This window comes from Hevea brasiliensis, chromosome 10 (genome assembly GCF_030052815.1).
Source record: "Hevea brasiliensis isolate MT/VB/25A 57/8 chromosome 10, ASM3005281v1, whole genome shotgun sequence".
Taxonomy (NCBI): Eukaryota; Viridiplantae; Streptophyta; class Magnoliopsida; order Malpighiales; family Euphorbiaceae; genus Hevea; species Hevea brasiliensis.
In genome coordinates, this window is record NC_079502.1 from 6,929,769 (window position 1) to 7,062,471 (window position 132,703).

The 132,703-nt window shown below is 31.3% G+C and overlaps 8 protein-coding genes and 1 pseudogene across 9 annotated transcripts; 3 read left to right on the forward strand and 6 right to left on the reverse strand.

Moving 5' to 3' along the window:
- Window positions 1-31,120: 31,120 nt before the first annotated feature.
- Window positions 31,121-31,546, reverse strand: LOC110650432 (glycine-rich protein 23). Its single transcript, XM_021805387.2, has one exon. It carries the CDS (start codon window positions 31,544-31,546, stop codon window positions 31,121-31,123), a length of 426 nt encoding a protein of 141 aa, XP_021661079.2.
- Window positions 31,547-33,813: 2,267 nt separating this feature from the next.
- On the forward strand, window positions 33,814-39,203 carry LOC131169757 (uncharacterized). The gene is made up of 2 exons (XM_058129090.1): window positions 33,814-34,184; window positions 38,802-39,203. The coding sequence occupies exons 1-2, from the start codon at window positions 34,161-34,163 to the stop codon at window positions 39,120-39,122; spliced, it is 345 nt and encodes a 114-aa protein (XP_057985073.1). The 5' UTR covers window positions 33,814-34,160; the 3' UTR covers window positions 39,123-39,203.
- Window positions 39,204-47,676: 8,473 nt separating this feature from the next.
- LOC110667427 (uncharacterized protein At4g13230-like) lies at window positions 47,677-48,491 on the reverse strand. Its single transcript, XM_021828262.2, has 3 exons — window positions 48,318-48,491; window positions 48,106-48,231; window positions 47,677-48,017 (listed from the first exon to the last, which is right to left on the reverse strand). The coding sequence occupies exons 1-3, from the start codon at window positions 48,429-48,431 to the stop codon at window positions 47,802-47,804; spliced, it is 456 nt and encodes a 151-aa protein (XP_021683954.1). The 5' UTR covers window positions 48,432-48,491; the 3' UTR covers window positions 47,677-47,801.
- A 20,278-nt stretch (window positions 48,492-68,769) lies between these two features.
- On the forward strand, window positions 68,770-72,887 carry LOC110664026 (B3 domain-containing transcription factor ABI3-like). 2 transcript variants are annotated; one of them, XM_058129091.1, is made up of 6 exons: window positions 68,770-71,400; window positions 71,560-71,652; window positions 71,749-71,849; window positions 71,995-72,047; window positions 72,129-72,205; window positions 72,293-72,887. In XM_058129091.1, the coding sequence occupies exons 1-6, from the start codon at window positions 69,685-69,687 to the stop codon at window positions 72,446-72,448; spliced, it is 2,196 nt and encodes a 731-aa protein (XP_057985074.1). In that variant the 5' UTR covers window positions 68,770-69,684; the 3' UTR covers window positions 72,449-72,887. The 2 variants fall into 2 exon arrangements, with proteins under 2 accessions (XP_057985074.1, XP_021679249.2); XM_021823557.2 differs by having other exon boundaries at window positions 68,772-71,400; window positions 72,001-72,047.
- A 2,322-nt stretch (window positions 72,888-75,209) lies between these two features.
- On the reverse strand, window positions 75,210-78,795 carry LOC110667430 (LRR receptor-like serine/threonine-protein kinase RGI2; annotated as a pseudogene).
- A 380-nt stretch (window positions 78,796-79,175) lies between these two features.
- LOC110653958 (uncharacterized) lies at window positions 79,176-80,408 on the reverse strand. Its single transcript, XM_058129092.1, has 2 exons — window positions 80,000-80,408; window positions 79,176-79,924 (listed from the first exon to the last, which is right to left on the reverse strand). Exons 1-2 carry the CDS (start codon window positions 80,395-80,397, stop codon window positions 79,606-79,608), a joined length of 717 nt encoding a protein of 238 aa, XP_057985075.1. The 5' UTR covers window positions 80,398-80,408; the 3' UTR covers window positions 79,176-79,605.
- Window positions 80,409-92,375: 11,967 nt separating this feature from the next.
- LOC110667449 (putative kinase-like protein TMKL1) lies at window positions 92,376-95,690 on the forward strand. Its single transcript, XM_021828292.2, has 2 exons — window positions 92,376-93,914; window positions 94,811-95,690. Exons 1-2 carry the CDS (start codon window positions 92,504-92,506, stop codon window positions 95,449-95,451), a joined length of 2,052 nt encoding a protein of 683 aa, XP_021683984.2. The 5' UTR covers window positions 92,376-92,503; the 3' UTR covers window positions 95,452-95,690.
- A 16-nt stretch (window positions 95,691-95,706) lies between these two features.
- On the reverse strand, window positions 95,707-96,636 carry LOC110667450 (uncharacterized). The gene has a single exon (XM_021828293.2). It carries the CDS (start codon window positions 96,491-96,493, stop codon window positions 95,825-95,827), a length of 669 nt encoding a protein of 222 aa, XP_021683985.2. The 5' UTR covers window positions 96,494-96,636; the 3' UTR covers window positions 95,707-95,824.
- A 17,824-nt stretch (window positions 96,637-114,460) lies between these two features.
- On the reverse strand, window positions 114,461-119,497 carry LOC110667421 (probable pectate lyase 20). The gene is made up of 7 exons (XM_021828257.2): window positions 119,239-119,497; window positions 118,869-118,922; window positions 118,489-118,554; window positions 115,648-116,290; window positions 115,446-115,549; window positions 115,206-115,344; window positions 114,461-115,106 (listed from the first exon to the last, which is right to left on the reverse strand). The coding sequence occupies exons 1-7, from the start codon at window positions 119,370-119,372 to the stop codon at window positions 114,885-114,887; spliced, it is 1,362 nt and encodes a 453-aa protein (XP_021683949.2). The 5' UTR covers window positions 119,373-119,497; the 3' UTR covers window positions 114,461-114,884.
- Window positions 119,498-132,703: the final 13,206 nt, after the last annotated feature.

Genomic DNA, 132,703 nt, shown 5'->3' on the forward strand with positions numbered 1-132,703 from the left:
GTGACACCACGGGTGTATGCCATGAAGGCTAGAGAGGAGCCAAACCTAGATATTGATGAAACAACATAAAGAAATGAAGAAGCAAGGAAGTAACAGATACATCAAGTAAATTTTGAGGACGAAATTTTTATTTAGAGGGGAAGAATTATAACGCCCTCACTTTACGTAGTCCGTACATTCTGCTGCTCTGGTGACATAATGTCTATCCGGACAAGTCAGGATGTCTGGACTACACTTCAATGATAATAAACAGGCATAAAATGATGAAATAAATAATAAGAAAATACAAAAAAAATTAAGGAAAAATAAAAGAGATGAAATGTAATTAAGTTAAAGAGTCAGAAACCATAGCGATGGGGGATCGCACCGGGAAGTTACGGCGAGGACCGTTGACTAGCCCTGAACTACGGAAAACCCTGAAAAATATTTTTGGGACTAATTAAAGGTCTACAGAGGTAAAATTGACAGTGAAAATACCAAATAAAAATTAGTAAGTCAGTATAAAATAAAACGAATATTAAAGAAATCGGCAGATCAAGGAATTAATCAGTAGTACCGAAAAATCGGAATTGCAACCCGAAGAGGGGCATTTTGGTCATTTGACACCTAGAGTTGGCTCTTGACCTAAATCTCCATTAAAAACAAATAGTATTAAATTTTGAAAATCACTTGAAAAATGAAATTGGAATGAAATTAAATAGTGAGAAATTAGGGTGTTAATTACAATTATGGAAAACTTAGGATTATTTTAATGTTAATTGAGATTAGTGGAGCACTAAGTGGTGTATAAAATGGTGCTAAAGGACAAGAAAGTGCCACTTTCACTTCTTCTTCCTCATTTCCATCTTCAAGCCGAATTCATTCTCAAACAAAAACCTCCATTGCCGTCCATAAGTGAACCTTCATCCACCCATGATCCAACCATGGAAACCTCAAGCCTCCTTCATTAAAAGTTGTCCATACACCTTGGAGAAGAGATAGGGAGCAAGAAAGAAAGGTTTTGGTGAAGATTTGCACAAGCTTCAAAAGAGGTAAGTGCATTTTTTTCTTACTTGCTTCATTAAAGTTGTAATTTAAGTTGTGGTGAGTTGATTTACAGAAGAAATTGAAGGATTTGATGAGTATTGACAAAGCCCCAAATTTGGCAGCCCTCATGTCCATGGGAGTATAATTTAATTCTTCATGTATTTGATAATTTGAAGAGTTAATTAGAGTGCTTAAATATATAAGAGCTTGATTACCATGTGTATGTGTGAATTGTATATTTAAAGTGAGGTTAGGAAGTCAATATGAGAGATTGAAGTATATGTGCAAATTGGGCAGCCTTGATGTGCTTAGGAAGACTTTGATTTCATGTGTATTTGATGGTAAATTAAGAGTAATGGATTGTATAATATTGATATTGATTAGGTTTGAACAATTGAATTGGTTATGGGATAATTGATTGATTTGCTTGAATTGATGGATAATTGCTTGAGTTCAATTGTATTTGGACATTGATTGAATTATTGGATACTGGATCACATATTTTGTGGCTGGATATTGGTTATATTAGATTGATAATTGACAATTGGCCAAAGTACAATATGCACAATGTGAATGGTATTCAATAGAAATGCAAAAATTGGCAATGTAAGCAAGGTTAAGTAGGGCAGTATGCATTTTAGGGTTTAAATGGAAATGTGTGACCCCAATTGGTATGAGGCCAATTGGAGGTGAAATGTGACTTATAGTAGACCAATTTTCATGTATAAGTCATGCCTAAATTCTGCCTAGAAGTGACCTAAAAGATTGCCTAAATCCGGAATTGCATGACATGAAAATCCAAAATTTTGACCATATGAACAGTAGCTAGTATTTTGTCAATAACTCACTCAAAACAGGTCCAAATGACTTGAAATTTATATCAATGGAAAGCTTAGACATAGGGCTACATCTTTTGTGAAGATCATAGAACCCAGAAATGCCATTTACTAAGTCAAATTGATTGCCCAAGTTGGATTACAAAAACTGCCAGACTTGAAATTTACCTAAAAGTGACCCAGAATTCGTCAAATAAGTGTAACTTGACCAGCATTAGTAAAATGACCATAACTTGGTCAAGAAAACCTCAAATGACATGAATCAGTGCCAAAATGTCACTAATATATAAACCTACAATATTGCTCTTTTGACCAGGACTCATAAACAAAGGAAAATAAGTCAATTAGCTAAGTTAATTAGCTAGGTCAAATTAGTGCACCAAATCTAAAAAATTACAATAAAATACAATAAGCTTTAAAATAAAATTGGTAACTTATACCAACACTTAAGGACTATAAAATATGACATATTAGTAATATTAAAATTAATTATTAGTAACATTAACATTAATTCACCTAGTATTTATTAAAGGTCAACATTATAGGTTGACTAATGAAATGAATTGAAGTGAATAGTATCAATAAAATTTAATTATTGGATTTTATTATTAGAAATAATAAAATGAAGTATTGAAACACCTTAAATTGTGTGTTTCAGTTAGAAAAGACACTGAGAAGGGAAAAGACCTACTGAGTCAAGGTCAAGAGGCGACTCATCAGAGGTTTGTATGCAACTAGTTTTTAATTGATTTTGTTCTGAATATTTCATATGATTAAATGACGTTATTTTCCTTATGTATTATATTTATCAAGTATTGGATTTAATTCAATGATTATTGAAATTGTTATAGTATGTATGAATTTAGCTTTGTGAAATGGTATTTCAACAATTATTGAGCATTGTTGTGGATTGAATAAATTAGTTTTTGAAAAATTGTGATAAAATATGTTTTAAATTGTGATGAGCATAAAAATTATTGGATATTGAAATTGATATTGAATTGAATTGCGTTGTGATTTATGCTCACAAAAAGGACAAAGAGATTCATGATATTGTTTTATATCTCACTATAGATGCTTGACTAGGTTATTACCCGTCTCTCTCATTTATTGAGAAGATAATGGAGTTAGCTTTGTTTTGATTATCATGGTACATGCACAGGCTTAGATTTTCCTCTTATTAGAGGTTAGATCAAAGTTTTCATGGCCTTTTCGGAAGTTTCATTATTGTGGTGTGTATTGTACATTATGATTCGACCTCCCCGACTATAGGGAGTTAGAATCACCCTGGAAATGACCATTTCGGATTAGTCTTGCATAGTTAGTGAGATAAAGAATGGTTTTGAATAGTAAAAAATTTCGATTTCAAATGGGATTTATGCATAATTGATTTTATTGGAATTAATCTTTATTTCCATAATTGCTGGAATTGCTTTAAATGTCCAGTTGTGATTTGATAAATTGAATTTCTTGCTTAAAGTCATTTTAACAAATGATTTATATTATTGACAAAGAATATTTCGATTTTTGGAATTTGATGAATATCCAGATTTTCATATTATTTGCTATAATTTTGCTAAGGTATATTGTACTATGTTTTAAGTTATAGTTGTGCACCACTGAGTTCACCACTCAGCGATAGCTTTGTATGCTGTCGCAGGTGAAAGTAAGGATAGAGCAACTGAGTGAGAATTCCTGTAGCTGCGCCTTGAAGACACTTTCAGATCAGCTCCAGGTATATCATAGGTATACCCATGTACATAGGTTTTGATGTATACATGTAATAATATGTATGTAACTTATTTGACCAGTTATATAAAAACTCTTGTAAAATATTTTGGTATGTAATTAAATGCAAATTATTGTAATGTAAATTTGAGATTTCATTTACCTGTATAGTTTTATAATATTAATTTTTGAGTCTTGTAATCAATGAAATATTCTTTTATGATGAGGTTGGTTTGAAAATGAATTGATTTGATTATTGAGATTGAATTGTGAGATGAAATGAAGTTTATTGGAGTTGTATTTGAGAAAACATATTGGGAGTGTTTTCCTTTTCAGGTTTAAAGAACTGTTTTCTCAAAATATAGCAGGCACTCTGCCAAAGTTTTGAAAAATTTTTGTAACACCAGATTTTAATCGATGATTTGATCCATGACCAAAATTTCACTTAAAGGCTTTTTAAGAAATATTCAACGTTCCCACCACTATTTAATTTCATGAAAATTGTTTTTAAAATCCCTTGTAGTATATTTAATAAGTTATCAATAGGCGAAGTAAGGTAATTCATTAGGTGTACTACAAGATTATGTTATGCCTTGCGGAGGGGTAGGGTATGACATGAAATGTCTTCTGCTTCCTAGTTGTCAAGTTCTTAGCCTTCTTCTATCAACATAATCAGCACTTCTGGTACAAGACTTGGCTGTAAGACATTGATGGACATTTCTGATAGAGACTCCTCCTCCTCTTCTCTGACTTCATGAATGACTGGTAAGGGATGGGTGAAAATATCTTCAATCTGAGGAATGACCCTCTGATCAAATCGTTGGTCTCGAAAAAAGTATCTCATTCTGAATCTCCCATCCATCAGGGCATCTCTGTCATATCCTAGCCCAAAACGCCCCTCTCTTTTAGCAATAACTATGGGCTCGACAATCCCCTGCAATCTAGTGCCTAATCCTTTTCCTTCCTCATATCTGTTCTTCAGCATTATCTTTGCCACCATATCAGCAAGTCCCCAATCATTCCTGGGCATCCCCTGTAGTTCCAAAGCTTGAAAAGAACTCTCCAGCGCCTACTAAGTGATTTTTATATATGGGATGGACTGAGGCTTGGTCACCAGTATGGCGTCCTCTCCTTTGACAGTAACTATCTTGCCATTCATAACATATTTAATCCTTTGGTGCAAGGAAGAAGGGACTGCATTGGCTACATGAATCCAAGGTCTTCCTAACAGCATGGTGTAGGCTGGCTCGATGTTCATCACTTGGAAAGTGACGTCAAAAGTGCATGCACCAATTTGGAGTAGCAACTGGATATCTCCCAATACATCTCTCTTTGTCCCATCGAAATCCCTGACTATCATATTGCTCTGGCACATTAAAGATGGTTCAACTGGGAGCCTAGCCAAGGTGGCGCTTGGCAACACGTTAAGTGTAGATCCATTATCAATTAAAACCTTAGCTACTAAACATTCTTTGCATTTCACTGTTACATGCAAAGCCTTAGTGTGATTTAAACTAGCAGGGTTTATCTCATCATCCGAAAAGGTGACAAAATTTGAGGCTTGGATTTGTCCGACAATCTTTACAAACTAGCCTGGCGTAATGTTGGGAGTCATAAAGGCTTGATTCAAAACCTTCTGCAAGGCTTGGCGATGCACATATGAACTCAAGATTAGTGACAACAATGAGATTCTGGCAGGTGTCTTCTTCAACTGCTCTATCATATTGTACTCACTTTCTTTCATTATCTGTAGCAGCAATTCTTCTTCATCCTTTTTCTCACTGAACTCTCCCTTCTCAACCTCTATGGCCCTTTCTTCAACATTTTTTGGCAACTGTCCTATCTTTGCTTTCCCTTTCATCTTTTCAATTTTTTCGGGCCATAGCATCTCCCACTTCTGGTAATATACTCTATTTCCCCATCTGATGAAGGTGAGTTAGGGATTGGGTTAGGTTTAACCTTGGGCACTTGTTTGAGAGTTGTATTGCTTGCAGGACATGACGGTCCTGTGAAGGTGATTTTGAAGTTGGAGGGAGAAGGGAAGCATGGTCTTGATGTGGTGATTGGTTGAGTATAAGTGTGGTTTAGGGCAGGAATAGAGGAATTACTTAAAGCATTTTTTGTAAATATTTGGAAATTGTAGTTTCAGGGTACAGTGTGGGTATTAGTCATCGGGAGTTGTGAAGGTGCCCTAATGATAACTCTCAAAGGCATCGATGGTGTTGGTGCAATGGGGATAGAGAACACAATTCTTGGCCTAGAAGTAGGACTTGGACTGTCCCCATTGTGTCTGGTAGAATTCACTTTCTCTCCTTCCTTTACTTTCGCTTTCTTTTGGCATCTTAATATTTTGAACATCAACAGCTTGGAAACTTCCTTCTTAAAATCTTCACAATTCATTATCTCATGATCTTTTGTGCCTCCATGGTAGGCACAACCTAAACCTGGCTGGCCATCTTCAGGCTTCAAAACCCTAGGGCTTAGATATCCATCGTTCACTGCCAATTTAAAGATTTTTTCAAAATATGGAATCAACTGCTCAATTTTGAAAACCAAATCCTTATTGTGATGCCCCTTACCCGTCTGCTGTATAGTCGAGCAAGAAGTGTCACATTCGGTGCCGGAGCACCCTGTCTTGTTTTATCATATCTATTGTCAACTTTTAATATCATTTAAAAACAGGTATTCCATATGTGGAAAAATTAATTTTTTTTTTTAATAACTTATTTCTGTGGAGACCCGGACAGAGCCTCCTCTGTTTTATTAGCATCTGGCGGGTTCCACTAATCACCTGTTAACATGTTCATATTCATTTCACACATTTCCATATCATATTCTCTTTTATCATTTCATTCACAATTATTTATGAGATCTCAAAAATATTATCTATTGCATTCATATAGAAATTCATAGATAATAAGTTACAAGTTTACATTACAATCTCAAAATGGAATACATCATGTGTTTATGTACAATGAACAAAAAGTACAAAGTCTAGACATACATGGGCCCTACCAAAAAGAAATACAACTATAGAGGTGACTAGCAAGCACTGGCAGATCTGATCGGGCTCTGTGTTCGCACTACTACTGCTGCTGCTACGGCTGCTGCGGCTGCTGGGACTGATCTCCAATACCTACGCGATTAAAAACTAACGCGCTAAGCATAATGCTTAGTGGTGCATAATTTATAATAATAATAATAATTTAACAATTAAAATAATAATTGTAATTCATAATTTCTGGGTCTTTTACATTTTTATTGCACTTTGGAAATAATAACAATTATTGGGATCTTTTCTGTTTACTTATTGTGTATTCAGTATTAACTAATCATTATCAATGCCCAAGAAACCTATAACAGACTATAAGAGCTGGATACACGGGAGTATACGGGTTAACCAGCCATATGTCTACCCTATATACATTTGTCAGGCACGAGGCCAGCTGTAGAACAATCATACCAGATATATATTATCAGTTCATGATTTTCTCGGTAGGCAATACTGCTATCTGTAGTCCCTAATTGGTATACTAATTTATCCAAACTAAATAAACAAGTCTAAGTATACTATGGGCAATTAAACATTTTTAATTATTTTAGTACTATTCACTGTCACTATTTTCTAGTAGTATTCAGTGGTACCATTAATTTCATATTAATAGGAAATTAGTCCCAATTTATATATTCATATCATTTTTAATATTTAATTAGCCTTATGAGTATTTTAATTACCATGTATAGCATTTTTCCCATGAACCTTTCTTTAGGTTCATTTTGATATATTATCTTTATCTAGGAAATTGGTTAGGTTAGGATGTCTATTTGGTCACACTTTCTTCATAACAATTGCTCCTCTATGTTTAAACTTGAATTTCAGTTTTTGAATCACTTAATTCGGGGTTATAGAGCTCAAGTTATGGTCAAAATACCATAACTGGTCCATTTACCTCTAAGCTGTCCAGAATTGGCAATTCCTGGTCAATAAACATTGACCAATCATTTGATCATTTTATGGTCATTTTTAGACTTAGGTTCCTTCACAAGATATGTTCCTCTATGTCTAAGGGACTCCCAGGTACAATTTCATAATTTTTCAAGTTGGCATAGTGAGTTATAGCCAATGTATTGACCTAGACTCTTAATCCTATAAAGGCAATAGTCAAACTTCAAGGCAGTATGTTTGACCTTATTTTTAGGGTCTTTACACTTAGAATTTGGCAAAGGTGTCTAAATAAATGTTGTAGCCCTAAGTATCATGTTTCCAGATCATATTGGCACATCTCAAATAGAATTTTCTAATGGGAGTTATGGCCAAATGAACACACAAGTATCAAATGGCATTCTGGGTTCAACTTAACATTTTTCAGATTTCAATTCCTAACTTTGGCTAATATTTTCCCTAGGGTCCAATTGGTTTTGGAGCTTGGTCAAAACATAAAAATTGTTTACCTATGTCTTATAAAACTTTTGGCACTGATTTCACTCAATTTGAAACTTTTGAGACTAGGCTATGGCATTTTTTCCAAAACTGGTCAAGCATATCAAAGGAACAGTGTTTTGGTCAATTTCTGAGTTGGCAGTTTTAGTGACCCAACTTGTGCTAACAATTTGACTTAATTAAAGGCAAAACTGGGTCAAGTGGTATTCATGAAAAGTGCAGCTCTATGTCTAAGCTTTCCATTGATGTAAATTTTAGGTTATTTGGACCAGTGTAAAGAGAGTTATGACCAAATGAACACACTGTTCATTTGGCCATTTTCTAGGTTTCAGTATTTGGTCATCCGGGTTTAGGCAGAGAATTGGTCATGATTTTGACAAAATTTGGGCATGGTGTCTACATGAAAAATGGGCTATTTTGAGTCTAATTTCACCTCCAATTAGCCTCATACCAATTAGAGTCACACATTTTCAGTTATGGTTCAATAAAGGGACTGGACTCCTTAAGTCCCAACCTACAGAAAATCAAACACTCCCAATATCTCAATTCCTCCAACTTCCTTACTTCAATTTGCTTGCAATACACTTCTATAAGCACAATCTCAACTCAATAGGTCAATTTCAAGCATTTATACAAAGTCATCAAGTATTTACACAAACCCTAGTTTTCAAAGTTTCAAATTTACACAAACACTATACAATCAAACTCCCAAACATTTCAACTCATCACACATTCTCATGGAACCATTTTTCATCACTTAAAAGCAACAAACTTCAAGTTCCATGGCTGCCAAAAATCAAGGGTTCTTTCCTTCAAATTTTCTTTTCAATTTCATGCAAATTTTCACTTGATTTAGCATGATATTCATGCTTAAAGAAGAGATTAAAAGTTTAAAGCACTAACCTTTGTGGTGACCCAACTGCAAGCTTCCTAAACTTCAACTTTTCTCCTTTTTATGGGTATCTATAGCTTTCTTAGGGTGTGGGGAGGATTTTTAATGAAGTGAGCTATGGGTTTTGATGTATGGAAGCTTGGGAAATCAAGCTTGAAAGCTCGACAAAATTGAATGGAAATGGGGACTAGGGTGGACGGCAAGGGAGAGAGAAGAGATGGAGAAGATGACTTGGTTGGTGAGTTTTGTCTCTTATGCTTTATATATTTATATATTTATGTGTACTTAATTTGTTTTAATTTTCATAAACCTTTTTCTTTTCTTTTCTTCTTCTTTCTCTTCTCATTTCCCTAATTCAAATTCATAATTTTTAATTTATGTTAATTATTTTATTCTCTAAATTTTTATTTTGACATTTAGGTCAAAATTCACCTTTGGAGGTGAAATGACCAAAATGCCCTTCAGGGTGCATATTGGGTTATTTTTATTATTTTTGTACCAATTTATAAATTCTCTAAATTTTAATTTATTTTCTCTAAATTTTTTCTATATTTTCTTAACATTTATTTCTTCAATTTATGCCTCCTCACTATAGTTTAGGTGTAGTTCTAGACATTTTGAATGTTCGAACAGACATTAGTTGTCGGAACAGTAAAATGTACGGACTAGCTATGGTGAGGGCGTTACACTTATCCATAGATTCAACCACATTCACATTGCCTCCCCTCCCTGTATAATGATTTGGCAATAGGTTTGTTGATACACTAGGAGCCGAGCCAGCTCTTTCTATCTTTAGCCACCCATTCCTAATAAGTGACTGCACTCTCCCTTTTAGTGCCCCGCAGTTATCAGTTGAATGACTGACTGTAATGGGTCATTCCTAATATTTGCATCGAGCATTGGCATCACACCACCGAGAATATGGTGGCTGTAATGGGTCTAGTGGTACAGGAACAATTTGGTTGATGCTCAACAAATAACGATAAATTTCACTTAAAGGCATTTGCAAGGGAGGATCAGGATTCCTGGGTGGCCTAGGGTTAGTTTGTACGGTTAGTGGTCAAATGAAGGGATTTTTCTTGGTTGGTGGTCTAAGAGCATAGGCATTTTGTGGTGGAAATTGTTGTGGGCAAGGGTAAGAATAATATGGGAATTGTAGACGAACATTAGCTACCATCGGATTTTGGGTAGGGAATCAGGGACGAAAAGTATTTTGTGAATGGTGGGGTTGGTAAGCTTGTTTGGCTATTGCATGAACCTCTCCTTCTCTCTTCTTTCCAGAATTGATAGTTTTTTTCACTGGACTTTCCCCTACGGCTTCTTATAGTCTTCCTAGCCTCAAATTGGCTTCAATCCTCTCCCCAGTTTGTATGATATCAGCAAAACTATTGGAGGTGTTCCCAATCATCAGGTTGAAATAAGGAGCTTTTAGAGTTTCAATAAATAAAAAGCAAAGCTCATTGTCAGTCACTGGTGGATAAACTTCTGCTGCTTTTTCCCTCCACCTCTGAGCATATTCTTTGAAACTCTCTCCTTCCTTTTGTACAAAATTCTAGAGATCCCTCCTAGTTGGGGCTACATCACAATTGAATTTATATTGCCTTAAGAAAGCATCTATTAAATCTTTTCCAGGAGTGTATTTTACTCCTATCTTGCTGAACATACCAGCGCAAAGTTGGGCCTGAAAGGTTTTCATGGAAAAAGTGGATTGATAACTTATCATCCTCAGTTAGTGCAGATATTTTGGCTATGTAAGTGGCCAAATATATGCGGGGATTAGAAGTGCCACTATACATTTTGAATTCAGGGATCTTAAATTTGGGAGGCACTACTACATCTGGGACTAATCTTAGAGCAAACATGTCTATCGAGCGATACATGTTTAATCCTTCTATGGCTCTCAAACGCTCCTCTAGAGCTAAAAATTTCTCATTTTCTACTTTTTCTTTCCCCTTGTTTGCCCCAGTCGATCCATATATCATTCCTCCTATTACTGTAGCTTGCGGTGCTGATGGGGTAGGCATGATTGTAGGGTTGGGAGCTGGTGGGTAATATTCAGCATAGGGCATAGCTTGGCTATAATATGAGTTGACCGGTAGGGCCATAAAAGGAAAAGATGGCTCATTCATTTGGTACATTGAAACATGCGGATTGGCTTGGGCAGAAATAGGTGCATCAGTATTAGAGGGTTGAAAAGTAAATGAGGCTGAGGCTTGTTACTGGGCACTTGAATCCCTAGTTATAGTTGGTAGAGCACCTGCTGGGATATTTAGCTCATGAGAGGGACCTACTACTTCTTTGTTGCGAGCCATTTCTCTTATCATTTTCATTAATTTAGACACTTGTTCTTTTAACTCAGAAACCTGTCCTTGTAGACTTTGGACTTGCTCTTGCTCTTCCATCATTATTCTCTTGTTCTTGCTCGGGTTAAGTAAATTCTTGATGGAGTGCTCGATTGTCTTACCGATTTGCTTTAAGCCTAGCAATATTGTTAACTTTTATCCCTAATACGGACATGCATGTGTTAGTTCAAATTCTTTCACCGTAATATTTCGCTTCTTTTATTTATTTTAATAAAAGGATACAGTAACAGCTTCGCTGTCGTATCATTGTTTGCAAAGGGTGATTTAAATGATCAATATAATGGCATCATCCAACAGTCAAACCGTGAATGACATGATCATGTACGTGTCCATGATTCTTGTTTACGTAACGCACATAACTCTTCGCTCAACCTTGATGAGGATAAATCCCATCAGGTTTTACTTATTCATTCATTTCTCACCAATGAAAGATCTTAAAATTTCATTGTATTAATAATTAACACTGTTTAATTACAAAATTGTTCTTCACTTCTTAACAGAAAGAAAGACAAGCTAATGCCTAGGTTGTGGTAGACGCTCCCAAATCTGGTGGCACTTTAGCAAATAGTTGTAGGATCTGTCATCTTAGGTTATAAAGCTAAATGATTCTAAGGCATGTTTTGAGTCTTATAACAACTCTGCCTTATGAATTGCAGCTGTTTGCTCTAGCATATCTACTTTGTCTTTCAAGCCTTCATATTGCTCTCTTTGCTTGACTCCTTCTTTAGATAGGTCCTCAGTTAACCTTAGCAAATCTTGGTTTTCCAGTTGCAAGTCAAGCATTTTTTGTTCAAACTTGATGGTGAGTTCTTTCTGTTCATTTTCGAATTGAAATTTCATTCTCCTTATTTGGTCATGGAGTATTGCCCTTTCTTCTTGCCATCCTTCACTCATGACCTCCTTTGACCTTTTCTTCAACTTTTGATTCATTTCCCTTTGCTCTCTAAATTTGTTGCACCATTTCTGAATTTCTTGCTCAGCATCTCGAGTCCATGACACTTTTTGCTACTCTAGTAATTGAATCTGCTGCTTTTTCTCTTCAAAATCCTTTTTTAATTCATTTTTCTCCCATTTAAGCTGGTCAACCTGGTCTTGCAATTTTCTCGCTGTATTATGGAGTATTTCAATTAAATCTTGATTTTTCAACTCTAATTCCCTTACTCGAGTTTGCCAGTTCTCATTCTCATTAATTAGTTATTGGGAGTAAATCTTCTGTCTGGCTTTAGCTACCTCAAAATAATCCTTAGTGGTATTCTCCGGTGGCATTTTATTTTTAGGACCCATCATGTTTGGGATCTCATACCCATTATCTCTCCTTTCCCTCCATGTAGGGTATCCTTCTATAGTGCCAGGTCCCTTAGGAGAGCGATTCATTAAGATCACATTCTTCCATGAAGGGTGTAATTTCTTTAACGCTTTTTCACTCTCTTTTCCATAGTAGAAGTGAATCTCTGAGAAACCCTTTGATCATGAGATAAATTGTGTGCAATCAAACTGCCGCATCACTAAGGCAGGAAAATAACTAGTACACCAAGTAAGACCTATAAATATTACAAACTGATGATCTCCTATTCTGAACACAAATGGCTTGCTAGGATGCCACAACTTCGTCCAAAAATAACTTTAACTGTTATAACTCAAAAAGGTTTCTAGCCATTGTTGTTCATCTTTCTCCTTTACCTTTACTTGCATCATTTTGTTTATGATCTGCTGATTGGGGTACCAAGTTAATATTTGGGTTTCTTGTGGGAAGAAATGACTTATGGTCCATAAGTACAGTAGTTGAAGGCAACATTTCAAGCTTCCTTTCCCTTTTTTTCGATAATAAGTCAAAGTTAGAGATGTCTCAACAAGAATAGTCGGGATTGGGTTTATCTGTTGAAATTCCACCTCATGGAATAATTCTACCACCTCACAAGTTACCATGTCAAGAGGGCCTGGGAGCAAAACTAGACCATAGATTCCCAAAGCTAAAATTCTTGCAGCGACTTCCATTTTTCCTTTTTGAAAGTGATTTTGAAAATTTTTTTCCATGTAGCTCCATGACCATCCATGAGATTCACCTTTTATGGCTTTTTTATTCTTTGATTCCTTAATTGAGATTTGCATAATATTAGTTAACCATTTTCTTGCCTTCTTATTGGTCAAATGAAGATGGATTCAATCTCCACAAGGTAACTGAAGCAACCCTTGATATTCTTCCATTGTTGGGGTTATATCTGCGTCATTAAAGGAAAAGACCCTATAAGTTGGGTTCCATAAGGATACAAGGGCCTTTATAGCAATCTCTTGCACTCTAACTTTTAATAATGACGCGATATTCCCATATTTCTTTTCAAAATTTTCTTGGAACTCCGTCGAGAGTGCATGCCAACATCTAATTAAGCTTGTCAAATTACCCAGTTTTACTATTATCTGATCCAATGTAGGCAAAGATTTGAGTTCTATGTCAACATCACCCTCCCTAGCTTGTAAAGATTCTGAACTTTGAATCAAACTATGCCACTATTGAATATTCTGTTTGGGTTGTGAGATTTCATCAGTAGACTGACTTGAAGATGCCATAATAGTGTTGATGGTTACCCTTTGCAAACAAAGTATGTTGATAGTTTCTGCTTTAAAAAGGCAAACATAATACAAAAACAAGATCAGTAAGTAATTAAAAAAAAAGATGTGTTTTGACACCCTATACTCGTGAGAATTTATCCTCTCAAATATGAACATTTTTATGCATGAGAATTTTCCATAATTGAACTACTTTTTAAACCCCATTATCTAAGTGGAAAATTGTACATCTATCAAAGTATGAAGATTTCCATTTACCAATTTCGATACTAGGGTTTGCAAATGTTCTTAATATTACAATGTTTAGGTTCATCATTATTATGACCAAGGATTAAGAGATTCACACCTCTCATTATGATAATTATGCAAAAGGTAAGGGAGAAGAAAAATACATCCCTTTTGTCCTAATATGGGACTATCTTAAGTTTTGAAAGAGTGCTATTTAATAGGATGGTTCTATCCTTAAAGGTGGATAACGACGGCTATGATTAATGTGGTAGTTTAGCTTCAGGGATAATTTACTAAAGTTTAGAAAAGCCCCAGATTGTCTCTACTATAAATTGTAGAGCCTCATTTTATCACCATGATACTAACAGGGAGACCCACAGGTATCACAATAAATGAAATGAGTTCCAACCTGAGCAGAAGTCCTGGCGGACACTAACGAAGAAACCCACGGGTACCGCTACGCGACTTCCTCCCATTTCCTAAAGGGTAAAAATAGCCCGGGTATAGGGCTCAAGTGTGTGAGGATATTTGTGTAAATGTACTATGTGTGAAGGGACATACCAACCTCTTCCATTTTAGGGGAACCCATAACTACATAAAATCAATCATAACACAAAGAAAAAATAGAAGTAATAAATATTAAAAACAAAAGACAAAACAAAAATTTATGCAATTTATTCAGGGATGAATATGTATTTCAAACACAAGAGATAAATAAATTTAAATAAATATTACAAGTTAAACTCCATGATTATTAACATTAGATTATTAGAGCATAAACTTAAATCCACCTATGGACCTCTAAACCAGAAGTTTTGGTTCTATAGTTCCCCAGTGGAATCGCCAAGCTGTTGCAAGGATTTTGCGATCGCCAGACAATTCTCACCGAAGTGGAAAGTGAGGAGCCGCAACTTTAATTTTGAGGAAAAATTAAAGAAAACCATTTATTATTAAAAGAATTTGAAAAGAGTGTTTACCAATTCTAATCCAAAGATCCAAGGTTCGGAGTCCGTATATGTGTGGAAAATGTGTTAGGCACCCCACAATCGTCCTTAAATAGGGCAAATAAATTTAATAATGTGCTCATAATAATTTAATACAAATAATTTTAATGGAGTTTAAATCATAATATTGGTTCCCTGTATTTGTTCAAAAACAAAAGGGCATGAATATGGGAACACATAAATACCTTACTAGTAAGTCAAGTAAGTGAAACGACCTTAACAATGAATTTTGACTATATTTTATTTATTATAAAATGGCAAAAGGTAACCAATTTTATATTGATTTTGATATAAAAGTATAAGAATGTGAAATGAGCTTTCAAATCTGATTATTGATGAATTTCCTAAAGAAAGGAAAAAAAAATTGAAGAAGACCTAAGTGGTAATTTTGCAGTCAAATGAGATTAAATCTAAAATCCTTTACTAAAAATTAAATTTGCTAAAATTTAAGATGTGTGAAAAAATAAAAATGGACATTAAATAATTTACCAACTAAAAATTAAGTTTTGTTTAAACTAAAAGAGGTGTATGTTGAAGATGGAATCATTTTGCCAAAAGTGAAAGCCATTTTAGAAAGTAAGAGGAAATTTTAATTTTTCAAAGTATAATTCATTTATCAATCAAGAAATTAAATTAATATAGATTATGACTTCCATTCATTTTAATTAGTATCCCGATTAAAAAGAACGTGTTAATTAATGCCTACAGAGTTTGACCCATTAACAGGTACCTACTTAATAAGGTCAGAGTCTCATCGTCGGCACTAATTAACTACCATCTTAATCTTTATTAATTTAATCAACAAAAATTGTTTATTATTAATAATTTAAACATAATTTAAGTATCATGGAGAAGAGGTTGAATTAATCAAAATTTCTATTCTCTTAACCAGTATCTTGATTAAAATGAAAGTGTTAATTTAATACCTAAAGAGTTTGATCAATTAGCAGGTACCCCCACCAAACAGAATCAAAGTCTCATCATCGGTATTAATTTAACCACAATCTTAATAAATTTAGTATTTACCGGTTTTGTTAAATATAATTAAAAAAAACATACTTTTATTAGTTCAATTATTTAGCAACCGTACACTTTGTAATTCATGAATTAAGCACCTTTAACAATTACAGAAATTAAATTAATATAGGTCAAGACTTTCATTCTTTTAATCAGTACCCTAGTTAAAAAGAATGTACTAATTAATACTTAAAGAGTTTGACCCACTCATTGGTATCCCACTAAATAGATCAAAGTCTCATCATTGACACTAATTAACCACAATCTTAACATTTACTAATTTAATCAAACTAAAAAAATACCATACACATTTCATCATTCATGAGTTAAGCATAATTTAATAACAAATGAGGTTTAATACATAATAAATCAAATATTAGTGGCTTACAAATTTACCCAAAATTCAGCAGAGTTTTCTCTAAAATTAGACATTTTCCATTTTTTAACAAAAGACAACCTGCACAAAATTACCATCCTGACCTGCACATTTATTCATACATCTTCCATCTCAACAAAAATATCACATAAAAACTAATAATAATAATAATAACAAAGAAAATAAAAAAGTAAAAACAAAAATCAACTAGGAGGTGGGTTTAGGTTTTAGGTAGAGCTTTAACCAAAAAAATTATTTGGACCAAACAATTTTAGTAAATTAATAATAATTTAAGGAGCATTCTTATTTAAGTAGAATAAGGGGGGCCCTCTTTAACTACTAAAAAAAATTGATTTAAATAAATTTTAATAATTAACAACAACTTAAGGGGTATCCCCCATTCAAGTAGTTTATGGGTATCCCTTTAACTACTAAAAATTTTATATAAAAATTATTTGATTTAAATAAATTTTAATAATTAACAACCACTTAAGGGACATCCCCCATTCAAGTAGTTTAAGGGTATCCCTTTAACTACTAAAAAATTTATATAAAAATTATTTGATAAATTTCAATAATTAACAACCACTTAAGGGGTATCCCCCATTCAAGTAGTTTAAGGATATCCCTTTAACTACTAAAAAACAAAACATTTTTATAGAAAAATATTATTTAATAATAATAATAATAATAATAAAAATTTAAGGGTATTCTCCTACTTAAGTAATTTAAGGGGTACCTCTTTAACTACTAAAAGCACTTTTACTTTAATTAATAAATAAAATCCGAGCTTAATATCAACAGACAAGGAGATTAAACGTAGTTTATGTTAAAATAGGTCATATGAAACATTAGTGGTAGACCCACTGCATTAATAACCATTTGACAAAAACCATAACCAGCAAGGTGCTATTACTACATTAAATCCAATAATGAGCAAATGATAATCACATGACAAGCTCCAATACTAACTCTTACATAACATTGACAGTGCTAATTCTCAATAATGATGGTGGCATTATAACCTTGTAAATACTATTTTCAGTATCGAATAGACTCAAATAAAATAAATGAGCTATTAGCATAATGAAGTCCTTTCGATGGAAAATCAAAGGCCCAAAATAAGGTTGCATATTTAGTGACTATAGTCAATCACATCGGTACCTTTCATAAACATTACAAATCATTAAAATACTGTTTATTTCTACATGATTGGGCAATATAACAGCCATGGTATAAAAATAAGTCTACACCCCCTTCAACACAGCACTCGTTATTACCCAATAAAAATAGTTTATCACATTCAAATCAATTAACTCTACCAAAGTCATGAAATCCAACATGAAGATATCAAACATGAAACTAATTCTCTAAAATTTACTATAACTGGAAATGACACTCAAGAGAAATATAGATCCTCAAATATTGGGAACCCACATCAAAATGTGAAAATATTAACCATAAATATTGGCCTTCTTTGAACCTCACTATAGAACAGCAAAGGCAAATGTAACCACTGATACAGTATTATTTTTTTAAAGCTTCATTAATAAACAACAGTCATGAAAACAAATTGCAAAGTTCCTTCAAACTGCACTAGTAATAAGATCATTTGTCCTTTACCGAATAACATATAAACTTCGCAAAAATGCATTAAATTGGTTCATCTTGAATGCATCTAAAATATCAGAACCATTCAAACTCTAATCAGGTAAATGTTATTCTTTTATTTACAAACAGAAAAGAAGATAACTTATTACACTGCTGAAATTGACACAGAGTTGTGGGAGAAAAGGTACCGCCTCTGAATGAATACTCAAAGGAGATGGGTAGTTGTGGAGCGCTATTCTGACACTATTTTGGAGCTAGGTGAGGTTGAGACATCTCGTCTGTATGAGTGAAATGCTGTGTAACTGGGGTACATCAAACTGGATACTTGTGGAGCAATTGCAGGTGAATGGATTTATTGTGTCCAAGTGAACTGAAAATAATGGGAAGAAGAAATGGGTTTTAGATCTTATAAGGTGAGGTGAGCGATGAAGATGTGTTTGGTGGTGAGGTGAGCGATTTGGTTGATACAACGTAGAGGACTGAACAAAAGGATTCTCTCTGTAGGTGGGTTTGCGATGGTGGGAATAGATAGGGAGGTAGAGTTATAAAGTGGTGTAGTTCAAGGAGAAAAGAAGGAAAGAATGAAGTTTTTAACAACGAACCTTTTTTTCCTATTAAGTAATTTTCTCCCAAAAAAAAGAATCCCCTCAACAGTAAATGTTAAGGTATTTATGGGAGAGTAAAACCCTAAAATAAAGGGTTAGAATTTTAGAAACCAAAATGTAGGGATGAGATTTAAAGGTACCACAATTAATTTTTATTTTTATTATTATTTCTTTACCCTAAATCTAATGGTCAAAAATTAAAGAGATAAAATATTAAAGGTTTAGATTAAATTAAGACTATTATTTTTTAGTTATTTTGATCCAAGTGTCAAGAATTCTTCCTTACAAATTAGATCAATGGTTGAGATTAAATTGTACAAAATTTATTTTTTCTTTTACTTTAACTAAATCTTGATCTAATGGTATAAATTGAATCTCCTAAAAAATAAGGGCTAGGATTTAATGGTACTAGAATTTGTCTTTATTTCTTTAACAAACTCTTAATCTAATGATCTAAAATTAACTCCTAAGAAAAAAGAATGGCTAAGATCACTTTTTACCTTTGTACCATTTTGTCATTTTCACTTTTAATCATAAGGCCTCAATTAATTCTTACAAAAATTAAGGGTCAAAATTAAAAGGTGTAAAATAATTTAACTAATTTTTTATTTACGGGTGGAAATCAAATCCTAAAAAAATTTAAATTTGTTTTTATTCTCTTAATTCCAATGGTTATAAAATTAAAAAGAAAATAAAGGGTGAGGATTAATTAGAAAAATTTTAATTTTTCTCTTTAATTAAATTTTAAATCTAAAGAATGAAATTAAATTTTTATAAAATTGATGGTCAAAATTAAAATCAAATTATAAATCAAAATTAAAATAAAAGTCAAATTTAATTAGAAAACTGAGTTAGAGAATTAAAAGTAAAATCAAAATAAAATTAGAATGAAAACAATAGTGAAAACAACAACCCAATCAATAAAATTGTATCAATTAAATTTTATTGATTATTATTATTATTTTTTAAGTTTTTTTATAGGGCCAAACAAAATATAGTGTCTAAAAAGGATTTTATTGGCCTGGATAAAATATAGTGTCTACATTTTTAATTAATAATAATGTTATATATTTTCATTATTATTAAAATTAAATAATTCAATTCATTATTAGTAATTTAATATTTTTTATTATATTAATAACAAAATATTGAGAAAGAGAATCCATATAGCCGACTATAAATTTTTATGATGAAAGCTTAGTTAAGTTGAGTTGTATATTAATAACAAAAAAATATTATATTTATATATTTTTAAAATAATATTATTTTTTTATTAATCTAATGTATTTTTTGTAATTTATAAAAAATAAATATCAATTTATTATAAAAATTTTATGAAATTTAAATTATTTTATTAATAAAGTACTTTTATTACATTTTAGACGAAATAATCATAAAAGTTACTATTGATATATGTATAAAAGAATTAAATAGGCATTTTAATTAATTATACCATAAATTAATTAAAAATTTATTATTATAATAGGTAAAAATTTATTTAAAATAAATTAAATGAGAGAGAAATTTTAATTTAAAATTAATTTAATAGCAATAATTTATCTTATTTTAAATTAAAAATAAAAATTGGTCTCAAAAGTTTGTTAAGCTTTTCATTTTTTTTTAATTTTCTTCTTAATATTACGAACTAAATACGAGTTCGTTAGTAATTACCAATGAAAAATTTTGGTAGCTAAAATTTGTTCAACTTTTTAATTATTTTTTCCTTTTTCTTTTTAATATTGTCGATCAAATACGAGTTTATTAGTAATTATTAACGGAAAATTGTCATAGGTAATTTATTTTAAAATTTTATTTTTTATTTTATGCTTAATATTACCGATCAAATACGAAGTTGTTGGTATTTACCGACAAAAAATGTTCATAGATAATTTAACAAACTATAAGTTCGTTGGTAATTACGAACAAAAAAATTTTGTAGGTAAAAGTTTTCAAACTTTTTATTTTTTAATTTTCTTTTTAATATTACTAACCAAATAAGAGTTGGTAGGGAATTACTAATGAATTTTTTCATCAATATATTTTTCATTTAGTCGCTATAATATTTAGCACCACTTTTACCTATGAAATTACATCGTCGAAAAAGGTTCCATCGCTAGTTACCTGTAATTTCGTCGGTATAAAAATTGTTTACATTTTAATTCTCTTAACTTCCCTTTTTCGTCGATAAATCATGATAGAGTAATAAAGGAAATAAATCAATTTAAATTCATTATTGATTTACTTTAAACCAAAGAATTCAATGAAATTTTATCGTCTTAGAATTGAAAAAAAAAATTCTATGATCAATTAAAATAAATTGAATTCTTTAATAGAATATAATTCTTTTCTTATGAAAGACGTATTCCAAAAGGAGTGATTCTTTATAATCCAACTAACTTTGCAGTGCTTACCCATCCCATAATTCTTTAATTCCAACTAGCATAATGCCCATGCTTTGCATGAGTAAGTTATAATTTTTATTTTTTAATTTAATATGAGGCCGTTCGAGCATCCCTGCTACATCGAAATCCACTCCCATCATTGGATACTGCTATTCAAGAAATTATTTTTGAAGAGACTCGTCTCAGTTTGGACAAAACTCCTCAATTTGAAATGCTCTTGCAACTACTCAATCCTCACATCAGAGATCTGGCAATCAACTTTGTAAGAATTGTAATCAAATTAGTCATGCTTTTGCTTATTGTCCTACTATAAAATGCAAATATTGTCATGGTTATGGTCATATTCTTGAACATTGTTCCACACGCCCTCCAAGACCAAAAGAAGGGAGTTCTAAATTCAAGAATGTCTCAAAGCCTGAATCTTCCTCTGTCACTGCTGTTGCTGCTACTAAGAGTTCCACTGCCATCACCATGAGTGATCTTAAGGCACTATTCAAATAAGTTATCTCTTCTAATTCTCCTGCTGCCATGTCTGCCGCTCCGGGTAATTCTTATTGGCTTTTTGACTCTGCATGTTGTAATCATATGATCACTAATCTTAAATTCTTGTCTTCTGCAAAACCTGTATCTTCCTTACCACCAATCCATACTGCAAATGGTACTAAAATGAACATCACACATACTGGTCATGTGTCTACCTCAAATCTTCATCTCCCTGACACCTATTATATCCCTAATTTGGCACTCAATCTTATTTATGTTGGTCAGTTGTGTAAAAAATGACTAAATGTTATTTTTTCTCCCCATAGTGTCTAGGTACAGGATCCAAAAATGGGACAGGTTCTTGGGATGGGTCGCAGAGTGGGTCGATTATTTAAGCTTGCATCTTTACATCTTCCTCAGAGACTTGTGTCTGCAGCTACAATCCCCAATTCCTTCATTCACCAATGGCATCTTCGTCTTGGTCATGCCTCTGCCAGTAAAATCCAACCTTTAATTTTCCGTGGATTATTGAGATCTACTAAGTTTGAGTCATTTAATTGTTTAAATTGTCGGCTTGCAAAACAACCTGCATTGTCTTTTGCTCATAATAATGCTACTTCAAACACTCCTTTTGGCTTGATTCATTCTGACATTTGGGGTCCTTCTCCTTTTTCTTCAATAAATGGTTTTTGTTATTTTGTGATATTTATTGATGATTATTCTTGGTTTACTTGGATATATTTTTTGAAACATCGATATGAGTTATCACAAATTTACATCACATTTGCAAAAATGATTAAAACTCAGTTCTCTTGTGACATTAAAATTCTCCGAACAGATAATGCCATGGAATATCGGGATTCTTCTTTACTTCAGTTTCTTAGTCAACAAGGCACCGTTGTTCAACGTTCTTGTCCTCACACCTCTCAACAGAATGGGCGAGCCGGACACAAGCATCGCCATATTCTTGATTCTGTCCGTACTCTTCTTCTTTCTGCCTCATGTCCAGAAAAATTTTGGGGAGAAGCAGCTCTTCATGCTGTTTATATTATTAACCGTCTTCCTACCTTGGTTCTTCATAATTTATCTCCTTTTGAAAAGTTGTTTGGACAACCTCCTGACTATTCCATCCTTAAACTTTTTGGATGTGTTTCTTTTGTTCTTTTACAACCTCATGAACATACCAAATTAGAACCTTGTGCTCGTCTATGTTGTTTTCTTGGTTATGGCATTGAACACAAAGGGTATCGTTGTTGGGATCCTGTTTCTAATAAGTTTCGCATCTCTTATCATGTTACCTTTTGGGACAATACTATGTTCTCTTCTCTTTCCAAATTTCATCACTCTATCAATACTGACTCTCTATTTTTCACTGACTCCTCCAAAGAGCTGTTTCCAAGTCCTGATCCAGGTGATTTTGATGTGCCTAATACTAGCCCAACTACACCTGCCCCTATTGAACCTGCACCAGTTGTTGATCCAGTACCTGCGCCTGCATTTCCTCCTAACAGTACTCTTCATCTTTTGACCCATGTAAGAGAAACTCCTCATTATCTTTTTGATTTTCACTGTTACTCTACTATTGCAACCCTTCATGAGCCTCGTTCTTATTGTGAGCAAGTACTGACCCTTTTTTGCAGCAAGCTATGACAGAAGAACTTCAGGCTTTAGAGAAAACTCATACTTGGGATTTAGTTGATCTTCCACCAAACAAGACTCCTATTGGTTTCAAATGGATTTACAAAATCAAGACCCGTTCTGATGGAACTATTGAATGCTACAAAGCTTGCTTAGTAGCCAAAGGGTACACTCGAGAGTATGGTATCGACTATGAAGAAAATTTTACTCCAGTGGCTCGATTAACATCTGTTCGCAGTCTCTTAGTTATTGCTATAGTTCGTAAATGAAAACTTTTCCAGATGGATATCAAAAATGCTTTTCTTCATGGTGATTTAACAGAAGAGGTTTATATGCATCCTCCTCTTGGTTATCATTCTCCTCATAAGGTTTGCAAACTTCGACAAGCCTTATATGGATTAAAACAAGCTCCTAGGGACTGGTTTGCCAAATTTAGTTCCAATCTTGCTCAACTTAGTTTTCTCTCTAGTCCATATGATTCTGCATTATTCACTCGCCAAACTGACAGTGGTATTGTTCTTCTATTGCTTTATGTTGATGATATGATAATAGCAGGAGATGATTCATCTGGTATTTCAGAGTTACAACATTATCTCAATCAGTATTTTGAAATGAAAGACCTGGGTTCTCTCAGCTTTTTTTTAGGTTTTGAAGTTTCTCAAAATTCTGATGGCTATTATCTCTCTCAAGCTAAGTATGCATCCGACTTACTTTCTCGAGCAAGCATCATTGATAGCAAAACGGTATCAACCCCGATGGAGCTTAATTGCAAACTTACACCTCTTGATGATCCTACTTTATATCGACAGCTTGTCGGGAGTCTTATTTATCTCATAGTTATTTGACCTGATATTTCATATGCTGTTCATTTGGCCAGCCAGTTTATGTCTGCTCCTCGCTCAACTCATTTCTCTGCAGTACTTCGAATCCTTCGTTATATTAAAGGCATTCTTTTTCATGGTTTGGACTTTTCCTCTACCTCCTCCCTAGTATTATCTGGCTACTCTGATGCTGATTAGGCTGGTGATTTGACAGACCGTCGCTCTACAACTGGTTATTATTTCTTCTTGGTTGATTCTCTTATCTCTTGGCGTAGCAAAGTTGTTGCACATTCTGAATATCGTGCTCTTGCTGATGCTACATCTGAATTACTTTGGTTACGGTGATTATTAACTGATTTGGGTATTATTCATTCTTCTGCCATGATGCTTCATTGCGATAATAGAAGTGCCATACAGATTTCTCATAATGATGTATTTCATGAGTGTACCAAACACATCGAAATTGATTATTATTTTATACGTCATCATGTTACTCATGGCACTATATATTTGATTCCTGTCTCCTGATATATTCACCAAAACGCATCCGGATCTCTTAAGTAAACTCAAGTTGGCACCCGTGCTACCACCTTGAGTTTGAGGGGGGGAGGGGGGGGGGGGGAGTGTGTGCATGATTATAGGAAAATCTGTCTTTGTATGATTATAGGAGATTTGTTTAGCATAATTACAGCAATTATTATTCTTGTCAAAATTAGCTCATATTCTCATGTATAAATAGATGTAGTATCTCTGTAAATAAGACAGTATACATATACACAATCTTTTCCATCATCACTTGTATTTTTTCTGCTAATAAAAAGAAAATCAATAGTATAATCGCACAAATCTCAACATATATAGAAGCTAAGTATGTTCTTGGCAAAAAAAAAAAGAAAAAAAAATTTCCAATTCACAAACTAAATTCATCTTATCCTTCTTCTTGAATTAAATCCAGTAAATATTCTTCCCATAACAAATTAAAATGGAAAAAACTGAGGTTATGGGTGTTTATAAAAAACATAGAAATTTAGTATTTATCATGATTAAGAGACTATATTATTGAAAATCGAAATTAAAATTAAGGAACAATAATATTTCAAATTAAAAACACAAAAATTTAAATCAAACCCTCATGACTTGTTTTTGAATTGGACTAGCTCTCTTACTTTTTTCTTTTACGATAAAAGTGAATGATATTAAAATAGATTGATTGGAAACTTGAACTCGAAACCTCTCACTAATCAAGTTACCCCTTTATTGGCAAATTATGTAGATGCTTTCTCTATTAACAATTTATAAATTGAGAAGAGGGTGGAGAATATATAGAAACACATAGAGATAATTCCTTTATTTTATTGATGTTTGGCTATAGAAAGAAGAAGACATAGGATAAACCATCTAAGCAATTCAATTCTTTTCCCATTTCTTCTTCAAATTCCATTTATTCTTTTTAACATTAAATAAGTAGATTCCATCTTCTTGAGCTTTCCAAGTGCAAACATTTCCATCACAACCCTTGTAAACAAAATCAACCCTAGCCACGATCGTATCAAAAACTGCATGAAAATCCCCGTAGTTGAGATTACAGATGAAAAGTGTAGAGCCAAAATAATTGATTTTGAATTGAAATCCAAATGGTTTGTTGGGTTGGAGAATTTTCATACCAATATCATCTTCTTTGGATTTGCAATGGGCGTTAAGGGTTTTACCAGAAAGACCATTTTGTGTTTGCACATGGAAAGTTCTAAGACCGATGGGTAGTTTTCCCATGCTAGATCCTAAGCCAAGCAAGAGGAAGAGGATAAAGATTTGCAAATTGTTTTGCTTTATTTTTTCTTTCTTTTCTAAGGTTGCAAAAAGATTTCCCTTCATGTCTAATTTTGCCTCCTCTTTATATCAGATCATCTCTGCATACCTATAGAAAGCCAACCATGGATATTTTACATGTGTTCTAGTTTTGGTAAGGACATCCTAACAATTAAATTATAGTTTATCCATTCTTAATGAGGATAACTTGCTATATATTCAACTTTTTTTTAGGCATGCTATGTATTCAACTTTAAATATATTTTCTTGCAATTTCTTTTAAAATTTTTCATTAATAATAAAATAGTGATTTATGTTTAATCACTTAATTATATATAACTCAATTAAATTATTATAGAGCCTTTATTTGTTATTGTTAAATTTATGACCCAAAATCCTAATTGATTTGAAAGGCCTTTTTTCCTAATTTGAGTAGAATAAATATTCCTCAACAGGATGAAGAAATATTTATTATATAGAGTAGAATTCTTATTTTAGTGTTATTTTTAAATTAAGTGGAACTCCTAATTAAATTAGAATTGAGGAAATTAACACTATAAATAGAAAATAGTGGAAAGGTTATTTGTCTTTACCCATAGAGAGTGACTTTGCTCATAGAGAGTGGCTTTACCAATAGCTGAGAATTTCACTTTGCCCATGGATGAAGGGCTCTGCCCATTCCCATCCCATGAAGGGAAAAAAGCTTCGACATGAGGTATAGAAGGGATATAGAATTCAAGGGGAAGAAATTCTTATTCATTGGTGAGAGGGTTTTGCCTATATAATTAAAGACAGCCTTTGTAGTGTAGGTTGTAGTAGTTAAAGTAGTAAATATATTGGATTGTGAGATTGAGAGGGCTAATTAATATATTTACTATGAGCAGTTATATAACGCAGGTTCTCTTGGGTGTAATTAGTTTATGGGTAGTATAGTTTTGAACTTATAATTGATGATTATATTTATTTCTTGATAGTGGAAGATATAATGCATGTGGATATAGCCCTATGTAGAAAGGATGAACCACGTAATATTGGTATTTTATGTGTTTGCTTTATTTTTTTATAGTTTACACAGCTTTCACGGTGCACAACGGTTATAATTAAACATATAATAATATTAAAAATTCTTGGTGGGTATATATATATTCATGTACGTTTAAAACTAATGAATACTTAATCACTAAATTATTAATTATATAACTCAATTAAATTGCATAGAGCCTTTATTTTCTATAATTAAAAACTTATAATAATATTAAAAAAATTCCTGATGTGACAACTTAGCCTACTTTTAAAACATAATTTAAAATACTCGTATGCTATATTTGGATATTAAAATTTAAAATGAATTGATTTACATTTGATTTTAATATAAATTGTTGATTTAAATAACATTAAAATAGATTTCAAATAACATCACTCTATAGAATATTTCAAATCCACACCTAACTAAGAAATTCTTGATATTTATGAGTCTGACATAGATTTATAACTCTAAATAATTGACGAAAACTGATAATTTTATTAAATTCAAATCTCAAATTTCAAATATATATAAAGGAGGGTGATACCAACTTAGGATATTGACTAATTAAGTTGAGACGCTGATACGTTATTATAATTTAGAATGATAGATACACGATGATGATCGATATTCTAATCATTTGTATCCAAATCTCCTTTGTTTTGATCAGCTTTAAATCTCCCTGTTTGCCATTCTTGTTTATAAACGTCTTCTTTCTTTCGAGTATCTCTCAAGTAAACTCCATCATCTTTGGCAACCTAAAAGCAATTCTGAGCAGCATCGCACCTATCAAAAAGATTTTCACTATCCCAAAACACCTTAAAAGCAATATGAGAGTGATCGTCTGGTGCCACATAGCACTAGAAAAGGGTGGTGGCGAAAAAATTCAATTTGAAACTCCAAGAAAATTCTTGCCTAACTGTAAGATTATGGACGCCAAGATCATCATCTTTGGACTTGCAGTGAACAAGCTAGATCTTGTTATTGCTCAATATATTAGCGACATGAACATGATATGGATCGTACGTAGAGCATTCACTGGATGTAATAAAGAGAGCTAATGCCAAAATAAACAATAACGATGAAGAGCTCATTGTACTGGCTAGCTAGTTGTGGCCCATATATGAAGATTAAAGAAACCTCATGTGTGTATATATATAGAGAGAGAGAGAGAAAGAGAGAGACAGAGAGAGAGAGAGAGAGAAGATTTTTGTTGTATAGTTGTTATATATATATCTTCAGCTTTAATTAGCATTAACCCAAATTGATTTTTATAATTAATGGATCCGTTAATTCTTGCACATGCGTAAGCAAGAGAATTCAAAACGGGACGTTTTATTTTATCTTAATTACTATTGGTTGAATAATGTCAAGGGCTTTGTGTCCCATTTGTCAATTTCTTTTATAGACATCTAATTTTCTTATTCTGTGCAATGTTCTTGATTTGATTTTCATATAGATTTGATTTGATTTGTTATTTCTTATATGAGTAATTCTTACCGATAAAAATTATACACTCAATTAATTGTCATTTTAATTAAAATTATGGTGAATTCCATATAACAACATATGTATGCAATTGTCTATTGATTGGGTGTTGCTAAAAGGTTAAAAAAATCAATGATTAAATGTTAGCTTTATAAGTTTTAATATTTAAAAAAGATATTAATAATCCAATTTCTCAAAATTAATATTTAATATTCTAAGAGAGTATAAATATTAATAAGGTGAAAGATTAACCTAATCTTTTTAAGTATCCAAATAATGTTAATGATTCCATATAACAACATATGTATGTGGTTTTCTATTGATTGGGTGTTGGTAAAAGGTTAAAAAAATCAATAGTTAAATGATATTCTTATAAGTTTTAATATTCAAAAAGGGTAAGTAATTCTTAACCTAATTCTTCAAAGTTAACATTTAATACTCTAAGAGAGTATAAATATTAATAAGGTGAAAAATAAATCTAATTTTTTTAAATATCCAAATAATATTAATGACAAGTTAAAAGTTATAAAGGTAATAATCACCCCTTATTAATTTCATACCAAACATCTCTTAATGTCAATAAGAAATTTCTCCATTTAGATGATTGAAAATTGGATTTAGAGAATGGGTTACCACTACAAAATTATTTGGATTATATAGAGTCACTTCCTTTTGGAATAAATCTTTCATAAGAAAAGAATTATATTCTATTAATAAAATTCAAATTATTTTCATTGATCTTAGAATTTTTTTTATTAAATTTTAAGACCATAAAATTTCATTGAATTCTTTTGTTTAAAATAAATGAATAATAAATTTAAATTGATATTATTTTAAGCAAAAGAATTCAATGAAATTTTACAGAAACTTTAAATTATGATCATAGATCCATTAATTTAATTATCATATAGTATAAAGATGCACTTGTTTTTGTATCCTAGAGAGACAAATAATAATTTACCCAAAAATATATATATTCTTAGTCAATAGGCTTTTTTAGCACATCAAAATGAAAAATTATTATATACACCAATAACACTAAAAAATAGTGCTCTTTAAATATAAAAATTTAATTTTACTTTATTTTAGAAATGTAAAATCCATATATTTAAAGAGAGTATATATATATATATATATATATATATATATATATATATATATATATATATATATATATATATATATATTGAGTACACTGAATAAATCTCTTCATGGGAATAAGATCCCTGGTTGCCTTAATATGCATATGGGTGACAAAGATTACAAGAGGGCTACTAATTAAGGACTTGACGATCAAGTCATGTACATCTTACAATTAGCATATGTATCATCCACTTGGTGCCCCTCTACTAAAGGAAAAATTTAAAATTTTGGAGGACCTACATGTTCTTTGAGTTCCAAACTAACAAATTAATGAGAACCTAACAGCTTTCGAGTACAGCAGCCACATATGCATGCATGATAATTGGTAGGTGGTAGCTCTTTACAATCCCTGATTACAATCAATGGCCTTGAAACCCCCCACAGTACTCTTGATGAGCATTGATATCTATTGGTAATACTCTTGATGCAGAAACTGCAGCAGCGCAGGCAGCTAGCTACTACTTATAAATGATGCCTGCGCAAAAGCAACCTGCCAAGGTATTTAATTGAATTTTCTTTAATTTAATTAGAAGAGATTTTGATCGCTTTTAGTTTTTAATACCATTAGGACAATTATTAATATGAGTTTTTATTTTTTTTATTTTTATCTTTTATATTTAAATTTTACAATAATTAAAAAAATATTAGATAATATTATTTTTTTTTATAAAAACATACTAGTAATTAATTAAATTATTTTTTATCTTACCTAATTATCTTATATCCATATTTATTATATTTAATAAAAATAAAAAATAAAATTTTAAAAAAAATTATTAATACCAATTAATTGTTTAAATGTGATAAATAATTTTCAATAAAAGAAAACTCAAATGTACCTTAGGATTTAATTTTCTTGGAATAAAAAATACTCCTAACTGTAAACAAATACTTATTAATCAGTACCGCTAATGTAGGTTGTAATTACAAATTAATCACCTTTACTTCAAGGGCTTGCATTTTTTTTTTAGTAGAAGAATAAAAGAGCAAAAACTCGTAAATAATATATTTTTAACTATTAAACCAAATCCGGCATACTTGCACGATTAAAATCTAGCTACATATGCTAATCTTTGTTTTCCAACCTTGAAATTGCTTGGAATGACATGTTATTTTCAGGTTAAAGGTATATAATTCCAAGCAAATTAGACATGTATTTTATTAAATGAAGTGCAGCATGGAGGGTGCCCTAAGTTAATAAAGAACTGATCCCCAACATATAGGGTCAAGCATAAGATCACTATTAGCCAATTAATTTCAACTTTGTAGTAATTTTTCCATTTTTGTTTACTCTAAACTTACATACTAGCTACTACTAGTAGAATCAATTCTAGTTGAGGATCTTAAAATTTTTCAAGCTTTCATATAAATGTAAATTAGCTGTGGTATCACTAATATGAAGGATAAATTATTTATGAATTGTAAAACGGACATTAAAAACACTAACATTTAAAAACTAAAGACATAAAACCTCAAAGGAACACATCTAATAAAACTTGACAAGACAAACATGAATTAAATAAAAACTATCACAGAATCCAACAACTAACTTAACCGCCATAAACTTGAGCTTTTCATCAACATATAGTAGAAACTGGAAATCAAACATGGACCATTATTATTTCAAGGGTAAGGAAGACCACCAGTTCCACCACCAACAGCACCACCTGCTCCACCTCCTGCACCACCGCCAACACCACCACCAAGGCCACCCAGACCACCTACTCCACTACCCAAGCCTCCAAGACCACCTAGTCCACTTCCGCCATCTAGCCCACCACCACCACCTAGCCCACCACCAGCTCCACCTAGTCCACTGGCTCCACCGAGTCCTCCAGCGCCACCAAATGGAAGCCCATTACCACCAAGGCCAGCAAAGCCACCAAGACCACCGTAACCGAGGAAGTTCTTTTGGTCATTTACAGCAGAATCACTGGGAGCATTTTTGGTACTGGGAGGAGTAGTTTTTACGCTAGGCATATCTCTAGCATTGGTTTGCACTGCTACTAAAGCGAGCACAAGCATAACACTAAGGCACCACCTCCCCATCTCTCTTTGCCTATCTCTCTTTGTTAATCCTTGTGGTGCATCTATCTCAATGTGTGCAGAAGACTCCTTCTTAAAAGAAGAAAGGGGCGTTGGGGAGCAGTTGTGAGCAGTAAATGGAGTTAAATGCTCTCTCAAATTTTCGAGGCTTTTTTCAAAAGAAAATGGGGGAAATCAGTAGTTATCAACAGAGGCAGAGATACCTACTGACAAAGGCGGTAAGGAAATGTATAGATGGCGCTCATTCATGAATGCTAATTACTAAACTAACTAACATGGATTGCCGGTAGGCCTGGCTGGTCCGGTCTGATGTGGTTGTGAGCCTAAATCAGTGGTTCAGTACTTGAGGGATTGAATGAAATCAGAATAAATTAGTATAGTTTCTGGCGATTTCATTTTCTAATTGGTTTCAATTTGATTTTGTTCCGACTCAAGACGATTTTGCTTTTTAACGATTTCAATTCCAATTTAGTTTCAATTTTATATAATTTTTTATATAAAAATTGATTTTAATTGATTGGCAGGACCAACAGTTTGAATACAATCCCAGTTCTGATTCCTCAAGAAAGGGTATAATCGGTTCAAATTCAAACTTGAAATCATTGTATTTGGTTGATTTTAAGTTTAACTCGAATGAATCCTGTTTCGATTCAAAGCCTGAACCGCCCCTAAATGGCACATAAACAAGGAACGAAATGACATCATCTATGTGTCATCATTTTATCATCAATTGAATTTTCATTGAAATTTAAATTGGTCATATCACCATCTTAAAAATATTCTAATTCTATTATATGATATAAGTTTATTAGCTATATATTTCTTATAAATTTTAGTTTATAAAAATAATTTAATTTTAATTGTATTTAATAGATTTAGGATCTATACCTATATATATATGTATATCTTCAACTCCAGCACCAAGCACATAACATAAATATATTTTACATAACATAAATATATTTAGTAGAATTAATAAAAATTTAACTTATTATAAATAAAATTAATAAAATTGAAAATATAAATATAATTAAAAATATACAAATTTTGAATTTTGAAGACCATTAATTATTTTTTAAAACACACATAAAGGACATACAAGTTAAGAAAACATTGTCAAATATAATTTAAAATGATATATTTTTTTAGATTCAATAGAGGTATTATAAACTGAGTAAAAGTGATAAACTACACAGAGGTAGATCACTCTCTTTCTCACTGTAAAAGTGAATAATTATATAATAAGTAAATCAGTAGATTCGAACTTAATACTTTCTCGTCTTAAATGTGGAGAAAAACCTTGACTTTAAATAATATAATTATTTTTATATTATAAAAAAGATTAAATATTCATTTCTGTCTTCGGTTGTCTAATGTCAAATATTCCTATAAAACACAAATTAACATAAGCAAATAAAACCATTTGATGTATAATTAACAAAAAATATTATTGATTATAATTTAAAGTACAAATTATAAGAAAACAATTTCTTTAAGGAATTTTTTTTAATTTTACCATCATAAAATAATTATTTATTTTACAAATTTGGGCAGCCGCTGAAAGAAAGACAAGTGGTTGGAAGAAATGTAATATTGTACGAATTCTGATTTATTACTCATTTCCATCTACGCGTTTAATTCTGACAATATTTCTTTTTTCTTTAAATTGACGATATCTTTTTCATAAGCAAGTAATATTGCTGAGTATTTCTGTTATATATAAGTTCATCGCATAAAAGCTTGGAGGGTAATTACATCAAATGATAAGTCTTATACAAATCAAACCCAATTCATAAAACATGGATCCATCATCTCGAAAACCAACATGTAGGGAGACTGAAAATCCCTCTCCAGTTCCAAATCGCTCCACCTACAACTTAACAAAACCAAGCATAAAACCGTACACAACCTCACGCAGGGTTGAAAAAGGAGGCCTATGCTTCAGAGAAAAGGAGAAGCCTTCCCTACCATAGAGAGTAGGGAACGGCTAAAAATCGCTGCGAGTCTGAGTACCTGAGATTGAAAACCTTTTAAAAAGAAAAAAAAACTATCTAGAAAGACTAGAGAGAGTAATCTTACTCTCATATGCATATGCAAATTCTCACAGTAAAATGAATTATTAAACTTAAAATCAAGATTAAATAATAATAATTAAAATTTTTAAATCGTATAATAATTATGAATTTTAATTCAATAATGTTGAAAATTTTAAATCACGAATTTATTAAATTTATAGCCAAAACAAATATATATTTGCCACGGCTATTATGTCCTACGATGCACAGAAACGTCAAGTGGGAGCATTTCCCCATTTTGGAAACATTTCCCTGCCGAAAACACGAGAACACGCCACGGAAACGTCTCCGGGCAGTGTCTATAATTTCAAGAAATTGAAAACGCGTTTCCTTGCCGAAAACGCATTTCTTTAAAAAATAATAATAATAATAATAATAAACCTAAATTCAAATCGCGCCGTGTCACAAGGATATGCAATACTTAGGTTAAAACAGGGCAAATCACGCTGAAAAGAAGGAAAAGAAGAGGAAGAAGAAGAAGAAGAAAAGGAGGAGGAGTACCTGGTGGCTGGCAGGGTAGCGACACGACAACTGGAGGAGCAATGACAGAGGGTGACTTGGTTCAGGTATGTATAGCGATGCTCTGCTCCTTCCCCATCGATGCTTGCTCCCTTCTCCATGCCACGCTTTGTTCCTTCCCCATGCCGATGCCATGCTCTGTTTCTTTTTTTTTTTTCAAGAATCTTGTGATGTGTATAATATACAAATCGATACCCATATTTCCTCCTATTTGAATACTTATTTTTTTTAGTTAAATAATTATTAATTTTATTTATTTAATTTTCACTATATTTTAAAATTTTGGCCCTTGTACAACATCTTAAAATTAATTTTGTTATTCTATATATTTATTATTTTAATTATTTGTAATTATATATATATACACTAACATTTCCGTTTCTTATACTTTTTAAAATGTTATTTTCCCATGTCCGTTTCTACATTTCCCGACATTTCCTGTATCCGTATTTCCGTTTTCATGCTACCAAGATTAGGTCTGCAGCAGGTAATTAATTTCATTCTTTTGGTTATGAATTTACCATGCTTGTAGCTAAAACATGAACACCGCTATAGATTTTGATTTTCATACATGGCTAAAATGATTTCTCATATTACTTTCATGGCAAAATGTTTCCACTATTTTTCCATGTATATATGTGGCTAAAAATATCGTACTTAGCAAGAAAAAATGTAAATTTAGTGTATATATATATATATATATTTAACTATGCCACTTCTTCCTATGAGAAAATTTGATGTAGCTTACTTAGCTACTGTAATTTTTTTTTTTTAACTTTAGCTATGGCATTTTCCATGGCTGCAAGGGTCAAGTGTTGATGGATGCAGTAAAATAGACTGGATTAACTCAATTCCAAAAGCTAATTTAAGAGTCAGAGGTTTACTCATGTTTTATATTTAGTATAAATTTACTATCTCAAATCAATATGAGATAATAAATAATATTGATAGTCTTTCAAACATATACATATTGAAAAAATCTATAACTCTATAGTTATAGATTGTTGGATGTCTCGCAAAGTAATAAACAAGAAAAAAATGAGACAATATATAGCAAGGAAAGTTTAAGCTAAATTAATTTAAGCCATTTTGATAAAGGCAATTCTAAACTCAATTCATAAAATTATGTCGAAAGTTATATGAATTCTTTGAGTCAAAAAATTTCACATGATATTAATTAGAGCAAGTAATATTTCAGGACTTGCAAAAATTTCACATGGTAGATAGTGTTGCAGCAAACCAAATCCAGGTGAATTCATGGCTAGTACCAAAAAAAAAGGAGTAGACCCGAAGGGCAGAGCACTATACACTAATAGATTGACCTCAAGTCACTTAGGCGGAGGCAATGTGAAAGTTATCTATGCTCTCCGGGTCAAAAATTTTCACAGTAAATACATGATTTTTAATGTTACTGAAATGAAAAATTGAAGGACAGACCCAAGGAAAACGAGGTAGAAAGGGCCGAAAATGGCCTAAATTGATAGTGTCTACAATAGATTATTTGGATTTTGATCATATATAGAGATAATTATAATTATAATTATAATTATAATAGTAATAATTTATCTAGAGAGGATGGTAGCTCTAGTTATTTAAAATTATGACTCAAATTTTAATATGAATTAAATAGTTCAATTTTAATTAATTTGATGATGTTAATTGATTGATTTTTTATTTAGTGAAATCAATGTACATACAATAGTTTCACTTAGTTACAATAAAATTGTTATGCACAAATCAATTTTATTGTATAATTTTTTCTATAGCCATCTTTAATTAGACTTCCTGAAAATACAAAGTTAATTATATATTTCTTGGTAAGGTGTCCAATGACTTCATTTATAATTTTATTATTTATTTTAATTATTATTGAAAATTTATAAGAAAACACAATATATGCCACATCTTCAATTTAATTATTTTAATTCGATTTTAAATTGATTTATAAGTGCAATTAATGAACAATTCAATTAAATTCATTCAATGATTTTTTCTCTAAATAAATTATACATATACATATATATATATATATATATATATATATATATATATATATATATATATATATATATATATAATTATTTATTTTTAAATGTTATTTAAAAATTCTTAAAGTCGATATATAAATTTAATTATGTGAATTATAAATATTAATAAAAATTATATTATATAAAATAAATATAAGATATTGACTAATTAATAATCTAAATTAAGCCAAAAATAATTTGCATATTCTTGCATTGCATGTATACAAATTAAATCAATACTTCTTTAACATAATTAGCATATGGTTTAGTTAAATATAATAATAATATTATAAATTAAAAATTAATATATTTACATATGTACGGAAAGTAGTAGTATAAAAAAAATACTAATAACTGGTTATATTAGTAACGTAAAGCTGATTCACAGACAAATTTTACCTGTAAAGTAAAAAGTTTAAATTTTATAATCGTGATCATTGAATAGATTTTACCTAAATACCAAATCGCATAAAAAAAATTGTGAAAACATTGAATATTTGATGCTTATACTGTATTTGAGGTAAACTCTTTGATAATTAATTGTTCAAGATTATAACACTTTTTTTTTTTTTTAGCGATTCACAGTTAATTAATTTGGAGATGGAGCATTCATCTTTAATATAATAAATTTTGAGCATGTTAGGATAAATTGAGTTGGACCAACCTTCCATTGAATTGGTTAGGATCTACTGGGGTCTATGTGAAATTAGTTCTCAAATCAATTTTTATGAATTCTATTGATAAAATTTTGGAATTTGGATATTACTAGTATTTAATTAATTATTAATTGCTTGAAGATTTGAAATGGTGGGTTATATGAAACAGAAATTATTCATATTTTTTTTAGTAGAGAGATTGAGTGGGATTCGAATTTAGGTTTGTCATATAAGTAGTATGCTTTTAATTACTGGAACAAGCCAAGTTAGGTAGAAATTATTCACATTAGTTAACTCATTTAATGAAAGAAAAGTTTATAATTTGATCTCAAGATTTTACCTTATATTATATTTTAGTCTTTAAATTTTAAAAAATTAATTACTTAGTTCTTGTGTTTTGTGATATTTTAGTTTCTGAATTTTGAGAAATTAATTATTTAGTCCTTAAATTTTGTAGTTTAATCCTTTTATCAATAGATAAAATTATTGTAAATATTAAAATTATATAAACTAAATTGTTCTATATATTAAAAATAAAAAAGAACTAAATATTTTATTTTTGAAAATTTAAAAATTAAAATGTAATATAGTGTAAAATTCAGAGATTAAATAATAAATTTTTTAAAATTTGAGAACTAAAATATAATGTAAGAAGCTAGGCATACACCACCGTGTCTAAAATCATCAAGAATTTATAACATTGAAATCAAAACAACAAAAACCTTGTAGAGTTCAATTTTACAAATTTTAAATTATTTATCAATCATTTATGTATAGACCACAATCAAATTTAAGTATTCCCAATTTTGTTAATTATTGTGAAGAAATGACAATTAACAACAAAATCAAAAATAATAATAAACTATTTAGAAAAATTATAATATATTGCGGTGCACTAAAAAGGGGCTTTTGACCAAAAAGGTGTAATCGAAAATAAAATAATACAAAAAAAATGTGAATTTAAAAATAATTACTAAAAAGAGGTGAGTTATGTTGAGCTGGACGATGTGAGTGCAGGACACCAATTATAATAGCGTTTTTAAGGTTCGGACGCTATTTATAATGACGCCCGCATCAAAATTTTTAAAGGAAAGCTGGACAATATTCAAAATAGTGTCCAACTTTCCTTTTAGCGTCCAGCTTTCCTTTAAATAATAAAAAATTAATTAAAAAAAATTTAAAGGTTGGACGCTACTTATAATAGCGTCCAACCTTTTTTTTTAATTTTTAATTATTTTAGTTTATATTTTAAATAAAATATAAATATTATTTTAATAAATAAAATTATAATATATAATATTATATATTATAATATTTTTATTATAAATATTATTTTTTAATTTAAAATTAAATTAAAATTTAATAAAATAAAAAATTAAAATTAAAAAAATAAATAATTAAAAAGATTTAAGAAAAGTTGGACTCTACTTACAGTAGCGTCCAACTTTTCTTTAAATTTTTAATTATTTTATTTTATATTTTAAAAAAATTAAAAATATTATTTTAATAAATAAAATTATTATAATTAATATTATATATTATAATATTTTTATTTTATTATAAAATAAAAATATTATAATATATAATATTTTTATTATAATTTTTTTATTTTATAATAAAATTAAAAAAAATAAAAATATTATAATATATAATACTAATTAATTTTTTATTGTTAATTAATTTTTTTAATTAATTTTTTATTATTTAATTAATTTTTTTAATTAATTTTTTATTATTTAAAGGAAAGCTGGACGCTATTTTGAATAGCGTCCAGCTTTCCTTTAAAAATTTTGATGCGGACGCTATTATAAATAGCGTCCGAACCTTAAAAACGCTATTATAATTAACGTCCCGCACTCACCTCATCCAGCTCAGCGTAACTCACCTTTTTTGATAATTATTTTTAAACTCACCTTTTTTGGTATTATTTTATTTTTTATTACACCTTTTTGGTCAAAAGTCCTCGCTGGGGCTAGTGTAGGTGTTGGAGTTGGTGAGTTGCCCAGTCTCGGCGGCGCTGGTGGTGGAGTTGGTGGATTTGGAGGACTGGGTGGTGCATTTGGGCTTGGTGGAGAAGGTGGCTTGGGTAGTGACACCAGAAGCGGTGGAGCTCTTGGTGGAGGCGTTGGCGGACTTGGTGGAGGCGTTGGCGGTGGTCAAGGGGGTTGTGCTGATGGTGGTGCTGGCTCTCTCCTTCACCTTTGATTTCGATTCAGGAGGTTTCTGTTCGCTATGCTACTTCCATTATGGGGTCGAGCAGTTATGTTGGTTATTTGCGGTTGTCTTCCTTGTTAAGAGCTAGGTGTGCTATCTTTTTAGTGGGCTTTTGACAAAAAAGGTGTAATCGAAAACAAAATAATACCAAAAAAATGTGAGTTTAAAATTAATTACCAAAAAGGGGTGAGTTACGTTGAGCTGGACGAGGTAAGTGCGGGACGCTAATTATAATAGCGTCCGCATCAAAATTTTAAAAAATAGCGTCCAGCTTTCCTTTAAAAAATAAAAAATTAATTAAAAAAATTTAATTAAATAATAAAAAGTAATTAATAATAAAAAAATTAATTAGTATTATATATTATAATATTTTTATTTTTTTAATTTTATTATAAAATAAAAAAATTATAATAAAAATATTATATATTATAATATTTTTATTTTATAATAAAATAAAAATATTATAATATATAATATTAATTATTATAATTTTATTTATTAAAATAATATTTTTAATTTATTTAAAATATAAAATAAAATAATTAAAAATTTAAAGAAAAGTTGGAGGCTACTATAAGTAGTGTCCAACTTTTCTTAAATCTTTTTAATTATTTATTTTTTTAATTTTAATATTTTTATTTTATTAAATTTTAATTTAATTTTAAATTAAAAAATAATATTTATAATAAAAATATTATAATATATAATATTATATATTATAATTTTATTTATTAAAATAATATTTATATTTTATTTAAAATATAAAATAAAATAATTAAAAATGAAAAAAAAAGGTTAGATTATAAGTAGCGTCCAACCTTTAAATTTTTTTTAATTAATTTTTTATTATTTAAAGGAAAACTGGACGCTAATTTGAATAGCGCCTAGCTTTCCTTTAAAAATTTTGATGCGGACGCTATTATAAATAGCGTTCAAACCTTAAAAATGTTATTATAATTAGTGTTTCACACTCACCTCGTCTAACTCAGCGTAACTCATCTTTTTTAATAATTATTTTTAAACTCATTTTTTTTTAATATTATTTTATTTTTAATTACACCTTTTTTATCAAAAGCACCCCAGCAAAGCCACCTACACCACTTTATGCGAAGAAATTCTTTTGGTCTTCGAGACCGGTATCTTTAGGCACATTTCAAACACTTGCAAGAGCAAATATCAGAAAAAGTACAAGCATGCAAAACCACCTTGCCATCTCTGTCGTTCTCAGTGGATCGTACTTGTGAAAGATTTCAGTACGTATCAGCCAGCTGCTATATACACTACTGCCATGGATTAGTGATCTTTTTAGAGGCAAGATTCAGTTGTGGGGGACAGTTCCTTGTATTAAATGCATTGAATGAGCCCATATGGTGGCTTGCCTCTGCAAGAATGGAGGTAGCTTAATTCTGTCTGAAGAATTTATGATGGAGATCTCAACACACCGTCAAAGAAAAAGAAGAAGAAATGGAACAACCCACCATTTTACTAGAATTGCTTATAGTGTTATTGAGGAATAAATAGATTTAGGGCAAATATGACCACCATAGATTTTCCATTTTATATTGGTTCTGGCTATCTAATAAGTGAGCACAATAACAGAATTAAATTAATCAGATAGAAATACTTAATCATGGATTTTCAGAGGATAATGTTGATGTGTTGAATGCTTTACTGAAATTAGGGAAACACACCTGGCTATTGGGTAGGGGAGTTGACTACAATTTGCTATCTGTAAATAAGATTAATATTTATTTGGATGCTTTTAATACAAGAATTATTCTTTAACTTTAATAGTTAGCGATGATTGCGAATAATTTTCTTTCTTCTATGTAATATGGCAAAACCGATTACAATTTTTCTTTTCAGATTAATCATAAAAGAATATTAATAATATGAATTAATAAAATATTAAATATATAGTAATTGATTAGAGAAAATTTATCTTAAAAAAATAATAATAATTATTCATGTTATCGTAGCTCTAAATTGTTATATATTAAAAATTTATTCATTAACACATTAAAGGTATCTAAATTTTTTTTCCATACACAATGAAATAAATATTTAAATACTACATCGTTTTGAATGTAATTTTTATTTAAAAAAAAATAATGGAACGAAATTTGAGAAAAGGGAATAATTTATAATTGGATAAAAAAACAATCCTCCTTATCTGTTCTCCGTTGCTTTCCATTCTACTTCGTTACTTCAGAGCTCCTATTTACCAAATTCCATAACTGTTCTGTTGAGGTGACAGCCAAAAGGGAGTTGAAACTTTGGCTATATAAGGTTGGTACAAGTCTCTCTCATGTGATTCATTTATGCTTTAATTTAATTAGTATATCTTCAAATTTCCTTATTAAAAATTGAAAAATAAAAACTTTTCCACTAAAGTAATGTGGCAAGATTCATTAAATATATATCTTGTATACTGAAATTTTTTATCCTAGATGAACCAGTTTGAATGATACTTAATCAATTGCATTTTTTTAATGGTATAATTTGGTGTTTCTGATGTTTTCTTAAGTTTTTTCACTTAGCATTTTAACTCTTAGGTTTAGGTGTAGTATGGAAGTTTGCTGGACTGAGTTTAATTTGACTTTCTATATTAAATTTTTCTTAATTTTTTAATAAAAATTATTTTTATTTCAAAAAAAAAATTTAAGAGTGAATTTCTATAAACTATAATTTCAATTCAACACTAATTAATCTAAATTTAAAAAAAATAGAGGAATGATTTACAAAATCCTTTCAATTAATTATTTTCAATCATTTTGAGTTTTTTTTTTTTTTAATCATTAAGTTTGGATTGAAGTCTGAACTTAAATTTTATAGTGTTGAAAATAACTATAATACTGTTGAAGTAAAAATTATTATATTATTCTGAAACTTATGGATAGCAACATGTTGAATATTTTTAGACATCCAATCTAATCAAACTCTATTCTACTCTATTAGAATGAATTTGAGAATGATTCGAATTTAAAAAATAATTTTCGTCGTGTTGGATTTAAATTGAATTCGAGTTTTTTATATTTAATACTCATTGTATAAACTTATTTATAATTAATTAAATAATAAAAATATACATTACAATTTAAATAAATAAAATTTAAATGTTTTATATAATTATTAAAATTATAAAATATAAACTATTACTCATAAAATATAATAATTTTTATAGATAAATCCTACCCATTTTCACCCAACTCTAGTTGTACATGAAGGATATAATATCATGAGCCATTGATTGAATATTTGGTTGGTATAAGTAGAGGTGGCCACGGTCCGGTTTTGAATCGGAATCGAATCGGAACCGGTTCGGTCAAAACCGGATCAAAACCGGTTAAAATCGGAATCGGCTTCAAATCAACCGAAACCGTCCTTCTATGGTTTGATTCAGGTTCATATTTTTTAAGAACTGTGAACCGACGGTTCCGAACCGGATTGAACCGACAATTTCAAACCGGATTAAATTGTCGATTTAAATATAAAAAAATTCAATAAATATAAAAAAATTCAATAAATATGTTACCTCACTCCTAATTCATTTATATATATCATTAATTCTTTACACAATTATTCTCTACATTTTCTTCAATTCTTAATATTTTTTCAATTTATCTCAAATTCTCCAAATAATTATTTTCTACACTCATTTTAATTTCCAATACTCTCTCAATTTTCCTACTTTATTATTTTATATACTTACTGAAATTTTCAATACTATCTCAATTATTTTGTTATTATTTTAAATCCTCAATAAAATTTTCAATACCCTCTATTTTAATTTTTTTTCTCTTTTATACTTTTTAATTATCAATTATTATATAATTTTTTAAAAAAAGGCAAGTAATAGAACTAGAAATTTTTATTCCTTTAAATCCTAAAGGGATATTTAGATAAAATTAAGTTCATACATTTTTTGCTAATTTCTTTAAAAAAATTAATTTCATCTCTAATTTTTTTAATCAGGTTCAAGTTTTTATTTATTAAATTTTTCTTAAAGATAAATTATTTTCTTTTTTTTTCTTATTTTAATTTGATTGAAAGATTTTTAAGAAAAATTAAAATATTTTTACAAATATAACTTCAATTTTGAATCAATAAAATTTTTCTCTAATTTTTTTTGTCTAAACTGCCCTTAAACCATCCCTAAACCACTTCCAAACAGTCCTCCAAACTGTCTTGAACCGTTCTTTTTCGAATCGCCCTTCAAACCATTTTAAATCAGGGCTCAAATCGGAATCGACGATTTAGGAACCATATTTCAAACCATCTTCTAGTGATTTGGTTCAGGTTCATGATTTCATTAAATCTAAATCAGCAGTTCCTGAACCGTGGCCACCCCTGGTTATAAGCTTAACCATAAAGGAGGAAAAAAATATAACTGTTTGCCATTTGATTCAACAACCGACAAATTTTTTCAATTGTGATATTGGAATGTGAACAGATCGAGCCTTCGATTTTAAAAAAGCAAAGACTGCAAGGTAAAAATTAAGAAAGAAGCTAGACGTAGATCTCTCAATCAATCTACTTTCACAGAACATGAGCTGTCCCATGGCCATTTTTGAGAGAGAGAGGGATAGGTCGACTGGAACGTAACGATGACAGCTTGCTTTCTGACATGAGTGGGCGATATAGCTATGAAGTTGCTGGTTGCCGTATTGAGTGTTTCTAGAGTTAAATGTTTTGTCAGAAAGTTTGCTGAGCTTTTAATTACTCTCTCAGTACCATTCAAAGTCCTTGTCGTTCAATTCCATCCAATTCCTTGTACTTTCCACCACATAGAGATTTTTTTTGGGTTATAGCAGGTTCAGTACACAACCATTTCTGCTATATTTTGAAAATCACCCTTTTAGATTTTACTCTACAAAGTAGTTTAATCTATCATTTAGACCTTATTTAATTTAATTTTATAATAAAATTTATTTTATTTATAAATAAATTTTATTATAAAATTCATTTGTAAATAAATTTTTTTATTTCATTTATTTTACATTAAATATAAAATTTATTTGAAAGGAAATGAATTTTATATTTAAAATAAATAAAATAAAATAAAATGATATATAGTAAGAGAATAATTTTATCACTTGAAACATATATGATTTTAAATTTGAAATTCATTTGTAAATTCTATCGATTATGATGAAATTTGATTTAATTAAAATAAATTTCATAAAATTAATTATTAAGAATTTTAAATAAATTTTTATTTAAATCAAATACTAAAATTTAGATTTATATTTGTGAAACTCATTTATACCAAACACTACCATAATTGTTTTGGATAGATTTTTATGGGCTAAATGTTTAATTTTATTCTACATATTTATTCGGATGTTTAATTTAACCTATTTTAATTTTTTTGTTAAATTAATTCAAAAGTTTCAATTTAAATGCAATTTCATTAAAAATTTAAAAATTTTGGCTAAATTTCTTGATTTAGACATAAAATAATAAGTTCAATTTCTTGATTTTGAGATAAATTGATGTTAAATTAAAAATTTTAAATTAATTTAAAAAAAATTAAAAAAAGTGTTAAATTAAACATTTTCAATAAGTATAGATTTGAAATCAAGTATTAAGCCGATTTTTATGACTTATCCCATCAAATGCATCTTTATAATTAGGCAAACATACCATACTATTAATAGTTAACAAATTAATACCCTTTGTATTATTGTAATAGTTGATTTAGAAAAAAAATTTTTGTCCCACTTTATTTGCTATTTTAAAAAATTATAAAGCATTAATTTTTTTTTTCAACTTTTTTAATAAGCAAAAGCAAATTTATTAGAATAAAAAAAACTTTGAAGGTACACGATACATAAACCAAACATGACGCGAACAAACCAAAAGATAATGAGCCTTGACAAGGATGAAGCAAAAGCCCAAAACCATATTAACCAAAAGCTAGGGATTCAAATACTAACAACAGCAAGCAAATCGGCTTAATGCTTTTTTTTTTTTTTTTAACTTAACCATTGTTTATTATTATTTTCGATGCATTTATCTTTTCTTAACACTTTTCTATATTCTAATAATACTATAAAGCTATTTTAGTCAATTATTAATATTTTTTTATCAAAATGGTGCTATTTAATTATTTCTATAATCTTTATGCAAAAACCTTAAGTAACTATTGAAATGGGACGAGGGACTAATTAACAATCATAAACAAAATAAAATTTTATTCTAATTAAGACATTTCAGTAAGTTTGTTGGTCAGTTTTGCTTAGCTGCAGTTGTTCAAGACTAACTAATTAAAGCAAGATTATTTGCTTTGGTCATTGCTAAAAACAGATATCATAACCCATTACAGTTTGTTGTTATATAAATCTTCGGCGATTATTTCTTGATTCAACTCATATAAAATAAAAGCACAAGGAAGTCATTAATGATCAACTTGAAAGCTAAAACTTTTCTGTAAAATTCAAAAAAAAAGAAAAAAAAAAGATGAAGCAAACAACATTGAGGCAAATCCAATGTGTTCTCCTTCTCCTCCTTGAATTAGCAATTAGAAGAAGTGAAGGAAAATTTGAACTTGCATTTGGAAAAGGGTATGGAACAGAAACAAATCCACTTCGAAGATACCATGTTCATATAGTTAATGGGTTGAAAAACAACACCTTGCAAGTCCATTGTGCATCTGCAGATGATGATCTTGGAGTTCATAATCTTGTTCCTAAGCAAGAACAAGAATGGGCCTTCAGGATGAACTTTCAAGGCACCACTCTTTTCCACTGTAAATTGTCATGGACGGGTGGACGACAACATTTTAATGCGTTTGTCCCTCAGAGACGATTTGTCGTTTTGCATTGTGCTGATTACACACATTGTTATTGGCGAGCACAAGAGGATGGTGTTTACTTAATCAGAGAATTTAATAGAGAATATGACTTAATGTATTCTTGGCTTAATTAGTCATCATCATTAATTTATCAAGTTTTATGTATTTGGCCTTAAATTTAATTACCAAAAATAATATATAGATTAATCATTTTGGACTGAATGATTTGGATATAAATGTTATTTGAATCAATTAGGTTTACGTGTGTTATAATTAGTATCACAGATATTCTGAATTAGAAAATTGTACATAACAAATACATCTACAAGGAAATGGCTATTCGTGTCTAGTGGTGAGATGGAGTCACCGGTGCAGTAATTAATAACAACATACGATGAAACAGCAACCTCACTTTAGTAAAATGAGCAACAACTCCCTTCTAAATCTTCGGTTGTTGTTTTTTCTTTCTACGTGTATAAAAATCTTCTTTAGCAATCAAAGGGAATCATGCAATTTCTCAATAAGCAAAATTATAAAATTTCTTCTCCTTATTAAGGAGAAAAAAAAAATGAGGCAATTTCCATGTCTAGTAGTCTTCCTGCTTCTGCAAGTATTAGCCTTTGAAAGGAGCAATGCAACAATAATAAGTTCCAAAAATATAATGTGCATGTGGTGAATGGGTTAAGCAACGATGTCCTCGACACCCATTGCAAATCAGCAGATAATGATCTTGGAGTTCATCATCTTGCTCCTAACAAAGAACAAGTGCGGAGTTTCAAGCAAAACTTCAAGGGCGCCACTCTTTTCTTTTGTTCATTGTCTTGGAATGGTGGACATATAACATTTGATGTGTTTGTGGCTTCCGATGGAAATAGTTTTGTCGACATGCATTGTTTAGAATGGGAGGATTGCTATTGGCGAGCCCAACATGATGGCATTTACTTACACAATGCGTACACTCAAGACTTCATGTTCATGTACGGTTGGTTTTAGGGATGGAAATTGTTTAGGCATTTTTTAGTATTTCAATCAATTCAATCTAATCCTAATAAAATAAATTTAAAAATTATATAATCAAATTTAAAATAAATTTATATTTAATAATAGTATTCATATATGATTTATTCAAATTCAAATTTTATAATTACTTACTGAAACTTGTTGATTTAAATAATTAAAGAAATATAAAATATATATTTTTAAAATAATATTTTCAAATTTCAGAATATTATATTTTAAATGGATAGAATTTAAATAATTTTATAAAATTATTAAATTTTAAAAGTATAAACTATTAGTAAATAATATATATATATATATATTTTTATAAATAATTGTTAATTAAAATGTATAAAATTAACTATATTCGAGTAATATTCCAATAATGACGATTAGATCTGTGATATAATATATTTTAGAATGAAGTTTAACTGAATTTAAAATAGATTCGAATGTTAAAATTAGTAATTATATTTAAATAAAGTAATTTTTGTCTTAAAAATGAATTTCTTAGTTATAAAAATTTGAGGAGTTTGAGAAGCCTATTTCCCAATAGCATACAACCACTTTTTACTTGGTGAAACTTTGGAAATTAAATGGCCTCCCAGAAACAACCATTTCAAGACTCTATATTTAGAATTCTGGTGATAAGAATTGAGTAAGCTCCAAATCACTTTAGTTTAACATTTTAGACCCTTTAATTTTAAAATATTTATGGGTATAAAAATGAGATTTCTACAATTAATTAGCTTTAACTCTTTGAATCATCTTCTCAATGGTGAGCTCTCAAGCTCAAGCTCTGGCCAAAGCTAATTGTAAAAAATAATAATAATAAATTTCATGGGACTTTATTTAATACAATGGAATACTCAATACAGTAAGCTTATCTCATCATCTTACAAGAACATACCCAGTACTTAAAACAAAACAAATTGATCAGGAAGCAAGAGAATTGAGCTCGAAATTAAAAGTTCAATTTTTACTGTTCATGCAGCGCTTGACCGACTCCGCATTTTCTTTCACAAATTCCTTGGATTCCTCGGCTTTTCCTGAAACTTTGTCCTTAATCGTTTGTGAGGTGTCTTTAACAGAGCCCCATGCATCCTGGATTGTTTGTTTTGCTTTCTCTGTCACATCTTGTGCCACCTTTGAAACTTCTCCCGCTGCTTCTTTCGTTTTCTGGCTCACCTACAGTATTACATAATTAATCAAAAATTATAATTCATTAGTCTAAGTCTCCCATTAATTACTCTATTAATCCAATAATTATTATTACTTCTTCAGCCACAGAAGCAGCCTTGTTTTTCACATCTTGACCGACGTTCTTTGCTTCATTTATTCCTTGTTTTGTCGCCTGAGAAGCCGTTTCAGATGCGTTTGATGCCTCTTTACGTGAATGTGCCTGCGATATATCTATACAAAATTAGAATACAAATTCAATACAATACGTATATAATAGAAAATAATTGTTTACTTGAAAGGGTTTACCTGGAAATGCCTTGTTGCAGGAACAAAAACCCTGGAGCTCCATGGGCTCTTAGTCACTACTGCACCAATTCTGCAGCACTTGAGAAGGGTGGATGCTAAGGCTAGGCTTGCCATTCTCAATTATATATTTATTGTTATGTGTGTTCTCAAAAAGGGTTAGAAAATATATATAGCTTCTAGTTTTTGGATTATATCCACATCCATTTCCATGTCCATTATATATATGAGAAGAAAGAGAATGAAGTAGGCAGACAGAAATGCCATGTGGATTCTTTTTAGGTGCTGTGATACGATGCTAGCGACATAGTCTCCAATGAGTGGTTTCTAATTCTTGTCAACTTAAAGCAGGACCCAGTATTGTAGGTTTGTTTGTTGTGGTCATGTAATTAGATTTCTAATTTCTATACATCTTCAATGGAATGGGTAAAAGAGGTTTTTAAAGACTGCTAAACAAATGGATTATAAATCATCGCTCTCCTAGAAATAGGGATGGCAATTGTTCCCAAGCCCAATCCTTCTTAATCCACATGTGCTCAATTTTTTTTTCCTAAATCCGCCCCAATCCAGTAACATGAATATTGGGTTTGATTGATCGAAACTGAGAGGCCTCTGCTGGCCTAAGAATGACTTATGCTTCGAAATTACATCAAGTTTATTAATTTTTTTGATTCCAATTAGATTAGGTGTGTATTTCTAGGAATTACTTTGGTATAAAATTAATTTTCATAATTGAAATGCCTAGCATTTTGCACTGCACTGGTAATCCAATTAATAGTTAATACTAATCTTGGTCTCATAATTACCACCCACTAATTAAGTAGAATGGTGAAATTTAGCCTAATGAACAATTCTAGAACCCATTTTTAGCAATAGATAGCTTCAGATAAAAACATATATAGGATTAAGCTGGTGATAACTTGAGAACTCTTAGTGTTTCTCAACAATGCCACTGGGCTTGTCTGCAAAATTCTTTGCACAAATGCGTTAAAATTTACGAGAAAATGCAAGTAATGATTCACTGGGTTCACAGGTTGACCAAGCAAAATTACAGTACAGGAAAACCATTGAATTGGCTCTAAGAGTTGGTAAGTAATGATCATAATCTTTGAAACATCAGCTAGTGTCTAACCCATTAGCAAAATTTCCAACTTTGTTTAAATATGTCAAATGGGAAATTCCAGAAAATTACATATATTGGTTGAAATTGAATAAATATAAACACCTTTTTAAATTACTCTGCCTGATTGTACTAGTGTGCTTGTTAGTAACTTTTAATTATTAGCTTAAAAAGAGAGAAAAGCAAATATACTAACTTAAGCTTGTGTAATGGGAAATTCTTACGTAACTTTAGTCTATTATAAAGCTAAAATATAAATATTTAATATTTATATATTTAACAGGTAGATTTTATCTTGTGTTTAGACTTAATTTATAATAAAGTAAATTTAGATAAAAAAGTCCGTGTAAAGAGGCATCACTGTATCAAGAATAATTTATATTTCTAGTAATAAAAATAAAGAAACTTGGCAATATTTTGAAAAAAAAAATAGCAAGGATTGTCTTAATTAAGTCCAATTAGGCTTGGATGATAATAAGTAGAGTATAGACGAAAATTACTTTATTCTTAATAATTTTAATATTTGAATTTATTTAAATTTAATTAAATTTATTTTAAATATAAATATTATTTTTTAAATTCAATTGTCATTATTCAAATGTTATTAGTTTAATTAATTATTTATAAAAAATATTATTTATTAATATTTTATATTTTAAAATATTATTATAAAATATATTTTATATTTAATTAATATTTGTATTAATGAGTTTAATAGTAATTACTCAATCCATACAATTTAAATTCAAATCAATCACGTATATTGACCATCCTTCTTGCTTATTCGTGACTGTAACACAATCCTTCATGAATCTTAAGAAAGGCAAGCAATTTTTTTTTTTTCTGATGCTAATCGATTTTATTCTATTAATTAAGATCAAATCCAATCAATTCAAATGCCCGAAAATGTCCAAACTATTCGTAACACCTGCAGATTAAGTAGTCCGTACATTCTACTATTCCGGTGACTAGTATATCTCCGGATGGCTAGAATGTCTGAGAGTATGTTTAACTTATATAGAAGAGACATAAATAAAATTGATAAAGATCAAATGAGGTTGAATAAAAATAAGAGAAACAAAGCACAAATCGGTTAAATGAGCCGATGGTCAAGGCGATGGGTGATCGACATGAGAAACGACTGCAAACTCAATTGCTATCCTAAATTAGTATGGGACCCCATGATATCCTTAGTTAAGGGATAATTGCGAAACTATTGGGAACTAGAAAATCATGGAAATAAAAAGGGAATAAGCATAAATAAGTGAATCAAAACTTAAAGACTCATCGGGCAATATTAAAAAGATGGACTATAACCCGATGAGAGGCATTTTGATCAATTCACCTCTAGAGGTGACTTTTGACCTAGATATCCATTAAATTGTACGAGATTAAAATATTGAAAAAGAATTAAAAATATGAAATAGTGTATGAAAAAAAAGCAAAAGGATTAAAAATCCAAATTTTAATTGATTTATGACATCATCATATCTTTAGCATGACGTAATATAAATTATAATTTAAATTAATTCATTTTTGGATAATTATCTTATAAAGAGACAAAGAAATAATTGAATTAAAAACACATGTCCTTCAACCTTATGGCGGCTCCCTTGGTTCCCTATCCTTCAACCATTTTTATCCATCCAAGCTTTCAAAACCTTGCTCTTCCTTCCAATTTCCCATATAAAATTTGTAGAAAACCTCTAATCAAGCCTCAAAGTGAAAATTTGGAGAAAGAAAATCTAGGAAATTGAAGGGAATAGAATATTGAAATTCATCAATTGAGGTAAGTGCACTTCAAGCGATTCTACACAATTAACTCTTGAATCTAAGTTCAAATATGTAGTAATAACATAAGAAAAGATGAGAATCATGTTTGAAACTTGAAGAGGGAATTTCAGCCAGCTTAGGGACTTTTAGGATTTTGATGAGTTTGATGCCATTAAACTTGAAATCTAGCTTAGGTATGATGATTGGCATGATTGGTAAGTTGAATTACATGTGTTACATGAATTGTGAATTTGAAAGTCAGGGTTTTGAGGGAAAATTTTGGGGTTTGGTGCTGGAATGTTAAATTGATATTGTTGAGGTCAAATATTGACCATTTGATGAGAACTGGTTAAGTTTTGAAGTTGGTTGTGAAGTTGAATTATGGAATTGGAAGTGTAATTTCTATGCAGGAATTCTGGACCTCTGAGTCCAGTGAGTTTATGTGGCTATAAGTAGAGTTACATTGCTCCAATCGGTGTGAGCAAATTGGAGATTAAACCTAAGACATAATGCTAGAAATTTCATGAAGAAAGCTTGCCTAGAAACTGACCATAGCTTTCCCTAAAATTTGCTTGAATCCGGATGTGGTATTCTGGACCTGGACAGAATGACCAAATGAATAGTACTTAGTAAATTAGGCATAACTCACCCTAGAAAACTCCAAATTAAGTGATTCTTGAACCAATGGAAACCTGAGACATAGGAGAACAACTCTTATGAAGAACATAGAGCCAAATTATGACTCTAACCTAATCAAATTGCTAGACAAAATTAATCCACCAAAATTGCCCTGGGCTAAACCTGAATCTGGAAAATGTGAAGGATTAGCCATCCAACCAGTTTTAACAAAATTGTCATAACTTAGGCTACAAAAATGCAAATTAGGTGATATCAAAACCAAAATGTTCATAAAACATAGGACTACAAACTTTATGTTTTGACCAAAATTCAGTTCATAGGGCAAGATAGGGGAATTGTTTGGATAAGTCAAGAATCCTAAATCTGAAATTCCTACTCCTTAGCTATTCGGCCTTGTAACCTCCGAATGGTTATCAGGCCATAACTTCCTCTACATAACTCCAATTAAAGTGATTCAAAATGATTTGGAAACCTAAGATAGAGGCCTAAAATATTGTTTTGGAGACTAGGGCCAAATTATGAGCTTAAGATGCTCGGATATAAAATTCAAAGTTAAGGTACAAATCTGGAAACCTAGAATCTCAGGATATGGCATTTGGAACAGTGTTTGATAATCTGGCCATATCTTGATATCCAAAACTCTAAATTGAGTGATTCAAACTGAAAAATAAAACTAAGATATAAAAGAACAATTTTCATTAAGATCACTTTCCCAAATTATGACTGAAATTAGGTTGAAATGTGTAACACCCTCACTGTAGCAATTCTGTACATTCTACTGTTCCGGTGACCGGTGTCAGTCCGGATAGCTAGAACATCTGGAAAAATATTTAGACTAGAGTGAGGAGTCATAAATAACTCAAATAATAATAAAAAAAAATTTAGGAAAAATTTTAGAAATAAAATACAATCAAGTTAAATGAGCCGATGCCCTAGCGATGGGTAACCCAGTGGGAAGTTGCGGTTTTCGCAACTAGAAGCCCTAAACTCGGGAGAAATTTCATGAAATAATTTTTGAGACTCCAGAGAAGAGTCATTGAGGTTTCTATGGTATTAGAATGTCAAGAAAAGGCTTAGAAAATTTATTCAATCGGTACAGACAATTTTAGTCTTTTAAGCAAAACGAAGGGCATTTTGGTCATTTTCCCTTCAGAAAAGATTTTTAACCAACTTGTCCAGTCAAGTAAGTGAAATTTATGACATAAAATGTAAATTAATATTGATGAAAAATTTATTAAAAATGATAAATGAAAGTAAGAAAACAAAATAAAACAATTGCATGATAATGCTAATTATGACATTATGATGATGTCATTTAAAGTCTACCCACCAATCACCATTCAACAAATATATTTAAAACACATAAAAGAGGATAAAAACTACCTAAAAATCTGCTTCTTCATTTCTTTCCTCCCATGGCCGAAAATTTGTTTCTCTCTCCTCCATTTTCATCATTTTTCAAGCTTAATTCCCTTGATAAATGTCCATAAAAACCCTAATCTCCAAAACAAAAACTTAATTCTAGACCTTGCCTAAGAAATTTGAAGCAAAAGGGAGAGAAGAAAGTGGAGTTGGTAAGTGTGAGAATTTCTTCAATGGAGTTTAGTGCCATATCTCTTCCTTTTATCTTTAAAATTGATGTTAAGAGTATGAAATGAGTTAGAAATTTAAAGAATTGAAAGAATATGTTGAGGAATTAAAAGCCATAAATTTCGGCAGCAATGAGGAACCTTGAGGAAATTATGATTTTGATGGAATTAAATTTGATTAGTAATGTTCTTGATGAGTTGTATATGGTAGAAGTTGAATTATGAGGTCTTATGCATGAATTGAGGTATTGGAAATTAGGAACCTTTAGAGATATTAAGGTTTGGCCATGTTGATGGTAAATGAAAGTTCTAATGGTCAATTAATGACCATTTGGTTAAGTATAATGAGGAATTGAAGTGAAGTGTAGCTTTGGATTTGAGGTTGGGTGTGCTGCCTTGAGTGCCCTGCAGTCTAGATGTGAGTCCAGCATGTTTGGGCAGCTATAACTTGGGTTGTGTAGGTTTAATTGGTGCAAGGCTAATTGGAAAAAAAATTAGACACATAATGGCATAATTTTGATGAAGGAAACCTATCCAGAAAACAAACTTAGGATGTCCTAAAAAATTAACCAAATCCGGGTAGCACTAATTCTACTGGGGCAAAATGACCAAATGAACAGTGTTCATTCATTTTCTCATAACTCAGCGTAGAAAGGTCCAATTGACCTAAAATTTATATCAATGGAAAGTTGAGGCAATTTAGAACAACTTTCATGTAGAACACACACTCAAATTCTAGACTTAACTAATTAAAATTGCTAGCCAAATTTGGACTACCAAATCTGGCAGAACCAAAAATTGCCCAGAAATTCTGTATAAAAGCAATCCGACCAATTATGGTGCAACAGCCATAACTTGAGCTAGAAAACTCTAGATGGGGTGATTCAAAAAGTGAAATGTAACTAGACACAATAAAGAACAATTTTGATAAATAATATTTAGCCAAATTCTCACTGTATAATGGCCTATAACTAAAATTTGAAACAGTGAACTCTAGCACCCAAAAACTAAAATTTCTGATTTATTATCCATTGGTTAGAAGCAATGATTGGCAACTAATGCCAATACTTTTGGGAATCAAAATATGGTAAATCTATGTGACTAAAACTCATGTAACTATTATATATGAGAAAGTCAATATTTTGACTTAAATGATCAAATGAATAGTAACCTTACATGTTAAGTACAACTATTCAAGAAATAACTTTATAATATGCCCTAGTAGGCCTAGTGTGATTGGTTTGGATAGATTGGCATCCCAATAGAGTTTTGATAGCAGTACTGCATATGGCTTCATGCCATTCTGTGGTATAATAGCCTATGGCTATACTGATTATAATGTTATACTTGGCTTTATGCCTTATTGCTTTTATGGCTTATTAGCCATTCTATCTGCACACCGAGAGACACATTGTGACCGATGGTGTGACGGCCCAAGGTACCTAGTACCCAATGCTAGTTTACCCATTTATCCAGTCCGATCAATTTGTATAGGTTACTTGGGTATGGAAAAGTATAAATGTAATTGAATTGATTATTAAAGGAAGTAAGTAAATTAAATATCAAGATAAAGAACAAGAATGATTATAATAAAATGAGGCTCAAAGTCATCAAAGAAAATGATTAATAAAATGCTAGAAAGAATTGAAATGAACTGGACTGATGATAAAAAAAAAAGTTATCTATTATTGAATACACTGAGAATTTTAATTATTATGAAATAATTTAAGATAACCTAGAAGGTATTGAATTAAATGATACAAAAATATTAATAATTGAAATATAATTTAAATAAATGTTACAAATGTAGCTTTCATACTAATATTAAGTTAAGAATAATGTTATTAGAATATTAGTATATTGTATATTCTTACTGTAACCTTATGAACTAAGCACCTCCAAAGAGGACTAAATTAGGAAAAGAAAAAAAAAAAGGATATTATATTTTAGAAACCTTATTGAAGCATAATTAGATCTAAATTATTTGAATCATGTTTTATTTCCATCTGTATTTTGTATATTATTTGTTTGTTATATTATTGCACCACTAAGCGAAAATGCTTAGCGCGATGGATTTGTTTCCCTCGTGCAGGTATTGAAGGTGAAGCCCAGCAAATATTAAACAGAGATTTTGGAGTTCTGATCTACAGAAGTGTTTGAAGTATTCAAAGTTGTCACATCCTCAGCAATGCATATAGATAGGGCTCATGTAGGTCATAATTTGTATGCTTTATAAAATGCTTAGTTATAGTATTGTAATGTAAATTATGAAAATGTAATTAATAGGTATGTGATGTAAATTAATAAATCAGTTAATTCATATGTAATTAATTCGTATATCATGTAAATTGTAAATTTATTCAATTAGTTTGCAAATTATGTAAATTAATGGAAATATGAGAATTTTGATATTTGAATGGAATATGAAGGAAAGTGGATGAAAATGAATATGAGAATTGAAATACATGGATGAATTATTGTATAGAAAATATTTTTGAGATTTTTAAACAGGTAAATATTGAAATACGCCAAATGATAATAAAATAGAGGAAACTCCACTAGTTTCTCCTTAGAAAAATAATTGATATTAAAATATAACGAGATTAAATTATTAAAGGAATAAAGTAAGATAAGATAGGGTGCTCCGGCACCGAGTTTGACATGCCTTGCTCGGCTATACTGTAGACGGGTGAGGGGTGTCACATTTAATGGTATCAAAGCATGGTTTAGGCATTCCTAGGCATAAATAGATAGAAAGGAATAGTGTGCATAACATGCATTGCATTCATATGAGTCGATGTGACACTAATGCAGATCTGTTTTCTCTTGTAAGGTGAATAAATAAGGAGGTAGTAGCTCCTCGACTATTTATACCTGGTAAATTTCGAGGATAAAATTTTTGTTAGAGGGAAAGAATTGTAACACCCTCACTGTAGCAATTCCGTATATTCTACTGTTCCGGTGATCGGTGTCGGTCCGGACAGCTAGAACGTCTGGAAAAACATTTAGACTAGAGTAAGGAGTCATAAATAACTCAAATAATAATAAGAAAAATTTAGAAAAAATTTTAGAAATAAAATACAACCAAGTTAAATGAGCCGGGGCCCTAGCGATGGGTAACCCAGTGGGAAGTTGCGATTTTTGCAGCTAGAAGCCCTAAACTTGGAAGAAAATTCATAAAATAATTTTTAGGACTCCAGAGAAGAGTCATTGAGGTTTCTATAGTATTAGAATGCCAAGAAAATGCTTAGAAAATGTATTCAATCGGTACAGACAATTTTAGTATTTCAAGCAAAACGAATGGCATTTTGGTCATTTCACCTTCAGAGACAATTTTTGACCAACTTGTCCAGTCGAGTAAGTGAAATTTATGACATAAAATGTAAATTAATATTGATGAAAAATTTATTAAAAATGATAAATGAAAGTAAGAAAACAAAATAAAAATAATTGCATGATAATGCTAATTATGACATCATAATGATGTCATTTAAAGTCTACCCACCAATCACCATTCAACAAATATATTTAAAAAACATAAAAGAGGATAAAAAACCATCCAAAAATCTACTTCTTCATTTCTTTCCTCCCATGGCCGAAAATTTGTTTCTCTCTCCTCCATTTTCTTCATTTTTCAAGCTTAATTCCCTTGGTAAATGTCCATAAAAGCCCTAATCCCCAAAACAAAAACTTAATTCTAGACTTTGCCTAAGAGATTTGAAGCAAAAGGGAGAGGAGAAAGTGGAGTTGGCAAGCTTGAGAATTTCTTCAGTGGAGTTTAGTGCCATATCTCTTCCTTTTCTCTTTAAAATTGATGTTAAGAGTATAAACTGAGTTAGAAATTTAAAGAATTAAAAGAATATATTGAGGAATTGAAAGCCATTAATTTTTACAGCCATGAGAAACCTTGAGGAAATTATTATTTTGATGGAATTAAATTTGATTAGTAATGTTCTTGATGAGTTGTATATGGTAGAAGTTGAATTATGAGGTCTTATGCATGAATTGAGGTATTGGAAATTAGGGTTTTGAGCTATATTAGGGTTTGGCCATATTAATGGTAAATGGAAGTTCTAATAGTCAATTAGGGATCATTTGGCTGAGTATAATGAGGAATTGAAGTAAAGTGTAGCTTTGGATTTGAGGTTGGGTGTGCTACCTTGAGTGCCCTGCAGGTCTGGATGTGAGTCCAGCATGTTTGGACAGATATAACTTGGGTTGTGTAGGTTCAATTGGTGCAAGGCCAATTGGACATGAAATTAAACACATAATGGTATAACTTTGATAAAGGAAACCTGTCTAAAAAAATAAACTTAAGATGCCCTAAAAAATTAACCAAATCCAGGTAGCACCAATTCTGCCTGGGCAAAATGACCGAATGAACAGTGTTCATTCATTTGATTATAACTCAGTGTAAAAAGGTCCAATTGACCTAAAATTTATATCAATGGAAAGCTGAGGCAATTTAAAACAACTTTCATGTAGAACACAAACTCAAATTCTAGACTTAACTAAATGAAATTGCTAGCCAAAGTTGAACTACCAAATCTGGCAGAACCAAAAATTGCTCAGAAATTCTGGGTAAAGATAATCCGACCAGTTATGGTGCAATAGCCATAACTTGAGCTAAAAAAACTCTAAATTGAGTGATTCAAAAAGTGAAATGTAACTAGACACAATAAAGAACAACTTTGATGAAGAACATTTGGCCAAATTCTCATTGTATAATGGCCTAATGGAACAGTGAACTCTAGCACCCAAAAATTGAAATTTTTGATTTATTATCCATTGATTAGAAGCAATGATTGGCAACTAATGGCAACACTTTTGGGAACCAAAATGTGGTAAATCTATGTGACTAAAACTCATATAACTATTATATATGAGAAAGTCAATATTTTGACTTAAATGACCAAATGAATAGTAACCTTATATGTTAAGTATAAATATTCAAGAAATAGCTTTGTAATATGCACTAGTAGGCCTAGTGTGATTGGTTTGGGTAGGTTGGCATGTCAATAGGGTTCTGATAGCAGAACTGCGTATGGCTTCATGCCATTCTACGATATGATAGCCTATGGCTATACTGATTATGATGTTATACTTGGCTTTATGCCTTATTGCTTTTATGGCTTATTAGCCATTCTGTCTGCACACCGAGAGACACATTGTGACCGATGTTGTGCAGACAGAATGGCCAATAAGCACCCTGAGGTACCTGGTACCTAGTGCTAGTTTACCCATTTATCTAGTCCGGTCAATTTGTATAGGTTACTTGGGCATGAAAAAGTATAAATGTAATTGAATTGATTATTAAAGAAAGTAAGGAAATTAAATATCAAGATAAAGAACAAGAATGATTACAATAAAATGAGGCTCAAAGTCATCAAAGAAAATGATTAATAAAATGCTAGAAAGAATTAAAATGAACTGGACTGATGATAAAAAAAAAAAAAAGTTATCTATTATTGAATACACTGGGAACTTTAATTATTATGAAATAATTTAAGATAACCTAGAAGGTATTTAAATGATACAAAAATATTAATAATAGAAATATGATTTAAATAAATGTTACAAATGTACCTTTCATAATAATATTAAGTTAAGAATAATGCTATTAGAATATTAGTATATTTTATATTCTTACTGTAACCTTATGAACTAAGCACCTCCAAAGAGGATTAAATTAGGAAAAGAAAAAAAAAGGATATTAAATTTTAGAAACCTTATTGAAACATAATTAGATCTAAATTATCTGAACCATATTTTATTTCCATCTTTATTTTCTATATTATTTCTTTGTTACATTATTGCACCACTAAGCAGAAATGCTTAACGCAATGGATTTGTTTCCTTCGCGCAGGTACTAAAGGTAAAGCCAGCGAATATTAAACAGAGATTTTAGAGTTCTGATCTACAGAAGTGTTTGAAATATTCAAAGTTGTCACCTTCTCAGCAATGCATGTAGATAGAGCCCATATAGGTCATAATTTGTATGTTATGTAAAATGCTTAGTTATAGTATTATAATGTAAATTATGAAAATATAATTAATAGGTATGTGATATAAATTAATAAATCGATTAATTCATATGTAATTAATTTATATATCATGTAAATTATAAATTTATTTAATTAGTTTGCAAATTATGTAAATTAATAGAAATATGAGAATTTTGATATGTGAATGGAGTATGAAGGAAAGTACGTAGATGGAAATGAATATGAGAATTAAAATACATGGATGAATTATTGTATGGAAAATATTGTTGAGATTTTTAAACAGGTAAATATTGAAATACGCTAAACGATAATAAAATAGGGGAAACTCCACTGGTTTCTCCTTAGAAAAATAATTGATATTAAAATATAACGAGATTAAATTATTAAAGGAATAAAGTAAGATAAGATAGGGTACTCCGGCACCGAGTGTGACATGCCTTGCTCGGCTACACTGTAGACGGGTGAGGAGTGTCACATTTAATGGTATCAAAGCATGGTTTAGGCATTCCTAGACATAGATAGATGGAAAGGAATAGTGTGCATAACATGCATTGCATTCATATGAGTCGAGGTGACACTAATGCAGATCTGTTTTCTCTTGTAAGGTGAAGAAATAAGGAGGTAGTAACTCCTCGACTATTTACACCGGGTAAATTTTGAGGACGAAATTTTTGTTAGAGGGAAAGAATTGTAACACCCTCACTGTAGCAATTCCGTACATTCTACTGTTTCGGTGACCGGTGTCGGTCCGGACAGCTAGAACATCTGGAAAAATATTTAGACTAGAGTAAGGAGTCATAAATAACTCAAATAATAATAAGAAAAATTTAGAAAAAATTTTAGAAATAAAATACAACCAAGTTAAATGAGCCGGTGCCCTAGCGATGGGTAACCCAGTGGGAAGTTGCAGTTTTCGCAGCTAGAAGCCCTAAACTCGGGAGAAAATTCATGAAATAATTTTTGAGACGCTAGAGAAGAGTCATTGAGGTTTCTATAGCATTAGAATGCCAAGAAAATGCTTAGAAAATGTATTCAATTGGTACAGATAATTTTAGTCTTTTAAGCAAAACGAATGGCATTTTGGTCATTTTGCCTTTAGAGACGATTTTTGACCAACTTGTCTAGTCGAGTAAGTGAAATTTATGACATAAAATATAAATTAATATTGAAGAAAAATTTATTAAAAATGATAAATGAAAGTAAGAAAACAAAATAAAAACAATTGCATGATAATGCTAATTATGACATCATGATGATGTCATTTAAAGTCTACCCACCAATCACCATTCAACAAATATATTTAAAACACATAAAAGAGGATAAAAAACCATCCAAAAATCTACTTCTTCATTTCTTTCCTCCCATGGTCGAAAATTTGTTTCTCTCTCCTCCATTTTCTTCATTTTTCAAAATTAATTCCCTTGATAAATGTCCATAAAAACCCTAATCTCCAAAACAAAAACTTAATTCTAGACCTTGCCTAAGAGATTTGAAGCAAAAGGGAGAGGAGAAAGTGGAGTTGGCAAGCTTGAGAATTTCTTCAATGGAGTTTAGTGCCATATCTCTTCCTTTTCTCTTTAAAATTGATGTTAAGAGTATGAAATGAGTTAGAAATTTAAAGAATTGAAAGAATATATTGAGGAATTGAAAGCCATTAACCTTGAGGAAATTATTATTTTGATGGAATTAAATTTGATTAGTAATGTTCTTGATGAGTTGTATATGGTAGAAGTTGAATTATGAGGTCTTATGCATGAATTGAGGTATTGGAAATTAGGGTTTTGAGCTATATTAGGGTTTGGCCATATTAATGGTAAATGAAAGTTCTAATAGTTAATTAGTGATCATTTGGCTGAGTATAATGAGGAATTGAAGTAAAGTGTAGCTTTGTATTTGAGGTTGGGTGTGCTGCCTTGAGTGCCCTGTAGGTCTGGATGTGAGTTCAGCATGTTTGGACAGATATAAATTGGGTTGTGTAGGTTCAATTGGTGCAAGGCCAATTGAACATGAAATTAGACACATAATGGCATAACTTTGATGAAGGAAACCTGTCCAGAAAACAAACTTAGGATGCCCTAAAAAATTAACCAAATCCAGGTAGCACTAATTCTGCCTGGGCAAAATGACCAAATAAACAGTGTTCATTCATTTGGTTATAACTCAGGGTAAAAAGGTCCAATTGACCTGAAATTTATATCAATGGAAAGCTGAGGCAATTTAAAACAACTTTCATGCAGAACACAAACTCAAATTCTAGACTTAACTAAATGAAATTGCTAGCTAAAGTTGGACTACCAAATCTGGCAGAATCAAAAATTACTCAGAAATTCTGGGTAAAGGCAATCCGACCAGTTATGGTGCAACAGCCATAACTTGAGCTAAAAAACTCCAAATGAAGTGATTCAAAAAGTGAAATGTAACTAGACACAATAAAGAACAACTTTGATGAAGAACATTTGGCCAAATTCTCACTGTATAATGGCCTAATGGAACAGTGAACTCTAGCACCCAAAAACTGAAATTTCTGATTTATTATCCATTGGTTAGAAGCAATGATTGGCAACTAATGGCAACACTTTTGGGAACCAAAATGTAGTAAATCTATGTGACTAAAACTCATGTAACTATTATATATGAGAATGTCAATATTTTGACTTAAATGACCAAATTAATAGTAACCTTATATGTTAAGTATAAATATTCAAGAAATAGCTTTTTAATATGCACTAGTAGGCCTAGTGTGATTGGTTTGGATAGGTTGGTATGCTAATAGGGTTCTGATAGCAGAACTGCGTATGGCTTCATGCCATTCTACGATATAATAGCCTATGGCTATACTGATTATGATGTTATACTTGGCTTTATGCCTTATTGCTTTTATGGCTTATTAGCCATTCTGTCTGCACACCGGGAGACACATTGTGACCTATGGTGTGCAGACAGAATGGCCAATAAGCGGCCCGAGGTACCTGGTACCCAGTGCTAGTTTACCCATTTATCCAGTCCGGTCAATTTGTATAGGTTACTTGGGCATGGAAAAGTATAAATGTAATTGAATTGATTATTAAAGGAAGTAAGGAAATTAAATATCAAGATAAAGAACAAGAATGATTACAATAAAATGAGGCTCAAAGTCATCAAAGAAAATGATTAATAAAATACTAGAAAGAATTGAAATGAACTGGACTGATGATAAAAAAAAAATGTTATCTATTATTGAATACACTGAGAACTTTAATTATTATGAAATAATTTAAGATAACCTAGAAGGTATTGAATTAAATGATATAAAAATATTAATAATAGAAATATAATTTAAATAAATGTTACAAATATACCTTTCATAATAATATTAAGTTAATATTAAGTTAAGAATAATGCTATTAGAATATTAGTATATTTTATATTCTTACTGTAACTTTATGAACTAAACACCTCCAAAGAGGACTAAATTAGGAAAAGAAAAAAAAAGATATTAAATTTTAGAAACCTTATTGAAGCATAATTAGATCTAAATTATCTGAACTATGTTTTATTTTCATCTGTATTTTCTATATTATTTCTTTGTTACATTATTGCACCAATAAGCAGAAATGCTTAGCGCGATGGATTTGTTTCCTTCGCACAAGTACTGAAGGTAAAGCCAGCGAATATTAAATAGAGATTTTAGAGTTCTGATCTGCAGAAGTGTTTGAAGTATTCAAAGTCACCTCCTCAGCAATGCATGTAGATAGGGCCCATATAGGTCATAATTTGTATATTGTATAAAATGCTTAGTTATAGTATTATAATATAAATTATGAAAATATAATTAATAGGTATGTGATATAAATTAATAAATCGATTAATTCATATGTAATTAATTTTTATATCATGTAAATTGTAAATTTATTCAATTAGTTTGCAAATTATGTAAATTAATGGAAATATGAGAATTTTGATATGTGAATGGAGTATGAAGGAAAGTGGATGAAAATGAATATGAGATTTGAAATACATGGATGAATTATTGTATGAAAAATATTGTTGAGATTTTTGAACAGGTAAATATTGAAATACGCCAAACGATAATAAAATAGAGGAAACGCAGCTGGTTTCTCCTTAGAAAAATAATTGATATTAAAATATAACGAGATCAAGTTATTAAAGGAATAAAGTAAGATAAGATAGGATGCTCCGGCACCGAGTGTGACATGCCTTGCTCGGTTACACTGTAGAGGGGTGAGGGGTGTCACAAAATGGGATTGCAAAGTCAGGGTTCTAAACTGTCTAGAACCCAAACTCCTTGAATTTGCATAAGTACCTTAGGCATTCATTAGATATTAAATTGATTAGTTATTGGAGATAATTTGAATAAGTATTGAGACATTTTCATTGTGTATTTCCAGTGGAAAAATAAGTCTCCTAAAGAGTGGAGAAAAGTTGAACTAAGAAAGAGGAGTATAAAAAGGTTTGTGCACAACTATTTTCTTTTTCTATATTTTAAATTTGGATTTGTCTTGAATAAACTTTATATGAATGAATTTTGTTTTTCTTTGTAATTGTGGAATTTAAAGATGTTGAATTGGCTTTGTATGATTTAAATACAATTACTTTTGTACACTTAAGAATTTAATGCATTATTTTGATGGTTGTGAATTGTGAAACGTGTTTATTGGATTTGCAATGTGACTCTTTGAACGGAAATTATTTGAAATTATTTTGAATCTATTTTGAAACCATAGTTAGCATGGCAATGTGATTGTGTTCCTCATTAGCTTGTCTAATGGGATGATATTGATTGTGATTTCCTCCATTCGTAAGTGTTGAGGTGTGTTGTCAGTTAAGGAAAGATTGAATAAGTACTCATATTTGCTAGCTAGCCCGTGTGTTCTCCTTTAGCCTTTGGTTATTGGGAGTATTGACTTTATAATGGTATACAACCCGATATTGTTTTAGTGTCATGCTCTAAACTGTGCGAATATTTTTAACACCCTTAAATTGTGCATATTTTGCTAAAAAGGGTATTTGAAACAAATGCTTGCTAGTGATTGGACATATTATATTGTTTTTATGGTTCAAGAAAAATATGAATATTTCAATTGCTTTATTATGAATTGGATAAATTATGATTACTTGATCAAATGTTATTCAATAAATGATTTGTGTGATTGAAATTATTAATTTTGATTTTATGAATTTTGAAGAATTTAAATATTTTAAGCCTTTTTGCTATAATTTGTCAAGGTATATTCTGTATTGAATTTCAAATTATTAGTTGTGCATCACTGAGTTCATTGCTCAGCGATAGCTTTGTATACTGTCGTAGGTGAAAGAGATGATAAAGCAGCTGAGTAAGACTACTTGAAGCTGTAACTTGAAGACGTGTTGTGACTATATTCAGGCATATCATAGATGTACCCTTGTAGATTAACTTTTGATGTAATCATATAGCTATTTGTATATATTTACATTTCAACAGTTGTACAAAAAATTTTATAATAAAATTTTGAGATTGTAATTATTGTAATTATTGTAATAGTATTTTGAGACTTTATTTACATGTAAATTTTTGTAATATTAATTTTATTACTTCAATGAATGCAGATATTTAAATTTCTTTCTGAATCCTGTAAATGACGAATAATTTTCTTTGTGATGAAATTCATTGAGAATGAAATGAAATGTTTTGAGGTGATTGAGTTTTACTTGGGTATTATATTTTTTTTGTAAATTATTTTTCAACAGGTTTGAAGAACTGTTTTATCTAGTTTTAGCCGTAACCACGCGAATTTTCTGTAAAATGTTAAAAATGCCTATTTATTTCTAAATAAATTTTATGACACTTACTTGAGTTAAAAACAATTAATTTAAATTTTTATCACTACGTCAAACTCTAAAATGAAATTATTTTGTTAAAATCCTTTGTACTATATTTAATAGACTATTGGTAAACGAAGTACTGTAATTTATTAAGTGTATTACAGGATCATGCCACATCTTGCAGAGAGATAAGATGTGACACTATTGCCATTCCTAAGCCCATCTGTACATGAACCGGAAGTCTTTAGCATATGCAGGGATAAGTATATGCCATCATCTTGAACTGGCCAATAGCAATTCTTCCATCCCAAACAACGCATGTCGACAAAACTATTTTCCTTGGAAGGCATAAACCCATCAAATGTTATATGCCCACCTTTCCAAGACAACGAGCAAAGGAAAGGAGTGGTGCCCTTCATGATGAACTCCAAGATCATCATCTGCTGATTTGCAGCGGGTGTTGAGGACATAACAATCTAAATCACTTTGTTCAAATTGGTTAACTCAACCTAATGTGTGACATATAAATAAATATTAATATTTAGTGGTGTGGCTGACATGGCATTTTCATTATCTCATTACCACAATTGGGAAATTAATGGTAGAGTATAATTGTGCAATTCTCATAAGTCTAGCATCTCATTGGTAATTTTTTAATTCAGAGTGAAATTGTATATTTTTTTAAGTTTTTTTTTTCGGTCATTTTCTCTATAAATAAATGTTAATTTTTAATGGCATGGCTAATGTGGCAGGTTGATGAGGTATTTCTGTTATCTCACAAATGGAAAATTGATGTTAAGGTATAATTATGCAATTCTCAATTTAATTAGTAATTTTTTTTAATTAAGGGTAATTTTTTTAAAATTCAAAATTTTTTTTGTCATTTCTCGTCGTTATTATTATTATTATATATATTGGCAAAAATTATTAAAAACTCAAATTAATACATTATAGTTTGAGATTAATTTAATATTTATGATGTCATTTGTAGAAATCTATATTATGAATTTTAATATAATAAAATGTGTATTATTAGCATACGCAAGCAATTTTATGTTTTCGTGTGGAAGCAAACCACTCCACAATGACTGCTTCAAGTAAATGATAACACTGGGAAATGCCGAAGTGTGCTGACGTGGCAAACTACAATTGCACAAAAAGCAACTGTAGGTCCAGAGCCATGTGAAGAGGCAGCATCTAAGAAAATCCCAACAAAAGCCGCTTTAATGTACGGAGAGCAGAAAACCTTAACAACCAATAGTATGAGGCCATGATGACGCAAAGAACAGGCGGCGAAAACGAGGAGTCTGTCAGATGCTAAACATGAAGGGCAGTGTGAATCTAAGCCAGCTAGAAGGAGCAGATAAAAGACGGAGGATGAAGCGGAAGAGCGCGGTAATTGGTAGATGAGGAAGAGAATAAGGCAAGGAGTTACGTCAGATTTTAGCGACTAAACGTTGCTCTGCGCCGCTTAGTGTACCGAATCCGGACAAAGCTTTTTTCTTGTTCTCCTCTAGAAATGCAAGTTACTACAATGTAGAGAGAGAAAAAGACCAGTGATGAGTAATCGATGGAGTCTATTGTGTTCCTGCGGTTTCCTTTTTACGGTTTTTAAATTTATTATTAATTTTTCTGCCTAGATTATTATTAAAATTATAATAATTTTAATTCAATGAGATACCATTTAGATAAATACTTATATAATATCTTAATATTCTATATAGGATTAATATGTAAAATAGTAAATTAATTAGAAAATAATACTTAAATATATTAGGTAATTATTATTTACAAGGAAAAAATTGTTTTACATACATATAAAAAAACTAAATATTATGTAAAGCACTTATATTTATTTATATGATTTTCATTGGTTTACCATTCCATGATGGTCATTTTATATGTAATTATTGTTATATAATTTTTCCATTTAGCCATGTTCTGTCATATACACATGAAATAATTTATTTCAAAATAAGTCTATACTTTATAAAATATTATATTTTCATGATAAAATATTATTTTTTATTTTTAAATATTAAAAATTATTTATTATTTTTATTAAAATAAAAATTGTAAAAAGAAAAATCTAGAACATGAAAAATAAACTTAGAAAATGTTTAGTCTCCCTAAACCAAAAGCCCATTAAATCTTAAACATAGAATAATCACCCAACATAGTATAATCGCTCCACAAAAATTTAACTCAACAAGTCAAGAAATATACAGAACAATTACTCAACATATCAATCAAACACAGAACAATCCCTTAACACCCAAATCCATAAAACCTTCAAACTCAAAAATTTAAGAAACTAATACACAGCGCAACTCAATAAATCCAAAAATCCATGGCCATGAGAGTTGTTATTGATCAGAAAAGTGTCTCTGGTCACTGGTGATGATATGAACAATCATTCTCTTGAATTAATTATCCTTTAATATCAATTATCGATAAACATATAAAATACAATTTTTATTTAAAATAATCAAAATAAAAGTAATTACAATTATCTTTCAAGCATCACATATTAACAATTTATTGATGATCTAGTCAATTTGAAATATCAACTAAACATGAGAATTTGATCTCAAAAATTTAAGAAACTCATACAACGCAACTCAACAAATCCAAAAATCCATGGCCAAGAGAGTTGTCACTGATTGGAAAAGTATCTTCCATCAGTGGGGTGATGCGAATAATTATTCTCCTAAATCAATTGCTATTAATATCAATTATCGACAAACTTATAAAGTGTAATTCTCAATTAAAATAGTCAAAATAAAAGACATTATAATTATTTTTCAAGCATCACATATTAATAATTTATTAATGGTTAGGTCAATTTGAAACATCAACTAACCATGAAAGCTTGATTAACAATTATATAAATTTTAGAGTTTAATTATAAAAATTAATTAATTTTTTTAATTAATTCTAATATAGAATTTTTTATGTGACTTTTCTAAAAATGATATGGGTTGATCTAAATTTCCTATTAAATATATTAACAGTTTATTATGATCAGATTAATTTAAGATAGAATTTAATTATAAAAATTAACAAATTCTTTTTTTTTTATAATTAACCATTTAATGAAGTTGAATGTGGGAAAAAGCCGACGTCAATCAATTTGATATTAAAAATTAATTGTTATTGTGCTTCAATGGATAATAATAATAATAATAATAATAATAATAATAATAATAATAATAATAATAATAATAATAATAATAATTTTAATAGTCTCGTTAGAAACATCCAAAGAATCCATGACGAAAATAAAATTAAAACGATAATACATATGCACAGAAGATAATATCGGTTGAATATTTATACAAATTAACCCAAAAAGAAACTAAATTTCGGACAAAGTTGACTCAAAATTTAATAAACACTTGTTATTGAAATTGATCTTATAGTTGGGTACGTAAAATAGACAAAATTGAAGTGTGTACGGTAGTTTAAGTCCACAAAAACACAGAGACATACTGCTATTTAAAGAGTTATAAGCAAAAGGCTGAGCCACCGCTTGGTTTCGCCATTGAGGATTGAACGTATGGCGAGGGGCACAAAATCCGGTGTGAGCCTCAGAAACTAGCGGCACGAGAGGTTTTTGTTTTTCTTTGTTTCTTTCTCTTCTCTCTATCTCTCTCCAAAACTGCCCACCACCACCTCTCTCTCTCTCTCTCTCTCTCTCTCTCTCTCTCTCTAGCTCTAGTTAATTGAACACTGCATAAACCCCCAAAATACTGACTTGAACTTGTGTTCGAGAAAAAGGCTAAATGGAAGGCATTGAATACTCTGGAACAAACCAGAACACATATGGGGTTTTGATTGTTTTCTTTAAAGAGTATTTCAGCATGTGGGATTCTTCAAATCTTGGTGGTCACCCTTTTCTCTGTGTTCTCTCTTAGGTGCTAGATTGCCTAGCTGGATTTTGCTGCTACTACTTTGATCTGCAGATGATGTTCTTGATTCTAGTGTACTAATATTCTGTTTTTTTTTTTCCTTCTAATTTTAATTTGTGTTAATTAATTAGTGTTGCAGATGCTTAGCGGGTTTGATTATAATAAGAGTTAATGAAGAGGAGATGTCACTGTCTTGGAAGGAGGGGTATAGCATTGTTTATGTTATCTTTGGTAGTGAAATTGGTAGACCCAGATGGTTTATGTTGCGTAATTGTTGAGTAATTGATATAGCAAAGCTGCGGGCCCTTTCCCATCTTCTGCTTCCTTAATCAAATACAATCTTTCTCTTTGCACTTCTCCGTACACAGGAAACCCTATCCTTCTTTCACTATCTTTATCCTTCATTTCTGAATCTATCTGCTACCAACAGAGAACTCAAAAGCTTCAACTTGCAATCTTTTTTATTTGATAATTTTTTTTGTTTCTTTTCTTTTCTTTTTTTTATATATTTTTTTGGGAAGCAAAAAAAAAATGAAGAATAGTTTGCAACTGCATGTTGAAGATCTTCAAAATGTAACAAAACCTACAAGTAGCTTTGATACTATGGATGCTATGGAGGAAGAACAGGCGATTGCTGGTGAAGACAGAGAGATCTGGCTAGATAGAGAACAAGACGATCTGTTAGATGTGAATGATTCTTCAATTTTCTATGGTGACTTCCCTCCTCTTCCAGATTTCCCATGCATGTCATCATCTTCTTCCTCTTCTTCCACTCCGGCGCCAGTCAAGCCCATGGCTTCTTCATCGTCTTCTTCTTCGGCTTCTTCCTCATCTTCTGCGGCTTCTTGGGCTGTTTTGAAGTCAGATGCAGAAGAGATTGATAAAAAGAATTATGACCATCACCAATATCATCACAATAATCACCATGGTCAACATGATCCAGTAGAAGCACCCACAACAGCCTTGTCTTCTACTGCATCCATGGAGATCCCTCAGCCATATGATCAAGGGATAGCTGGTGTTGGTTGCAAGGACGAGATGGAAATTTTTGGATATATGGATCTGATCGAGGACAATGATTTCTTCGACCCTTCTTCTATATTTCAATCCGATGAACATTTATTAGATGAGTTTCAGCATGAGCAGAACATGCAACCAGAACAGGAGCCGCAACAGGAAAATGAAGAGTTGATCATGCAAACCAAAATTGAGGAAATCCAACAGCAAGGAAACGCGTCAGATGATCTAGCCATGGTGTTCTTAGAGTGGCTCAAGAGCAACAAGGAGACTGTCTCTGCAGAGGACTTGAGGAAAGTTAAAATCAAGAAAGCTACCATAGAGTGTGCTGCTAGGCGACTAGGTGGTGGTAAGGAAGCTATGAAGCAATTGTTGAAACTCATTCTTGAATGGGTTCAAACGAATCATCTTCAAAAAAGGCGCATGAAAGAATCATCTCCTGATAATATTCCCCACCCATGCAAAGACCCTCTGCAAAACCCTAACCCTACTGCTAGTTCAAACCCTAATCTGATTTGTAACTCTATCCAACCAGACCTATCAGCCTACTGCTTCACCCAGTCACCTTGGATTGCACCCCCACCTTATGTTTCTGATCCGGGAACGTTTATGCCGGGCTTTTCTCCTATGGTTGGGTATATGGGCGACCCGTTTGTCAGTGGAGCTTCGAACATGGCTGGCCACTCTTACCCACCAGGACCACCATCAGACTATCACATGCTCGACTCCGCCCAATCGTGGCCTGCAACACAGTTCGCTTTGGCTTCGCCTTACACCTCATTTCCAAACAAGAATCTCCAGCCTGTTCAGGCCCACCCTCCTATTCTTACTGGATATGGAAATCAATGCCCATGCCAGTATCTCCCCGGGCAAGTTGGCGATAGGTTAATGAGGTTGGGTTCCTCAGCAACCAAAGAGGCAAGGAAGAAGAGAATGGCGAGACAAAGAAGGTTTTTGTCGCATCATAGGAATCATAATAGTCACAACGCCCAAGGAAATCAGCACCACCAAAATCAGTGTGCAGACCACCATGCAAGGTTTGGAAATGATAATGTTGCACCAACAACTCAACCTAATCATGGGAATTGGGTTTATTGGCCTGCTGCTGGTGCTGTTTCGACCACACCAGTTCTTCCTATGGATGTACAACCGGTGCATAATGTAGATCGGCCGGCCATGCAAGCACATCAGAGTAATCATCAGCGGCAAGTTGCATCAGATAGGCGACCGGTGGGTTATTTGGATCTGGTGATCGTCTTTGTTGGGATTATTGCTTTTTGCGATACGTATTTATGGATTTATGATAAATACGTGAATAATTGCAGATTGATTTGTTGTTTTGATCATAATACATGGCATTGTGTATGCACGTTTTTCCTGTTTATCCAGGGTTGGAAACCTGAGAAGAACCTGAAGTTTCTTCTCCAGAAAGTGTTGAAGCAGAGCGATGTGGGTAATCTAGGGAGGATAGTGTTACCAAAGGTACTCTCTGATTCTTTATGATCTCTGTTTTAGTGATTTCCTATTCTGGGTATTGATAATTTCTTTGAATTTAATTATTTATCTATTTACATGTAGAAAGAAGCAGAAATCCATCTTCCAGAACTGGAGGCAAGAGACGGCATTTCTATTGCGATGGAAGATATAGGGACTTCTTGCATTTGGAACATGCGCTATAGGTATTCTTGATTTTAAACAAAGATCGATGCTTTTATTGATCTTATTTTTCTAGCTAATTAAATCCCTAGTACTTTCTTTCTCTCATTTCTTGTCCTTGCAAACTAAATCTCTGCATTTTTGGCTCGTATTTTTCTTCTTTTGGAGTTGCAGATTCTGGCCTAACAACAAAAGCAGGATGTACCTCCTTGAAAACACAGGTGGGTATTTGCTTTTAGATTTTCTAATGAACTCTTAAGAACAATATCCCATTCTCATTTTCGTTAATCCTCTTGATTCAGGAGATTTTGTGAGAACAAATGGCCTCCAAGAAGGAGATTTCATAGTCATCTACTTAGATGTCAAGTGTGGCAAATATGTATGCACACTTCTAGCTAACAATATTAAGATTTTGTTTTAAAATCTTGGCTAATTTTAATTTTTATCTCAAAATTGATAATTACAGTTGATCCGAGGAGTGAAGGTAAGGCAACCAGGATCAAAATCAGAGAAGAAGAAATCAGGAAAATCCCAGAAAAATCTTCATGCAAATTATGCGGCTGCTGCTTCTGTTAATGTATCGTTATCTTCACCCATGAATCAAGCTCAAACAGTAAAGTAAATGATAAGTGGAAGAACCCAGCAGCTAGAAAACCAAACTACCAATCCCAGTAGTACTCTTGCCTCTTGCCACCGCTAGCGCGCACATTCTCTCTCCTTCAAGCATGAAAATAGATGGACAAGTGGACGGTGAGAAGTTTATGTAGGTTGTTGAGCATAGAAACCCTAGATTCTCTGCACAGTCCAATCACCTAACGCTGATTTCCCAGTCAAAAGTAAAAGTCACAGATCACAATCGCCGAGATCATTAAGCAGCAGGGGTTAAGCTTGGATTGGATGTTCAATATTATTAAACATTTCAGTTTTGGTTATTATGGTTGGAGGTGTTCTTAATTTGTTGTTAATTAGGGCTGCCTCTCTCATCATACTATACAATGTTGTGCAATTATATATGCTTGTTAATTGTCCATACTCTCTTAATAAAATTACGGATACTGATATATTCATTTGGTCCCTTATCTAACAGATTCATATTCGAATATAACTCTTCAGTTACAATATATATATATATATATAGGCAAGAAATATGAGCAATTGGTACAAATTTCATTCCTCGTTTGCATATGATGATGTATGAAATAATGTTGTTTAGTGAGGTGCGGTTACAGGCATAAATGGTGAAGGGTGGAGAGGAATAGAAAACGTATGAAAACAATACATCACTGTATTCACTACAATGAGGACAACCCTTTATTAAGGGCTACCATTCCTATGCTTTTATGGGTTACTAGTTTGAAACGTAACTTTAAGTGCTAATTTCTTTTTTTTTTTTTTAATTTAGGGGACATCATTAGTTATATTTAGCATAAATTATAATATATATTATAATGTTTTTAAAAATAATAAATTATGAAGAATGAGATTTATGTTATTATGAATATATACATGTACCGTATATATATTGAATAATTATAATTATTACATTCACATATATATAATTTTTAAAATAAAATTATAAAAATTAAATTTCATATATATATATATATATATATATATATATATAGTCAAATGTCTCTTTTTACTTGCTTTAAATTTTTATATTTTATAAAATAAAAAAATTATTATATAATGAGAAAATGTTTGAAAACTATATTAATCAAAAGAGATTAAGGGAATAAAACATGAAAAAAAAATTAAACTTATATTAAGTCTTAATATTTCTACAATTAAAATTTTTAATAATTTTAAAATGATTTATCTTAGTCATATTCATCCATTATTAGGAAGCAAATTCCATAAATTTAATTATAAAAATAATCTTTAATTGGAAACCACAGTAACATTTAAATGAACTTTCTTTTCGTAAAGTCCCCAAAAAGCACAAGTGATCTTAATTTATGATGTAAGATATTTTCAACTCTTACCCAAATTGGACTCTTATCTAACAGTAAGGTGTGTTATATTATTATTATTTGTAAAATTACTTTGTTAAAAAAATAGGTAATTTAATAAAATTTCATAATTTAATTCATGAAATTTTTGTAAAATAATTAATTATAAAAAATTTATTAATTTAATGGAAAAAAGTTTTTTGCATTAAAAAAATAATATTGTAATAATATTAAAAAATTAATTACAAATAATACCAAATAAAGTATAATTATTTAATATTTCACATTTAAAATCTATAATTTTATTTAAAATTTATGGTATCATGGAAAGTATGATAATTTATATATTTTTTCTACGTGATTTTTTTTTTCGTTAATTTTCATTATTAACTGTTTTAAGAAAATAATATCAATTTAAAAAATTTTTATGAAATAAATTATAAAATTTTGTTAAATCATTTATTTTGTATAACAAAATAATTTTAGTTATAATAATAATTATTATTATTATTATCATTTTTATAAAAAAGAGGGAAAAAATAGTGAGAGACTATCAAACGCCACGTCAGCATGATGTCACATTAACACCTAATCAACAATTACAAATGTCGTTAATTACATTATTACTTAAATACTAATTTTTATAAATTTCTTAATTGCAAAAAAAAAATCCCCTGTTTAATAAAAACATTAAATTGTTAAGATATCTCATATTTATGTGTATTTTATGCATTGTTTAATTATAATAAAATAATTAAATCAAATTCAATCAATAAAATTTAATATAAGATCGATTCATTTCAGTTTTTTTATTAGTAATTTTATAAATTTTTTATTTTTAATTATTAATTTGATTAGTAACTAAATTAATAGAATTTCTATTAGTTAATATAATAATTATAATTTTAGTAATAATATATTGTTAATAATGATTTTTATAATTTTATTAATTTGTAATTATTCTTTTATTAATAATAAATTATATTTATTATTTTAATAAATAAATAATATAAAATATATATTGTATTTTTTTACTTAATTTGGTTATAACCATCACTATATATATATATATATATATATATATATATATATATATATATATATATATATATATATATATATATATATATATATATATATTCCGATTAAATTCTATTAATTTTTCTTTAATTTCAATTTAATTTATAGATATTTTTAAAATTAATTAAAATTTTAATTAATTAAAAATTTCGGTTAGTCGAATACTCGAGCAAATTTTAGCACTAATTGATTATTTGATTTTTTTATCAGAAATTGATTATTTGATTTTTTTTTATCAGAAATTGATTATTTGATTTTGCTGTCTTATCCAATGAGAGTTCATCAGCTGGTAGAATCTCCTCGGTACCTTGCTTCGTCGTTAGCATAGGATTATGTGCAGTGTCTCCTATGTATATTAAGCCTACTTATTTGCTCTGTTCACAAGAAAGTTCTGGAACTGAACTGGGATTACACTTACATATAAAACTTCACCGAAGAAAGAACAAGACTAAATAAAATCTTCTACAGATTATTTGAACTTAGTTTTGGCTATGGATGAAGAAGAGTGCAAAACTGAAGATCCAGAAAAGCTTGTATTTTTGCTTTGAGGACGCGAGTGCTGCATAATCACTGATGGGGTGGTGTTGCGATTTTCCTGTCCATTATTTGCTGAAGATCCATTGAGAAACAGGTCCACTTTCAAGCACTCCTCCGTAGTCTCCAGCCTTATTTCCTTGAGCATTGCTGATATATCTTTCATTGTAGGCCTATCATGAGGACAAGGATTTAACACAGCAAAGCCACTCCTAAGGTCTGCAACATCTGCTCAATCTCAGATTCTGGCAGAGCCCGTAAACTGGAATCTAGCACTTCAATCCCTTCCACCCCACCCCTTCTTCTGCCTCACCCAATCTAAAATGTGAAGCCCATCTGGTACGGTTGGATCAATTGGCTGCTTCCCAGTTAGTACCTCTAACATCACCTCACCATAACTATACACATCACTCTTTTCTGTTATCTTCATCATATATCAGTACTCTGCTTGACATTAGAATGATGTTAAACGAGTTTCAATTAGTGTTTCATCCATTGTGGAAACTTCTGAAATCAAGAAAGGACATGCTGGATGAATTTTGAACTCACCTGGAGCGATGTAACCGTAGGATCCAGCAACAGTGGCAGAAGAACGAGCAAAACCTCCATCATCAACGAGCTTGGCAAGCCCGAAATCAGCAATGTAGGGTGCAGATTCAGGGCCAATGAGAATGTTGTTGGCCTTTACGTCCCCTGAACAATTCGAGGAACGCAGTCATGGTGCAAGTAAGCAAGACCTTGTGCTGCCTCCAAGATGATTCGGTACCTCACTTCCCATTACAAGCAACCCCCACTTCTTTCATGAAGGAGACTGCCCAAGCTTCCATTGGGCGTATAGTTGTACATAAGCAATCTTGTGTTTCGATTCCAACAGCAGCCCAAGAATCTGACAATGTTCTTGTGACGGATAGAACCAAGAGTTTTTACCTCAGCGGAAAAGGAATCCCGATCTTCCCTAATTCCTAGCCTGTCAGTTTGGCAATCATGTCCTGCAGCTATTGTTGCTGGCCACAGCTTTTTCACTACAATGACTTCTCCATTTTCTAGTTCTGCACGATACAAAATTCCTGAACATCCTTTCCCGATTACATTGGATTCCACTAGGCATTTCAGAACTTGTTCTACCGAAAAATTTAGCTTCTGAAATGGAGTGAAGTGCCAAGGCAATGATTCCCCTCCCATTTCAGATTCGCAATCATCTCCTATCAATTTCCGAGCTCTGAAAATTGCAATTGCTCCAAAAATGGTCATTGCTATAGTCAAGGTGATGAGCAATGCGATGACTAGTTTAAGTCTATGTGATCTCTTCAAGTTACTGTTATTTGACATGCCCATCAATGTGGCATTGCTTAGGAAACATAAGTCTCGACCCTTAGAACACAATCCTTGGTTTCCTGCCAATTCTGTTGCTGATAACTCTCGGAAAAGCTTGTTGTCGGGAAGATAGCCAGTGAAATTGTTGTATGAGATGCTTAAAGAAACAAGATTTCACCCACAAATTGATTGGCAGAAACATCCAATACCTCAAGCCTTGTCAGAGAAGATAAAGAGCTAGGCAGAGTACCTTGAAGGGTGTTGTTGCTTAGGTTCAGCATCTGCAGCTCATTGCAATTGCCAATTTCTGCTGGCAGCGTCCCACTGAGATGGTTTGCAGACAAGTCAAGGAAATTGAGGTTTTTGAGGAGCCCGATTTCTTCTGGAATATCTCCACTGATTCTGTTACTGACAAGCCGAAGACGAATAAGATAGGTGCAGTTACCTAACGCCGGAGGAATTGAACCGGAAATGTCATTAGCAATTAAGAAAAGCTTTGTTAGGTTCTGAAGCTGAAATAGGCCAGGAGGTAAGCTTCCAGTTAGTGCTATATTGTGTGAAAAATCTAACGCTTCAAGACTCCTGCAACCACCCAACTCTGCAGGAATGCTTCCTTCAAGTTTGTTCTCCCAGGCGAAGAAGACTGTTAACTGTGTCAACTTACCAAGCTAACTTGGAATTGTGCCTGATATATGATAGTATCAAGCTGCAACTGTAACAGGTTTGTGGCATTTGCAAGAACGGTTGGAATCGAACCAGAGATATTATTGTTGCTAAGCATAAGCTCTTCAACGTTTGAAAGGTTTCCAAAAGACTGAGGTATGGCTTCGGAGAAAAAATTTAAGGAGAGATCAATAATCTTCAAGTTTTTACAGTTGCCAATCTCTCCAGGAACAGTCCCATGAAAATTGTTCTGCCACAGCAACAGCTTCTCTAGCTTCTGAAGTTTGCCCAACTGTGGTGGTAGTGAACCTGAGAGACCATTGTCATATAAAAACAAGTTGACGAGCTCCGAGCAGTTGCCTAGATGCGGTAGAATCCCACCAGAGAGCATCGTAGAGTACAATGATAGTGTCTGCAGATTGCTAAGGTTGCCCAGTGAAACAGGAATGGAACCAGAATTTTAGTATCAGCTAGACCCAGCACTAGCAAATTCTTGCATCCTCCAAGCTTATCTGGGATCTTTCCTTCAATGTTCTTGTTCCCCCCAGCTCGTATGACCAGTAAATTTGATATTCTACCTAGTTCTGCTGGGAGATTCCCGCTCAAGTAGTTATCGAATATGATAAGATTATTGAGATTGGTACAATTGCCAAGCTCCACTGGGATTATCCCAGTAATCTGGTTAGAGTTCAAAATTAAGTCTTGGAGATTTTCTAGCTTCCCAATACTTGAAGGAATACTCCCCACCAGACTATTAGAGCTAACATCTAGCACTGTTAGGCGAGAGCAGTCACCGATATCCGGTGGGATTGTTCCAGTAAGATTTACACCAGAAAGAATGGGCTTTTCAAGGTATAGAAGGGTGGAAAGATTGGAAGGGAAAGGAAAAGCTATATCAACAAATTGAATGTTGATTTCAGTGACCAAATTATTAGAAGAAAAAGTTATGTGAGACCACTTGCAAGGGTTAGGGTCCAAATGATTCCAGTTAGAGAAAACTGAAGAACGTGAAGGGGAGCTGTGAAGCCAATAAAGAAGAGTATCAACTATTCAACTTTACTATTTGTTGCAGAAGCAGCAGAAGATGCAAGTGTAAGAATAACGACGAAGAGATGGTGGTAGTGAGTGGCGAAGGATCGCCTCAGCATTGCGTGATGGTTGTAGAAGATGAATGGTTGCCTCGACATCGGCATTGGCAATTGCCTCAAATCCCAAACCTCTCTTCTTGAACCTGCATTGGGTCTCTCTATACCTCTCAGCTTCTCTCTCTCTAAAATGATTCTCATCTTAAACCCAACCCAGAACAACTTCCTTTGCAGACAAGCAAGAAACACAAGCACGAACTAGTAAACATTTTCAACCACTCCACCACCCTCACCTCGGGGTTCTGTTCTTGCTCCATCTTTTTGTTCTTTCTTTATTTGAATAGGTGCTTGGTAGATATACTGGGTTGCAGAAATGCCATGTGTTCTTGCATTATTTTCCTCAATAGGGTCAGTATTATTGATTGTTTTAGCATTGATAATAGGGCCATTCTCTTTAGAACAAATCCACCGGCGCCGTTACCTTTGAATTGATTACTCTTTTCAAGAAGCTGGAAAATTTTCTTGCATAAAACCTATGTAGCACGGAAACGGAAACGCGGAAACGGGGAAACGCGGAAACGGACACGGGGAAACGGCATTTTAAAAAACATAGGAAACGGAAACGTGGGGGAAACGTGTAAATATAAAAAATATAGGGGTATATTTATAAATATATATATATATATATATATATATATCATGAAAGATGTTCAATAATAAATAAAGTTCAAATCAACATTTAAATTCAACTATAAAAATACATATTTAGAAGTTTCATACTTATAAGAAATAAATATCAACTACAACACATTCAAATGTTAAAAAAGAAAAGATAATAAAATTTATAACATTTCCTCAACTTCACTGTCTTTCTCATTCTCCTTCTCCATGCTTGTAGTTGCATTTTCATCAAACAAAACAGACTCTAACTCTGGTTCATCCAATGAAAGGTTGGCAAATTCAAGAACTCCCACATCTTCCATACTTCCAAATTGATCACCACCAACATCCCACAATTTTGTCTTCTCATCATAATATTGGGAGGAGTTTCTGGACAGAAGACGAAGATTATTATGGATAAAAACCAAGTCCTCTGCACGTTTTGGAGTTAATTTATTCCTTCTGCATGAATGAATGAAGGAATAAATACTCTAATTTCTTTCACAACAAGAGGAGGAAGTAGGTTGTCCAAGCACTTTAAAAGCCAACCTTTGAAGTAAAGGTGCATTAGAACCAAAACATGCCCACCATTTCCTAGGATCTGTAACATACATACTTCCAATAGAATCAGGATCAGCAAAAGGTCCACTTTTCAAAGAAAAATTTGCAAATTCATCATTTGCTCTAATTCGCTCATCTTCATTAGAAAAAATCCTCCTGAAGCATTTAATTCTCTCAGTTGATACTTCTCCATCCATATGAGGAGGCACTCTACCTTCTCCCTCTTGAAGCCATTTTTCACTATAAAATCTTCAAAAATAAGAAAATAAATTCAGAAAAAAAAAAATTAGAACAAGAAGATGAGTATGTAAGTTAGAAATTTACCTTGGATTTAATGAATGGGCTAAACAATGAAGGGGAGTGTTGTTCTTTGCCCAACGATCAACAAGAATTCGATGAACCACATAATAAAAAGGAGAAAACCCATCTGCTTGCTTTCCTTCATGATCAAAAATAACTTGCTTCACCTTTTCAATCATAGAATCCCACAACTCATAAACCAAATGAAGGCATGGTTTGTCTGTGTCACAAACTCTGATCATGTCATAAATGGGCCCAGTAAAAGCAATGATGTAATCAACCTTTTCCCACCAATCCTCATCTACCACTTTATCACGAACAAATCTAGCTTTACCTTGGTCATCTTCTCGGTATTGTGCCCATTGATCACTCATAACCATTGCTTCTAAAGCACGTCTAATAAGTTTAAATCTTTTAAGCATCACAACAATAGAAGCAAAGCAGTGTCAAGAATGAAAGCAATTTCAAAGGGCTAAACCGATTATAAATTGCAAGCCTCATGGAATGATTCATTATAAAATTCTTGATTTTCAAAGCATCCCCATGGATTTCAGTGATCCAGTGACACACATCATAAGTTTTTTTATTAGTTTCCAAATTTTTTGCTGCACATATATTCTTCAAAGCAAGATTAAGAGTGTGTACAACATAAGGAGTCCAATAAATATGTGGAAACATTCCCTCAATGATTTCTTCAGCACCTTTACAATTTGAAGCATTATCGAATGACTTGTACCACTTTTTGATGACCCACCTCATCAATTACTTCTTTTAGCAAATTAGCAATAAATTGCTTATCTTTCCCTTCACGAGAACAATCTCTGATTTGATAAACATGGGGCGGACTAAAACAACCATAAAATTAATCAAAGGCCTCCTCTGGGGATCACTCCATCCATCACTCACAATACTAACACCCTTTTCTAACCAAGTACTTTTAATTGGTTCAAGCAACCTCTCTACATTTGCTTTTTCTTGCTGAAGTAATGTGGTTCTCAATTTGTTATAACCAGGCGGCACATAACCACCCAAAACATGATTAGCAGCAAAAGAATAAGAACTCACATAATAAGGATTTCTAGCAAAATTAAAAGGTAGACCCCCAGTGTAAAACATTCTAGCAATCTCTGCATCTAATTGAGCTCTAGTTTGCAAGTCAAAAGCTCTACCAAGAGGAGAATCATTAACTCTTCTTTTCTTCAAAGCTGCTGAAATACTTGGTTCAGTTATATTCAATGAAGGAACAGAAGTTATACTAATAGGCAAATAAACTCGCCTAGATTGTGAATTGGTAATTTTGTTTGTTGCCTCATCCTCCTGTTTCCTCATTTCAGAAATACTATCATTCCTTACTTTTTTACACACACCAATCCCCTTTCCAGTGATTTTCAATAAATAAGCCCTCACTCTAGTATAAGTCCCTTGCTTTTCTTGTCCACAAAAATTGCATATCCATTTACAATTACCCCCTCCTTCTCCAGTTTTCTCTAATTTAGTTACATATCTCCATAGAGGACTAAATTCTTCCTCCCTAGTTTTTGAAGAAGTGCCACTAGTGCTATTTGCTTGGGGAGAATTTGAGTTTGAAGAATCCATTCAAATATTGTCCTATCAAAATGACAAAAAGAAAATGCAATTTTATACAATTTACAAATTATTTAAACAAATTATATACTAAGGATTAAAGCACAATGTAAATTATATATTAAATGATTAAAGAGTTAAATAATAGAATTGAATAAATTGACTATATTATGAAAAATTTTAATATATAATATAACGATACATTAAAACAAATTATATTAAACATATTATATATAAACTATTATAAAAATATAAAATATATTAATATAAAATACAAATTTTGAATATTGGAATTTTTTTTATTTATCATTAATTAGAATTTAAACTTGAAATTTTATAATTTTAAAAATAACTTTAAAAATATATTTACATTTGTCCTTAATTTCCTTCAAAATGTTGATTGTAAAAATATGGCAAATCTTGAAAATTTTTAGTGAATTTGGGAAAATTTTTTTTATCTTTTTTTTTTTTAAAAAAAAAAATTTATGATAACTCCTCAAATTTAGTTTGAGAAAAATCTAATTATGGAATATACATTTAGAGAAAAAAAAATTGATATTAAATATGATAAATTTATGATTAATTAATAGAATAAAATTATAATTAATTAATAAAAATTACTTGATAAAATTATTTTACAAAAAAATTAGAAAAAGAAAATAATAAATTAATAATAAAGAAAATAATAAATTAATAAAACCACCCCAATCTAATAAACCTAATTACCCAGCCCAGCCCTTATTCATTTCACAATCGGGAAATGGGGAAGGAAAAAAAAAAAGGGAAACGTTACCTGAGAGAATGGCGAGTCATTGCTGCTTCTTGCTTCTTCTTACTGTTTCTTCTTACCTTTCTTCTTCTTCTGTTGAGTGTTGATAAGAGAGAAAAGAGTTAATATGGCAGTGGCAGATCAAAGAAAAAAGAAGAGAAATCAGAAATGTGGTGTTGCGAATCTTGCGATTCTTACCCGACGGCGACGCTTGAAGCCTTGAAGGTACCCTTTCCCTTTTCTTTTTCTTTTTCTTCTTCTTTCTTTTCTGTTGTTGGTGAATATTGTGAACTGTGAGCGTGAAGTAATCGATTTTAACCTACCCATTTTTCTTCTTTTTTTTTTTTTTAATTTTCTTTAAAGAAACGCGTTTCGAAAACGCAGCGTTTTTCGATATTTTGGAAGCGGCGGAAACGTTTCCGAGCCGTGTCAGTTCGTTTCCCCGTCGGAAACGTTTCCGACACTGGGAAACGGCACTCGGAGCCATTTCCGTGCTACATAGCATAAAACTACATATTGTTCTTCCAAATGCATTGAAACCTTCTTTTTGTTTATCAATTCTTTCCTTGACCAGCACAGTTTCCCATCATTATAAATTTCCGATAGGCACACAGAGAATGCTCCAGAAATTTTGTGGATCATTTGGATTTTCCTGTTGTGCCAAACGGGTAGATATGGCCAGATTGGCATCTTATGGTAGAAAATTATATGCTCTTCAGGAAAAAAAAATGCGTATTTGATTGCCTAGCACATTGCATTTAATTTAAGTGAATTCTGTTAAGGAAATACATACCCAATCATATGTTAATATGAGAAGCTAGCATCACTTTGAATTTCCAATCAAGTTATTGTTTCACAATCCAGTGTAACCTTGCAATCAAATTAATTTATATATGAAAGCTTATATAATACAACATTTCTTAATCTTACTTTATAAATTTTGTTTGAGCAAAAATGAATTCACTAGTGATTTTTCTTATTCAATTGGGATGTGGAAGTTCTCTCTTCACTCAAATATATATATATATATATATATGGGACATATGTGATACAAACTCAAGCAAAGCTACGAAGAGCCCAGAACTCTAGGATTTGAGCTTGGGAATTCGCCACCATGGAATCTACACACGTTTTGTTCTCAATGGCCTCCAAATAAAATAAAATCACACGGCTAACCTATTCATTTTGTATTACACTATATCAAGACATGGATGATTCTTTTCTTCAACATCAGCCATTGTAATTTAAGTGTAAAAACTACTTTTTAAGAAAAAATAAATAAATTTTATTGAAAAATAATGTTATTATTTTGGTATTTTAATTATTAAAATTTATCAAATTTAATTTTATATTTTTTTTTAATATACTTTAATTAATATATTTAAAAATACAATTTTCTCAATAATAACTTTAATAATAATACCAAACAGATTCTTATTGTCATAAAATATTGAAATGTGTATATAAAAATTAAAATCAGAGGAACATTGAAATTATCAAAAATATTCTTAATTCTTTTATATTATTTATATTTATATTTTTTATTATTTAAAATTTAATTTTAAAATTTAAATAAATTTAAAATTCTTAATTAGTTATGCTTGGACTTAGCTTCTTCCTAATTAAATTTTATTTATTGTAATCCAAAATTAAAAAAAAAAGTGTAAAAAAGAATAGACTAAAATAAGAATTCTTATTTTAAAAAATGTGCTTTTCATTGTTTAAAAAAAATTATCATTTTTTACAAAATAAATGATCAAAAAATGAAATTATTTTTTAAGGATTGCAACCTTTTTTTAGGCCTATTGAAACTCAAAGTGTTTTATTTTATTTTTATTTTTATTTTTATTTTTAAGGCTTTAAACTTGATTTTCTTATTTAATTTTTTTAAAAAAAATTGCAATAAATATTTTTGAAATCGATCCGTAACATTTAAAGATAATTATTATGACCTATACTAAAAGTGAGAAGGAAGGAAAATATTAAAATTATATATAAAAAAAACTCTTAACTTTAATTCGGAGAAAAATATAATCATAATAACTTAATATTATCATAACAAATAATTAAATTTAAATAATTTTTAAAATTAATATATTATGATAATATTATATTATATAAAAATTAATTAAAAAATTATATAATACAAAATTAAATTATGAGTATGCATAATGAGTAAAAAATGTGCAACACATATGAAAGCAAATTGAAATAAAAATTTTCAATTATTTATATATTCAGTAATTTATTAATATTTAGAAAGTAAACCAAATGAGCTAATGAAATCGATTGAATAAGAAACGGAATGAAACAAAAGCCTAATGATACTGTATTGGCTTTCAGCTCAGTCAAATGAAGTTAATAGGCTTGGGCCGCTAGGCCAACCAAATGGTGCTATGGTCCATGGTGGTTGAATCCAAATCTAGTTAAATTGCCCAATAACAAAATTATATAATTTTTTTGTCATCATACCCCAAAAAAATAAAAAAATTTCAATTTTTACCTTAAAATAGAAGTGAACTGAATGATTCATTTTGATTTTCGATTATAACCTAAGTTTGATCACCCCTAACTCGAGTAGCATATCCAACAAGCTTCGGATCACCTTGGCTTCAATAGATTATGGGGTTCTGGAGGATTCTCTTAAATAAGAATTAGAAACGGTCTTAAAGCTTGGAGTGACAGGAACTGGTGGAAACTGACTGGATTGATGACCAAGATAAATTGAAGGATATGATTGTGGGTTTCTACAGGAATTTGTTGCTAAAGACATCTTGGTAACCCGTGTCTTCCCTATTTGAAATAAGTTTCCTAGCTTTGATTAATTTTGAAGGTGTGGAGTCTTTACAAGTCACGATTATTATTGTTGAAATAAAGCAATCTTTATTCGATGTGAAGGCTTGGAAAGCTCTTTGTATTGATGGTCTCCATTGAATTAAGGCTCAGCTTAATAAGACACTTTTTGTCCTAACTTCTTTGTAAAGTTGGCAGTCCTGAAGTGATTCCTCAATTTCGGCCTATCAACCTTGTAATGTAAATTTTATGGAGGGAGGTCACTGATATGTTTTGGAAGTGATATGAAGGAACTCGCCTACACGTTAGCGTTTGTATGGAAGTGGATAAATTATGCAAGCAATTCATTCAACAATGGGGTGAGTTCCTTCAACTCATGATAATATTGAGAATGAAAACAAGCAAGAAAGATTTCAACAAGAAAATTTTCTGATTCATTAGTCAATGATTAAGTGCCAAAATGCAAGAGCAATATGCAGAATTCAAGAAGAAAACCAAGAGCAAGTTGAAATTTGTCTGGATTGCACTTTTGGCTTACACACTGTTAGCAGGCATAGCTGGGGTTGCTTTTCCACCGAAGTCTTGTCCATGCTTTTTAATTGCCATCTCTTTTTATCAAGAATAGCTTTGCAGGTGACAAAATCATAGAGTATGTTTCCACCATGCCAAACAAAGCTCCATTTCATGGAAGAAGAAAATCCCAGTTGGTATTTTAAGTCCCAGCACAGATAATAATTACTTTACAGCTTCAGGTGGACTTGATTTCAAATCCCATGCTGCTGCTGAGGTCTTCTTTGGATATTTGTTATCCAAATCAGGACCCCAAATTACCATGGTCAAATTAATAATATCATATACAACATTTAATTTATATAAATTATATTTCTCATTTACCAACCACCCTCTTCTTCCTCCACTTTTTCAAGTTTTCATTGTAACAATACTGAGCAATAACTTTTAAAATAATATTCATTTATATTTTTTAATGATACAGTATTCATATTATTATTTAAAGTTTAAAAGAGTGGTTCATAAAAAATTACTCTTTCTAAATTTTAGAGATTGAAAGAGTATTTTAATTAAAATCAATAAAATTATACCACTATTTTTATATTTAATAGTTAATCTAACAATTATTTTTATCAAATACTCTTATTTTAAATCACTGTATAAACAATTAATTATTAATTGCTAATATCTAACGGTTAATCGTTAATAAAATAACTGACAGTTACTAAAATAATTACAATTATTAAAACAACTAACATCACCGAATAGGCATGTGAATTTTATCGATGAGACTTTTATGGGGAAATGCATAATAAATTAGTATAATGTGACTTTAAATAAATTTTATCATACTTTTAATAAAATTTATTATAATTTTAGATAATATATTAATTATTAATTAACTCAAATAAATAAGTCTTTCTTATAAAAGCAACTTAAAATTACATCATTTCTTTCTCCCTTACCCCTTCCTTTATTCTCTCTAATTTTTTTTATTGGATCGCCACCAAACACAAGTCCCTTTTTCTGTAGTTCTTTACTAGTTTTATATTAAAAGTGATTTCTTTAAAAGGGTGGTAAATATTTAAAATTTTAAATATTTAAATATTTAATTAAAGCATTTATTAGTAATTGATAAATCGTTAATATGTTTAATAAAAATAATTTATAAACATATTTATTATTAAAATATAATATTTAAAAAATTAATAAAAATATTACTATAATTTTACACTTTCATTTAAAATTAATAATTTATTTTTATAGAACATTTTTTAAATAATTTTAATTTTTAAAAATTTTATAATAAAATGTAATTTTTTAAAACATAATTTTAATCATATTTATTTAAAATAATAACTTTAACTATTTTATTAAAAAATGTCTTAATTGTTTTGGCTTTAATTTGAAAATGGCAATAACTAATAATGGAAGAAAGCAAACCAAGGTGGAAAAGATTCATTTATATGCAGTGATTTAATGACAAAAAAAGAGAAGTAAACCAATGATTCAATGGAGTGGCGTGAGTTAGAACAGTGAAATGGCAACAACCATAATGCCATATCCTGCCTAAATAAGCACTATAATTTCATGATAATTAATTCAACCACCTCCCTAATATTCCTGTGGAAAGCCCCTTAATAAAGGTCTATTCTTTTTATGCACAAGCTTTTTCTTCAAAGGAGAGGCCCCATTGAAGAAATATTTATTCCCAATAATATTCCAAAGTGAATTTGTTGTTTCTCACCAGAGTACTTTCAAACATTATTACAAATATCAAGAAAATAAATAAATGAAAAGAAATCATTTCCTCCTAAATATTATATTTTGGCAAAAACCCATATTCAAAATCCCTAAAAAATTATATAAATATTTTATTTTCTATGCTTATATAATATAATAGGCTAATTTTTATAATTTATCTCTAAATTTTGTTTTATATTTATTTTTATCTTTTAATTTTAATTTATTAAATTTTTTAAAATTTTTATTTAATTTCACAAAAATCTTTATAACTTGTTATAGCAGGTTTTTAGGTTTAAAAAAATAATAAAATTATCATTTTATCTTATTTTCTCTCACAATTAAAAAAATTACTAATTTCAACTATCATTTGGACCTATTATAAAAATATCAATGCCATCACAATAATTTACTTAAAAGATGAGAATTTATTCTTTACCGAAAAATATTGAAACTATATTTATAAATGTCACACTGTAATTTAGAATGATTTTTTTAATTAATCTTGAAATTTCTATGGCATTTTATAAAAAAAATTTTAAAATAAAATTAAAATTTATAAATTTTTAATAATAAATTAAAATTAAGAGATAAAAATAAAATATAAGATGAAATTTAAATACAGATTATAAAAATTAATTATAATAATCTGAATTTTTAAAATATAAATTTCATATTTTTATATAGTATTTTAATATTATTTTAATATTATCTAACTATTTTATAATTTTTGTAAAACTTTCATTTATATATTTTCAATGTTATTTCTAAATATATTTTATAAATTATTTAATAGTGAAATGATTAGTTTTATAAATTAAATCAATTATCAAAATATATTATTTCATTATTGTCAATCTTGGTTATAAGATTTGATTAAATTGTTATTATTTTGATTATTGTTATTATTATTAAAGTTTTATTTAATTTAAATATAATAAAAGAAATTTTGGACCTAATTGTATATATCTAAAAAGTTTATGGACCAATAGGGTAATTAAAAGTTAAAAAAAAATTCAAAAATAGAACAGACCCCCCCCCCCTTTTTCTTCATCCCTCTTCACCTCCCAACCCCCTCTCCCATTTTTCTTCTTTTCCGATGACCCAGCAGTGCCGACAAAGGCTTCTAGTTGCTCCAGCAGGTCTGGTGATTTCCCCAGCCGCCATGAACGCTAACTAGATGCTCCAACGGCCAAGCAAATCGAAGGGAGAGAGAGAAGCGTGCCGTGAGATTCCAGTGGTGATTCTGGCGATTCCAGTGGCTGTCTGGCATAAGGTCACCGGCACTGGAATCCTTAAGCCATGGGTATTCTTTTGGGACCTCCCTCGTCGGTTTTCATGGAGTTTTTTGACGAGGGAGAGGAAAGAGAAAATATTTGTCTTTCAAGCTTTCCAATTAGATTTTTGGCGATCCGAGACTACCAATGAACTTAGCACAGTGAAACCTTCGAGATGGGATTGACCCCGCTTTGATTGGACACCATTTAAAAAAAGCGATCATCAGATGGTTCAAATCATTTGGTGAGATTTTCGGGCCTTTTCGATTCTCATAAATTTAAAATAATTACCTAATAATTATTAACAATATTTGGACTTCGTTTAGGTGCAATCGGATCAATGATGGCTCACAAACGCTTGAGACAGAGTCTTAGGCCTGATTCGGCTGCCTGGCGGCCCATCACGGAACATAGTCAATCTTACAGTTGATCCCAGTATTTTTAGATGTTCTCGATACGTTTCAGATAGCATAATTTACAAATGTAATTTCGAAACTTAAATTATATAGTTTTTACCTTGACTAAGCTAGCTGATAAATCTGTAAAATATTCATAACTTAGAAAAATTTAGTAAAATGACTTTAATTAATACAAGGATGATGTGGAGGACCTCTATGAATATTTTCATAATTTTTGAAGTGCTGAAAATTAATATTTAGATTGTAGAAAAGTTAGAGACCCGGACTAGAGTTTTGAGGATTTGACCTAGATTAGATTTCTTGTAGGCTCCGGATGAGTATTATAATTATTATTGTAGGCCTGAGGCCCTGTGTGTTGTTGATATTGTATTTTCTTGCAGGAGAGTTAGGTCCACTTATATGGGAGACTCCGCCGAAATTTCGGCAATACTTTAGGATTTATTTTGATTCTATAGCTTGAATTAATTATTTATTTTATTAGTTTTTTTATAGAGATCAGTGTGTATGTTTAGGTGATCAATACCGGCCGTCTTCTCCTTTCAACCAGACCAGCTACAGTTCAGTCGATTAGTCTGTGAGTTAGTTATTGATTGTTTTTGCAATTTCAATAGTAACTATATATCTAGCATATTCATATATTTTATAAATATTTAATTATGCACATGTATAGTTATTATATTAGGGGCATTTTAGGTGTTACATATTTAATTATTGTTATTTATTTATGATTGCCGCCCTTAGGATAATTTGGAGTTGTGTGGGTATGGTGTGGATATGGATATGAGTAGGACGGGTAGTCGCAGCTGGAGCTTGACTTGCTGGGACTTGATCCTTATATGGATAAGTCGGGTCGGGGTGAGTACAGCTTTGAATTGATCTCGCTGACCCCTGCACTTGGATTATTAAGCGAAAGTCCAGATTGAGTTGACTTTACTTACAGTTATTAGATTAAGAGAGTTGTATAGGAGATCAACTCTTATATATATATATATATATATATATATATATATATATATATATATATATATATATATATATATATATATATATGTTGATGTAACATATTGGATGTGTGAGTAACTCAAAATTAACTTCTCATGTGAATATTTGGTGAATTAATTGTTTTATTTGTTTAATGTGTATTTCATGGTAGGATTGCACTAGCCGTAAATAGTTATAAAAATTACATCTATAATTAATATCTAAACTCTCTAAATCGAACGTTCATTCCTATTCAAATATTTTTTTCAAATGGTAGGAGGAGCAAGTTTATTTTTTCGAATCTAACCTGTATTTTTTCTTCGCATGCTGTGTTTCTTAATTTAATAGTTCTTATATCTATTTATTTATTTACTTATTTAATTGTTCAATAATTAGAACTCCGTTGTGACATTATATTATTTATTTATGGTATTAATTAATGAAAAATTATTATGATATTAAATAATTATACATGATGATATCATAGTTGAGCTGGACTTCCCTAATTTTGGTTTCTGATGGTTATTGAGTTTGATTGGCTTAAAGAAAATTATAATATTTTATTTTATTTTATTTTGAGACTTAATTTTAGTCCTGATTATAGATTTGAAAATAATGAAACTTACTACAATCTTGAGAGCCTTATATCAGCTCAGATCCTAGTACCAGTCTGACTCATGGAATCGGATCATGACAAATCTAATAAAATAACATCTGTTTTGCTCTTTTGCTCGCTGTGTATATCATTAACCTATGGCATGCATGGGTTATACAAATTACTAACGTCAACTTTTTCTGCTTATGGTTTGTGAACCAAAAGAGTTTCAACAAAATAAATGGAATAGTTTGAAGACATGATTACTAAATTTTGATGAAAAATCATCATATCTTATTGGTTAGACCTAGTCATGCTATTACTATAAAATCTAGGGAGAATTACAATTAGTCAATGTCTCATGAGTAATAAGTCCATCCATGTAATTTTTTAACACACATATATATATATATATTTTAAAAAATAAGTCTAAACAGACACTTGAATTTTTTTTTAACAATTAAACGGATCAAATTTAACCTGTTGCTTTAATAAGTCCAAAAATTTTATGAGTTTACATATGTCTAATTCCTAACTTTTTTACTTCTACATGTCTACACTGCGATTCGATCTCATCCATAATTAAGTTTTCCTTTTACTGTTGCACATCAAATGTTGTCTGCTCAAATCCAATTTCTGTCGATCTCTTAGGTGAGAATGGAAAAGGAGAAAAAAAAAATATTTCACTTTTTAGAGAAAAAAAGAGATAGAAAAAATTTGGTTTAAGAAAAAACTTGCAATTAATTTGAAGTCTTTAAATAATTTTGCGAGATGGTAATTTTTTTTTTAAATTAACTAATTATTTATTCATATTCGAGGGGAAGGATAATAATTGGGCAAAAAAAAAAAGAAAAAATTTGAAATTAAAATAAGGATTATAATATATTCTCTCTTGTTGGACTATATTTTAGTCCTTTCATTAATAATTAAATTAATTAAAGGACTTAATTGTTGAAAAACCAAATATTAAGAACTAAAATTAGTTAATTCAGAAAATTAAGAGGGCCAAAAGTTAATTATGACATAATTTAAGGATTAAAAGGTAATTTTGGAAGATATAAATAAATTTAGAAAAAAAAAAAAAAAAGAAGGCTTTTTCAACGTGTTGTCTCTTGGCCCTGCTTTACGTCTAAAGCTGTGGACATAGATTGACCTTTTTCTTTTCTTCATGAGTTTGCTTGTCTACTCTGACCCACGGGAATCGGGTCCCACTCCCACGCTTTGATTCTTCACTCTACTTAACAATAACCTCAACCTCAAAACTCACTCACCATCTCCTACCGCAGATTTCTGATTCAAACTTATAGTCAAATTCATCTGAAACGTGTAGGGTTGTTAAGAAAGGATCAGCAAACATATCATGGACCTGCCCTTATAGTCCATCCCTGAAAGGACAACACATGGTGGCGTCATGGATCGCAATCTTTTCCTGAAGAGCCCAAGGCAAAAGAGAAAAGATTGCAAAAATAGGCAAATTCCACAGGAGAGCGTGCAGATTAATTAATACTACAAATATATAATTAATTTATTTTGTCTTCCTGTAATTTGAGGTGCACAATATGCATCAACTGTCCGATGATCTGAGGTCGTTCGATGATTATCATAGAGAAATCGAAATCGGAGGACTTGTGATGAATTGAAGTGGGAATATATATATATATATATATATATATATATATATATATATATATATATATATATATGATGTAGATTATGAAATAATGAAGTTAAAACTCAAGTCAGTTTTCCGTAAAAGAGAACCCTTCACATAGAACGCCACAAAGACCGCATTGTCAAGTGTCACCTTTTCCCTTTCTCTCTCTCTCTCTCTCTCTGTTCCCTGCTGTGCTTCATCCAATGGCGTTTTTGAAACTTCACTCTCTGAACATTTTCTGCATCTTCTTGGCCGTAGCCTTCACTGTTGCACTCTCTGAGTCATTGTCTTCGGCTTCTGCTTTTGCTTCTTCTTCGACTGATGTTGGACTTCTGCTGGGAAAGATCAAACCTTCACTGCAAGGTAACGCTGAAAATCTTTTACTCTCTTCGTGGAACTCCTCTGTTCCTCTTTGCCAATGGAGAGGTCTCAAATGGGTCTTCTCCAATGGTTCCCCTCTCTCTTGCACTGACCTTTCTGCACCAGAATGGACCAATCTTTCACTCTACAAAGACCCGTCTTTGCACCTACTTTCTCTCCAGCTTCCATCTGCTAATCTCTCAGGTTCACTCCCTAGAGAGCTTGGTGAGTTCTCTGTGCTTCAAAGTTTGTATCTTAACATTAATTCTCTGAGTGGAACCATCCCTCTTGAGCTTGGTTACAGTTCTTCGCTATCTGATATTGATTTGAGTGACAATTTGTTTAGTGGAGTTTTAGCTCCATCCATCTGGAATCTTTGCGATAGATTAGTTTCACTTAAGCTTCATGGTGATTCAATATCCGGGTCTCTCCCTGAACCTGCATTGCCCAACTCTACTTGCAAGAATCTGCAGTTTCTTGACTTGGGTGGAAACAAGTTTTCAGGGAATTTCCCTGAATTTTTGACTCGCTTCCAAGGGCTCAAGGAGCTCGATCTTTCTAATAATATGTTTTCGGGCTCCATTCCTCAGAGTTTAAGTGCGTTAAACCTTGAAAAATTGAATCTTTCGCACAATAATTTTAGTGGGGTGTTGCCTGTTTTTGGTGAATCAAAGTTTGGTGTGGAGGTTTTTGAAGGGAACGATCCTAGTCTTTGTGGATTACCTTTAAGGAGTTGTAGCGGAAATTCAAGATTGAGCTCAGGTGCAATTGCTGGTATGGTGATTGGATTAATGACTGGTGTTGTAGTTTTGGCCTCTTTATTAATAGGCTATATGCAAAACAAGAAGAGGAAAAGTGGGGAAGAGAGTGAAGATGAATTAGAGGAAGGAGAAGATGATGAAAATGGTGGTAATGGAGGTTCTGGAGGCAGTGAAGGAAAGCTAATTTTGTTTCAAGGCGGCGAGCATTTGACATTAGAGGATGTTTTGAATGCAACAGGGCAAGTAACGGAGAAGACTACTTATGGGACTGTTTATAAGGCAAAGCTTGCTGATGGAGGTACAATTGCTTTGAGGTTATTGAGGGAAGGTAGTTGCAAAGATAGGAGTTCGTGCTTACCAGTGATAAAGCAATTGGGAAAGATTCGACACGAGAACCTGATTCCTTTGAGAGCTTTCTACCAGGGGAAAAGAGGGGAGAAGCTGCTCATATATGACTATCTTCCAAATAGAAACCTTTATGATCTTTTACATGGTATGCTCATTTTTGCTTTAACTCTGCTTATGGCAAAAGTAGAGTTCATTGTATATTATAACTGTTATAACTGGTATGCAATTCTAAAGCACACACAATGGCACAAGTACAATCAAATAGAGTATAGAGTATAGAGTATAGAAAAGAGAATACAATACAGAGTTTACGTGGTTTGACCGTGAGGTCTCAGTACATTGGACATGGACGAGAGAAGAAGTTTCATAATGGAAAAGAGCAAAAGAGCAAGATATAAATAACTTAGAACTCTCAAACCCTAACCAAACTCTAACTATTGAGTTTCCTGAATATCTCACAAATCTAATCTAATCTTAGAACTCTGAAAACCCTAACCCCAACCTAGTGTGCATCCTGAATATCTCACAAATGGATATTTACGTTGCCCACATACCTCACTTTTTATTTCATCTTTTCGTAATCTGGGTCCATGAACATATTGTAACACTTCCCTGGTAGTTAGTCTCCTCAGCTCAACCTAGATTTAGGAATGACAGATCTTCTGCAATCCGTGCCTCTTAGATTTCTAAAATTCTGAACAATCAAGAACATTTGTTTTCTCACAGGCTTGAGCAGTGCTTCAATTGCCACCTATTATGTTTCTATGCTAGATTCTATATCTGATTGAGATAATGTTACTTGACTTGGCAATAATGCATCACCAAGTTTGCCTCGTGCCAATTATTGTGCTTCTTACTTGGTTTTTGGGTCTACAAGCAATGGAAAGCGAACAGATGTAACATGTTTTAAGCAAATCACTGCAATTGATGTGTAAACCTTGAATTGTCATTCTTCTGTATATTTTGTATTTTGTGAATTTTGAGAATTTGGAAATCAAGTACTTGTTCTTTACTTTTCTTGTATCATCTGGTTAATTGCAGAAACTAAAGCAGGAAAACCAGTGTTGAACTGGGCTAGGCGGCACAAGATTGCATTGGGTATAGCTAGGGGACTAGCATATCTTCATACAGGCCTTGAGACACCCATTACCCATGGAAATGTGAGATCCAAAAATGTGCTTGTGGATGAATTTTTTGCTGCCAGGCTTACTGAATTTGGGCTTGACAAGCTAATGGTCCCAGCTGTGGCTGATGAAATAGTGGCACTTGCAAAAACTGATGGTTACAAGGCACCAGAGCTTCAGAGGATGAAGAAATGCAATTCCAGAACAGATGTTTTTGCATTTGGAATACTTTTGCTTGAGATTTTGATTGGCAGAAAACCTGGGAAAAATGGGAAAAACAGTGATTTTGTGGACTTGCCTTCAATGGTGAAAGTGGCAGTTCTGGAGGAAACAACAATGGAAGTTTTTGATGTGGAGCTTTTGAAAGGGATAAGGAGTCCAATGGAAGAAGGATTAGTTCAGGCACTGAAACTTGCAATGGGATGCTGCGCTCCAGTGCCTTCAGTTAGACCCACCATGGATGAAGTTGTGAAGCAATTGGAAGAGAACAGACCAAGAAACAGGTCTGCTTTGTACAGTCCTACCGAAACAAGGAGCGAAATTGGTACCCCTTTCTAATTAAGCTTTCCTTTTCATTATAAATTAGCTCTTTATCAGTTGCTCATTAACTGGGGCATGGTAGCTGATGATTGTAATGGTATTTTCTTATATTTCTGTATTAGAGAATTCATTTCTTAGTCTCTCTGTGTAATTCATTACAAGGTTTCCTACTTCTAGAAAATATTAAACATGCTAAAATCATGTATTCTCAGCTTACCCTCAAAAGGGCTTAATTTTAATCTCATATTTTCCTGCTACTAGCATGCAAGTAGATCAGAAGTAATTAGGGACAGTTTGTTTAGATGATATTTAACAGTTACTGAGATCAGTTTGACCGATAAAAATCAGAAAAAAAAAAATACTACATATTACAAGGATAAATAATAAATCTCTAGTGCATGAAATTGACACATGAAGCTGGCATCTCAAAGCGGCAAGTTGGGCAGTAATGGCTCTTGTTCAGCCACTGATCAATGCACTGGTCATGAAATATATGCAAACAAGGCATGCGCTTAACCTGAGACAGCACCTGAAACTCCTCCAAGCAGATGGGGCAACTTTTCTCACCACACTGCTCCTCCCCGGCAAAATCTGCAAGTCTTCCTTTTTCCAAATTCGCGATAGATGAGCAAGTAGCAGGAACTGTGCCTTGCCACCAATATTCTGTTTCCAAATGCATCTCCACTTTTATCATCAACTTGGTACCTGATGAGGAATTTCTGCGTGAAAGTATTCGTGCCTGCTTGATTAAACTATAGCCAATGCTCTGTTTATCACTGGGGTTGATATCCAAAGAAGCCACCAAGTCAGAAATCTTTGAATAGGCTTCCTCCTCGTTGGTGCAAGCCAGAAAATCTTGTTCATCGACGCGTAGATTAGGAGTGATGATGGGGATGACCCGTGTGGCTATCCGAACGCCTGGTTCCAACATCAGTTTTTTATGGTGGGCGGATTCAGAACTGATGATGAAGATGATGCTGGACTTGCATCCATACTTGGCCTTGATCTTTTCATGGTCTAAGAACAAGATCCGTCGAGTATCTCCGATGAGAAAAGGCATGGTAGTTGCTTGAGCAGAGAAGGAACGAGCAATCTTTGTTGTGGTCTGGTCTAGTAAACAACAATGGTTCAATGGAGGCAAAGCATATATAGACAGACAAAGTTTCAAGAAACTATACTAATCAGCAAATGACAACGATTTGAGGAAAGGATCTTTTCTTAATTAAGAAAAGAGGAAAGAGATAATCCTAATTATATATATATGTACAATGGAGGTTCTATATCATGGGAGGTGGCAATCTCCTCATTTATTATAAAGATGAATAATTTTAGAACAGATAAAATCATGACTTATCAAACTTTTTAAATTAAAATATATTTTTTATCTGTTATTTTGCTGTAACCTCAGCTGCCTTAAGATTATGAAAAAATATTTGGTAAAAGCTAAAATATTCTGCAATATTATTGATGCTCCTTAAACGGTAGATGTATAACTTGACACATGCCCTTGATGTAGGGACAAAATATGGAGTCAATATATCCTACCCAATTTAAAGGAATAAATAATACTAATTTATATTATATATAAATGAAAGACAGAGAAATATTAGTTTTGTCTAAATTAATTTTATTTTTTAAATTAATTATAATTATATTTTTACCATTTAAATTAATTTAAAGTTTATATAAATTTGAAATTATTAATTTTAGAATTAATATAAATTTAAAATTTTTAATCCTATTTATACTATTTCAATTAAATTTAAAATTTTATGAGAAATAATTAATTAAAGTATGAAATTAATAAATAAAAAAATATAATTTAATCCTATTATAATATTAAATAAAATACTTTATTAGTATCTAATTTTTTAAATTTATGTTTATAATTAATTATTTATTATATATATTTAAAAATATTTTATTGGTTGCATTGTATCTAAGATTTTTTTTAATTGCAATGAAACAATATAATAATATTTATAAAATTATGAATATTAATTAAAACTAAATATTTTAATGACTATAATTTATAAAAAAGAAAATAAAGAAAATATAAATTATCCAAAGATTATTATTAATTTTAAAATTTTTCAAATGAACAATTTAAAAGAAATTTTATTTAATTTTAATTAAAGAATACTAAAAAAAAAATCATTAATGACAATTAAATTTATGTAACAACCCAATTTTTTCTAAAAAAATTATAAATAAAATAAAAAAATATTATATTATTAATATTATAGGATTTATTTGAATTGATTTTAAAATAAAGGAAGATAATTAGAATAAATAAATTAAAAATTAAAAATTAAAATTTTTCCAGGAATAAATCTGGACAACATGTCAGTCCAGGTTCATTCTCAGAAATTAAAAAAAAAAAAAAAACCAGCACCCCCCCTTCCCCCAATAAAACTCTCTCTCCAGTCACTTTTCCTCTCCCTTCCTTTTTTTTTTCGACCGGCGAGCCTCCAGCAATCATGGTCAGCCGGTGAGGAGTCTCCCCACCCTGGGCGATGTTAGCGAGCTGCTAGCAAGCCGGAACAGCACCGGCAGCGTGACAAATGGAGGAGTTTTCCCCTTCAATGCCCGCATAGTGGGCAGCAACTTTCAGGCGCGATTCCTACTTCATCTGACGTTCGTTCGAGGCAATTCAGGTGGCGTTAGAAAGCTTGTTCCGAGAGCTTTCTTTTGATGCCTATTTTGCAACATTTGGTAATCGAATGAGTGAGATATGGAGGAGAGAAGTTTCAGTTTTTTTTAGCTTTTTGGTCAGATCTAGGGCGATTTGACTGTTAAATCGATGATCCGAGACCACCTATGGACTTAGAAAGAGGAAAGGAACATTATGGTATGATTAGATCCAGCAAATGTCGCCGGCGACCAGCGGCCGACCAACGTGTGCGGTGGTTCCGACGGTGGCTTCGGCGAGCTTTGGGAATGATTCAACTTCCAGATGCTTCCTCATAAATTTTTGGAATTTTTGAGATACAGATAAGCGTTGGGTAAGATTATTTTCATTATTTCTCAGTCTGTAATGCTTAAATGCAGTGTTTCTTAAACAGGAAAAATTAGAAAAAAATTCTAAGAAAAATATATGATGAAATTAAAATTATTTGAAGATATTCTATGATATTTGTTGAATTTTTGAGTAATTGTGGAATATTTTTGAAAAATATATATGTAGATTTTAGTTAGATTTTCAGCATCTGAGCATATAATATCATCTGAATTTATGGTATTTAAATTTTATATGATTGGTTGAAGCTTGAGAATGAAGAGTTAAATATGTGAATGTTGACTTGGGCTAAATTAGGAACATGTTAGCTGTTAGAAACTTATGGAATTGAGTAATAGTCTTGAATAAAAATTCATAAAATATTCAAGGGTCATTAAAAAATTAGAATTCCTTTTGCAATAGCCTTGAAATATTGCTAAGGACTGCAGGACAAAATTTTAGAATTTTTAGAGCTCGTTTGAATAGTTTTTGCAAAAAGGTTAATTTTATGGATTAAAATATAATTTTCAAGATTGTGAGTATTGATTTTTTTTGGAGAGCCCAGGAGGGGCCATATGACATTGATGAGATGTGATTATAGAAATTGAGATTTAGAAGTGTTAGTTGAATCTTCTTGCAGGTTGGGTAGGTCCTAGGTATAGGGAAAACTCTGCCAAATTTTCGGCATAAATTAGAATGTGTTTGCCTCTTTAAATTTATTTTTATTTGAATTAGCACTAATAAATTCACAATAAAATTATGTAGGTAATTAGGGTCAACCATCTTCCTTCACCCAACCTCTACAGCCATCTCTACTGTACTGTGAGTAAAATATTAATTTTAATTATAATTTTAATATTATTATATATTCAGACATGCTGATGCATCACTTACAAATATATATCTATGTAGTTAAACACTAGGCATATTTTATATTGCATTCTCAATTGATGAAGTGCCATTGATTTTGTTTTATGATAATTTGGAGCAGTGTGCGTGTGTTAGCATACTTGTGGTGTGTGGTATTGGATATGGATAAGACGGGTAGACACGGCTGGAGCTTGACTCGTTGGGAACCGATCCTTTTATGGATAAGTCAAGGTAGGCACTACTCGATATGATCTTGCTGGCCCCCGCATTTGGTTCATTAAGCGAAAATTCGGCTTGGGAAACACTCGCTGACAGAGGTTGGATTAAGAAAGCTGTATAGGGGATCAGCTCCCATACATGTACTGTTTGAATGTTATATGGGTGCGTGAGTGCTCCAAATTTACCTTTTTACTATTATGATGTGATTTGTATAAAAATTTTGATGGTGTTGCATTCCAGTCTTTAGGATGCATTAGCTTTAGATAGTTATAGAAATTATAGTTAAAATCGGTATTTTACTCTCTGAGTTGAACGCTCACTCCTGTTCACCTATTTTTCCAGGCTACAGAAGAAGTTTTTTTACAGAGCAACCTGCTTTCTTCCTTGCAGGTTTAATGTTGGTTATTTAATTATTTTATTATTTTTCTAAATTTGAAATCTAGAACTTCGCATATGTTAGTAGTAGTATAGACCTTGTTAGGAATCGTGTTAATTTAAATTCTTGAGATTAATAAATGAAGATTTGTATGATATTTAAACAATTTATAAATGATGGTATCAAGGTTGAGCGGGGCTCCCTTGACTTCAATTTTTTATGGTTATCGGGTTGGGTTGACCCGAATAAAAATATGTTATTTTATTTAATTTTATTTACATATTGGGCCTAAGTTTTCGGGCCTTAGTTATGGATTTGGGAACAGTAAGGCTTATCACGGGCCTCGGGGGCTTTATACTGGCCCAGGTCCTAGTGCTGGTCCGGCCCATAGGATTAGGTCGTGACAAAGTTGGTATCAGAGCTTAGGCTTTAGATTCATGGGAAAGTGTGTACCTAGAGTTGTCACATGCAGAGTATAGGATTCTGTTTCATCTTCTTCTGTAATTCCTTGCTTCTAGATTCTAAGTTATTCCTCGAGTAGTATAAGAGTACATTAGTTTAGCACCTCAGTTTTGTGAAGTACATGGTGATGTGAAATAGATTTAGCAGACATGTTGAGGTCTACCATGGAAATACGTACTCCAAGAAACACTATGTTTCTGTCAGTATGGGTTTAAGTGTCATGCCTATATGGTGCAAGGCACGGGGACATAAAGGTGATTTTTGGCAATATAGTTGCTTTAGATGGGAGCGAAAGTACCACTACTGGTAGTCATCAGTGGATACCCCATCAAGTAAATGTATAGTATTAGTGAATTCAAGAGAGATAAAAGATTTGAGAAATCTAGTATGTGGGACGTACCATAGTAACTATGCAATATTCTCGATATTTGTGCTATAAGTTATAGATTACAGTACCGATATGGGAGTATTGTGTAGAGCTGCATGCTTTCCCGTGGTGCTCATGACGAGGATGTTTGCAGACAGTCTCTGTTTTGGTACAGTTATGCCAGAATAGAGTCCTATTACTGCAAAAGAGTTTGGAAATCTTAGATAGAGATTTAAAACTCTAGAGCTAGAATATCGAAGGGTCACAGTTATAAGGTAGCTAGAGTTAGTGACTTAGTTACCCTAGCATGAGCTATAGTTACATCAGGAATTGCTGAAAGACTGGAGGTTTTAGTATAGTCATAAATTAAAGGTAACACTTATAGGGTGAGGCCATTTGGTCTTTGATATGTGGTCTTAGATGGTTTTGGCATTGCAATGGGCCTTTTGCGTAAAGTTTAGTGAAAAACAGTATCTTCTTTGTGTAGCAACAGGGCGCAGGGTATGATTTTTCTCCCCTAAAGGAGATAGGATGCTATGGATGATGTTCATAGCCTGTGAAACGATGCTTTAAGGGGTTTGCAGTATGATAAAAGAGCAAATAGCCTGACATGATTATAGCAAGGTGGTAGATGTAGTACCTTTTCACAGTCAGTTATGATGTAAAACCCTTGAATTGAATGACAGGTTTGGGTGCCCAATATCTTAAGTTTTAACTAATTGAGTAAAAAAAAAAATGCTGCAAAATCAGTTCTCGAGGTCGTAAGGGTATTATGTAGGCTGAAAGATAAGAATAGAGATCTGAAGGAACGGAAGCATGAAAAACACAAGTTTATACCTTTGAATTCAAAAATTTTCACCTAGGGTCACACGCATCATGCAAGATTTATTTTTAACTATTTGATTTCAATGATAAACAACATATTAAAACTCTTTTAATATGTTTTTGGATCTGTATTTGCCATTTAAGATTTTAAAATTAATCAGATTAATTTTAGAACCCTAGATTAAATCAAGAATGATTACACTAACCTCTTGATGCACTGCAGCGTATTTGCGCCTTTGAGATTCGTCTTCAGGACACCAAATATTGTTCCTCTAGCTTGTCCACACCAAGAACACCTATGGCAGCCCTTGAACAGCTTCTAAAGCTTTTTCTATTAATTAGAAATTCAAGTTCTGCCTTTTAAGAGATTAGAGATGTAAACAGGACACTAGAAATAATTTCTAGTATTTTTAATTAAAGAGATTGATGGCTAATCTCTTTGAATTGATGAGAGATGAAGAGGAAGAGAGGTAGAGCTTCAAAATGGCGTGACAAAGAAGTGTGGCTGCTGGTTGTATTTTATTCTGTCAGAACAACACTTATATAGCTAGGTTAACACATTAAACCCTTGCCACATGTCACCCTTTGATTAGCTCTAGGTTTAAGTGACCCAATCACATTGTGCCAAGTTTCAAACCTATATTTAATCTTAATTTTAATCATCTTACTTGATTAAAAAGACATTTGGCAAGCTTATGTGTAATGCCATGTATCACCATCTCATGGTGCCATGTGTCACACTGCGAAATGACCAAAATGCCCCTGTGTCTTAATTTTGAGTTCTTAACCCAAAATAATTATTTTTCTTCTTCTAATCAATTTATATCAAATATAAATTAATTAATTAATCTTTATTAATTAATTTCTCATTAATTAAATTCATATTTAAACACTTTAAATATAAATTTAACTTACACTATACATCCAATAATCTAGATTTGGTTTCAAGTCATGCTAGGGACTTTGCAATCTAATTGCAAACCAAACCTATTTAATTAATCAATTAAACTCTTTAATTAATTAATTAAATCATATTTAATTAGGTGATAACTTGTGTATGTGTGTGACTTACTCCATCACTAATTGGCAATGAAATATGATATCAACTCTTAATATCATCAGAACTCTTTCTTACCATAAATGATTTCTCTAAATCATTTTATGCACCTCATAGACCATGGTTAACACCTAGCATAGCATGCCATGGACACCCAATTAGTAATAAGGTTTACCTTAAATGAACCTATAATCATATATTGTCATGCACTGGAATCTCTCTATTACAAAATCCCAACTCAAGCTGGAGTCATGGTTTATGTCAAACTCCATTTGCTATGAATATTATGTTCTCTTTTAATTCCAGTTCTTGATTAAAAAGATTTTTCTCATCAGAAACTCTTTTCTGATTAAATCTATCTGTCTGGCAGAACTTGAAACATCAAGAACAATTAAATGAACATAGGATTTTATCTCTATTTACTTAGAGGAACAGATTCCATCTTGATCAACACCTACCTCCATATATAACTAGTAGGAGCCAACACATGCCCATATAACCATACACATTACAAGTATGAAAGCAGTATCAAACTCAAACTACCTATATACAAGATAACTGTGCTATCTCAGGTCTAAAGATTATGTGCACTGATATGATTTATGACAAAACATTGACAAGAGTAAACTCCATGTGCTTGTCATAAGTGTCACTGGTTCAGCCTACTTATCATTTATAAGTGCTTATCATGTTTGTCATATGGCATGAGACTCATCATTCCATTTTATTTATATCTCATATAAATAACTTGGGAACAAGCATGAATACAATCTTTCTGGATAAGTCATGTCCTTATTATGAAGTATCCTCGATTGTAAACCTATTTATGATACTTTGTACTAGAAATACTGTCACTCATATTCTTAACAACTTAAGAATAGAATTTCTAACAAAATATCAATGGACCTTTTCTATTACACATAAATATATTATGTAAACGGAAAATTGGAAATGCCTTTTATTAATAAAAATATATACAAGATACATACTAAATGATATGCTCTAGGGCATACTACTAACAAGTTCACGCAATAAATATATGACTGCAATTTTCTGAGTTCCTTTATAACTTCATATTGTTCAAAACAATAGTATAATATAATTATAATAGTGTTAAGAGTAATAAATTAGTGAAGATAAATCATAGAAGGCTAGTGGATAGAGAAAGTGCAGAATGAGAATTTGGACAATTGATTGCAAATGCAATATAATCTAAATACCAGTGAAAGTACTAGCTAGAGTGGTCAAAGGACCAAATCTGAGTAGCACAGATATGTGATAACCTGGTAAAGACTCTGAAAGATACAGTTAGCAAGTACAACTGTCATGTTAGGAAGAGGAATGGAACCAGGGATAGAATAGTCAAGTTCTATTTTGGATAATATAAAAGAAATAAATAAAAGGACAACCTGAAGGGCACAAAATAAAAGGAACAAAGTTAAGATATAGGGTCAGCTAAGTATTATTCTTGGCAAGGTGAATGACAAGGATGGAGGTATGGAATCTAGTAATATGATACTCATAGCATGATGTAGTTGAGGTAGTGCCGGGGGATAGAATATAAAGCTTGGAATTGCATGATTGGATCATACTCTATCTATTCCCTATTCCTAAAGTGAAGTGGATAGCAATGGGCAAGATTCCTTTAACTTGTTAGCAGTATCAAGAAGATTAGGCGAGGAATACAATAATAATGAGCAAAAGCTAGGAGGTATGCAATGGTATTATGAACTATTTAATCAGGCAGAGAAAAGAAGTTAGTAAGTAGTAAGTTGAATAAAAGTCAATCTAATAGATCAAATAGGTATGATGAGAGGAAAGAATGATAGATAATGACACAGGCTTTAGGTTAGACTTTTGAGATAGTGAGAAGGTAGTTAGGGTCATTATGAATGTCAAGCACACGTCTTTAGTGTGATCAACAGAATCACTTTGCAGTGAAGCAATAATAACAGAATAACAGTAAAGGTAGAACGAAAAGCGACAAGTATAGGTGGTTATAAATCACTAGAAGGTTCAAGGATCAAATTAATGATCATATTTAGTGCTGGAAAAATCTATTAGTGAGAGAAATCTTTCAGGATTCTATAAAAGTTAAGGGCACAATATAAATAATGATAGGTATGAATCATAGATTGAGTATAAGTAAAGTTAATAAATTATAAAATATTATGTCAGGAAGAATAATGGTACGGTAAAGGGTTCATGCAGATGATACCTTATATGTAGAGCACAAATGTGCTAGGAGATGATGAAAATTGAAGAGAAAGACCAAAAAACATAGGTTAAACGTTATTATATGGACAATTGGGCATAGCTGACTGTAAAAGGATATTTTTCCTTATCTTCAAGTTTAGCTAGTGCTTTTGGTTCTAGGGGATTATATAAGGAACAGAGAGGGAGTCAAGGAGACCTAGTTATTTGAGAGTTTGGTAGGCACCAATTCATATACAATCTCCTAATATGAGAATGACGGTAAGTGCATACCTAATGTTAAGTATGAAAGAACGATCAGAGTAGTGACAGAAGTTAAATTGAGTTAGTTACAAAGGCTTGCAACCATTTTAAACTATGAGCTGGAGGAAGTACTATTTATGGATGAGTTTCAATAGATGAAATTATTGCTAATGGGAAAAGTTGAGGCTGAAGTTTGGAAAGCTATGGGCAGTATATGTGATTATATTAAGGAGAATGAACACTTGAAGTATCTTGTTTGGAATGAAGGCATGGCATACATTTCCCACAGCTGTGTTAGTTCAGATGGAATTTATAGTTTTTGGGGCTCCTATCTATCCAGGATGAGTAATTTCCAACCAAGGGTGGTAGGGAATGATAATGTTCTGATAGTTAAGTTGGGAAAGGGGATACAAAAAAAAATTTCTATGGTTAATTACAAGTGTTACATAATGTGAAGAATGTGCTGGTAGGAGTCAATCGTATATTAGAATTCTTGAAGCAATGGAACTAGTAATCAAGATAGGACTAAGAAATAAAAAGAAAGTTAAAGTTGATGATGGGATGGACATCCTTGAAGGAAAAAAGTATAAGGGTGAGACAGGACTAAGGTTAAGGAATAAGTACAGCAGGTTGAAAAGATATCAACAATAGCAGAAATAGAGTTGGTTACAATGAGGAGAATAAGGAGGAATAAGTATGCTAAGGATACACTAAGAGATGTTTAAAATAAGTTATAGTGAGATGATAGATTAAGGGAGTAGTAGAGCCTCGATCTAAGTGCCAATGTATCAAAAAGTACATCACACGATCAAAAGCTTTAGGAAGAAGTCAAGATACTTCCATTCCAGAGAATGAGTGGGAAATGATAAGGTCGTATTAACTAGGTTGTTAGGGAACACAAACACTTTTGTCACATAAAAGGAGAGACAGTTCACGGCACTATGTTGATAAATGATACACTTAGCCTTTGGAGTTAACTCTACCTGACTAGTTATATAAGATGGACAGAGGTTAGTTTAAGTACTTTAGTAATGACATAAATAGATTGGAAATTTGAAGTATCATGAAAGTAAGAAGATGCACAGGTACTAACCATTGAGGTCAAAGGACAAGTAAAGATTTAGAATAAGATGCCTATGATAGGTGCTGCAAAAAAAAACATCTTATAGAACATTGTAGGATAAGGAACATAAGTCGTGTCCTTGGGAAGCAGAAGGTTGAGGGGTAAGCGCCAAGATTGATTGAAGTTAAGAGACATCAAGTCAAGTACAGAGAGGTATAGTGAATACTTGAGATGTCAGAAAAATGGTCAATGAATAGTTAAGAGATAAGAGCATCTCTAGTAAAATATGATGACAGTTAGGGCACTACGGTAAAAATCAGAGAGCAGAGGAATGCGATCTATACTGCACGAAGAGTTTGGAGAATAGAGTGTTTTAACCATCTTTGCTTAGCTGAAGGAGTAAATGCTCGCACTTATCCTAATAGCCCTCTTTCCTTATCCCTTATTTATTTGAAAATTCAATGACGAATTTTTCTTGAGGGGAAAAGAATGTAATAACCCAAATTTTAAAAAATATATATAAATAATATAAAAATAAATATTATGTTATTAATATTATAGGATTTGTTTGAATTGATTTTAAAATAAAAAAAGATAATTAGAATAAATAAATTAAAAATTAAAATTTCAATTAATAATTAAAAATTAAAATTTTTCTAGGAATGAATCTGAACAACATGTCTGTTCAGGTTCATTCCCAGAAATTCCAAAAAAAAAACCAGCCGCCCCCCCCCCCCCCCAATAAAACTCTCTCTCGCGTGACTCTCCCTCTCCCTCCCTTTTTCTTTTGACCGACGAGCCTCCAGCCACCATGACCAGCCGGTGAGGGGTCTCCCCACCCTGGGTGATGCAAGCGAGCTGCCAACCGGCCAGAGCAGCGCCAGCAGCGGCGCAAATGGAGGAGTTTTCCCTTCAACACGCATACAGTGGGCAACAACTTCTAGGCACGATTTCAGCTTCATCTGACGTCTGATCGAGACGATTCAGGTGGCGTTGGAAAGCTTGTTCTGAGAGCTTTCTTTTGATACCTATTTTGTAACATTTGGTGATCGGATGAGTGAGATATGGAGGAGAGAAATTTCGATTTTTTTTATCTTTTTGATCAGATCTAGGACGATCCGACCGTTAGATCCACAATCTGAGAGCACCTATGGACTGAGAAAGAGGAGAGGAATATTATGGTATGATCAGATCTGGCAAATGTCGCCGGTGACCAGCGGTCGGCCACCGTACACAGTGGTTCTGGTGGTGGCTCCGGCGAGCTTTGGGGATGATTCAACTTCCAAAGGCTTCCTCATAAATTTTTGAAATTTTTGAGACACAAATAAGCGTTGGGTAAGATTATTTTCATTATTTCTTAGTCTATGGTGCTTAAATGCAGTGTTTCTTAAACAGGAAAAATTAGAGAAAAATTCTAAGAAAAATATATGATGAAATTAAAATTATTTGGAGTTATTCTATAGTATTTGTTGAATTTTTAGTGATTGTGGAATATTTTTAAAAAATATATATATATGGGTTTTAGTTAGATTTTTAGCATCTGAGCATATAAGATCATCTGAATTTATGGTATTTAAATTTTATATGATTAGTTGAAGTTTGAGAATGGAGAGTTAAATATGTGAATGTTGACTTGGGTTAAATTAGGAACATGTTAGCTGTTGGAAACTTATGAAATTTAGTAGAAATCTTGAATAAAAATTCATAAAATATTCGAGAGTCATTAAAAAATTGAATATCCTTTTACAATAGCCTTGAAATATTGCTAAAGACTATAAGACAAAATTAGAATTTTTGCAAAAAGGTTAATTTCAGGGATTAAAATGTAATTTTCAAGATTGTGAATATTGATTGGTTTGGAGGGTCCAGTGTCACGACCCAACCTATGGGCCGGACCGGCACTAGGACTTGGGCCAGCCTAAAGCCCCCGAGGCCCGTAGTAAGCCTAACTATTCATTAATCCAACTCTAAGGCCCATTTGGGCCCAATATCAAGAAATCAACCGGACGGAGTCCGGCCATAAAGTGGACCTTTCAACGGGGAGTTTTTGGCTCACCCGACCTGTAAACAAAATATATCATCAATTGGGGAGATCAGCTCACCGTCCACATACTCATCAGCATAAAAATAAATGGGAGCTCCGCTCCCTCATCCAATCCATCAAACAGGCATATCATTATATGTTTACAGGTCCAACATGATAATAATATTACAGACCAAAATCAAATAAATACTTCTAACACATGCGAAAATTCTAGGAGTTAATAAAATTACACAAACATTGATAAACAACCTGCGAGGAAAGGAAGCAGGTTAACCTCAAAAATATCCTCCTGTGGCCTGGAAAAATATTGAACATGATTGAGCGTTCGACTCAGAGAGTAAAATATCAATTTTAACCATAATCTCTATAACTATCTAAAACTAATGCACCCTGTAGAGTGAAATGCAACATCAACAACATTTTCACATCATAACATCAAAAAGGTAATTTGGAGCACTCACACACCCTGTAGTATCAATCATAATATATGGGAGTTGATCCCTATCTGACTCTCTTAAATCCAACCTGGTGCCAGCGAAGAACTCAAGCCGGACTTTCGCTTAATAAACCAAATCGGGGGTCCCAGCGAAGAACTCAAGCCGTGACTACCCCCCGAAGGATCGGGTCCCAGCGAAGAACTCAAGCCGTGACTACCCGTCCTATCCATAGTCCACACCACATCACACGCACGCCAACGCACGCACACTGCTCCAAATTACTACAACAACATCCATGGCACTTTAACAGTTATCAATGCAACATAAATCGTGCCTAAAGTTTATCTACATAGATATATGCATATAAGTGATGCATGGGCATGCTTGAACATATAATAATAGTGAAATTACAATTAAAATTAATATTTTACTCACAGACTTGACAACGGTTACTGTGGCGGCTGGGTGGAGGAAGAAGGCTGTCCTGGCTCACCTGACAATTACATTACAATTATTTAATACAAATGACTCAATACAATCAAGAAAAGACCAAATACGTCCTAAGTCGTGCCGAAAATCCGGCAGAGTCTCCCTTATACCTAGGACCTACCCAACCTGCAAAATGGCTCAAAACACACTTCTATATTCACAATCCACATATCCACAACTGAATCACATCACACAGCCCCTCTTGAGCCCATCAAATCAGTCATCCATCACAATATGTAAAATTTTAATTTAGTCCTTATAATTGATCATTTTTGCAAAAACTACCCAAACAAGCTCTAAAAATTCTAAAACTTTGCCCCGCGGTCCTTAGCAATATTACTAGGCTATTGCAAAAAGAATCAAAATTTTCTGAACTACCACGAATATTTTATGAATTTTTAATCCTATTTAAGCACTAGAAAATTACGAAAAAGCAAGGTTCGGGTTTACCTTTGCTGATTCCGACTTCAGGAACACTCTCGGGACGTCTGACAATGGGGGGGTAGCCAAAACCTCGGTCCAATTCGGAGACTTTTCCGATAACGGGTCTGTTTGGCCCGAAATTTGCAGACCCGGTCAACTGTCGAATTTTCGCGAATTGAGGATACCTACACGAAGCCCACAACACGGGGGTTAGTACATAAATTTTTCAGAAATTTCTAAGCTCATTTAATGCTCGGAAAAACACTGCGAAGTTCCGTGGGACCCATCGAAAAACAGTGTCGAAAAAATTCGAAATTTATGTCGCCGCGAAGCTCTCGACGAGTGGAGCGCTCTGGTACTCTCGGTTTTCTAGTGGGATTCACGGTTTGCGAGAAATCTAGCCCGAAAGTCAAAATGGGCTAAAACTTCCCGGGCAAAAATTGGACAAACCGCTCAATGGATTTCGGCGTTCTTAGTGTCTATGGAAAGCTCCTGACGAGTAGATGATTTTAGATACAAGACCCGGTCCGATTGGTGGCCAGATCGACCGAATTTTGGCCGGGAAGTCGAAACGTCGGGCGCGCGAGGGAGGGGAGTTCGCGCACGTTTTCCGGCCGTTTGGGGCGGTGGCCACGGAAGGAGGTGGGGCAGCCGTGAGTCGGGTGGCGGGGAGGTGGGCGAGTCAAGGAGGAGAGAGAAAACGGGAGAAAGAGAGAAGGAGGAGGAGACGCGCGCGGGAGGAAGAAAAAAGGGGGGGAGCCGGTCCGATTCGACCGGTCCGATTCGATTCGATCGGTTCGATTCAAAATACAAAATTTTGAATTTTTACTCTGCCTCGAGACGGAAAACGAGGTCCAAAAATTCCGAAAAAATTTCAGAAAACTCAGAAAAATTCGTAGACTTCAAATATATATTTAGTTTTGCCACGTGGTCTTTAAATTAATTTTTAAAAATCATCAAAGTTTATATTTTCGGAAAATCAAACCCGATTTTTAAAATCTGAAAAATCTCAAATAATTTCTTAAAATTTAAATAAAAATTAAAATACCAATATTACTAATAAAATAATAAATTTAAAATTTTTGGGGTGTTACATCCAGGATGGGCCATATGACGTTCCCAGATGTGATTGTGAAAATTGAGATTTAGAAGTGTTATTTGAATCTTCTTGCAGGTTGGATAGGTTCTACGTATAGAGAAAATTTTACTAAATTTTCGGCATAAATTAGGATGTGTTTGCCTCTTTAAATTTATTTTTATTTGAATTAGCACTAATAAATCCATAATAAAATTATGTAGGTGATCAGGGTCAACCATCTTCCTTCACCCAACCTCTACAGTCGTATCTGGTGTATTGTGAGTAAAATATTAATTTTAATTATAATTTCAATATTATTATATGTTTAGGCATGCCCATACATCACTTATAAATATATATCTATATAGTTAAATACTATGCATATTTTATATTGCATTCTCAATTGATGAAGTGTCATGGATGTTATTTTATGGTAATTTGGAGCAGTGTGCGTGTGTTGGCGTGCGTGTGGTGTGTGGTATTGGATATGGACAGGTTGGGTAGACGTGGCTGGAGTTTGACTCACTGGAACCCAATCATTTTATAGATAAGTCGAGGCAGGCACGGCTCGAGATGATCTCGCTTGCCCCCACATTTGGTTTATTAAGCAAAAGTACGGCTTGAGAGACACTCACTGGCAGATGTTGGATTAAGAGAGCTGTATAGGGGATCAGCTCCCATACATATATTGTTTGCATATTATATGGGTGTGTGAGTACTCCAAATTTATCTTTTTACTGTTATGATGTGATTTGTATGAAATTTTTGATAGTGTTGAATTCCACTCTTTATGATGCATTGACTTTAGATAGTTATAGAAATCGTAGTTAAAATAGGTATTTTACTCTTTGGGTTGAACGCTCACTCCTGTTCACCTATTTTTCCAAGCTACAGAAAGAGTTCTTTTATAGAGCAACCTACTTTCTTCCTTGCAGGTTTAACGTCGGTTATTTAATTGTTTTATTATTTTTCTAAATTTGAAATCTAGAACTCCGCATATGTTAATAGTCGTATGGACCTTGTTAGGAATCGTATTAATTTAAATTCTTAAGATTAATAAATGAAGATTTGTATGATATTTAAACAAGTTGTAAGTGATAGTATCAAGGTTGAGAGAGGCTTCCCTGACTTTAATTTTTTATGGTTATCAGATTGGATTGACCTGAATAAAAATATTTTATTTTATTTTATTTACTTGTTGGGCCTAAGTTTTTGGGCATTGGTTATGGATTTGAGAACAGTAAGGCTTACTACAGGCCTCGGAGGCTTTATACTGGTCCAGATTCTAGTGCCGATCCGATCCATGAGATCGAGTTGTAACAATTTAAATCTAATTAATCTATTTCTATGTATATTTATATTATTATAAATATAATTTTTTAAAAGTTATTATTATAGAGTTAGCATTATACTATTTATAAAATATTATCTCTTACATCAATAATAAATAAATGAGTAATATTAATAATATATTTATGTTATCTATTAATATAACACATGACTTTTATAATAATATGATCGAATAAAAAAAATAATTTTTAAATTGATAAATATTTTTATTTAAATAATTAATTAAAATAACATTAAAATTAATGTTTTAATATAAATAATTATGATAATATTATATAATATAAAAAATAATAACAAATTATATAAAAAAAAAACCACGAATTTATATAATAAGTATAATAATGTGCAACTCACGTTGTGCCAAAGCTAGTTGGATATAAAAAGCTGAATATATTTATGACCTATAGAATTTTTATTGAATAAAAAATTAAAAAAAAAATATTTATGCTAACATTTTAAAATTCCTTATAAAGCTATCTCACTGCTTTTGAAAATTTCTAAAACACTCTCTTATTAAATGATTAAAAAAATTCAAAATTTTTATAAATTTTTTAATTTTATAAGCTTACTCCCAAACTTTCATATTTAATTTTAATTTTAATAATTAACTTAATTAGATGATTTAATTGACAAAAATCATTTAAATATTTATTATCATTATTAATATTAGTCAATCCTTTTAGAATTTTTTATTATTTTAATAATTATTCTCAAAACATCAAATAAAATTATTATTTTATCAAATCAAATAGTTATTATTTTAGAAGTTACTCTTATAATTAGATTTATTTTGATTATATTATTTATTAATATTTTATGTTTAAAATTTTAAATTTTTTTATTTATTAGTCTTTATATTTGAGATATAATAATGAGAAAGATGTGAATTAAAAATATAATAAAAAAAATTAAAATTAACATAACAATATTAGATATTGTTTTCAACTAATATATTTTTTTATTAATAGGAAATTTGTCAAAATTATTGAATAAATTAATAAAATTATTAATTAAAACTAAAAATTAAAATATTGAAATAATTTGTTAAATAATGAGTTTAATTATTTTTAATTAAATTTATTAATAAAATTAAAAATAATATAAAAAATTTATAATTAAATTGATAAAATTAAAAAATTTTATTAAAATTAATAGTTTGTAATATAAAGATTGTTTCTTTCTCCACTTTATTATCCTGGTCAAATCTCTAAAAAATAATCCAAACAATTAAGGATTTATTTTCGGAAATTATCATTCTGATTTGTACTTAGTATTCTACTTGGTATTTGACCAGTGTTTTGTACTTTGGCAATATCGGATCTTTAACTGGGCTGCTAAAGGCTATAGAGAAAATAGATCGACTTTAATTCACTTTCAATTTTGAATTGAAAGATAAAGATAAATGAATGGACTAAGAATTAATCTGTTAATTAATTAGTGCAACCCTTATAAACCCTTTTAGATTTAATGATTGGATGTAGAACTCTTAAGACTCTTCCTCTCAAGCTTCTCTTGAAATCTGGGTGTATTTGAAATCTTCGCCTAAAACTTGAAATATCATGAATTAATTATAAAAATTAGATTTACTTGGAGTTAAATCAACCATTTTAAAAAATTAGAACTAATCAATTTTTTATCGGTTCTTATTGTTTTTTTTTTTTTTAGATGTGGGAATATCAACAAAGGGAATATATGGAGAGAACGATTTTGAAGTGGACAAAGTATAAAGGCAGTCCCTGGATGGCTTGTGGTAATGCGCACTTTGTAAAGTTTCTTTTACCAATTCAACTAGCTGGTGATGCGTGAAGAACTAGAACTGGAACGGCATCTACCTTTATAGTCTATATCCTTAAGGACTCTGCACATGGCTGCATGCACACTCGCCATTAAATTCCGGAACAAAATATTCCTTATTACATCTCTGCCAACTCTCTCTCTCTCTACCACCAACTTATTCTCATATTTTTCATAACGTACGTGAGAAGTTGTTGACCACTAAAACACCCTTGGATGTTCTATGATTAGATAAAGAACAATAATCCAAATTACAGCTGAGCCAACTTGTTTATTATCATCTTATCCAAGTCTGGCTTCACTCAATTTTGTAAAGTCATGAGGGAGATGATGAAGATGAATTGTGTTATGCCATTTCCCAATCCACATGGTTCTGAAGTGACACTTCTCCAAAGACTCAAGAGTGTCATGGTCTGCAACTCATAGGTTGGCAAGAAAATGACACTGTTTTGTAAGTGAAGAATGCATCACATGCCTTTGGTGTCCCCACCTCACATGCAAGCAATGAGGAATTGTCAGTAACCAAACGTTAATTATGCATGTTCCAGGTAATTATATTAGTGTTTTAGAATTGTAGGGTGAAAGTGAAAAAGGCAAAAGCATCATTGCATTATACCTGCTATCATGCGAAATGAGGGAGCTGTTCATTAATTACAAAGGAGATAGGAAGGACAAACCCATAATTAAATACGAGGCAAAATGATTAAAGCTAAGAATATTTGGAGCTGAACAATATCTTTTTGGTATGAATTTTTGCATTACTCAGAGTTGAGAATTCGTAAATTATAGTACAGAGGAGAAAATGGACAAATTGACTCTGCGAGGAACAGGGTTTTGAACAAAATGCTGAAGATGGTGAGCTAACACTGCGGCATTTAAAGCAGGCCGAGGTCGATCAATGGCGTGGTGACAAGTGGATTTTTTTTTTTTTTTTATCTGGGTGTGACAGCTCAATGGCACCTGTAATATAATGTACACTGCCAAATATTTTGTTGAGCAACACAAATACAGGGGAGAAGGAGAGAGATGGAACAGAGAATGACTGCAATCTTGCTGGATAGTTGCTACAGCAACAGTAAGGGAAGAGTTTTTTTTTTTTTTGGGTTTATTTTTCCCTGTTTTTGGGAACTTAGGATTGAGAATTAACATTGACGACCCCTGCGGCAGGAAAGAGCACCGGCACTTGAGGTAATGGTGCCAACCATGGAAGAGGACTTGGCAGCCAAGCTTGAAGCCATGGCATAGCTTGCTGCAGCTCCGGTTCCTGATGGAGTGAAGTAGGCTCCATTTAGCATGAGGTCTCCCTCTGATCTCCAATTCCAGTTCTTCCATACATTATTTGCTGTCTCCACCCTCTTCGTCACCTGATAATAAAAAATATTTTTCGTTCTTGTTATAACATGGTCATCACATCAACCCCTTTATAAAAAGGTAAATTATCTTTCTGTAGGATATTTGATTACCTCTTTAGCGAAAGCATTGTTAGGGGCAAGATATCTGTTTCCTTGGCTGTTAATGGTAGGTTCGGCACTTCCACCAATGGCATACATTTCCCATTGTGTGTAGTCATTGTTCACCACATGGAAATGCCCATGCCTACACCTGCAAGGTTAATGAATTGGCCAACTCAGACATAGATCATCTATAATAATTCATATGGAAAAACCAAACAAGGGATATGGTGTTCATTATTATAACTTTACCTTGGCATTCTCTGGATAAGACCCTCACCAAAATGGTTGTAGGCAATTGTTACTTGCATCTGCTTATCTCTTGTATAGGAGTCACTGTGACCCAATAACATAACCTGTTCATCGCTTAAGAAGAAACCTAAACATTCCGTAAATAGCACAAATAAATCGCACTAACTAATCAAAAATTGATGCCAAGGGAAATATAGTTGACCTCGTTGTGGTGGGTGAAGTAGTTGTTCGAAATTGTAATGGCAGTTGACCCCATTATAGCATCAATAAGGCCATCTGCGCAATTCGACAGAGAATTATGATCAATCCAAATGTGACTAGACCCAAAAATGGAAATCCCATCTCCATCAGCCATAGTTCTCCAACCATAATGAGTAGGCGAGCTACGAACCATGGCATTGCCGGTAGGCTTGCAATCATGGATATGGAGACCATGAATAATGACATTTGTGATAAATTGGATAGTAATGCAAGCTCCATTGGCAATGTGGACGTTAACTCCACGGGCATCGATAGTCTTGAAACTGTTCATAATAAGCTCCTGCTTAAGAGTGATGATCATGTCCCTCTTGAACACAATCCATAAAGGTCTTTCTTGAATAACAGCATGGCGAAGGGTGCCAGGTTTTGGATTAACAGGATCGTCATCGCGAGGGTCAGTCACGATATAGTATCTGCCGTTGCGACCACCAATGGCATTGCGTCCAAAACCAATCCCACAATCAGCAAGACGCTTCCTGTTTCGCTGCCAATTGGGGTCGCATCGCCAACAATCATCAATTGGGTTGCCTGCTACACATGAGAAGAATCCTAAATTCCTTCTTGCAGTGCTGTTGCGTGTGCTCCTGGTAAAATCACAAATCCAATGACATGTGATATTGTTATCACAATTATTACGATAAAATTAATCATTAGCAAATTAAAGCATGATGTCCCAAATCAAGACAGGGGCCGATCCAGCAGGAGGGCCCATCAAATTTTAAAGTCTTGTATAGAATTTGTGTTTATATAAGGTTTTATCCGTTTAATTATTTCTCTGTGTTCTCATCCAATTACTTCAATTGTCTGTCTCACTATATTGAGTTCGTATTTTTATAAATTTATCCATAATTACTTTTCTTGTCCACTTAATTGCTTAAATTATCCCCATTATATAAAATTAGTGATTTATATTAAATTATATATGTGTGTGTTTTGTATGCATCACCCACTAATAAAATTTTCTGAAAATTTATATATCATTTTCTACTTCTATATTTCTCTATTCATTAAATAAATGCAAGGGTGGAAAGCTAATTCCTGTCTGGTGCTTTGCATGTCGGTGTACAATAAATTAGGAGAGAGAAGAGAGGAGGAGGAGGAGGAGCAGGAGGAGGAGGAGGAGGAGGGGGGGTGGGGTTGTCAATAGATGAGCTCACGACGGTGGCCATATTGAATAACTTGTCTCTTTCAATTGAGCGGTGCTAGATCAGAAATAATTATGAATAAAGTCTCATGGAATGAATCCAGATCTGGTATGTGTGTTTTCTAGCTAATGCCTTGACAGACTGGAGATAGGGAGCAAGACTTAAGTTGTCTTCCCCACCTAATCTGGACAAAAATTGCAATGGCTGAAATCATCACTGTTTTAGTTGTATCTAACAAAAAAAGTGCGAACATAAAGAGTAATTATGTCTAATCGATGGTAGAATTTAATACCAAAAAGCCAGGGATCCTAACAGACAAAACCATAATTCGATTCAAGAAGATGAATTGCAGCTATAATTAGAATCAAATAAGAAAGATTGACGCTATCAGAAATGGATTTACCTATACACTAAACAAGAAAAGCAGCATGCATGGCATCTTCTCTGATATGTTCAAATAAAAGTATGAACCAACATTGAAAGTAGGGAGCTTCAATGTCCATTGAGATGATGGCTTTAGAAAAGCAATTAAAAAGAGCATTATGTTATTTTGGAAAAAATAATGCGAAGTCACACAGACGTCGGTAGAATGGGGATGCAAGTTAAAAACCAATCTACTTGCGAATTAGATTTGGATAGGGGAAAGGGAAAGAGAAAGACAAGAAATAAATTAAGGGCGTGATGCGCGGATCTCACGGCATGGGCATGTGCATAAGCTGGCAGAAAGTGAAGAATTAAAAGGTAGAGGACTGCAACAGTACCGAACAAGGTTGAATCCTTGGACTTATTAATTAAAGACTTGGATGGACGGACAATAATTAATAGGATTTTTGGTTAGGTGCGGTCGTCAGTACGTCAAAACCAATTAGATTTTAACTTTCCAAACGGTCTTTTCTGTTCTGATAAACTATAGAGAGTTATCACAACGTTCTTTTGAAAGAAAGTTATCACAACTTACCAGAATCATTTTCAAAAGTACAAGTGTATATAGCATCAGATATTCCCATTATATATAGCATTTTCAGAAGCTAAAAATGGAACATATATATATATATATATATATATATATGGCAACAAAGATTTCTAACGTGCATCATCCTCAATTTGTCTCTATAAATACTATATAACCCCAATTTAGGCCAAGACCATGCTCGCTTCCGATCATTTGGGTAAAAAAAAATGATCAGGGATGAAATTTAAAAAATAATCCCAAACTCAATATTTCTTTAACTGAGGTTGGTGTTTTTTTTATAGTTTTTTATTTTTAATTGACTTCTTTTTACTTTATTCTTTTAACCACTAGATTGGATTTTATTAATTTGTTTAAGAGTAATTATTAATAAAGTAAATTTTACTTTATAAAAATTAACATTATGATAGAAATTTTTATTTATCAAATATATATATATATATATATATATATAAATAAGAGAATTATGTCAATTATATAATTTAATGCTCCTCGGATCTCTAAAAATCGAGTAGGTGTTTTTTTTTTTTTTTTCAATTTAAATAATTGAATAATATAAGTCGTGTGAACCCTCATTTCTTAATCTCATCAGCATAAAAAGGGGATATAATAAAGCGATGTGACGTATAACGAATAGAAAAATAACAGAGATAAAAGAAAAACTCACTCATCAGCCACTGAAGCAGCCCCCTCCGGATTCTCAACGGCATGCTCATTCCATGCATCACCTGACCTGAAGATTGAAAAACCTAAATTAGACTCAAGATTTTATAATCTGCAATTGGCTCTAGGATTGACTGGGCAAGAAGAGTGATATCTAAAGGACATTTTCGAGCATAGAAAAATCTAACATGGTCAATTGGCAACTCAGAACAGAGCAACGGACTCAAGACTTAAGAAACTGAGGTAACAGAACTAACGATACAGATTCTTTTTTGATCCTGATCTCAACGGCTTTTAAATGTCCAGATGTTAGACAATTCCGACTAGAATTTTCCAATTTTGCAATCAGGATCAATTAGGAAGCTTGAGTACTCTGAAACTCACCCGTCCGCCATTGATGAGTTGTTGGAGCTCTGCAACTGCCGCTTTTTCTCGTACCTGAGAAGAAAAAAAAAAGGCCAAGGCAACCAAATCGACGGTATAAGTTATCGCATTCTCTGATGATGTACTCTTATAAATGCGGTACTTAATGCGTAAAATGCAGCTTTTTACAAATGAAGAAAATTCTGACGGTCTGCAAATTGCAGAGGGAAGTGATAGAAGGAAACACAAAATGAAGAGAATTCTATAGCTTTAAAGCACAAAATCTAGCGCACAGAGCTCAAAAACACTGCTTCACAGACTCAAAAGCAACTCTGTTTATCAATAAGAACAGTACCACACAGGATAGAGATCATGAATGCTAAAAATGTACCTCGATTTCTCCATCTCCGTCGATGCCTTCACACTAACGAAGAGGACTAGAACCATCAATGTGCATATACAAAAACATCTCAGCGAAACCGCCATTGTTCTCTGCTTGATATTCTTCATCTTTCCTCTCTCCATTATTATCAGAGTAAATTGCTTTGTTAGTAATCAGGAAAGAAAATGAAAGATACGAGTCAAAGAAGAGCTCCAAGTGAAGCCATCCTTTTATAGCCAAAACAACGTCGTCTAGGCATAAATCCTGCGACCTAACTTCGTTTTAACCCAGGTTAAGTCAATTAACCCAAATACTAACCACCTCACCACGTCTCTAACCGCTACTAACTAATTATTTCTCTCTCTCTTGTAAGGGCCAATCCTGCGGTCACTCACGTGCCTGACCATCTCCATTTGGCACTTCACATAAACCATCCCCTCTCTCGCCGTTCGTCTTCCCCACCCCCCCCAAGCGAACCACCGCGGCCACGTCTTTACTGTGCGGAGAAGTATCCGTACTCGCATATGAGTATGAAATCTAATAGCCGATTTTTCTGTTTGCCACATGGCCACGTGGCGAGCTTTTAGTGCAATTAAAAATTACTGTCAGTATACGTTTCTAGATTATCAAATGTACGTCATTGACAGATGCCCTTCTAAAACGACTATCCAATCTCCAAACGCTGATGAAAATGGCTCCCCCTACTTTTAACGATATGGAGGGTGCAAACGCTTCACCGTATACCAATTAGGATGGCAACATGTGAAGCATTTGTGACTGCCAAATGAATCTTAATGAAATAAATTTAAATAATATATAATTGTATTTAAAATTAATTTAAATTTTAAAAGTTACAACGAATTTAAATTAATTAATTTATTTCACTTATTAATTATTAAATAGGATTTTATAATTGGTCTGTAATCCTGAATGCTGGAGGTGTTTTTGATTTGGATTTTATATACTATAGATATCTGTTAGCACCCGTTTAATTAAATATAAAATATATATTTTATAATAATATTTATAAATTTTTATATATTATATTTTAAATAAATAAATTTAAATATTTTCATATAATTATTTGATTTCAAAATATAAATTATTCATTAAAAATATTTTTATATAGATTATTAATTAAAATATAAAAATTAAATGATTTTAAATAATAATAATTAGATTTAAGATAGATTCAGATAATAATTTTCATGAATATTTTAATCGTTGTAATTATTGAGTTCATTTTTGTTTATTGATAGTTATTTTTGATAAAGATTATAAAGTTGTTTTAGTTAGCAATTAAATAATTGCATTATAGCTTAGACACATTAAAAATTATTCAGCTAGGAATTGCCAAATAATTGATTAAAAAAAAAAAGCCTGGGCTGTATTGAATTTTAGTCTACTCACATTATTCCATGATTTTAGATGCCCTTTTGCTGCCCAATCTAGTGTTCTCTCTTATATGATATTTATAATAAATTTTATAATTTAAATTTAAAATATTATAATAAAATAATTTTTTTATATTAGCTTTGAAATTGTAATTTGTTTTTGTCATGAAAATTTTTTGATGAGATTGCATATTTTTATTGATTAGAGAGTTTAAATTCATATAATTAATAAATTAATTTTAAGAAAATATATTAATTGAATTGTATAATTTGAATAAACACCACAATTAATCTATCTCTCAGTGATCAAAAGCTCCCACAATGAGAAAAAAAAAAGTCTTATGCAAAGAAAAATTCACATTAAGAGAGAGATAATAAATAATAAATAAAAAATTCACAAAAAGAAATCAAATAAAATACCCTACTTTATTAAACTCAACTCAACTCAACTCAACTAAGCCTTTATCCCAAAAATTTGGGGTCGGCTATATGGATTCGCTTTTTCCACTCTAAACGATTTTGGGTTAAATTCTCAGAAATGTGTAATGCTTCGAAGTCATGCTGTACTACTCTCCTCCAAGTCAATTTAGGTCTACCCCTTTTTTTCTTTCTATCATCTAGCCTAATGTGCTCTACTTGTCTAACTGGAGCCTCCGTATGTCTACGCTTCACATGACCAAACCACCCTACTTTATTAAAATAATTAAAAAATAAACTTGTTATTGATGAAGCAACAGCCTTAAAAGTTCCTTTTGATAAAAGAGAAAAGTAAAAGGAAGAGGAGGAAAGTGTAATACCCTGATTTTTTTATATATAAAATATTCTTAATTAGATTATTAATTTATTATTATTATATTTATGGTGGTAAATTAGTATTTTCATAATAATAATACTTTTATTATGAATATTATTTTACATATATTATTATTACTATTATTATCAAAGTTTTAATTAAGTTAAATATAATAAAAGAATTTTGAACTTATTTGAATATATCTAAAAAGTTTAAGGATTAAAAGGGTAATTAAAAGTAAAAAAAAAAAAAAACAATTTTTTTTCTCTCTCTCCCTCTCCCTCTCCTCTCTCTCCTATCACCTTATTTTCCCCTCCCTTCTTCTTTTGGCCGACGAACCCCTAGCCAGCAAAGATAGCCGGCGAGGAGCACCACCACCCAGGCGATGCCGACAAGCTATCTGCTGGCTGGAGCAACGCCAGCAGTGGCACACATGGTGAGTTTTTTGCCTTCAATGTGCGCGTAGGTGGGGAAACTTTTAGGCGCGATTCCTGCTTCATCCGAAAGTCCGATCGAGACGTTTTTGGTGGCATTGGAAAGCTTATTTCATAAGCTTTCTTTTGGGACCAATTTCACTTCGTTTGGTGGCTAGATGAGTGAGAACAATGGGAGAGAAATTTCGAATTTTCATGACTTTTCAGCCAGAACTTGGCCAACTAGCGGTTAGTTTGGACGATCGAACCTGGGAATCGTGATCTACACTTCTCAAGTTTCGTTTTGACACCAATTATGCCTTGATCGGAGATCGAACAGAGAAGACACTCATCGGATGGCCTAAACTAAATCAGCTGATGTCGAGTGATCGGAGCATATGAACAATCAGCCGATCCGTTACTAGCAGCTCATGGGCATCCTGGATATGCAGTCAAATCGATGATAGCTCACCGGTGCTCGGGACTGAGCTTCCTACCTGATTCGACTGCCCGTCGGCCTGTTTTGTAATATAGTCAATATTACAGTCAATTCCAGTATTTTCAGACGTTCCGAATGCATTTCAGATAGCAGAATTTGTAAAGATAGTCTCTAACTCAAGTTGTGTAGTTTGTGCCTTAATTTAGTTAGCTGGTTAAATCTGTAAAATATTCTTGGCTTAGTAAGATGAAGTAAAATGATTTTAATTAATATAAGGACAATGTGGAGGACCTTCAAAAATATTTTTATAATTTTTAAAGTACTAAAAATAATTATTTGGACTGTAGAGAAGTTAGGGACTCGAGCTAAAATTTAGAAGATTAGACCTAGATTAGGTTTCTTGTAGGCCCGAAATGGGCATTATAATTGTTGTTGTGGGCCTGAGGCTTTGTATATTATTGATGTTGCATTTTCTTACAGGGGGGTTAGGTCCAGTTATAAGGGAGGCTCTGCTAAAATTTTGACAAGACCTTAAGAATTATTTTTACTTCTTTAATTAAATTAATTGGTTAATTTTTACTAGTAAATTGATAGAGGTCAGTGTGTCCGTGTAGGTGATCGGTGTTGGGTAACCTTTCTTTTCTCTAGCCGAACCAGCTGCAATCGAGTCGATCAGTTTTATGAATTAGATATTGATTATTTTTATAATTTCAATATTAATTACATATTTTGTATGCTCATGTATTTTATAAATATTTAATTATGCATATAAATAATTAATATATTAGGAATATTTTGGTTGCTGCATATTTAATTATTGTTATTTATTTGTGATTGCCACCCTGAGGATAATTTGGAGCTAGGTATATTATTTATATATGGATATGGCAATTGGTAGAATGAGCAATTACAGCTGGAGCTTAATTCGCTAGGACTCGATCCTTATATATGGATAAGTTAGGGTGAGCACAGTTTTGAGTTAATCTCGTTGACCCCCACACTTGGATTATTAAGCGAAAATCCAGCTTGAGTTAACCTTACTGGCAGGTATTGGATTAAAAGAGTTGTATAGGAGATCAGCACCCATATATGTATTAATTTGACACACTAGGTGCATGAGTAACTCCAAATTATTTTCTCTTGCAAATATTAAATGAATTATTGTTATATGTTTTGAATGTGCATTTTATGAAAGAATTGCATTAGTTTTAGATAGTTATAAAAATTGCATATATAAAAAATATTTATATACTTACTGATTTGGTCCTGATTATGAGTTCGAGAATAGTAAGACTTAGTATAAGTTTCGGGAGTTTTATGTCGGTCCATGTAGGGGTGGTCACGGTCCGGTTTTGAATCGAAACCAAACTGAAACCGGTTCGGTCAAAACCGGACTAAAACCAGTCAAAACTGGAACCAGCTTTGAACCGGACCGAAACCGTCCTTCTACAGTTTGGTTCAGTTCATATTTTTTAAGAACCGTGAACCGACGGTTTCGAACCGGATTAAATCGACGATTTCAAACCGGATTCAACAAGTGATTTAAATATAAAAAAATTCAATAAATATGTTACCTCACTCCTAATTCATTTATATATAATTAATTCTCTACACAATTGTTCTCTGCATTTTCTTCAATTCTTAATATTTTTTTAAATTTTCTCAAATTCTCTAAATAATTATTTTATACACTCATTTTAATTTTCAATACTCTCTCAATTTTCCTACTTTATTATTTTATATACTTACTAAAATTTTCAATATTATCTCAATTACTTTGTTATTACTTTAAATCCTCAATAAAATTTTCAATACCCTCTATTTTATTTTTTTTTTTCTCTTTTATACTTTTTAATTATCAATTATTATATAATTTTTAAAAAAATGCAAGTAATATAACTAGAAATTTTTATTCCTCTAAATCCTAAAGGGATATTTAGATAAAATTAAGTTCATACACTTTTTGCTAATTTCTTTAAAAAAAATTAATTTCATCTCTAGTTTTTTAATCAGGTTCAAGCCTTTATTTATTAAATTTTTCTTAAAGATAAATTATTTTCTTTCTTTTTTTTTCTTATTTTATTTTCATTGAAAGATTTCTAAGAAAAATTAAAATATTTTTACAAATATAACTTAAATTTTGAATCAACAAAATTTTTCTCTAATTTTTTTTGTCTAAGTTACCCTTAAACCATCCTTAAACTACTTCGAAACCGTCCTCCAATCTGTCTTGAACCGTTCTTTTTCAAACCGCCCTTCAAACCGTTTTAAATCGGGGCTCAAACCGAAACCGACGGTTCAGGAACCGTCTTTCAAACCGTCCCTTGGCGGTTTGGTCCAGGTTCATAATTTTATTGAACCTAAACTGATGGTTCAGGAATCGTAATCGACAGTTCCTGAATCATGGCCACCCCTAAGTCTATGTCTTAGTACCAATTCGGCCTGTGAAATAAAATCATGACAAAAAGAGTGACATGATTTATAGTATTTATTGTTAATTTTTTCAAAATAATAATATTTGATACAATACAATAAAAAACTAATCTCAAATAATATTTTAATTTAATAATATTAAAATTATTTTTAAATTTACATAATATTAAATTTAAATTTCACCCGAAATCAATTATATTATTTATTTTCAGTGGCTTTGGGACATATAAGATATTAAAAAAAATAATAAAAAAAAAACATGAAAAGGGGTTTCCAAAAAGCAAGCAATCCCCTTGTCAGAATTAATTAAAAGATTGATAAGCAGAAAAGTCTCAATCACAAAATCAGGGTTTCAGATAGGAACCCAAATTTAATCCACATGATTGCACATCTAATGGAGACACTGCCCATAAAATATATGTACGGGTCTACATTGTCTTTCCCAATTGCACATCGTGCGGATTCAACTGGTCCACATAATTTTCCTCAATCTATCTACAGCTTCTGATAGCCAAGCTAAGATAAGCTTTAATTCTATTTTTCGATTGCCCCAGCGGCTAAAGATACACAACCCAAGTCAGATTCGAATATCCATTCTTTCAATTTCTTATTTATAAAGTCAAAGATGAAACCTATGATTATCATATGAAACTTGATACTTTATGCTTCATAAAAGATGATCTTGCACAAAATTTTGTTCTAAACATTTCACCTTCACAGTAAAAAATAGGCAAGAAGCAAGGAGTCAATTTCACTGACCTAGAATGCCCAAAATCATGAGAAATTCTGTCCATAAAAGTGGCTGTAATTAATTTCATTCAATGGAGTAATAATGGCTGTGATCATCAAAATTAAACGGTGATTATCCTGGTAATTAAAATTGATATAGACCCCTATTGTTGAAATTTGATTATATTATGCCTAAATCATCAAAATCAAAAGCTGTAAGAAAAGAGAAAGGCCACAAATGAACATCTTGGCCTGCGGTAATTAAAGTAATCATGGACACCCAAAAGGCAAGAACATAACATCAAGCAATCACTTGAGGTGCAAGCAAGATTTTGGATTGACCCACAAAGGCTACCCAGCTGGTCTGCTGCTTACCTCTATTTGCTTACCCTGATTTGACATTGAGTGCCAAAACTGTTTTTAAGGAAAAAAAATATTTTAAATATTATTAAAAAAATAATTTATAAATAAAATTTATTAAATTTAATTTTAAATTATTTTTAATATTCACTAATTAATAATTTTAATAATATATTTTCATTAATTATAATTTTAACAATAATATCAAACAACTCTTCGTGTATTAAAATAAAAGTAAAGTAAAAGCTATAATCTTCTATTTAAAAACCTGGCTTATTTCACTTCCTTATATGCTCTATATTCTTCTACATTGCATATAAAAAAAAAAAAAATCCTTACCTCGTAAAAGAAAACCCAACATGAAATTCTGGAGTCCATTCACAAGTAACAATTGAATGCTTGCAAGACTTCAATTTTGATTAATTTCTTTACTTAATTAGCTCTCCCATGATTAGATGATGAGACAAAAAATTCAAGCTTGGTGCATTTAATTTTGTCATTATTTGGCTCTTCATATGGAAGCAAAATTTCTTTCTTTAGATGATTATGTTTGTTTGCTTGTGATGATGTTCATTTACCTTTTTTTTTTTTTAATTGAGAGCAATGCCAAAAAGTACTAGAATTTGTGTTGAAGTCATTGCTTATTAATTGTGATATTTTCCCATGGTGGTGGTGCAGGTGTCAACTCCATTTCTGTCTTTGCTCCACTTTTTAGTAGACCATTTGCACAATTTATGGTCAACCTCCTCCTCATACACTATCTGAAAAAAATATAAATTAATTAAAAACAAGTTCAAAATGCGAAGGATTAGATCAGTGCTGTGAAATAGTTACTGATAAATGTAAACAATAAGGTCAGATATTTAAATTTTAAAATTATTATGATTATGAAAATTTTACCTGAATAATATTCTTGAACTAATAATAAGAAACCATGAAATTCATTAAATTGAATTATTGTAAAATTTTAGATATCAAAAAGGAAGTTAGTTGTTGAGGATTAAATGAGAAATTTTCCAATTCTAATAACAATTAGATGATGAGTAGGAAAGGGTGGAAAGAACAGCACGAAGCTAAACAAACATTGAAGATGGTAGAACTAGAAACCTAATTTTGCTGCCAGAGGAATGAATGGCTTGAAAGTAATAAATGGCATTTCTATGCAAAATATTCCAATATTTGGTCAAACATCTATTTCTCATTTTATTACTGAATAATTTGAAGTTTTACGCATCCGACCAACTTCAACTTCCTTCCTTGAATAAAATTGGGGTTGGGAGAGGACTTAGCAGCAGGTTGGGGATCTAACTCACCTCACCAGGAACAAACTGTCATGCCTAGTCACGGCCAATCAAGGGAGGATTTCTTATTTCATTTAATTCATCTGATCTCTTTTTTTATATTTTTTTAAAATATTATTTAATCCATTTATTTTAATAAAATTAATTATTTAGTTCTCCTATTTTGAAAAATACATTAGTTAGTAATATTACAACTCATATATAAAAAGAATACTCACGAGCAGTGATTGATAACTGACCAACAAATGGACACCCGATCAGGGTCTAAACTACTATACATAACTTGGAAACTTGCCTTGGTTAGGGAATCAGTTGTCAAAGTATAAGGATCTCGAGATATCTGTCCTAAGCAATTTGGATTCCAAATTCTCGTAATACTAACTCCTAATCCTAAGGAGGGACAAGACCAAAAACATAAATAAAGAGTCATCAGATACACATATCTCAACTTAATTACATTAATTTCTTCTCAATTCCTTTACTTTTTTAAGCGTCGGAGAGATTACCAACCAACCACCTAGTGTTCTTTATATTGTGACGTTGCAGATTCAAGATCTACGTTTCAGACCCGCAGAAGTGAAATCATTAGTTAGTTCATCCTATATTTTTATTTCACCAACTTCTTGATCCCTCCATGCAATTTAAATCAGGTTTTTTTGTTAGTTAATATATTCAAAAGAGAGAAAAATTATTGTTATGGGATAAATAGTTTAAGAGTTAGAAAATAAAAGAATTATATAATTGTATTTTTCAAATTATAGGAACTGAATAAAATTCAAATTAACGCTTTATAAAATAATTAGAGAGATTAAATAATAAACGAAATAAAAATATAAGAATTAATTAATATGTTATTAAAATAAGAGAATGAAATAATTAATTTCGTTATTTTTTTTTTCTAGTTGAATGGTACAATGTACATTAGGGAACTGGAGTAATGTGGAGCGTGAGGCAGGCGATGGGTGGGATTGTTGTGGGAAGGTTGTGGCAATTATAGTAAAGTGGGTTAATCTCTCATTCCTCAACTGCTATCAATCGTCCAAAACGCATTAACTTGACACAAAAACAATATCACATAGCAAGTGCTGCTTCCCTTTCCACCATAAATGATAAAAGTTGTCTTTGCAAGAAATGGGAATAAGATCACATTAAAAGGACATATATAAAAAGGTTGAAGAGAATCAAAAGCTTATAGCTAAGCCACAAAAGGGATGGTGACTTTTTATGTTTTGTTTGTAACTTTTTTGATGCATTTACCAGGTATCCTCCCGTCCTCGTTTTAAGGTTGACAGAAGACTATTCCTTCTCGGACGTTGTACGTGCAAAGTGAGGCCCTCCCCAGACCGTCAATTCCATGGATCAAATACTTGACCAGTCTATGGAGTATAGTGCATATTCACCATTATGCCAGACTCATTTGGACTATGATGTCCTTTTCATGCCCTAAAAAATAATGCAATATTGTTATTTGGGTTGGCATGGCAAATTGAAAGTCATTTTATTGGAATTGTTAGTCATGTATCATTAGAGTCATAGACAATTACTAACGCCAACCTAACTTAACTGCTTGGAAAGATCTCTCTAAACCTCCAATGCTGCTAACATATGCATTAGTGTAATCCTTATGTCATATGCTAAGATATATAGATATCAAAGTAATTTTTGTATTTTTAATACATCAAGAATAGAACATAATTATATAAATTTTTTTTTGCTATACTCAATTTAGTATATACTCAAAACGCGAACACACGAGATCTGTAATTTTTTATAAGTGTATATATATGTACATATAAAATAAAAGGAATGTGAATATACCCCCACACACATAAAATTAGCACACCTATATCATGATAAAAAAAAAAGAATTTAAAACATATTAATTTCTTTAAAGGAAAAAAATGTTGTAAGTCATTAAAACTGGATAATTAATTAAAATCATTAATTAATCTCAATAATAGCATCATAATTAAGATATATCAAGTATTCCCACTTAGGCAAGACAACATCAACATATCATAGGTCTTTCATGTGATGATTTTGAACAAAGACTCAGTCTTCCACTTAATTTAGAGATCAGCATCTGCCCACATCATGGTAAATCTTTACTTTTCTTTCCCTCTATTCATTTTTTTTTAAATGATAAATATATATATATTAATAAAATATTAAAATTTTATCTTAATTAGAATGCATGCCATGCAAGAAATTTTATGTGTTTTAATCTAAAATTGAAATAAATATAAAAGTTTAAGCATTAAATTAATAAAATTAAAGATTTAAAGTTTTTTTATCTTTATGTAAATATAATACTGTTACTTTAATAATTTATTTTTTTTATCTTTATATAAATGTAAAAGTGTTATCAGTTGAATAATATTGAAATTTATAATATTCAAATTTAATTAAATAAATGTAGTTACATATTTTATAAATTTTATTTATAATTGTAGTATTAATTAAACTAAATTATTTTTCTTTTTTACTGATAATACTAATTATAATAATTAAATAACAATTAAGATTATGAAAAAAATATTTAATTTTTTATTAATTAATTACATACCCTATAATATGTATTAATTAATTTTATAAAGGTGAGCTTAAACAAAGGAATTTCGTAGTTTTAATTAAAAGTTTAAGTATTAATTATATTTTTGATAACCTAAAATATAATATAATAAATTATTAAATAAAATAATCATTTAATTATGATTAATAAAATAATAATGATAATAATAAAAATATTTAAAAAAATTAAATACTAAAAGTTAATATTAAAGAAAATAAGTATTAATTATAAAAAAATTAATCTATATATAGTTAGTAGCAACATTAATGGTGAGTGACATGTGTCATATCCAAAAGAAATTTTTGTCACCATTTAGGCTCAATTTATAATGGCTATGATCATGGCCTCTCACCTTTTATGCATTGTGTGTTGGTCTAGGCAATGAATGAATGAATGAATGAATGATTATATAGATTGACCTCTCATAGCACATTTTTAACCATAATTCAGGTCAATCACCCACCATATATATATATATATATATATATATATATATATATATATATATATATATATGTGTGTGTGTAAATGTAAATTAAATGATTTTTTTTCATAAAATAATTAAATATGGAAAATTTATTAAATTAATGAAAAAATAAAACTTTTTCATATAAAAAAATACATAATATTTTTCAATAATTTTAAAAAATATTATAGATAAGATTAAATGAGGTATATCCATATAGTATTTCACATTTAACATCTATAATTTTAATTAAAATTTAAAATATTATAAAAAAATATAATAATTTAAGATATTGAAGAAATTTTATTTTTTCCTTTATGTTAATTAATTTTTCGTGATTAACTATTTTATTAAAAAAAATATTTTATAAAAATTTAGTGAGATAAATCATAAAATTATGTTAAATCACCTTATTTTTTATAATAAAATAATTTTACTTTACTTTAAATCAAATAATCGTGGAATACACCTTATAATTAATAATTTTATTAACTTTATTGGATACATATTAATTCTTTATCCCATTTTTTTTATTATATTAATTCTTTTTAAAAAGATCTCATAATTTAAAATTTTTAATTTTGTATTATGACAGTCACTAATTAATCATCCAATACCTATAAAACTTTATATTAGGAATTAGTCTGAATGGTAAGTATGATTATTATTGCCAACGCCTAAAAGCCACAAAATAAGTGTGATGATAGGTATTTAGACTCTTTTAAAGGGAAAAATTAATTAACAACAATTAAAGAGGCTATTTGTTTCGGCTTATAAATTATACGTATAGGCTGTTGTTTATTTATAATAATTTTTTTGACTTACAAACTAAAAAAAGTAAGTTGGAAGACCCATTTTTTCATTTTGATATTTATAAGTCATGCGTTTATAAGCTAATTTGATTAAGTATTTTAATATATTATTTTTATTTAATTTTTAAAATTTTATCATAAATTTAATTTAATATATAAAAAAATATGCTTATAAGCTATTTTTTTATCAAATATATTAATTACTTATCAATCATTTATAATACTTTAACGTTAATGTAATTTCTTCAAATTTTCAATGCTTATAAATTAAGATTAACTTATAAGCATTAGGAGTTTATAAGTTTATATTCATAAATTAAGTCAAACCCTTTTAAAATCTTAATTTTAAAATAGCTAATCGAAGGCGACTACATAGATTATCTTTTATTATTCAACTCTATTAGAATAAATTAAGATGCAGATAAAATGGATCCAATAAACATTATTTAATTACAAATTAAAAAAAAAAAACTCTTGTGTCTTTAATTTGCTGCCCTCTTCGTATGTTCTAATAATGAGGAAAATTGGGTCGGTTAGCACGTTTTGATAAAATTATTATTATTTTATTAAAAAACATATTATATATGCGTATCTATTTTCGATTAAAAGAAAAAGGGAAAGTTTGATTTTATATAATAATTAAGTTGGATCTAAAAAAGGTTAATGATAGAGTTAGGTGGGATTTCTTAGAGCAAACTAGGAAATGGGTGCATTCACGCCACTCCATCGGGGCCGATGGAAATGGGCCATGTCAAGGGACAAAGGCCTTTGCTTGTTGAAAACTCAATTCTTATCATAAGCTGATTTAGTTGAGGTATCGAGTCGATGAATCGTTAATTTAATCAATAAATTATTTAAAAAGTTAATTAAATATTATATTTATTAATATAAATGAATTTAATGAATTAATTTGTACTTTTAAATTAGACTTTTAATATTTATTAAATTATATTTATATATATCTTCATAGTATTTTTAAATTTTATGAAAACATTAAATATATTGAATTTTAAATATTATTATTAAATATTTTGATTTTCATTTATAAGTAATATATGAAATTAAAATATTTTTATAAATGAATAATTATCTTTTTAATATATAAAAAATATTAATTATATATTAAAATAAAAAATAAAAATATTATTTTATTATATTTATTGTGTTACTACAGATAAAAAAAAATTAAATAATATCTCATTTATTGATTGAATATAAATTTAAATTTTAAATATTAATATGTTATATTTAAAATTATAATCAACGGAATTAATGGGTCATTGAGTCAAATGGGTTCAATCGCCGAGTCACTCGATTTATTATTATTATTATTTTTGTATAATCTCGTTATTCAATTTAATTAAGAAACTGCCCTGATTTTTATGTTTGAGTCACAGATTGTTGGATTGATTTTTTTATAACATTGGAACAAATTATGCCTTGAGGAGCTATAATACGATGGCCCTATAAGCACTAAGCAGGGCCAACTCAGAACATTCCACCTGAGAATGGCCTAAGCCCACGGTATACAGCTTTATATTTGGGGCATTCGGCTTTCTTTGAGAAAAACCATTAGATAATACTCTCTAATCAGTAACACTCCAAGAAGTGCCTATCCTATTACAACAATTTCTTCCAAAGATATTGTTTTCTTCCAAATCCATTATTACCAAAGGCCTCATAGATAATTAATTAAGCAATTAAGTTGGCATGCATCAACCAAATGCAGCAGGAAGATGGACTCAATTGTAGGAAGCCAAGC

Coding starts and splice junctions, on each gene's coding strand:
- LOC110650432 (XM_021805387.2), bottom strand. CDS start 31,546: ATGGGGAGGTGGTGCCTTAGTGTTATGCTTGTGCTCGCTTTAGTAGCA.
- LOC131169757 (XM_058129090.1), top strand. CDS start 34,161: ATGACAGAGGGTGACTTGGTTCAG. Junction 34,185..38,801: donor CAGAGGGTGACTTGGTTCAG/GTATGTATAGCG, acceptor GGGCTAGTGTAG/GTGTTGGAGTTGGTGAGTTG.
- LOC110667427 (XM_021828262.2), bottom strand. CDS start 48,431: ATGGCAAGCCTAGCCTTAGCATCCACCCTTCTCAAGTGCTGCAGAATT. Junction 48,232..48,317: donor CTGCAACAAGGCATTTCCAG/GTAAACCCTTTC, acceptor GATATATCGCAG/GCACATTCACGTAAAGAGGC. Junction 48,018..48,105: donor CTGCTTCTGTGGCTGAAGAA/GTAATAATAATT, acceptor GTAATACTGTAG/GTGAGCCAGAAAACGAAAGA.
- LOC110664026 (XM_058129091.1), top strand. CDS start 69,685: ATGAAGAATAGTTTGCAACTGCATGTTGAAGATCTTCAAAATGTAACA. Junction 71,653..71,748: donor GGAGGATAGTGTTACCAAAG/GTACTCTCTGAT, acceptor ATTTACATGTAG/AAAGAAGCAGAAATCCATCT. Junction 72,206..72,292: donor ATGTCAAGTGTGGCAAATAT/GTATGCACACTT, acceptor TGATAATTACAG/TTGATCCGAGGAGTGAAGGT.
- LOC110653958 (XM_058129092.1), bottom strand. CDS start 80,397: ATGCTTAAAAGATTTAAACTTATTAGACGTGCTTTAGAAGCAATGGTT. Junction 79,925..79,999: donor GCCCATTCATTAAATCCAAG/GTAAATTTCTAA, acceptor TTATTTTTGAAG/ATTTTATAGTGAAAAATGGC.
- LOC110667449 (XM_021828292.2), top strand. CDS start 92,504: ATGGCGTTTTTGAAACTTCACTCTCTGAACATTTTCTGCATCTTCTTG. Junction 93,915..94,810: donor CCTTTATGATCTTTTACATG/GTATGCTCATTT, acceptor GGTTAATTGCAG/AAACTAAAGCAGGAAAACCA.
- LOC110667450 (XM_021828293.2), bottom strand. CDS start 96,493: ATGCCTTTTCTCATCGGAGATACTCGACGGATCTTGTTCTTAGACCAT.
- LOC110667421 (XM_021828257.2), bottom strand. CDS start 119,372: ATGGAGAGAGGAAAGATGAAGAATATCAAGCAGAGAACAATGGCGGTT. Junction 116,291..118,488: donor GCTGCTTCAGTGGCTGATGA/GTGAGTTTTTCT, acceptor TGATTTTACCAG/GAGCACACGCAACAGCACTG. Junction 115,345..115,445: donor CTTATCCAGAGAATGCCAAG/GTAAAGTTATAA, acceptor TTAACCTTGCAG/GTGTAGGCATGGGCATTTCC.